This window comes from Manis pentadactyla, chromosome 12, assembly GCF_030020395.1.
Source record: "Manis pentadactyla isolate mManPen7 chromosome 12, mManPen7.hap1, whole genome shotgun sequence".
Taxonomy (NCBI): domain Eukaryota; kingdom Metazoa; phylum Chordata; class Mammalia; order Pholidota; family Manidae; genus Manis; species Manis pentadactyla.
The window spans coordinates 86,854,782-86,998,960 of NC_080030.1; the positions used below are offsets into that span (position 1 = coordinate 86,854,782).

Consider the following 144,179-nt stretch of genomic DNA (forward strand, 5'->3'; position numbering starts at 1 on the left):
ATCTGTCTTTTTGAATCTGAGAAATTGTATTCATTGGGTAAATTCCAAGGAGTGGGATTCCCGGGTCAAATGGTATTTCTATTTTTAGTTTTTTGAGGAACCTCCATATTGCTTTCCACAATGGTTGAACTAGCTTACATTCCCACCAGCAGTGTAGGGTTTCCCTTTCTCCACATCCTCACCAGCATTTGTTGTTCTTAGTCTTTTCGATGTTGGCCATCCTTACTGGTGTGAGGTGATATCTCATTGTGATTTTAATTTGCATTTCCCTGATGATTAATGATGAGGAGCATCTTTTCATGTGTCTGTTGGCCATCTGAATTTCTTCTTTGGAGAAGAGTCTCTTCATATTCCCTGTCCATTTGTTAATCGGGTTATTTACTTTTTGGGTGTTGAGGCATGTGAGTTCTTTATATATTTTGGATGTTAACCCCTTGTCAGATATGTCATTTACAAATATATTCTTCCATTCTGTAGGATGTCTTTTTGTTCTGTTGATGGTGTCCTTTGCCGTACAGAAACTTTTTAGTTTGATGTAGTCCCATGAGTTCATTTTTGTTTTGTTTCCCTTGCTTGGGGAGATGTGCTCAGGAAGAAATTGCTCATGCTTATATTCAGATGTTTGCCTATGTTGTCTTCTAAGAGTTTTATGGTATCATGACTTATATTTAAGTCTTTAAACCATTTAGAGTTTACTTTTGTGTATGGGGTTAAACAATAATCCAGTTTCATTCTCTTGTATGTAGCTGTCCAGTTTTGCCAACACCAGCTGTTGAAGAGGCTGTCATTTCCCCATTGTATATCCATGGCTTCTTTATCGTATATTAACTGACCATATATGGTTGGGTTTATATCTGGGCTCTCTAGTCTGTTCCATTGGTCTGTGGGTCTGTTCTTGTGCCAGTACCAAACTGTCTAGATTACTGTTGCTTTGTAGTAGAGCTTGAAGTTGGGAAGTGTAATGCCCCAAGCTTTATTCTTCCTTCTCAGAATTGCTTTGGCTATTCGAGGTCTTTTGTGGTTCCACATAAACTTTAGAACAATTTTCTCTAGTTCATTGAAGAATGTTGCTGGTATTTTGATAGGAATTACATTGAATCTATAGATTGCTTTAGGCAGGTTGGCCGTTTTGACAATATTAATTCTACCTATCCATGAGCATGGGATGAGTTTCCATTTATTGGTATCTTCTTTAATTTCTCTTAAGAGTCTTGTAGTTTTCTGGGTATAGGTCTTTCATTTCCTTGGTTAGGTTTATTCCTAGGTATTTTATTCTTTTTGATGCAAGTGTGAATGGAATTGTTTTCCTAATTTCTTTCTCTGCTAGTTCATTGTTAGTATATAGGAATGCCACAGATTTCTGTGTATTAATTTTTTATCCTGCAACTTTGCTGAATTCAGATATCAGATCTAGTCGTTTTGGAGTGGATTCTTGAGGGTTTTTTATGTACAATATCATGTCATCTGCAAACAGGGACAGTTTAACTTCTTCCTTGCCAATCTGGATGCCTTTTATTTCTTTGTGTTATCTGATTGCCATGGCTAGGACCTCCAGTACTATGTTGAATAGAAGTGGGGAAAGTGGGCATCCTTGTCCTGTTCCCCATCTTAAAGGAAAAGCTTTCAGCTTCTCACTATTAAGTACGATGTTGGCTGTGGGTTTGTCATATATGGCCTTTATTATGTTGAGGTACTTGCCCTCTATGTCCATTTTGTTGAGAGTTTTTATCATGAATGGATGTTGAATTTTGTCAAATGCTTTTTTTCAGCATCTATGGAGATGATCATGTGATTTTTGTCCTTCTTTTTGTTTATGTGGTGGATGATGTTGATGGATTTTCAAATGTTGCACCATCCTTGCATCCCTGGCATAAATCCTACTTGATCATGATGGATGATCTTTTTGATGTATTTTTGAATTCGGTTTGTTAGTATTTTTTTAAGTATTTTTGCATCTATGTTTGTAAGGGATATTGATCTGTAATTTCCTTTTTTTGTGATGTCATTGCCTGGTTTTCATATAGAGTGATGCTGGCTTCATGGAATGAGTTTGGAAGTATTTTCTCTTCTTCTACTCTTTGGAAAACTTTAAGGAGGATGGGTATTAGGTCTTCATTAAATGTTTGATAAAATTCAGTGGTGAAACCATCTGGTTCAGGAGTTTTGTTCTTAGGTAGTTTTTTGATTAGCAGTTCAATTTCATTGCTGGTAATTGGTCTGTTCAGATCTTCTGTTTCTTCCTTGGTCAGCCTTGGAAGGTTGTATTTTTCTGGAAAGTTGTCCATTTCTTCTACATTATCCAGTTTGTTAGCATATAATTTTTCATAGTATTCTCTAATAATTCTTTGTATTTCTGTGGTGTCGGTAGTGATTTTTCCTTTCTCATTTCTGAATCTGTTCATGTATGTAGACTCTCTTTTTTTCTTGGTATGTCTGGCTAGGGGTTTATCTATTTTGTTTATTTTCTAGAAGAACCAGCTCCTGCTCTCATTGGTTCTTTTTGTTGTTTTATTCTTCTCAATTTTATTTATTTATGCTCTAATCTTTTTTATGTCCCTCCTTCTACTGACTTTGGGCCTCATTTGTTCTTTTTCTAGTTTAATTAATTGTGAGTTTAGACTGCTTATATGGGATTGTTCTTCTTTCCTGAGGTAGGCCTGTGTTGCAATATACTTTCCTCCTAGCACGGCCTTGGCTGTGTCTCAGGGATTTTTGCAGTGTTGAATTATTGTTGTCATTTGTCTCCATATATTGCTTGATCTCTGTTTTTATTTGTTCATTGACCCATTCGTTATTTAGGAGCATGTTGTGAAACCTCCCTGTTTGTGGGGTTTTTCATTTTCTTTGCGCAATTTATTTCTTGTTGCATACTTTGTGGTCTGAGAAACTGGTTGGTACAACTTCAATCTTTTTAAATTTACTGAGGCTCTTTTTGTGGCCTAGTATATGATGTATTCTTGAAAATGTTCCATGTGCACTTGAGAAGAATGTGTATTCTGCTCTTTTGGATGAAGTGTTCTGTAAATGTTATTAGGTCCATCTGTTCTAATGTGTAGTTCAGTGCCTCTGTGTCCTTACTTATTTTCTGTCTGTTTGATCTGTCCTTCAGAGTGAGTGGAGTGTTGAAGTCTCCTAGAATGAATGCATTGCATTCTATTTCCCCTTTTAATTCAGTCAGTATTTGTTTCACCTATGCAGGTGCTCCTGTGTTGGGTGCATAGATATTTATAATGGTTATATCTTCTTGTTGGATTGACCCCTTTATCATTATGTAATGTCCTTTTTTGTCTCTTGTGACTTTCTTTGTTTTGAAGTCTATTTTGTCTGATACAAGTACTGCAACTCCTGATTTTTTCTATTAGTTGCATGAAATATCTTTTCCATCCTTTCACTTTTAGTCTGTTAATGTCTTTGGGTGTAAAGTGAGTCTCTTGTGGGCAGCATATAGATGGGTCTTGTTTTTTTATCCATTCAGTGACTCTATGTCTTTTGATTGGTGCATTCAGTCCATTTATATTTAGGGTGATTATCAATAGGTATGTACTTATAGCCATCACAGACTTTAGATTCGTGGTTACCAAAGGTTCAAGGTTAACTTCCTTACTATCTAAGAGTCTAACTTAACTCACTTAATATGCTATTGCAAACACAATCTAAGGGTTTTTTTCTTTTTGTCCTTTTTCTTCCTTCTCCATTCTTTACATATTAGGTATCATATTCTGTACTGTTTGTCTATCCCTTGATTGACTTTGGGGATAGTTAATTTAATTTTGCATTTGTTTAGTAATTAGCTGTTCTACTTTCTTTACTATGGTTTTATTACCTCTGGTGACAGCTATTCAACCTTAGGAACACTTCCATCTATAGCAGTCCCTCCAAAATAGACTGCAGAGATGGTTTGTGGGAGGTAAATTCTCTCAGCTTTTGCTAATCTGGAAGTTGTTTAATCCCTCCTTCAAATTTAAATGATAATCTTGCCAGATAAAGTAATCTTGGTTCCAGGCCCTTCTGCTTCATTGCATTAAATACATCATGCCACTCCCTTCTGGCCTGTAAAGTTTCTGCTGAGATGTCTGATGTTAGCCTGGTGGGCTTTCCTTTGTATGTGATCTTATTTCTCTCTCTGGCTGCTTTTACTAGTCTGTCCTTATCCTTGATCTTTGCCATTTTAATTACCATATGTCTTGGTGTTGTCTTCCTTAGGTCCCTTGTGTTGGGAGATGTGTGGATCTCCATGGCCTGACAGACTATCTCCTTCCCCAGATTGGGGAAGTTTTCAGCAACTACCTCCTCAAAGACACTTTCTATCCCTTTCTCTCTACTCTTCTTCTGGTATCCCTATAATGCAAATATTGTTCCATTTGAATTGGTCACACAGTTCTCTTAATATTCTTTCATTCTTAGAGACCCTTTTTTCTCTGTATGCCTCAGCTTCTTTGTATTCCTTTTCTCTAGTTTCTATTTCATTTATCGTCTTCTCCACCATAGCCAATCTGCTTTTAATATCCTCCATTGTGCTTTTCAATGATTGGATCTCCGACTGGAATTCATTCCTGAGTTCTTGAACATCTTTCCATACCTCCATTAGCATGTTAATGATTTTTATTTTGAACTCCCTTTCAGGAAGAGTCAAAGGTCCATGTCATTTAAATCTTTCTCGGTAGTTGTATTAATAATTTTACTCTGTACCAGGTTCCTTTGGTGTTTCATATTTATATATGGCGCCCTCTAGTGTCCAGAAGCTCTACTCTCCAGAGCTGCTCAGCCCCTGAAGCAATGTTGGGGGTCACAGGGGAGTGGGATTGGTGCCTGGGGGGAGGAGAGCTATTTCCTGCTTCCCGGCCTCTATGCCTGTCTCCACTGCCTGAACCAGTGCACCAAGCACACAGGTATAAGCTTTTGTCCCAGAGCAGCCAGATATCGATCACTGCTTTCCACAAGTAATGCTTTCCAGATTAGTCTCCAGGTAATCTGCCTGTCTTAGCTTTCCAACCCCATAATCAGAAGCAGCTAAATAACCATGAGTATCATGCAAGCATCATGAAATGTAGGTTTGTGCTCCCAGAGCAGATCTTCGGACTTAGGTATTCAGCAGTCCCAGGCCTCCATTCCCTCCCCATTCCATTTCTCTTCCTCCCACCAGTGAGCTGTGGTGGGCGAAGGGCTTGGGTCCTGCCAGGCCACAGCTTTGATACGTTACCGTGTTCCATGAGGTCTGCTCTTTCCTCCAGGTGTATGCAGTCTGGCACAGTCCTCTTTCCTGTTGCTCTCTCAGGGTTAGTTGTATTAATTATATTTTCGTATTATATGCAGTTTTAGGAGGAAGCCTCTGTCTCACCTCTCACACCGCCATCTTTAATCCTTTAGTTCTATGTAAATTTTAGGATTTATTTGCTCTAGTTCTGTGAAAAATGCCATTGCTATTTTGATAGGAATTGCACTGAATCTGTAAATTGCTTTGGGTAGTATGGATAAACAATATTAATTCTTTTTATTCATGAGCATAAAATACTTTCCATTTTTTCTTTCTTATTCAATTTCTTTCATCAATATCTCATAGTTTTCAAAATGCAGTTCTTTCAACTCCTTGGTTAGATTTATTCCTAGGTTTTTAATGTTTTTGCTGCAACTATAAATGTGACTGATTTCTTAATCTATTACTTTGTTATTTGTATGTAGAAATGCAACAGATTTCTGTATGCTTTGTATCGTGTGAGTTTTTAAAATTCATTTACTAATTCTCATAGATTTTGGTGAAGTCTGTAAGATTTTCTATATATAGTATCATTTTGCAAATAGTGAAAATTTTACTTCTTCCTTAGCAATTCGGATGCCTTTTCTTTCTTTTTCTTACCTGATTGCTATGGCTTGGCCTTCCAATATTATGTTGAATTGGAAAAACTCTCAGCTTTTCACAATGTGATGTTAATGTGGGTTTGTGATACATGGTCTTTATTGAGGTATGTTCCCTCTATAGCTGCTTTGCTGATAGTTTTTACCATGAATGTATGCTGAACTTGGTCAGATGAATTTTCATCATCGATTGAGATGACCATATGGTTTCTTTCTTTCCTTTTGTTAGTGTGGTGTATCACATTGACTGATTTGTGGATATTGAACTATCCTTGCATCCCTGGAATAAATCCCTTAGTCTTGGTGAATGAACCTTTTAATGTACTGTTGAATTTGGTTTACTAATATTTTGAGGATTTTTGCATCTATGTTCATCCAGGACAGTGGTCTGTAATTTTCTTTTGTAGTGTCTTTGTCTGCTTTTGGGATGAAACTGTCCTCACAGAATTAATTTGGAAGCTTTCCCTTCTCTTCAGTTTTTTGGCAGACTTTGAGAAGGATATATATTAACTCATCTTCAAATGTTTGGAGGAATTCTCATTTGAAGCCCTGTGATCCTGGACTTCTGTATGTTGAGAGTTGTTTGTTTACTGCTTCAATTTAATTACTAGGAATTGGCCTGTTCAAATTTTCTATATCTTCCTGATTCTGTCTCAGGAGATTGCATATTTCTAGGAATTTAACCACTTGGTCTAGGTTGTCCAATACTTTGGTATGTAATTTTTCATAATAATCTCTTATAGTTTGTATTTCTGTGGTATCACCTGCTAAATTCTCCTGCTGCATTTCTGATGTTGAGTCCTTTTTTTCCTTGATGAGTCTAGCTAGAGGTTTATCAATTTTGTTTCTCTTAAAAGAACCAACTCATAGTTTCATTGATTCTTTTTGTTTTCTTTAGTCTCTATTTCTTTTATTTCAGATCTTTATTATTTTCTTCCCTCTACTAACTTCAGGATTTGTTTCTAGTTCCTTTAGGTGTAGGGTTAGGTTGTTTTGAAGTTTTTGTATTGAGATAGGCCTGCATCATTCAATTCCTTTCCGTACTGATTTTCTATCTAGATGATCTATCCATGAATGAATGCAAGTTGGGTGTTCAAGTCCCCTACTGTTATTGTATTACTATCAATTTCTCCACCCATGATTGTCAATATTTCCTCTATGTATTTATGTGCTCCTGTTTTGGGTGCATAGATATTTACAACTGTTACATCTTCTTGCTGGATGAGTCCTTAATCATTATATAATGTCTTTGTCTCTTGCTACAGTCTTTACTTTGAAGTGTATTTTGTCTGATATAATTACTGCTATTCCTGCTATTTTGTTGTTGTTTGTTTCTCTTTGCATTATTTTTTTCTACTCAGTTTCAGTCTCTGTGTCTTTAGGTCTGAAATGAGTCTCTCATACACAGCATATAGATGGGTTTTATATTTTTATCCATTCAGTCACCCTGTATATTTTGATTGGAACATTTTGTCCATTTACATTTAAAGTAATTATTGATAGGTATGTATTACCATTTTGTTAAATGTTTTCTGGTTGTTTTTGTTCTTCTCTTGTTGTCTTACCTTATGTATGACTTTCTTTAGTGTTATGGTTGGATTCCTCTTTTTTTTCATGTATCTGCTATAGATTTTTGATTTGTGGTTGCCATGTGGTTTATATTTTACATCTTACACATATAGCAGTTTTTGTTGACAGTCACTTAAGTTCAAATACATTCTAATAGCACTACATTTTTAACTCCCCCTCCTTCATGTTTTATGTATCTGATATCTTAACACATTCAATGATTCCCTTAACTAATTTTTAGAAGTAGTTGATTTTATACTACTTTTCTTTTCTAACCTACATACTAGCTTTTAAGTGACTAGTCTACTACCTTTGCTGTTTGCTTTTATGAGTGAATTTTTTTCAAAATTTTTTTGCTTTTAGTTATGGCTTTTTCCTTTCCTCTTAAAGAAGTCACTTTAGCAATGCCTGTAAGGTTGGTTTAGTAATGGTGAACTCCTTTAAGCTACATTTATCTGAGCTCTTTATATTTCCTTCAATTCTGAATGACAACCTTGCTGGGTATTCTTGGTTGTAGATCTTTCTCTTTCAGCACTTTCAATATATTATGGCCACTCCCTTCTGGCCTGTAGAGTTTCTGATGAAAAAATCACCTGATAGCCTTATAGACTTAAGAAAGTATACCTACCTACCCTTGTGGGTAACTTATTGCTCTTCTCTTTCTGCTTTATTTTTCTTTGATCTTTAACAATTTAATTATGTGTCCCAGTATGGACCTCCTTGGAGTCAACTTATGTGGCACTCACTTTGCTTCCTGGACCTGGATATCTCTTTCCTTACAGGTTTTCAGCTATTACTGCTTTAAATAAGTTTTCTACTCTTCTCTCTCTTCCCTGGGACTCATAATATGAATATTAGGATGTTTGATGTTGTCCTTGAGCTCCCTTTATACATCATTTCTTGCTATTCTTTTTCCTTCCTTTGATTCAGCTTGAGTGCTTCCCATTACTCTGTCTTCCAAATCACTGATCTGCTCTTCTGCATTCTCTAAACTTCTATTGATTCTCTGTGGTGTATTTTTCATTTCATTTATTGGATACCTCATCTCTTATTTTTTAGTATTTTTTATCTCCTTGAAGAGGTTCCCACCGAGTTCATCTACTCTCCTCTACAGTTCGATATCTTTATAACCATTACTTTAAACTCTATGTCAGGTAGATCACTTTTTATTTCATTTAGTTCTTTTTCTGAGGTTTTGTCATGTTATGAAATAGGAAGAAACTGAATTAATAACTAAAAATCTCCCCACAAAGAAAATCTAATAACCAGATGGCTTCACTGGTTAATTCTATCAAACATTTAAATAAGAAATAATCATCAATAAACACTTCCAGAAAATAGAGGAGGGAACACTTCTCAACTCATTCTGAGAGTCCATTATTATGCTGATTCTCAGGCCAGAAAAAGATAGCAAAAGAAAACCACAGACCAATAGCCCTCAGGAATTATAAAAATCAAAAACGCTTAATGAACTATTAGCAAACCAAATTCCCAGCTTTTTCTGAGGTGCTGTTAATGGCCCATTTTTAAACCTACTGGTAAATCACTGAACTGATTTTTTCCCCCCTCTTGTGCAGTTGTTTTCTTATGGCTCAAGATTTTAAAAGATTTAAACACACACATGCAAAAAAAGAAAAGAAAGCCTAGTCTATGTCTTCAAAGTATTTTAGTAAAAGATAAAGCCTACAAAAAAAAATCATGACAATATAACAAGTAACCTAAAAGGTATAAAGTGTTAAAAGGAAAGATGAACATAGTTGATCATGTTTGCTGTTTTTAGTTTTATTTTTGAGGAGACATGCAGAGAAAAAAACAAATATAAAGGAGACAGAATTTGTGTTTCCCTAATTATAGATAGGTGAAATTTCAATAGGTGAAGAGAGAAAAATATAGGCAGAGATCTGCACAAGCAAAGCTGGAAACCTATTTGGGAGAAACTTCAGGCCAGGCCTGGCTCTGTCACTACATGTAGAGATGAAAAACAAAAAAATCACTTAAAGGAAATATGAAGTTACTTATTACAACAGGGCATAACTAAGTTTTCAGAGCAGGGAAGAGAGAAGACATGCTTTGGGGATATTAGTTTGCAATTTAATGAATTTAATGGACTGGACCAGGGAGACAGAGAAAGGGTAGCAGTTAAGGAACTAAAGCACTGTTTCTCAACCACTATCTCAACTTTCAGGAGCTGGTGAGATCAACACTACTTTCATAACATGTTATTTGCCTTTTTCAATCTCAATCTCTCAAGTTTCCAGATACTATATGATATGTAATAGTACGACAGTTTGAAGGCAGAAGTAGATATGAGAATCTAGGAGTCCTCTATTAAAGTAGGCAGTAAAGATGTAAACCTGAAATAATGAGTTATATATTTTTATATATAGAAATATAATCCCTCTTCTTACTCATTTTGTTTTGTAAAATAGTTACATTTTCACTATAAATGTTATAATATTAGCACATGATGGTTTATGATTTTTAAAGGACTAAATTTTTTGAAGTTTGTTCTAATTTTAAATACATTAAATATGGATAAATGTTAACACATATAAACAAGGGCACTTTGGAATCCTCAATACTTTTTATCAGAATGAAGGGGTCCTGAAAGTAAAGATTTTGAGAATTTTTGAAAATAAGGATATTAAATATAGTAGTGGTAATAAGAATGAAATGGAAAAGATTAAATAAAAGATATTTCAGAGACAGGATTGATAGGAGTTGGACAACGAATAAATATGGGGGAAAAATGAGGAAAGAGACAGGTATCCAAAGTTCAGCCAGAACGATTTGGGGGAATGACAAATTAAGAGAGATAAGGAAATAAAAAAGATCAGAGAGTTTGGTAGTGACAAGAATTTGGTTTTAATACAAATGAAATGCCAGGCAAGCAGCCAAGTAAAGACATAGAAGAAAGTGAAATACATAAGGGCTAAGATATAGTTTGATGAGATATGGAAGCAACCTAAATGTCCATCAGTAGATGAATGGATAAAGAAGATGTGGTACATATACACAATGGAATATTACTCAGCCATAAGAAAAAAACAAATCCTACCATTCGCAACAACATGGATGGAGCTAGAGGGTATTATGCTCAGTGAAGTAAGCCAGGTGGAAAAAGACAAGTACCAAATGATTTCACTCATATGTGGAGTATAAGAACAAAAGAAAACTGAAGGAATAAAACAGCAGCAGAAGCACAGAAACCAAGAATGGACTATAGTTACCAAAGGGAAAGGGACTGGGGAGGACAAGTGGGAAGGGAGGGATAACGGCGGGAAGAAAAGAAAGGGGGCATTACGATTAGCATGTATAGTGTTGGGGGGGCACGGGGAGGGCTGTGCAACACAGAGAAGACAAGTAGTGATTTTATAGCATCTTACTATGTTGAAGGACAGTGACTGTGATCTTGGTGACAAGTAGTGATTTTACAGCATCTTACTATTTTGATGGACAGTGACTGTGAACGGGGATGTGGGGGGGACTTGGTGAAGGTGGGGAGTCTAGTAAACATAATGTCCTTCATGTAATTGTAGATTAATGATACCAAAAAAAAAAAAATTAGAACACTTACTGGCAAAAAAAAAAAAAAAAGATATAGTTTGATGGTCATGTGTGTAGGAAAGAGCAGTTTTGGTATATTACATAATTGTCACTTCAAGGAAAAAATATGTACATAAGGATTACCATGAATATCTTAGATTACTTTTCCCCAATTCCTTGGTTGAAGGTTGCTGTAGTTTCTTCTGAAAACATCTTTTGTACTGAAAATTCTGTAAGCTTCTGGGTTACATTTGTTTTTAGTAAGTGCTTTTTATATTAATCTTAGTCTTAGCTAAGTTGCTATAAAGAATTAGCAATTCTAAGAGGTAGTCTGGTGTAACTTATACAGGAACCAGACAGAAAAGACTGAAGACTTCAGTCTTAGTCACTTTCTCTAGAGTTCACATTCTTTAAAATTTACAAAATGAAGAGAATATGCAAGGTTAATCTGTAAGGGTTATTCAGGTCTAAAATTTTATGAAACAGCTATAAACTTCCTTATCATGAGCAAATACATAAAATCTAACCTCCAAAAGTTACAGATATTAACTAGCAATACCTTTCTCAAATGACTATATCTGATGTTCCTATGCAAAGTAGGATCATCTTAATTCTTACTACATCCATCTCTTTAAAAATCTAAGAGAGGTCTGAACCTTAGTATTTTGTAAAAAAAAAAAAAAACTAGACCTCACCTGACTGGCAGACTTCTTGATTTGTAAATTTTAAGCTTATTCTGCTCTGACACCTCCATATCCACCCTCAAGTCCCTACCTAACCATCACCTTCAAGGTAAAAGGGTTCTAAGACTGTTTTGGTCTATCTTAAGAACTTCTCTGATCCTTTAATTTGCCCATTTCTAGGTTTTTTTCAATTATATTATATCTTTCTTGAAGACATAGGATTAAAGATGAATTATAATAGGCAGAATAATATTATTGTTAGGGGAAATAACTCACTTTCCTAGTCTTCCTGGTGGCAATGTATCAGGCTATTATCTTTAAAATCATTTATGAAGAATTATAGTTTATAGCAGTGTTTATCTTTCACTTCCCTAGCCAAAGAACTCTTTTTTTCCCAAAATGAAATTTTATATAAAACTTCACTATTACACACGAAGAGTTAACTGCTCTGAGATTTGTAAAGGCCCCCAAAACCCATCCAGCTCTTGTCCCTCCTTCACATCCCATTCAACAAAGACCCTTAAAGGGTGCTTTGCAGGCAGCATGGAGTACACCATGAAAATCATCACTTTATAACATCTTTAAATATTAAAGATGCCAATATGCATGTAAGAACCAAAGCTTCAAATGAAATAATTATTTCAGAAGCCCTCTTTACCACATCAATAAAACATTATCAAATTCATTTCTTCTCAACTTAGTCAAACACACATAATATAAAACTTTTCACAGGTGCATTTGAAGAATACTGACCTTAAGCAGTCAAAGAAAGGATACAGCATCTATTTAAACAAATACTGGCTACAGGACAGTATATCAGGAGGAATAATTAGTAATAATAGATGTCAATTTAGTACAAGATAGCAAACACACATTAGCAGTGAAATGGACCAAGATTTTTATTGAACATATGCTTACAAGTTTGCTGCGTTTAGGTAGAGCTAACCTTCACACACTGAGTTAGTATTGCAGTGAACTGCCTCTATGTTCCTCTAGGCTTGTGTCTCAGAAACTAGAACATTTACCTTCCCAGTTTGTCTAAGTATTACAGCACAGATTTACCATGTTTTTAAAAAACTAAACCATTCAAAAACAAACCAAACAGCATTATGTGAAGAAAAGTGTTTACGTCTAGTCATATAACCCACTCAGAAAACTTCTGATTATATAATATTATAAAGGCAACTATTACCCAACTTTTTTCCAAACTACTCAATTCTTGTATGAATAATTAAGCATTTGTTTTTGAAAAATTTAATGTTTTAAGAAACTGATTCTCTCATTATCAGGCTTTTATAAAGTCTCTCTCCACCAAAAAAAAAACAAACCACAATGACTCCAGTTCTTATAAAGGAACTATTATCTTAGACAAGTGTTCAAAATAGTGTTCATATTTCTTTTCCACTGTACTCCACAGTTAAGTGCAAAATGGAGAATGTGCTGTTGAAACTGAAATATGACATATGAGCATTTCAAGCTTTAAACAGACCTAGAATATTCATAGCCTAATGAAAAAAGACACAAGAATGGAGGAATAAACTATTGTAGCAAATGTAAAATCTTGGCCATTAACAGATCAGAAGTAATGTCTGATGATCTTAAGCTCATCAATGTTATATTAAAAAAGAATTACAACAGATATTTGGCAAAAAATCATCTATATTATTGTCCCAAATTCTCAAATGGGAAGTTATTTTTAATGTACCACTCTTAAATTTCATACTTTGATCACTCGTTTTCCTTTTGAGACTATGCAGAAGAAATAATTCTATTTAAATTTAACCTAGTAAGTTTTCCTCTCACACATTTTTACCTAAGTTACTAAAATCACAATTCTAAGGAATTTCTTTTCAATCATACAAACATTATATGCTTAAACTGTTGTAAAGAAATTAGATTCTCATTCTACCTAGAATGACCTTTTACCCATGTAATTAAGAACTCTTTTCCACAATGTCTTTATAACCAAGATGATTTATGAAAAATGCATCTCAACTCCAAATGCACTAGCATCCATGCTTATTCCACAGAGGTACTGCCAGTGGTCCCTGCGATGTCCTTTCAACAATGACAAACTCATCAGGGTTGCCAAATGCCTCATAGAAAACCAATAAATCCTGTATCGCATGCTCCTCAATCTGAAAGCGGGGAGGGAAAAAAAGGAAGGCTTGCTTTACTTTCCTAATTATAACTACGCAGGATTATATTAGCTTTCTCATTTGCTTTTATGGGATATCACTTTCTTTGGATACAAGATAGCAAATTAATTCAGTTATCCTATTATCCCATTGATAAGGAGAAGACTTCAGTCCTGCAATATAATAAATACCCACCCTCCTTTCAATTTTAATCTTGAAAAGAAGGAAAACAGAAAGTGAAAACAGTTGGAATCCATTCATTCCAACAGCTTCATTCTGTGAGACATTTTCTATTGTATAAGTGTTCAAATTCTTACTTCTAAGTTTTCTAGGGTAACTATGGGTCTTGTCTGTTTCCAAACATGGCTCTCTGGTCTTTCAGCTAAGTCTGTAGAATTTTAACATCCCTCTAATAAACTCTCTTCTCCTTAAGGTAACCAGAGGTGTCTGTTGCTTACAAACTAAGAACTCTTACTGATACAGAAGCCAGGTATAGCACTAGATAATGCCAAATTCTCTACTGATCACTTTTAAAAACTAAAATAGTCCAAAGTATCACCAGTGCTAAAAATACTACTTTTATCTCAATTTATTACTTTTGAATTATTGCTAAATGTCTCAAATAAGTTTTATATTGCATTTACATTTTAATGTGATAAATATATGCACAAAGCAAACATAACTTTCATCAGGATCTAAAAATCAAATGTAGTGTAGTTCTTCCCTAAAATTAAAACCATCTAGGCATGTTACATACCTGAATCAAAGCCAAGGGTTTTTCTCGACTTCTGATAAGAGCTGCTTCCTGTTGTAGTTCTTCTTCTACAATAGATGCAAAAGTGACTGGGGCCACCATGGATGAAGCACTCAATGACGACAGCCAGGGACTGAAAAGAACAGTAATAATGATTTTTCATTCATCTTCCCAAACATTACAGAAAAAATCTCTTCTGAAATGCTCTAATAGTGTTATACTTTTTCCCAGTGACCTACAATAATATAAAGGGGGTTGGAAGCTTTTACATTTCTATGTACAGAATGATGAGTGAAAAAATAGAAGAAAGGAAAACATTATTTTATTTAGTGTTATAGAGAAAACTTTGAAAAACACCAAAAAGTGAGATGGAGCAGAAGAAATATACCTAGACAGAAAGGTTTATTCAAACCATGGAGTAGACAGTATTCAGACTATAAATTCTATTCAATATCATAATATTCTCAATTTTTTAATATCCTCTTTCAGTTCTCAACAACAGCCTTGCTCTGGAGGCCCCAGAGCTAATCAATTAACCTTACTTGGGACTGTCTAGATGTGGTAAATCTGAAGTATGGTTGGCTTCTGGTCCTAAGGTACCATGAGTGAAGCATCTGCAAAACAAATACCAAAACTGGAGACTAAAGTTTCTAGTAACAGTAGTGAAAGTGCTTATTAATAGGAATAGAGGAGGAATTGTAGGCTCCTGCCTCAGGATACAAATTAAAGTATGCCATCAGACTTACCTTTAAAGTTGTAAGTGAACAAAAAAAAATCCATAGGTAGTTATAAAATCTTCTGTATAAAATACCATAGGGGAAGATCTTTGCAACAAATGGTTGATTTCTTCTAATACTGATTCATGTACCCAATTATTGTTACCAAACACATTAGGAAATACAACTTTGTGAAGACTGTATTGCATTAATATTTTATAAACAGAAATGACAAATTAGCAGCACTTTAAAAATATAAAGATACCAGATAATTAGCAGCCAAATTTAGCAGATAGTGACTAATATAGTAAGTACTTTGATAAGCTAGGAATTATAGATTAGAAATACAAGACATGATCTCTATGTTCTAAGAACTCACAAACTATATGAGGAAACAACATATAAAATAATACTACAGAAAAGAATTTTAAGTCAGTATCTAACACACTGACATTTACTGACTATAAGAACTATAAAAAACAAAAAGATTTCAAAGTGCCTCATTCAGAAGACAGTAGAAGAGGTGTAGGATGATGAGGTGGGTAGGAAGCTTTCCTATATGGGAAAAAATTCAAGAGACTAGAAAGACTGGCTTAACTGTGGAACAGAACCAGAAAGATACCTAGAAATTATCTGTATTAATTCAATGCCCTCTTTCAGCAATGAGAAAAATTTAGGTCTAGATGGGTTTAACAACAGCAAGTCAGAGAGTGAAAAGTCAGAGCCTCTACTTTTGACTTCCTGCTTCAGTTACTCACACTGATAGGGTATGTGTAGCACAACAGTGCTGAAAATCAGACTGATTAAAACTTAGTCCCTCTCCCCTTAAAAAACTCTGGTAGGAGAGATTAAAAATTTTTTTTAACAATGTGAGAGCACTATAATTGTTTTCTGTACCAATATGCACACAGTACTACAGATTGACAGGCTAAATTAATATAATGAGGAGGGTATATACCACAGGCTTCACTAAGGTTAAAGCTGAGGAGAATGGCACTGAGATAGGGTTTTGGTTATAGAAATACACGGAATGGTAACGGTTTTGGTGATTTAAGGTAGACTGTTCTCTTCAATAAACATAAAGACTGAATTAGGAGTTTAGAAGAGATTAAAGGGAAATAAAATAAAAATGTAACAGTAGGGTCTGAGTATGAAAAGCCTTGAAAACCAAAACATTTAGACCTATTTGTGCGCAAATTTATTGAAGAGTATTTTCATGTATGTCATCTCATTTAATCTTTGCAATACTGTGTGAAAAAAAGTATATATTATTTTCATTTTACTGATTATAGAATTAAGACTCAAAGAACTTTATATAATTTGCCTGATTCACAGGTTGGCTAAGTGGTAGAGGTGGAACTTAAATCCACATCTTTTTCATTCAGAGTGCAGTGAGTTTTCTATTATCATAAAGCAGATTTTATTTCTACTATTCTCCTTAGTACAGAATACATTCCACTATAAATGCCTCCTCATTATTTAAAGACTGGCTCAAATATCACCTTTCCTCTGCTTCAACGGCATTTCAACTGCTGTTACAGAGTTTCATACACTGTTATTATTATTTACATGTCTATCTTAACTGCTAGGCTAGTCTTTCAAGGTACAGAATTCTGTTTCATTCATCTATATCTCAATGTGCAGCAGAACACCTGGACTAGTTGTTTGTAAAAAATTAGAGAATAACTGAAGCGGAAAGCCAAGGAAAGCCAAAGAATTCTAAGTATATGATAAAATTAAAAGCATGTGTTTTTTTAAAAGTTCTTTATTCCTTTGAATTACTGATAACATTTTTCTTCTGGATGTTAGGTACTGCCATACAAAATAAAAGGAAAATAGGTAGTTATAGGATTCTTAGTTTTCATGAACTTCTATGACTTGAAACCTGCTGGATACCTGACCTATGACCTTATTTATTACAAAATAAGTCTCCAGGATGAAGTAAAAACAAAAACAAAAAAACTTCCAGCCAAGAGAAAAATGAAGCCAGGGAGATAGGCAAGAAAGCTGTTGAGATAAATATTATGAGAAGGTGAGAATACAGGCTAGAATGATTGTAAAATATAATATATGGAAAAAAATTCTACATTCTGATGGAATAGATAGTAACTTTAGACAGAAAATAAATGCAAATTTCATGAGTTAAGTTCCTTGTATGGTCCTAAGGTCTGTCCAAGGCTGGATATTAGAGGCCTTTTCGAACATTAAAGCATAACAAAGAATAGACACAGATAATGACTAAAGTGGTCCTCAAAAATAATCCTGGTGTTAGGATCAGCTAGTATTTTCACACTTATCAAAGAAATGCAAAAAATAATGTAGAACGAATTATTATTTAATTTTTAAGTAAGAAGAAGCAACTACAATCTGTCTTCAAATATGGCATGTCATTGGCTAACAAACTTGAATATTACGACTCAAGTTTTTATATTTAGTCCCTGTAAATCAAAGTTAAGCAATCAGAGCTTAAGCGTATATCATTTTGTCTATGTAACATTTAATAAAGTATTTTCATATATATTATCTGATATAAGCCTTACAATAAACCTATATGATTAATTACTGTTCTCATTTTATACCTGATGAAAGTAAGGGCCAGCAAGGTTCACAGAGGGCTATTGTAAGCATCAGATTGAAACTCAAAATCTCTTTCATAAGATTACAATCCCCAAATTCTTTCCACTAGTGATTTTTCAATAGACCTCATTAATTATAAATTTACCCAAATAACTAAGTCTGTCAAAATTTCATCTTAAAATAAAACAAAATTGTTAAATAAAACAGAACTATGACTAAACAAATACCAAAAATATTCTAAGCTCTCAGATAAAAAATTAGTATTACTAACACCATAGAATCAGAAATAAGTATTTACCAGAAACAGACATACCAAAAGACCGTATGAAATTTAGCCTCTGAAAGTAAGAACAACACAAACAGCTTGGCTAAATTTTCTTGCATTTTTGTTCAAACTGAAGAACATTAATCTTGCCAAATTTAGACTAAGAACTACTTTTTGCTCATATAGCTAACTTTTTATTTTTAAAAAGAATTTTGTATTAGCTTAATTACAAAGATTTTTATATAAGATTAGAACTTGATATAACGATTCTGTCTCACAAGTAGTTTTTCTGACTAATAAGAAACACAAGATCACATTTTGTGCCCAGAATTACATAAGGAAGTATTTAAGTGAAAGGAAAATAGAACACATGAAAATGAAAAAGAACATATAAATAACAAACAAGTGGAAATTGTACAAATCCCTCTTTTCTACATTTGAACATCCTCAAATAACATTGCCATTCTTAGGTTTCCCTACCCTTGGGGGAAAAAAATAACATTTTCCACAATTAAAACAAGAATGTATGATTTGTGGAATTTCCTGAGATGAACCCCCCAACCCTGCCATCCCAGGTTCCTAAAGGACCATAAGCATTCCTGTTTTCTTGCTGTAATTTCTACTTCCTCTGCTCTAGAGAGTACGACAAAATATGTATTCAAAATAAAATATACATCAATATTTTTTCTAATATTATTCATACGGCCATAAATATAATGATCAAATACTTGGGATTGAATAAGAAGTGTCTATGAACTAATATTCAAACCCTTCTTCCTCAATGAAGTTTTTCCTGACAATTCTAACCCATGGTCTTTTTTTCCTTCTCTGAACTACTCATGTGGCTTTTAATCATATATTGCTTTGTGACTTCTTTAATACTGTTACATTCTATTGTAAAACTGTAATTTCATTCTTCTTTCACTTAACTCCTGTGTGTGCATATTTAGATCTATCAACTAGATTTCAAACACATTTAAAGCTGGATATTTACATTACATTTTTATGTATACTCAAGAGATAGGCTAGCAGAATATTGTGCATATATTAGGTATTCCATAATTTGGTGAATTTTTTTTGGATATATTAACATTTCATTATATTTCTCTTTTATCCATGTCTTTTAAAAAGTTTTAATATAGTCTACATACAATTTTAGAGGAAATTGTTTCCAGCATATTATGACATCAGCTATTCTCCAATTTATTAAAAAACTGAGTGCAAATATCATTTTGTAACTGCATAATAGTTATAAAAATGTAGAGTCCTAAATTATTTGTTTGACATTACAGATTATACTACATTTTCACACTTCAGATTACTTTCTTTTTTGTTTTATTGAAGCATCTTATGTTGGTTTCAAGTATGTAACAGTGGTCCAACAGTTACCCATATTATTAAATCCTCACCCCTACTAGTGTGGTTACTATCTGTCAACATAGAAAGAGGTTACAGAATCACTGATTATAGTCTCTATGTTGTACTACTATCCTCATGACCAATTTATATTATGACTGAGAATTTTTGGGTCCTTTTATCCCCCTCACCCTTGCCAACCACCCACTCCAACACCTCCTCAATGGTAACAACAGTCACTTCACAGTATCTATGAGTCTACTGCTATTTTGTTTTGTTTTTAGTATTTTCCTTTATCTGTTTTATTATTTTCTTAAAAAAAAACCCACTCATTGATTATATCATTTCTATGATGAAATTAAAAAATGAGACTCAAGTTGTTTTCTTTCTCAATGGTTTGATAACACACAGCTGTGAATCATGATACTATCATAAACTCCTTTCAAATTTCCAAAGCAGTATAATAGCACATGCCACTTTTCATAATTAAGAGCCCTGATGTTATAGCACACTCTAGTGATCAACTATGAAACCACAGATCCTTAATATTTTAAGAATTTCACAAAAGTAGTTATGCAAGTAAGAAAACTTCAATGTGTAGTGTTAATATTTAAAATGTAAATATTTCACAAATGAACTTAATGTTCACACCTTGAAATGTGTACATCAAAGGCATATAACATAAATCACTACATTAGAAAAAAAATGCTACTTAAAAAAGAGCTACAGTTTTCATGTATTCATCCCATCATTCACCAAGTGTTACTGAGCACTTAACTACACGCTAGGAAACATTCTAAGCTTTGGTGATTCAGTGTTGAGCAAAGAGATCAATCTTCCTTGCGCTTAATGAACGTATAGTTGAATATATAGACATTAAAATACTTGCAGTAGAAAACATTAAACAAAGAATCACACTAATAATAAGCACATTATGTGGAAAGTGTGATGAATAAGAAATGTTATAAGAACACCTAACATGAAGCTGACCAATAAGGGAAGTCAGACTTCTCCAAAGAATGTAACTGCATAGAGATTGAAAAGAAGAGTCAGTCTTAACCAGTCAAAGGGTGGAAAGGTGGCAAGAAGGAAATGCATTTGGGAAAACAAGAGAGGTTAGGTTGGCAAGAATATAGAGATCATGTTAAAAGATAAGGAGCTTGGCAGGATCCACACTATGTAGGCTTTGAAGACCATGTAAGAAATCTAGTTTTTATCCTAAGAGCAGTAAGATCTGCATTTTAAAAATAACACACTGGCTTAATATATTGGAGGAAAGGAAGAAAGGCTATAGCAAGACCAATTAGGAGGCTACTTAGGTTGCCCAGGTGAAAGACCACAATCTGAAAGAGGGAGATGGCAGGGAGATAAAGTTCAGTATATGGATTTGAGAAATATTTAAGAGACAAAACTGGCATGCCCTCATGACAGATGGATATCGGTCTGGAAGATGGATATGTCAAAGACTTGCAAATGCCACTTACAAAGGAAGAAAAATCAGAAAGAAGAATGAGCTGTTTTATGTTTTGTCTGTATTTTTTATTTTGGTTTTATGAGACGGTTATGAGGAAAGCATTAAGATTGGTTTTGGACATAAAGTTCACAGTGTTCCTAAACATCAAATAGGGTGGAGATATCAAGAAGATAGTTGGATAACTAGGTTTGAAGCTCAGATGACAGATGTGGGCCAGCAATATAAAGTTTTGAGTCTTTATAGTGTATTGCCTTTAACTAGCTGATCATAAAGGCTCATGAAATAGCATAGAAAGAATGTAAAGTAAAATAAGATGACCTGTAATTGAACTTCAAGTACAATGAATCATATAAAAACTCCATGGTGTTGGCAATATGGAGGTCACTGCTGAACTCAGCCTGAACTGTTTCAGTTTAGTAATGGGACTAGAAGCCAACGTGGATTAAGAAGTGAGTGGGAGCTGACAGCTCTTTTAAGAAATCTGGCTGTGAAGGGAGTAGGGAATTGGTAATGACAGGACGATTGCCAGAAAAAAGTGTGGAGGCTGAGTGAAAGATTATCCCCCAGACTACATGAGAGAGACGTGAGCACATTCAAAATTAGGTGGGAATAATCTACGTAAAAGTTAAAGGTTGAATATCCACAAGAAAAGAGAGGGCTAATTAATAGGTAAAGGCTTCTGAAGTGGAAAGGGTTTAAGATACAAGCACAGGCATAAATACTAGCCTAAAATAGAAGGTGTAACTCTTCTATTGAAAAATAAGAAAGAAGGATAAGATGAATACAAATAGAGACAGAAATGCATGTCTCACAGAAGGAAAATAAATTACATGTCTTACTATTTAAAAGCGTGGTTAATAAAACAACGCTCAAAATGCAACTGTACAGAACATAATATTCTTAATGTCTTTCTTATATCAAAAAGGACTATTATATTAAATTTATAAAAAGATTATAATAGATGAAGGGTCATTACAGAGGATACAAATAACCAATTAAAACTTTTTTTTCTAATTAAAAAAATTTATCTGGAATAGAAAAACCAACTAATGAGAGATGTATACATATTAACTATTTTAAAACATTTGTTTTTGATATACTTATGTATATAACAGACACACTTATGAAATATATATTAAGTATGTATGAGTTGTATGCCACTTACCAAGTGGCTCAAATGTAGTTGGACATAAACATTATTTTTACTGTAAGAGTTTAACCACACTAAGAGATTACATGCCACTTAGCAATGGAATAAAATTCCCTTCCCTCAACGTCTTTAAGAAAACTACTTACAAGATGCTCAATAGTTTTAAATTATTTAGGTTCGGTTCTTTACATTGTATCATAAAATATTCAACAAACATTTGTTGATATTTCTTAGTTTCTCTAAAATACATTTTTTGAAATGAATAAAAAACAATGTACATTCAAATACTTTTAATACATTGAACATCACTAGCATGTTAACTGATATTGCCAGGCTATTCATTTAGAGGACGCTGAGAGTTGATTTTTAAAAAATCATTATCAGTACTTATTTCAATCAGGATTTCCTTAATATTAGACAAAACAAAATGTAGAAAGAAACTGAGTACTCAGGTTAATATACTTCCTCTTCCTAATGTTTTGTACATTTTAATTATTTGTGTAAACTTTGGCACCTAGTGTAATGTCTGATATAGAGCAGGTAATTGATATATATTTGTCAATTTTAAGGTTACAAATGGTCTTACATCGCATCCAATTTTGTATTGATGAGCCTATAAAAACGGCCTTAATGTTCTCACTTTTTCATAAGTATACATTACATAAAAAAGGTTTGTTTTATATGTTAGAATAACATTTAAGATTTTTTTTAAATAGCATTCCACTGTCTGAAGTATTTGAAGTTAGGAGATAGACCAGATGACTTCTTCAGATCCTTTCTGATCTCTGATTTTCTGTATATACTAAGGAAATGCCTGAAGAACTTTGGTCCCATTATGTACATATCTATACTACGACAGTCACAATATCAAAAATAAAAATATGTTTCAACACTTCATCTAAACAGAAGCTGCCAATGTTCTTAGAAGAATGTAACAGTTCCTCAAGAGCTGCTTACTAGCAGCTAAGGTTAAACTAGTGTGGTTACCAGACGCCTCTCCTCACATCAATCAGAGTAGTTTATATTATTGTTTGATATGTTGAAATTGACATAAAATTTCGTTTCTAAAGAGGGGTAAAGGAAAAAAAAGTTGGAAAACCAACGAAAAAGTGTTTATCATTATGTAAAACAAAATATTAATATAGTCACAACTGACACTATATTACATTTTTATTTTGTCTGAAACATTAGGAATTAATATCTCCAGGAGATGTCATACTAGCAGAAATTTTTTTAAAAATTGCCATTTAGTCAATTAACTTTTTTCTTTCAACACTGGCTTATCTAATGCCCCAAGAATGTTCCCTTCTGAACAACATAAAAAGAGAATTTACATACTATGGCAGGGAAGCTATTTATATTAAAACATTGTTTTTAAATTATGTTTAGATTTTCATGTTTCTTGTAAGCATTTAAAATATGAAACATCTTTTTAAAATACATTTGACTTTAAAAAACAGTATCGAAAACAGCTGGAGAAAAATTGGAAATACCCAAATGTTCATCAACAGATACAGATAAGCAGATTGTTTTATATACATATAATGCATAAATCAGCAATAGAATGGAATTAAACTAGTGATACACATAACTTGCATGAATCAAAAACATGCTGAGTAAAACAGACTTTTATTTTTAAGTACATACTAAATGATTCCACCGATATAAAACCCTAGGACATACAAGCTAGTCTATATTGACATAAGTGGATCAGCAGCTGCCATGGGGAGCAGGATGAGGAAGAGAGGAAGGAATTACAAAGGAGTGTGAGGACACTTCTGAATAGACATGTTAAATTTGAATATAAGAGAATGCATAAAATTCTGCCTCGTAAGTATTTTTTTTCTTTTTTTTAAATACCACCAATTTATTATCTTACAGTTCTGGAGGTAAGAAGCCCACAGTCAGTCTCACATGCTAAAGTCAGAGGTCAGCAGGCTGGTTTCTTCTGGAGGCTTAAGGGGAGATCTCCTCACCTTTTCTAGCTTCTAGAGGCCACTTGCATACCTGACTTGGCCCCTTTTTTGTGATAGCATTACTCCCTCTCTGCCTCCCTCACAACTTTTTCCTCTCACTCTGCCCTCCTGTCTTATTTTTTTTTTTTTTTTTAATCGAACTACCATTGATATACAATCTTATGTTGGTTGCAAACAGACAATACAGTGGCTCAGCAGATGCCCGTCCTGCCTGAGCACTCAGCCTCCCTAGTGCGGTTAGGGGGCAGCAGTGCCGCACGGAGAATGCAGTCAATGATTCTGTGACGGCTTTCCACATTGACAGATAGTAACTGCCTCATAAGCTTTTAAAGATTATTTAAGGATGTAAAGCCACCACAGAACATTTTAAAGTACAAAATGTACAAGTTTATTTTATTACCTTACAACTTTTGAAGGCTGGGAATTTTCTATTCCTTTAAAACAAATTTTTTTGACATGATCTCCTGAATTATGGCCAATAATTGACTTTTTCTCTTCTATGAAATCTTGGAATGACTTGGATGAAACTGAATGTAGAGAAGATGCCCTATAAGAGAAAACAGAGATGACATAACATCCACTTTTTTAAAAGGCTGCTGCTAGAAGTCACAAGGGAACAATGCAGAGAATGTATAGCAAAGATTTCACAATAATATTACATAATTACAGTTTTTAATGTGACATTGGATTCTTGCTGTGAAGTTATCAAAACTACATGATTAGAAAAATCAGTGGAGACCAACACTGGAGTTAACCCAGATTTGAAATTAGCAATGATATTAAAAACAGCTATTATGACCATGCCTCAGGTAGCAACAACAAAATATATTCAGAATTAAAGAATAAGCTCAGCAGAAGAAAAGAAACTGAAAAGAACAAAATAGAAATTCAAGAACTTTTAGTACAATATTTAAAAAACAAAATTCACTAGATGGTACAGCAGATTGAAAGAGTGTCAGTAAACTTGAAGATAAATCAATAGAATGTTTTGAATTTGAAGAACAGAGAGAAGACTGAAAAAATGTAAGTCAACCATGGTGATTTATTGCATAACATTAAAATGTCTACTACCATAAGTGTACTTGGAGTCCTAGAAATAGAAGACAGAGATATGGCAGACAAAAATACTTTAAGAAACAATGGCCAAGCATTCCCCAAATTTGGTGGAAGACATGAATTAAAAAATTCAACAATTTCAGCAAGCCCCAAAGAGATACAAAGAAAACCACATTCAGGCAAATAATGAGCAAATCATTAAAAACCAAAGATAAAAAAACAAGATCTTGAATGTATCCACAGAAATACAAAACAGTATGAAAACACTGGTTTCTAATAAGAAATGAAGAAAGCCCAAAGACAGTGCAACAACATCTTTAATATGATGAAAGATGGGGAAAACAGTCAATCCAGAATTCTATATCCATATGAGTGAGCTTGAAAAATGATCATCTCCAAGTTGAGTTTGAATAGAGTAGAGTCCTGGCTGAACCTTGGTTATAGCTACATAGGAGACCTTGAGCCAGAAGCATCCACCTAAGTGATAACCCAGCTAAGCCTAAAAACTTAGGGAAAAAAAAAGAATACCTGATGTAATGGATTTTATCAAAATTTAAAACTTCTCAAAACACAATGTTAAGGAAATTAAACCTGAAACTACAAAGTGGAAGAAAATATTCATAAAGCCTGTATCTAACAGAGGTCTTATACCTAGAATACAACACTCTTACAATTTTATATTATGAAAATAAACAGCCCAATAAGAGGCGAAAGATCTGAAGGGACATTCCAAAAGTATGGAAATGGCTAATAAGCCCCTGAAAAATGCAACATAAACCACACCAGAATTGCTAAAATTAAAAAGATTAACTCTACCAAGTGTTGGAAAGAATGTGGAAAAATGGGAATTCTTAACATTGCTGCAAAATGATATGACAATTTAGAAAAACTGGTGCTTTTCTTACAAAGTAAAGCATTCATTTAACATGACCCAGCAATTGTACACATTATTATTTACTCAAGTGAAATAAAACCATATGCCTATTAAGACTTGTATATAAATAACATTTTCCATGAAAATTAACTGGAAAACAACCTATATTCTCAGTAATAACAAATTATCGATACATGAAACAACACGGAAGCCCCAAAATTTTACGCTGAATGAAGGAAGCTACATACAAAACAGACCATATGCCATTTATATGAAGCTCAAGAACAGGCAAAACTTAATCAGTGACAGAAACGTCATCAATGGTGACCTGGGGCATGGATGGTGCATGGGGATTGATTGAGAAATGGTACCGGGATGATGGAAAAACTTTTTAATCTTTACTGGGGTACTGCTTACATAGGTACATACATTTGTCAAAACTCCAACTATATACACTTGAAATTAGTGCTTTTACTATGTGTAAATTATACCTCAATGAAGTTATTTCAAAAAAACAGTATAGAATGAAATCTGCATTCCTTCCCAAATGACTAAGATGAAAAATGCCAAGTTTTGGTAGGGAGGTGGGAAAAGTTTAACTCTTAAATACTGCTAGATGAATATTTAGTAGTATCTATTAAAAATGAACATATGCATATCCTATGATCCAGTGATTCTATTCCTAGTTATATGCCCAAAAGAAATGCAAATATATATTCACCAAAGACATAAACTAGAATATCCATAGCATCACTAATCCTAATAGTTATCCAATGAATCTATTCAAATGCCAAAAGGAATTTAATAAATAAATGTGATATATTTATACAATGGAATATTAGAAAGCACTGGTTAAAACATGAATTAATTTCATAAATATAATATTGACTAAAAGAAGCAAGATTCATTGTATGCTTCTTTTAAATATATATATAAAAAAGGAGAAATTAACCCATGGATGACAGACATCAGGATAGTGGTTTGGTGACGTGGAGGAAGAATGGAAGGGTATCAGGAGAGAGATTCTGAGATGCTTGGTAATGTCACTTGATTTGAGTGCTGATTCCGCAGATGTGTTCAGTTTGTGAAAATTCAAACTATATACTTATGATAACTGTCTTCAAAGTGTATGTTTCAATAAAAAGTTAAACTAATTTAACATGGATAAAATATAGTAAGTAAAGGTGAGCTAACTAATCAAATACACACAAAATAAATCATACCCAGCATAGGTGTAATGCCTAGAGAATCAGTTAAGAATAAAATGTATTTTACAGTAAAATCCACAAAAAAAAGTAGGCAAAAAGTTACAAATCACTGATACAGACTATTTAGCTTCCAAAGATTTTATACTCAGATATTCAAGGTATAGAATCCTTTAATTCGACATCAGTGTTTTATTTTACAATCAAGAATGTAAAAAGAATTTGCAGGATTAGGCATGCACGCTGTTGTAGACTGCTGCTTGGGTTCAAATCTTGACTCTACAACACACTAGCTTTTTTTCTTTTTTAAACTGAAGTATAGTTGACATACTAAATGAGTTTCAGATGTAATGATTCAACAATTACATATATCCATTACGAAATGCTGACCATGACAAATGTAATTACCATGTCACCATACATAATTACAATAATATTGTCTATATTCCCAATGTTCTACTTTTCATCCTCATGACTTATTTTAGTACTAAGTTTGTACCTCTTAATCTCCTTCACGGATTTCACCCATCCCCCACCACTCTGCCCTCTGGCAATCACCAGACTGTTCTCTGTATTCATAAGTTTGCTATTTTGTTTGGTTGCTCATTTGTTTTTTAGATTCCACATATAAGTCAAATCGTATAGTATTTGTCTTTCTCTTATTTCACTTAGCCTAATACCCTCTAGGTCCATCCATGTTGTCAAAAATGGCAAGATTTCACTCTTTTCTATGACTGAGTAATATTCCATTGTGTATATGTACATCTTTATCCATTCATCTACTGATGGAGACTTAGGCTGCTTGCATGTCTTGGCTACTGTAAATAGTGCTGTAACAAACGGGTGCATATATCTTTTCAAATTAGTGTTTTCATTTTCTTTGGATAAATACCCAGAAGTAGAATTGCTAGGTCATATTTCTATTTTTAATATTTTGAGGAATGTCCATATTGTTCTCCATAATGCCTGCACCAACTTTCATTCCCACCAACAGCGCAGGAGGGTTCCCTTTCTCCACTTCTTTGCCACACCTGCCTTGTTGACACTAGCCATTCTGACTGGTATGAGGTGGTATCTCATTGTGGTTTTGATATGCATTTCCCTGATGAAGAGAAAATGGAGCATCTTTTCACGTGTCTATTGGCCATCTGTATGTCTCTGGAAAATGTTTCTTCAGGTCCTCTGCCCAATTTTTTAAACAGATGGTTAGTTTTTTGGGTGCTAAGTTGTATGAGTTTTTAATATATTTTGGATATTAACCCTATATTGACTATATCATTTGCAAATATCTTCTTTCACGCAGTAGGTTACTTTTTCATTTTGATAATGGTTTCCTTTGCTGTACCAAAAGCTTAGCTTGATGTAGTCCCAGTTACTTTTTTTCACTTTTGTTTCCCTTGCCTAAAGAAACAGATCCAGAAGAATACTGCAAAGGCTGTCCAAGAGTTTGCTTTTTTTTTTTTTTAGTTTTATGGTTTCAGATCTTACATTTAGGTCTTTAATCCATTTTGAAGTGGGTTTTTTTTTTCATGTGTGTACAATGTAAGAAAGTGGTTCAGTTTTCCCAACACCAATTATTGAAGACATTGTATTTTCCTCACTGCACATTCTTCTTTGTTTTGTCATAGATCAATTCACCGTTTAAGTATGGACTTTTGGACCCTCTATTCTGTTTTGTTGATCTATGTGTTTATTTCTGTGCAGTACATTGTTTACTGTACTTTGTGACATACAGTTGACCCTTCAACCTGAACTGGAACTGTACAGGTCCAATACTCTACAGTACTAGAAATGTATTTTTCTTTATGATTTTGTTAATAATATTTTCTCTTCTCTACTTACTTTATGTAACAGTACACTATAAAATACAGAAAATATACAAAATATGTGTTAGGGGTAAAGCTTCTAGTCAATAGTATGCTATTAGTAGTTAAGTTTGAGGGAGTCAAAAGTAATACTCAGATTTTTGACTGCACAGGGGGTTAGCACCCCTAACCCTCATGTTGCTCAAGGGTCAACTAAGTTTGAAGCCTGGGATTGAGGTACGTCTCTGGCTTCATTTGTTCTCAAGATTGCTTTGGTTGTTTGCGGACTTTTTGATTCCATAAAAATTTTAGGATTATTTGTTTTAGTTCTGTGAAAACTACTACTGGTATTTCAATAGGTATTGAATTGAATCCATAGATTGCTTTGATAATATAGACATGCTAGCAATATTAATTCTTCTAATCCATGAGCATGGTAAATCTTTCATTTGTATTGTCTTCAGTTTCTTTCATCAATGTTTCACACTTTTCAGTGTACATATCTTTTAACTCCTTGGTTACATTTATTTCTAGGCATTTTATTCTTTTTGATGCATATTATAAAGGGCTTTCTTAATTTCTTTCTCTGCTAGTTCATTATTAGAAACATGACAGATTTCTTTATGTTAATTTGGTATCCTGAAATTTCACTAAATTAATTTATTCTAATAGCTTCTAGTAGAGACTTTAGGGTTTTCAGTACTTAGTATCATGCCATCTGCAGTGACAGGTTTACTTCTTTTCCAATTTGAATGTCTTTTCTTTATCCTGCCTTATTGCTGTTGCTAGGACTTTGAATACTATGCTGAATAAAAGTGGTGAGAATGGACATACTTGTCTTGTTTCTAGTTTAGGGGAAAAGCTTTCAGCTTTTCATTACCGAGTATGATATTAGCTGTGGGTTTTATCATTCATAGCTTTTATTATGTTCCCTGTATACCCACTTTGTTGAGAGCATTTATCATAAATGAATTTTATCAAATGTTTTTTATGTATCTATTGAAATGATATGATTTTAACCTTCATTTAGTTAATATGGAAAATCACTTTCATTGATTTGAAGATACTGAACCATCTTTGCATCCCTAAAATAAATGCCATTTGATAGTGGTGAGTGATCCTTGTAATGTATTTTTATATTCAGTTTACTAATATTCTGTTGAGTATTTTTGCATCTATGTTCATCAGGGATATTCATCTGTAGTTTTCTTTTTTGTTGTTGTGTCTTCTGTTGTTTTGGTCTCAGGGTAATGCTGGCTTTATAGAATGAATTTGGAGATATTCCTTCCTCTCCTATTATTTTTTGAATAGTTTGAGGATTTATAGTGTCCTTCTTTAAATGTTTGGTAGAATTGTATCCTGTGAAGCTTCTGGTCCTGGACTTCTGTTTGATGGAATTTTTCATTAACAATTCAATTTCATTAGTAGTAGGTTTGTAGGTTTGTAGCAGTAGTAGTAGGTTTATTCAGATTTTCTATTTCTTCCTGATTCACTTTGGAAACTGCCATATTTCTAGGGATTTATCTACTTCTTCTAGGCTGTCCAATTTGTTGGCCTATAGTTCTTCGTAGTAGTGTATTATAATCTTTTGCATTTTTTTGTGGTCTCAGTTGTAATTTGTTTCATTTCTGATTTTATTTGAGTTTTCTCTCTTTTTTTTTCTTGATGAATCTGGCCACAGGTTTATCAATTTTGTTTATCTTTTCAGGAAACCAGCTCTTGGTTTATTGATTTTTTTAGTTTCCATTTAATTTATTTCCACTCTGATCTTTATTATTTCCTTTGGGCTTGGGCTTTGTTCTTTTTCTGCTTTCTTGAGGTGTAAAGTTAGATTGTTTGAGGATTTTCTTCTTTCTTGAGGTGGGCCTATATTGTTATAAACTTTCCAATTAGAACTCATCATATTGATGAGATTAGTCATAAATCATTTTTCATCGTTGTATAGTATTCTATAAAAAATAAACCATAATTTATCATTTATTGCTATAGATATTTAGGTTGTTTCTAGTTTTTGGCTTTTACAAATGATGATAATGAACATTCTGATACATGCTGTCTGGTGCATATATCTATGCATACTTCTGTTGGGTATATACTAAAGAGCAAAAAGTATATTGAGTACAGGTATCTTTAACAGTTGAGTAGGATATATAAAAAAGGCTCTATCAGCAAACAGGGAAAAACAATCAGTAGAAGGGTTGTAAGATAAAGTCTGGGAAATGTTCCACATAGTAGAATATGAAGGCAAATATGTGAACAATAGAGAAGTCCAGGAAGAATAGTATCTAACTAATGTGAACTCTAGAGACAAAGAAATAGCAAAGTAATAATACGTAAGATATTCTTAAAACTTAAAGACATGACATTCCCTAAGTTAAAAGAGCCCATTAAGCACCCAGCACAATGTATCATAGAAGGCCCACATCAAGGCACACCACCATGAAATTTCAGAGCACTGGAATTTAAGAAAAGACCCTTTAAGTTTACAGGAAAAAAAATGGGAGGGTAGGAGATGAAACTGGTAACGTAAAGAGTTAGGAGTTGGAATGCTATTAAACTTCCCAATAACGAGAAAGAAAAAGGGAAAATTCTATAAATTATTTCTAGCTTAGCATTCTGTTCCCATCTATCAATCAAGAATGGAGAAAATAAAAATATTTTCATAAGTATAAGAGCTCCAAAAACTTATGTCTTAAACGTACTTTATCAGAAAATTACTGGAGTTATTATACATCAAAACAAGTAAACCAAGAAAAAAAAAAAACATTCTAGGACACTGGGAATCAAACTTCTGAGGGAAGCAAAGGGAATTCCCAGGATGACAGTTAAGAGAAGTCTCAAGGTCACAGATACTCAGCAGGCCTGGAAAAGACCCAGGTCAGACCAGAGAATACAGAACTTTAAGGAAGATGCTTCCCAACAAAACTGACAGCTCTTTTCAATATGGTGAAACATCAGGGAAAAATTAGTGATAAGTATATAGGCAGAAAGGGAAAAACTGAGGGAATGAGTAAATTCTAGGAAAAACAGAAAATAAAAAAAGGAAATATAATCTTACTCATGATATGACTGTTTAGACTTTTAATTAACCAGTTATAGAAGAGAAGGTTTGAGGCAGGAAACAGTTGTCTTTCATTTAAAAACCCTTAGAATATACTACCATGCTATTAGGTTTTTAAAGTATGTTTGTGTATTAATTTGATTTAAAAACAATTTTTGTTATTGGGGTTGAAAAGAACTCCAATGTTTGAAATAGATTCTGAACCCAGATATTCATTCAGTTGTCCTTTATTTGGCTTCCCTAGTTTGAGTGATCATTTTTTTACCCTTTTTTTGTTTATTTACTTTTTGTTTTTAGATAAGGAAATAGGTAGATGACATGGCTAAAACTGTATTACTAAGCCCAAAGCTTCCACAGGTGCTTAGTTGATTCTCTCAAACTACAATGTATTTAGCATCTTGAGAGCTGATCCAAGAACTCTTTTTGGTCTTTTCCATATTTTTGTTTAGGGAAAATACAGCTCAGCATTGTAATAGCTACCCTGTAAGCCCTATAGAGACCAAACCAGTCCAGTACATAGCCTTGCATGTACAAATACTTATGAACTAAAACATTCTCCTAAATACATTCTCTCTTCTTTTTGACCTAAGTTTTCTCACCTCTTGTTTTATGTCCTTTTTCTGTGATCATGTTTCAGATCTACAAGTGGTTCTGATAGACAATGATTTAGTCCCAGTGTTGGCACTCAAAATAAAATGAGTTGCCACTCTCTTCAAAATAATTTATATTTTAATTGGGAAAAATATTCCTTCCCTATTACAAACAGAAAAATGTGGCATTAGAAGCAATGAATGGATTCCCCTAACCAAGAGTAGCCTCCAAAATTCTCTCTAATCCTTGCAAATAAAACAGAGTTCTGCTGTTCTCCTTCTTGCCCCCCTCTAGGTGCTCCACAGAACCCTCTAGATACCGACACCGACTTCCCCTCTAGAACTGGTTTCCAGGTATTATGATACAAGCTACAAACACAAGGGAGGACGGGAGGGCAGCAGGAAGTTCAACCTATTTCACACATCTCAAAATTGCCATTTGATCTCTTTGGAGATTATTCCCATTACTTCTGCCATTATAGGTAAATTCTAATGGAGAAAAATTATATAATACAATGGCAAGTAAAGAGCCCTGCTTAAAGAACTGACAATGACAAGTTATTACTATAACAATATAAAGATATTCATGATACATACAGAAGGACAAAAAAAAGGGTGATTAAAAAAAACTGTTTGCTTTTATAAAATTTTTTAATATAATTAATTTCTTACAAAAAACAAAAAAATAGCTACTCCATTAAACTGCTTTAGCAAGACACTAATTAGAATACCAAGAAGAAACTGCATCTACGTATGAAACATTTTTTAAAAACCATGATGTACACATCAAAACACAAAGTCTTTATTCCAAAGGTCTAATTTTTAACTTAAAAGCAAAGAGGGGAATGAAATACTTTAAAAGACAGGGGGGAAAAAATCAGAAGCCAAGAAGTACCTTAAAAGCTAATGTACAAAGCATATTGCAATACAGGCCTACCTCAGGAAAGAAGAACAATCCCAAATGAACATTCTAAACTCACAATTAACGGAACTAGAAAAGGAAGAACAAATGAGGCCCAAAGTCAGTAGAAGGAGGGACATAATAAAGATTAGAGTAGAAATAAATAAAATCGAGAAAAATAAAACAATAGAAAGAACCAATGAAAGCAGAAGCTGCTTTTTTGAGAAAATAAACAAAATAAACCCCTAGCCACCAGACGTATCAAGAAAAAAAGAGAGTCTACACACATAAACAGAATCAGAAATGAGAAAGGAAAAATCCCTACAGCCACAACAGAAATACAAAGAATTATGAGAGAATATTGTAAAAAATTATATGCTAACAAACTGGATAACCTAGAAGAAATGAACAACTTTCTAGAAAAATACAACCTTCCAAGGCTGACCCAGGAAGAAACAGAATATCTGAATAGACCAATTACCAGCAAAGAAATGGAATTGGTAATCAAAAAACTACCTAAGAACAAAATACTTGGACCAGAAGGTTTCATTGCTGAATTTTATCAAACATTTAATGAAGACCTAACAGCCACCCTTCTTAAAGTTTTCCAAAAAGTAGAAGAGGAGGGAATACTCCCAAACTCATTCTACGAGGCCAACATCACTCTAATAACAAAACCAGGCAAAGATACCACAAAAAAAGAAAACTACAGACCAATATCCCTAATGAACATAGATGCAAAAATACTTAACAAAATATTAGCAAAACGAATTCAAAAATACATCAAAAAGATCATCCACCATGATCAAGTGGAAGTCATCCCAGGGATGCAAGGATGGCACAACATTCGAATATCCATCGACATCATCCTCCATATCAACAAAAAGGACAAAAACCACATGATCATCTCCATAGATGCTGAAAAAGCATTTGACAAAATTCAACATCTAATCATGATAAAAACTCTCAACAAAATGGGTACAGAGGGCAAGTACCTCCACATACTAAAGGCCATATATGACAAACCCACAGCCAACATCGTACTTAACAGCAAGAAGCTGAACGCTTTTCCTTTAAGATTGGGAACAAGACAAGGATGCCCACTCTCCCCACGTTTACTCAACATAGTTCTAGAGGTCCTAGCCATGGCAATGAGACAACACAAAGAAATAAAAGGCATCCAGTTTGGCAAGGAAGAAGTCAAACTGTCCCTGTTTGTAGATGACATGATATTGTACATGAAAAACCCTAAAGAATCCACTCCAAAACTACTAGATCTAATATCTAAATTCAGTAAAGTTGTGTGATACAAAATTAATACACAGAAATCTGTGGCATTCCTATACACTAACAATGAACTAGCAGAAAGAGAAATCAGGAAAACAATTCCATTCACAACTACATCAAAAAGAATAAAATACCTAGGAAGAAACCTAACCAAGGAAGTGAAAGACCTATACTCTGAAAACTACAAGACACTCATGAGAGAAATTAAAGAAGATACCAATAAATGGAAACACATCCCGTGCTCAGGGATAGGAAGAATTAATATTGTCAAAATGGCCATCCTGCCTAAAGCAATCAATGCTTTATGTAATCCCTATCAAAATACCAACAGCATTCTTCAACAAACCAAAGTAAATCATTCTAAAATTCACATGGAACCACAAAAGACTCCAAATAGCCAAAGCAATCCTGAGAATGAAGAATAAAGAGGGGGAATTATGCACCCTGACTTCAACCTCTACTATAAAGCCACAGTAATCAAGACAATTTGGTACTGGCACAAGAACAGATCCATAGACCAATGGAACAGACTAGAGAGCCTAGATATAAACCCAAGGATATATGGTCAATTAATATATGATAAAGGAGCCATGGACATACAATGGGGAAATGACAGCCTCTTCAACAGCTGGTGTTGGCAAAACTGAACAGCTTTATGCAAGAGAATGAAACTGGATTATTGTCTAAACCCATACACAAAAGTAAACTCAAAATGGATCAAAGACCTGAATGCAAGTCATGAAACCATAAAACTCTTGGAAGAAAACATAGGCAAAAAAATCTCTTGAATATAAACATGAGCAACTTTTTCCTGAATGCATCTCCTCAGGCAAGGGAAACAAAATAAAAAATGAACAAATGGGACTACACCATGCTAAAAAGCTTCTGTACAGCAAAGGACACTATCAGCAGAACAAAAAGGCATCCTATAGTATGGGAGAATATATTTGTAAATGACATATCTGACTAGGCGTTAACATCCAAAATATATAAAGAACTCACACGCCTCAACACCCAAAAGGCAAATAACGCAATTAAAAAATGGGCGGAGGATATGAACAGACAATTCCCCAAAGAAGAAATTCAGATGGATAACAGGTACATGAAAAGATGCTCCACAGTGCTAATTATCAGGGAAATGCAAATTAAAACCACAATGAGATATCATCTCACGCCAGTTAGGATGGCCAACATAGAAAAGAATAGGAACAACAGATGCTGGTGAGGATGCAGAGAAACGGGAACCCTCCTACACTGCTGGTGGGAATGTAAACTAGTTCAACCACTGTGGAAAGCAGTATGGAGGTTCCTCAAAAAACTAAAAATAGAAACACCATTTGACCCAGGAATTCCACTCCGAGGAATTTACCCTAAGAATGCAGTTTCCCAGTCTCAAAAAGACATATGCACCCCTATGTTTATCACAGCACTATTTACAATAGCCAAGAAGTGGAAGCAACCTAAGTGTCCATTGGTAGATGAATGGATAAAGAAGGTGTGGTACATATACACAATGGAGTATTATTCAGCCATAAGAAGAAAACAAATCCTACTATTTGCAACAACATGGATGGAGCTAGAGGGTATTATGCTCAGTGAAATAAGCCAGGTGGAGAAAGACAAGTATCAAATGACTTCACTCACCTGTGGATCATAAGAACAAAGCAAAAACTAAAGAAACAAAACAGCAGCAGACTCACAGAACCCAAGAATGGACTAACAGTTGCCAAAGGGAAAGGGACTAGGGGGGTGGGTGGGAAAGGAGGGAAGGAGAAGGGGACTAAGGGGCATTATGATTAGCACACATAATGCAGCATGGGGGCATGGAAAGGCAGTATAGCACAGAGAAGACAAGTAGTGATTCTATAGCATCTTACTATGCTGATGGACAGTGACTGTAATGGTGTATGTGGTTAGGACTTGATAATGGGGGGAGTCTAGTAACCACAAAGTTGCTCATGTAATTGTATATTAATGATACCAAAATAAATAAATAAAAATAAATAAAAGATCTAAAAAAAAGCTAACGTACAGATCTATGCTTATTTAAAAAAAAATTTGAGCATACCATGCATTCGCTGGTTTGGGTGTTTTTGAAGGATTGGTTAAAGCTGTTTCCATGCTTTTCGTTCCTGAATTACTCTCTTTGGTAGTCATTGCAATCATTTTTCGTTGTTTTTGAGAAAGTTTAACTCCATGAGAAATCATTTTGCTAGAAATTAAGTAAAATTAAACCAATTAGTTTCACTGATTCTGAAGTTTAATTTCTTGAGAAATCATTCCCCTAGAAATCAAAGCAATCAGCACTAATTTCTGCTTAATGAAGGTTACAGATAATTATATTGCTGTTTACTTGATATGTTATTAGTGGATCAAAATCACTACAAGTGTCAAAAGTGACAATATCGGTTTATACCATCAATGATCAAATAATAGCTACTTAAAAGCCTTCCTACTAATACACTTATATTACACTTGCACAATGGTCACTTTAGAGGTGAATGTCTTGTGTGTAATCTGCTCCACAGAGCTAGACTATCAACCCATAAATATATGCTAAAAATGTTATGGAGGCTATATTACCTGGAAAAGAGCTTATAACTAACTTTAATGGGACAGGTCTAGCAGGACTTTCCATTTCTTTTGGGCAGAACTGTAACACAACATGGTCTTTCCCTTTTTATGATTTTTTTAACCAACCCCAAATTTGTCTTTGGTGTAGCTCCACATTTTTGTCTGTTTTCTTCAATTTGCATGATGGTTCTGAGATCCATGACAGGAGGGCTGACAGGACTAAAAAACATATAAAAGTTACTTTATGACACATTTATTTATCCATAAAGCCCAACCTCCAAGCCTCACTGAAACTGTAAATTATATATGAGATTGATGAGAAGATAATTTAGGCCCATTTTGTCAGCTGTGGCCAACCTCAAAAATGGTACTTTGAATGAAAGATACACACACACACACATACACACAAATGACAACTAAAATGCATCCAAAGTCATAAATGATTAAAAAAAGAAAGCAAAGCAATAGAAAGATTAACTTATGTAACTCAGGCAGAAGAACACAAAATTCTGTTAACTCTGAATGGAACTTGAAGATTATATTCTTTCCTTTCTATTTTTAACAAACAAAATTCATACTACTGTCTAATGTTAACTAAAAAAAAAAAATTTAATGGGAAAACTTGGGGATGCTCAAGAATATTTGAAACCCACTGGAGGGAGCTGCATCATAATGAGAAAAAAAACCTCTAGAAATAGCCCATCTATTTTGTTGATATTAGACAAAGCTATTCTTAAAACACATTAAAGATAGAACATTAGCAATTAGAAGATGCTACTAAGTGTTTCCACAAATGTATTTATTTAAAAAGGCAAAAAAATTGGGACTAATTTGTGAACTACTTTTAGACAATGAAGCAACATAAACTGGGACATGATAGACTTCAAATTATGCAAAATACGACATTATTCCAAAATAATTACATAAACAGTCTAGATGACAATGTAATTGGTAAGTCAATTAAGTTTCAGCCTATTACAAACCCACAGCAGGTATATAAAGATGAAGCACAAGTTCAACAGCACTCTAAGAGAATACTGCATTTTATTTACTCCTTCAGTTTTAAAACATATTTTTCTAAATAAGGGATAACATATAGGCAAGTTAAAAGTACAGTATAGCATTAAATTAATAGCCTCTGAAAACTGCCTGTGAAGAACAATGTATGTATATACAGTATTTGTGAATCAAAAAAATATGTATGGCAATACAAAGACAACTTAATTTTGTATGGAAACAGAGCCTATTTTAGCTGGTTAGTAATTTGCATATTTAAGTAATTTTCTGTGTGTTAGAAATTTATATTAATATTTGAAAAATGTGCTTCATTAAAATTTTTCACTTCACTAAAAATGAATGATATTTCTGAGACTAAGAGGTACAGAACAAAATTAAAATCCTACCTGAGAGAGCCAGCAGCCCAACTGGAAGAGCTGGTATTATTGATTCCATTACTGGGAATGGACTGTGGAGCAGATGGTGATTTTTCCCATGATTTTAAATCTTCCCTAGAATATGTAGGAGGTGTACCATTAACATATGGTTTAATTTTCCCCTGAGAGTAAAAAAGAAAAAGAGAAAACATTAGGAAGTAAATAATAACAGGCACCTAGCAAAATATCTAATACACAGCTGGTACTTAATAAATATTGGTTAAATTATATTAAGAGTAAAATCTTATATGACAATAATCATCCAGTATTTTCAATTCAGTTCTTCTACAGTTTAGTGCCTTAATCAATTGTCAAACTGTATTACTGCTTATGAACCAATTATCATAAGCTTTAAGAATAGCTTTTAAGGAATTAAGTTTTATATCTTAAATCCCTATTTATATGAGTATTAGGCAAAAATGTTAATAAAAGTTGTTCACATAAAATATGAAATAATAACTTTAAAATTAATGTCCATGACTTAAATATGAAGTAAAATGAGAGTTTGGTATAAATGTCAAGTAATTCACATTGAATATAATTAAAGTACTTTGAATAAAATTAAAGTCAAATAATACTGACTCTTCAAAAGGGAGCCTAAAACTATTGCTATTACAATAGGTCAAGGAAGTTATCAAAATGGTATTTCCATTGTCAGGACAGATTCTTCTATTATGGCCAAACACAGCATTTTTTTAAACCTCAACTGTCTTCCAGACCAACCTTAATGTTAGTATGAATTGCTCTCAAACTTCTACCCTACATAATTAAAAAAAAAAAAAATCCTTGAGGTCTAGAAGACACTAAGAAGAAAGGATCAATTTTCCATTGTCTTGTGAATTTATAGAACTTCTAATATGTTTTGTGAAGGTATAGGGGTTAGAGAAAAATGACTCTGTATGTAGTAAGTTAGGCATTTTCCTTCTCTTAGATTAACAACTACGGAATAATATGGTAAGAGATGTCTAAAAAATGGCCTCCCCAGAGTTGACCAGACTGAATTCTGCAGCTTAATGTCAACTGTGACTAGAGAAGAACAACATTCCAGATTGTATTGCTCTCCACCTACCACCACTATGTAGTGGTGAAAGAGACTATGCAGAATTTGAAATTAGGTTATTTTCAAAATTATTTTCCTTTGACAATTTTTACTAAGTGTTAACTGACATTTTACTAAATAAATTTCAAATAATCTAGCTATAAATATATTTTTCAATATGTCTACACAGTATTGCTGTATTTTACACCAACATTATATTTTGGTTGCTCAGAAATATAGCATCGTAAAAGGCTCAAAACTGCCATTAAAACCTTTAAAACTAAAAACTTGCAAATCTGGAAAAACTAACATAATGTATGTCATCATATTTTCTTATAAACCAGCTGGGAGAATGTTTTAAGTTAGAGCAAAGAAATAATGAAAAACCAAAGATAAATTAAAGACTTAAAATTTGAAGTTGATAAAATTGTGCATTATTAAATTTAAAAACGAACCTCAATCTTGTCTGGATGAAATCCTGTTGTGAAATCAGGGGACTGTAAATCTCTAGGACTACCCACTCCTGCATAGCTTCCTTCAGAGTCTGATGTCAATAGTTCTGGAAGAGATTCCACAGAAGTGGTCTTACCAGACTTTACTAATCCTAAAAGGTAAAAATATTTAAACACATATACATTAAACATATATGTATTATATATTCAATGAACCAAATAAAGCTAAATGCTTCCCTTTATCTGGGTTTAATAACATTTACACTATAGTCACCAAAGTATCAGTAATTCAAGCTAACTGAAGGAAGAAATCGGTTTGAAGTGAAAAACTGAAATGGAGATTTGAAGAAAACTGTTTTGTTCATTTAAATTACATACCAATTATGCAATGAACCTGAAGAAGACTGTTCTTTAGGATCTGTTTTAAAAAGTGATTCAGACCTTCCTTCCCCCAAGAAAGATAAGCCAAAATTAATAAACTTCCAATCCCTCCCCTTTTATTTTCTCATCTCCCTCTCTGTATATAAATCTTAGCACCTATGCACAGAGGGATTGGCCCTCTTCTGTGTGAGAGAAGCACTGTAGCCTCTCATCTAGCCAGCAGACTGGTCCAGTAGCAAAGGCTCTTTTGCCTGTTGGAGGCCTGTTTGAAGTTTTTCCTTCTGTAAAAAAAAAATCTGGGGATTGAGAGCTGTTTTAATTGGCTTATCACCTAAAGCAAAAGTGTGTTATTAAATGTGTATATATCATTTCTTAGGCAAGCTAGATACCTGTCTCCCTGCCATACCTGGTACCCACAGTCATTAATTGACTGGAGTCTATTCTTGGCAAAACACATTTTCACAGAATGTCTAACTTTAAGGAAGGACACATACAAATGTTAAGCCTTCACATGACTGTCTTTGATGAAATTTCCCCCACACTCAAATTTTCTTCCATAATAAGTCTTTTTGACCCCAACTGAATTTGACCTTTCAATCATTACTTGTTTTGGCCACAGAAAGAGTGGTATAGCAGGATGGATAAAGAACTGGAATCAAGAAAATAAATTCTATTTCTGTCACTACCTTGAATCATTAAGGTTTTCTAAGCTTGTTTCCTCAGGTTTACAGGAAAGGACATAAATTAGTTCATTACTAATACCTCTTTCAGCTCTGAAATGCTAAGACTCTAATACATGTGGTAATAATATTATTTAAAACCAAGTATTTGCTTTTTCCACAAATCTTTTAGGTGACTAGAAATCCACTAGTTTCATGACTACCTGTCTATCCATTTATTCATCCTTCTATCAATCCACCTTTGCACTTCTAAGGACTAGAAGTAATTATAACAGAGAGAACATAAAATCACAGAATTTTAAATCTTGAAAGGAATCAGAAGATGCAGTAGATGGTTAAAATATATCTTCAGTGCTTCTTCAACCAATATAGGTATACTGCCTTTTTTAATTCTTTTGTGTTTTCTAAAACAACTATTCTTGACATTATTTATTCCTTTGAAGTTCATCAAATATATCAAGTACCTCATTAAATGTAAAGATATTTTCTTTGCTCTGAATGGCAGCTCCATTTTTCACAGACACAAAAAAATATGCACTTATATTTTTCAAGTTGCTTATGTAAGGTTGACTGACTATGAAATATTGTTACAAACTGCACCAGTTTATGTTTTACTGCTATGGACACATCTACCATTTCTTAAAGCCATACTGTAGTCTCATTATTTTATAGTCATACTTCATATCTTTAAAGAAACTATTAAAATGTTGGTAGCTTAATCTGGATCTAACGTAGATGAATCTAGAATGTTGGATAGTCTAAAATACCTCTGGCCTGAACTTCTGACAGAAACACAAATAAGAAAGTATGAGGGGTACTGCTGCAGTTAAGAGAGACTAAAGAGACACTAATAAGCAAAGTCAATGTTAAATATTGGTAGAATATGAGCTTTTTAAGTTTAAAACAAAACAAACATTTTTGGACAATTAGGAAAATCTGGACATGACTGTGACACTGGATATACATAAACTAATGTCAATGGTATTGTGGTTATATAGAAGAATACCCTTACTCTTAGGAGATCCAGATTAAAGTTAGGGAAAATTTCATGTCTACAGCTTATTTCCAAGTGGATCAGTAAAAAAAGTGTGTGTGTGTATAGAATGTTTGAATGATGAGGGAAGACAGCCTGCAATAGGAAGAAAAAGGAAATAAATGTGTTAATATTTACTGTTAAATCTATTAACAATAAATCTGGAGGAGAGGTATATAGGTGTTCATAGTATTTTTCATCTTTTCAGTAAGTTAAACATTTTCAGAATAAAAAACTGGGAGAAAGATTTTAGAAAAATTACATAGCCTTTACTTTCAAATGGGCTTATATAATGTCTAGTTAAAAAATGTGTTGTATTCTGCTAATGCATTATAACCACCTTATGCACATGAATGGCACTGCACTTTATGCACTGATATATGTAAATGGCACCCATGTGATAATAGCATCTCTGCCGTGTTTTGACTCCCTCTAATCCTCTATGCCACTGGACAGAGTGGTCTTTCTAAAACCATAAATCTTATCTGGTCATACCCTGCCTTAAAAATCTATTAATAGCTACCCATGGCCTTCAGAATGAAACCCAAATTCCTTAAGTTGACATACAATACCCTCCAAATCTAACCCTTTCCAATCTATCTTCAACCTGCACATACTCAATATGGCTGAGTCATGCAGAATTATATGCACAAATAAATGTGTAGTTCTTTCTGATGTCCAAAGGCATGGGAACATATTGCCCCTTTCATTTAGTTTATCTACCTACCTCCTTTTCTTAGCTAACTTCTCTTCATTCTTCAAGATCCAACTCAGGTATCACTTTCCCTTAAGAGGTCTTCCTGATCTCCAACTAATCTGGGTGCCTCCTTTACAAGTGAACAAACTTCAACGAGAGAACTTATCATATACTATCATTTCCTGTAGCCTCCCTAAGACAATAACCAGTTTCTATATCAGTAGCCCCAGACGATGGCATGTAATAGTATTTAATACACATTAAGTGAATTAGATAATGAATAGAACAGTAAGACTAATCAGGTAATATAACCTAAAACACTTTCTACTAACCTGTAGATGGTGGACTCTGAATAATATCTGAAAGGTTATAACCTCCAGAACTATCTGAACGTTTCCGTGGCTTCTTTTTTGCTTTTGTTTTTGCCTTCTTAAACACACTTTCCCTAGGAAAAAGCAAACGTAAAAGTCATTTTGCAGATGAACAGTATAAGAATTTGGGGCCATTGTGCTGGACTCCCAACTATCAGAGTCACTATATAGGTCATCTCTCTTGAACTAGTCAAGTTCTCTAAAAGAGGAATCTACAAAAATGGCTGATGCACTCCTCTCTGGTTCAACCTCTCCAGAAGGCAAATCTTTCTGCCAAGAAAGAGGAGGGGCAATCATCTGATTGAACAGGATCCAGAAAGACATCAATGTTCTTTGAAAAAATCTCAAAAAATGTTCTTTCCCAAATCTAACCACTCATCCTGGTCTTCATAAACCTGAAACCTCTAATTCTTAAGGCTTTCCAGAATTCTGTTTGTTTTTTCTGTCCTAAATTATTACTGCTCAGCAACCACTTTCCAACTTGCAAAACAGTTAACTTCTCCTGACTGCTGTTTTCTCCTTTCCTGTTCTCTTTGCTCTAATGCAATATGCTTTTTTTACTTCTTTACTGTACTCTCAGCAGGGTTTGGGAAGGTAGCTAGAATAAATGTACTTATTCAACCCACATGCTTAAACTGAAGGCTACATTCCTTTTACAATTATACTTAATTTTGTTATATCTGCAAATATTAATTATGCACTTACTTTGTATTATACCAAGGCTAGGAATGAACATAAATACATACTTTTTAGGCTTCTCAGTCTTTTTTTTCAATATCAATATAAAAGTGCTAATAGTATCTAAGATGGGTGGGAGACAAAGAAAAGGAGAGAAAGAAAAGGTAACAGAGCTTACAAATAATTTTGTTCCACATTTATTTCTTCTTTCAAAAAGGTATCTCCATCTTCTACTTCCAAATAGCTAATATCTGGTCCATCTTGATATGGTGTAATGACTCTTCTATCCATTGCTGGAATCTACAGAAAAAAAGATGTCACTTTTAAATACAAAACTTAAGTTTTTAAAAAAACATAAGTATAATCTGTTTTAATATGTGGTGACATTAACTAGAAAGTCTAGAATGCCTAATGACTTCCTGAATTTACAAGAGGAAAAAAAATGCATTAAATAGTTTATCTCGTAAAATTGTCAGAAAAAAACACTTTTCAAAAAGCTCCACTTTATTATCAATTACAAGTCAATCCATTTCTTAGGGATTATTTGAATCCATGTTTTTGCACTGTCCTGACCTTTGGTAAATTATAAATAATGACTATCTATGAAGCTTTCAAGCACTTTCATTTAAAAAGAAATTAAAATAGACATTAATTTCATCATTAAATATCTTCAATTTTGACTATCATACTTATCTGTAATATTGGTAAAGAAATCTATGTCCTAATTTTTGAAAGACCCTAATGTTTAGAATTTATGAGGGTATTATTCCATTGAGAAGTCTCACCTAATACAGTGCTTTCGTTTGGTAATATCAGTGAAAACATAAACCTTACCATTTTTCGATAAAACAAAGAAAGATCCTTCAGAACATCATCACTTAAAACATCAAGAGACCTAAAAAATAAGACACAAAATTCTATCTTAAGACTCAAGTAACTTAATACTTGTTACTCAATACCTCTCACTCAAGTAATTTATACTGAATAAGCAATAATTATTTTTTAAATCATTAATATGTCAGCTGCTACAAGTTCTTTTTGGAAGTATGTGTAGTTATATTTTTCAAATAAACAGCAAGATATATATAGACAAATATCCTGAATAAAACTTAAGCAGCTCTTATGAATAAGTGACAGAAAAATCTTTCATATTTTACCAAGTAAAGTACAGAACTTCCTCAACTTACAAGGGGATTATATGCTGACAACTCCATCATAAAATGAAAATATCCCAAGGGAAAATGCATTTAATACACCCAACCTACTGAACATCATAGCTTAGTGTAGCCAATCTTAAACATACTCAGAACACTTACATTAGCCTACATTTACGCAAAAATCATCTAACATAAAGACTACTTTATAATAAAGTGCTGACTATCACATGTAACTTACTGAATACTGTGCTGAAAGTAAAAAACAGAATGGTTGTCTCAGTACAGAATGGCTACCAGTGTTTCAGCTGTTCACCCACACGACCGTGTGGCTGCCTGGGAGCTATAGCTTTGCTGCTGCCAAACATCACAGGACAGTATCTTACCATATATCACTAACCAAGAAAAAAATCAACATTCCAAATTCAAAGTACAGTTTCTACTGAATATAATGGTGTGAAAGTGATAAACAAAGTCAAAAAATCCTGTCTAACCATCATATGTTGGGGGCCTTCATTTTCCACAAATCACAATCTTTAACTACAAGAGAACTATATTGATAGAGCAATAGCCTATCAGGATACCTGTATACAGATACACAGTCATCACTGATACCAATTACCCGCATGACTTTGAACAAGATTCTACCTCTCTGGGCTTTAATATCTTCATGTGTAAAATGACATTTGGATTAGATAAGATTTCAAGCAACTCTCAGGTTTCAAAGAGGTACTTTAAGGCATCAGTGGAAATTTAAGGCAAAGTTTACATTTTAAAATATATTTTAAACTATTTTTAGAACCAACACAAAACGATTTACATATTCAAATATGTACCATACCAGTTTTTAACATTTTGAGGATAACTAACTTATGATGCTACATCAATTTTGGTGCTACTCTCTTTACATCTTTACATCTGTGCATATATTAACACTTTTGACAAACAAGTATTTCATTAGAAATGGTTAAATTTACACAAAATTTTGTTTTAGTGCAAGTTATGTGTGTCTACAAATGTGAAATAATATAGAGACTTCAACACAGTGCATATTAACACTTCAGCTGACACACTTGCCACAATGTAGTAACTGAAAAATAAGAGTGTGACACATCGTTTTCTAATATCACATTTTAGATAGATTTGGTGCTTGTTTTATATTTTGGTTGATTCTTAAACTGAATAAGCTTAATCTTGCAATGCAAGGTAAAAAAAAAATTGCTATGATTAGAATTACTAATGTAATGTCAGCAAAGAAATTAAATTTTTCTGAAACTCTACCCAGTTCTGACACTGAAATACCAAAAGCATTTTAAAATGACATTGTCCAATACCCCATTATATTAATTTGAAAAGCATTTTTCACAAAACAGCAAAGCATTAAACTGACAAAAGAACTTCCTCTAAATTGAACCATATGTGTTAATTATAAAGACTGTTAGTGATTCCCCTCTAAAAAAATCAAAAACTTTTATTTCAATCATGTTCTAGAATTAGTTTCATTAAAGATCATCCTGACTTTGAAAGGTGAGTTATCAAAAAGTGTTACCATTTATAATAAATTATATGGATCCAGATTTTTCTTTATTCTTTGTCAGAAAAAGATTCCTGGGTTTCCTCCTTTGTAATATGAGGATCTAAATCGAACTACTTCATAAGGTTTTCATGAAAATCAATTGAATCTATGTAACACTTTTAGAATGCTAGCTTGCACACAGTATTAGTTATTATGGCTACTATTACTATTAGCTATTGTTACTTACAACTATTAATATGGCAGTAAACATTAGTAATACAATTAAAACAAAATACAGAAATAAATTGAATACTGAAGCTTTAAAATGCTGATACCAAGAATTCTAATAAAAAAATTCTGTGTTCACCAAAACATACATTTTTCTTACCATTAGTTTTACAGTAAGTAAACATAAATAAAATTTTGACATTATATTAAAAACTAAATCTATAAATTTCTTTCATTAAAAATTCCACTGCTATGCATTATTTAAAATAGCCAAGAAATGGAAGCAACCTAAGTGTCCAACAAAAAGATGTCATACATATACACAATGGAGTATTATTCAGCCATAAGAAGAAAACAAATCCTACCATTTGTAACAACATGGATGGAGCTAGAGGGTATTATGTTCCAAGAAATAAGCCAGGTGGAGAAAAACTAGTACCAAATGATTTCACTCATTTGTGAAGTGTAACAACAAGGTAAAACTGAAGAAACAAAACAGCAGTGGATTCACAGACTCCAAGGGACTAGTGGTTACCAAAAGGAAAGTGGGTGGGAGAGGGAGGGTGGGGAGGGAGGGAGAAGGGGATTGAGGGGCATTATGATTAGCACACATAATGTAGGGGGGGCATGGGGAAGGCAGTATAACACAGAGATGACAAGTAGTGACTCTATAGCATCTTACTATGCTGATGGACAGTGACTGCAACGGGTTATGTGGGGGGGGACTTTATAATATGGGTGAATGTAGTACCCACAATGTTGCTAATGTGAAACCTTCATAAGATTGTATATCAATGATACAATTTTAAAAAATTCCACTATTATAACAACTGAAAAACAATAGGATGAAATTTTCAAGATCCCTCTAATTCTAAAATTCTGTGATTTCTAAATCATTAGCACTTATCAATTTTTTCCACCCAGGTAAACATCAGTTATATGAAATATTAGCTTGTAAAATAGGGTACATATATTCAGCCAATCTTTTAGTAAATGTGTCATTTTTTGTAAGCAACATTAACATTTCATTACTCATTGATTTCTACATAAAAGTTTCAATATATATATATCAGCCTACAATTAACTAGACCAACTAAATTTTTCAGGCCATCTGCTGCAGCCTAAGTTAGACCAAGTATCAATATTTCCATATCTTACAGAGAATAAATACAAAGAAAAAATCGACATCAACCAGTGAAAAAGTAATTACATGCTGGTTTAATTAGTATTACAGATAGTTTCCAAAAGCATAATGTAACAATTACATGGTTATAAATCAGCCTGAACAAAGAGATATGCATAAGTATAAAAAAAAAAAACTTATGATAATATTATTCCACAAACTTTCAAACATAATCTAAGTCCTCCATTCAGGGCAAGGATTTTTTCTGTTTTGTTCACTGTCATATCTTAGCAATATATGCCGATATTAAGCATTCAAATACTGATAGAATGATTGAATCCCCTTACAGTTCCATTTCTACAGAACTGGAATTTATCATTATTCACTTTTAAGTTACCAACATATCTGCTGTAATATATAGTAATTGCTTTTGCAGTCATATAATGTATGCACACAACCTACCTTGCTTCAAGTAAAGCTGCCATATTCAGTCCTACAAACTGTAAACAAGACAGTTTCAATTGTTCAGCATTATACATTGCTGCAAATTCTAGTAGCATAGCAGCATTCTTAAGGGTAACTACAAAGGAAGAAAATATGCAAAGTGAGACAAAAGCCATGTCACTACAGCAATGTGATGTACTTATTTCTAAGGTTGTCAGATTTTAACATTTAGAACATTAGAACAAGGAAAACTGAAAGTACCTTCTTGCCAAAAATAACTTATACTAGGGCAAGTATGGAATTCATTTTCTATCCCAATATGCCAAAATTCTTTTAAGTGATTGGTTATGAGGAAAAACGAGCACACATAAAAAAATTTTAAGCAAAAGAAAAGATGGAGGGTACATTAGTTTTACCTAAAAGCAAACATTATATGTAAGAATTAACTGTCACCTAATATTTTTAACTGTCACTGATAAACTACTTTCCTTTTCATTTATATAGCATAGAATAGTCATTCTCTTCTATAAAATTAGAATTATTAAGACTGAGAACTGATTAAGTCAATCTATAAAATATATTTAGGTTGAATAACCTATTAGAGTTATGTGAGTATATTTACATATACACACACATACAGTATATATTTAGAAAAGCACATCTAAATCTTACTATATTATATTCATATCAGTGCAAAATCTGGTATACTGCACAAAAGATTCTGAATGTTGTTACAATCCTATTAACTTTATATACTAAGTGTACTGTTTTGCTAGAAATCACCAGAATATTCTATCTACCTTGCATGTAACTTCGGCTTCCCAAACCCCTCCAATTCTTTTTATTTACTCTGAGTTCCAACCAACAGAAGAACACAACTATTTTCTGCACAGTTTCTTCTTCCATTTCTCCTCTATAACTGTCAGAAGTTCTCACTGCAGCCATTTAATGGTCTTTGCCTCACTACTAACTAGTTTCAACTAATGGTGGACCTAAATTCTATTAAACAGAAATAAAAAATTGATTATGTAAAAATAGAGTTGTTCAGTTGGGAAAAAGAGTTGCCAAATAATCAGAGACCAAACTTCTGTTGAACATACCTCTTGCTAGGTACGAGGAAAATCAAGATATTCATTAATAAAGGCAACTGTGCAGCCAGGGACAGGAAAGAATATCCAAGGGATCCCAGAAAAGTCAACTGAATAACTGAAAACATGACCTATCTGTATACTTTATAACTGTTATCTGTTGCATCCTTTAATGTATTTCCCTTTTTTGTTTAAAAGATCAGAGCTGTTGTTCGCTGTTTGATAACCAAGGAAGATACTCCACAGAGCTAAGTGAGTAAATAAAATGCAAGAGCTAAGACTAACTACTAGCAAGTAAAAATTAGAAAGTTTTGACAGGAAATCCCTTCACATTTTCTCAAGAATCAATGCAGCAATAAAGAAGAAAAAAGATGAAGATTAGAAAGAAACTTTTATATCAGGTGAAGGAAATCTAAGCTTTATCTCAGAGTAAGCAATTGAAATATATCTGTCTAAACAGGGGAGTCATAATTATTTTCTCTAGAAAGATAAAGAAAGAGTAGAAGAGAAAGGGGACTGATTGTGACTACTACACAAAAGGGATGGACTAGCACAGTCCTCACGTAGCATAGTGACAGTGAGAATAAAAGGCTGGGAAAATGTAAACAATATAATTAAGATGAACTAGGTTTGACAACTAAAAGAACGTGGATATAAGAACAAAAAAGAACAAATAAATAACACTGGGTTTCAAAGTTGAGTGTTCAGGAAGATGGCCATGCAATTAATGGAAATAATGAACAGGGAAATAAGAGTTTGAGAGAAAAAAGATATGTTTGATCAAATATGGGATGGTGTGATATGAGTTATTAGAAATACACATTTGTCATTCAGATGACCAAATATATATTTTCCAGGTATATTTGGTCATTATCCACAGTTCAAGGCTAAAAACACTTCAGAGCCTTAAAGGTGAAATGGTGACTTGTCATTTTAATGAGAAACTTTTGGGCCCCACCGAAGGGCAGGGGCTAGAGACTCAATCAGCCAACAGCTAGTGATTTAATCAATCATGACAATACAATGAAGCCCTCAAATAAACCCCTAAGAAGAGCATCATCACTCTCTCGAACACCGCTACTCCGTCTCAGAGGGCTTCCACACTTGGAGAACGAGAAAGCTTCCATGTGCCACCAAGCCAGGCCCCAAGCTCTAGGATAGAAGCTCCTTTATTTGGGACCTTGCCCTATGTATCTCTTCATATGCCTGCTAACCTGTATCCTTTATGGTATCCTTTATTAAACTGCTAAATGTAGTGTTTTCCTGAGTTCTGTGAGCTGCTCTAGAAAATTAACTGAACCTAAGGGTGAGGTTGCGGGAACCACCAATCTTGAACCTAAGGGTGAGGTTGTGGGAACCACCAATCTGTAGCCTGTTGGTCAGAAACACAGGTAACTAACTGGGGCTTGCGACTGCGGGGTAGAGGGCAGTCTTGTAGGATAGAGCCCTTAACCTGGGGAATCTGCTGTCTCCAGAAAGACAGTGTCAGAACTGACACCCTGCTTGGGCACCCTGCTGTCAAGAACTGGCTGGTGGTGTGCATGGGCAGACCCCCCTTACACACACATGCATTGCAATCAGGTCCAGGAACCCAAAAAAGGTTCTTCTATTATTGGTGTGTATACTATTGCTGTGCAGGAAAAAAAACACAGATGGTTACATAAAAATTCCAGCAAATACTAAGAAACTGGTAGCTAAACATAGACTTTCATCCAAGAGTAAAAAAATTTCTGCTTTCAAATTCTCTTCTTTAACACTATCTTTATTATTCAAGGTTTTATGACATTTCAAAAAAAATTTAACATATTCCAATTCTAAAACATAAATATTTTCATGTATTACCATCGTTGAAATATGTGCTTATAAATGATGACACAATCTAGTTTAAATGTTGTGACATTTTTCATGATACAAAAAAAATGGTGCATTTTACCATAAGTGGCATGAAATGTCATAAAATGTAGTAATCCTGGATCAACATGAGAATAATACTATAATCAAAAAATACTTACGTTTTTCAGTCAATGCTACTTCACAAATCCCTTTCAATCGAGTTATGAGAAGCTGATCAGCCACTACAAGAACACTACAAACAAAATCCACATTTTGAGATTCTAAAAAAAAAGAGAGAAATCATCACTCTTTAATGCTTTGTAAATATTATATCTAAGAAAAAAGTTCAAGTAGTTATGACAGTTATGATGATTACTTTATAAGTGTTGTAATGGCAACTATGATACAGAGTGACAGTATGAAAATATTCCACTTTTAGGCAGAAAGTTAGAAAGAAACTTTCTAAATGCTCTGGATCTCACTAGGACCATTAAATGGACAACTTGAAATGATCTTTTTAGTTGAGAGGGTTACTACAATGCTGACTTATTTAAAATCCCCCATGTTCTTAGGGAAACATTTCTCTCTTAGAACATCAAATCTCGGCAAACTTAATATGTGGGCATATATTAAACACATGTAATATATGTGTGTTAAGAACATATATATATATATAAAGGAAGGGCAGGAGGGGTGAATAATGCTCTTAGGCTTCCTTATTTAAAACATAATTGGTCACCTAAGAGTAGATTTTTTTTTTTTAATTATAGGCATTCTCAATTTTAAAATAATCTTCTTGGTCCTGAGTACTACTATTGGCCATAAGCAATGCCTGTAAGCCAATACCAGAATAATAACATAAGTAGAAAAAGATAATTAACACCACCATAGAAAGAAAGGGAAAAAAATGGTTAGGATAAAATTAAGTAGAAAGTTTTAAAAAATGGAGGAGTGGTAAAGTCTGAGAATGGCAGACTAAGGACTACTTCCAAAATTTCTCCCCTCCACAAAAGCAATGAGAATACTATGAAAAAATTATCAAATCAACCTTTTCACAATCCTAGAAATTAGCCAAACGGTTATAATTATCTGGGGAACACTGACTCAAGAGAAATGGCTGAATCTTAGTAAGAACAGTGAGCTCTGAGACATTGTAGCTTTTCCTATTTGGATCCTCCTCTCCAGTCCTCCACTGTAGTCTTGAAAACCAACAACCCTGCAAACACAGTAGAAATAAGCAGCTATAGCCACTGAAAGAGACAGAAGAGTTGTGGAGATGTGTAAAGAACTGTCATAATTTGGCAACTGCCTATACACCCTATTAGTAGGGCTTGTCTTATTTGACCTGACTCAAAGCTTGCCCTTGGTGAACAGCCTCTTTCCTAGGGGTATTTATTAAATAGAATCAATCAGCAGCAACTGTTTAACACTGAAGCTGACTGAATCAATAGCAGAGCAAACAAGAAGCACCAAAACAAACAAACAAAGAAAAACCTTTAAAAAATAGGGAAAGAGATGTTATTAGGACTGAATGTTTGTGTCCCTGAAAATTCACATACTGAAGCCCTAATTTCCAGTGTGGCTGTGTTTAGACATGGAACCTCTAAGGAAATAATTAAGGATAAATTAAATTATAAGGGTAGTGTCCTGATCTGACAGGATTGCTATTATCCTTCTAAGAAAAGAGAGATCAAAGAGATCTCCCTGCTTCCTTCCCTAAGCAAGCAGAGAGGAAGGGCCCCATGAGGACATAACAAGAAGGCAGCCATGTACAAGTCAGGAAGAGATGCCTCACAAGAAACCAACCTTACCGGAGTCTGACTGGGGACTTCTAGTCCCCAGAACTGGGAAAAAATTAATTTCTGTTGTTTAAGCCACCCAGTCTATGGTATTTTGTTATGGCAACCTGAGAATACTAATACAGATGTCCACAAGGGATGTTGAAAAGTTCCAACATGTTCCTGTGAATCCAGGATACTCAATAGCTGCAGAAAGTACACAAAACAAAATTAAACATCCATTCATGATAAAAACTCTCAAGAAATTAGGTATAGCAGGTATGTGCCTCAATATAATATAGGCCGTATGACAGCCCACAGCTAACATTATACTCAAGAGTAAAAACATGAAAGCTATATAGATCAGGAGCAAGACAAGGATGTTCACTCTCGCCACTTCTACTCAACATAGTACTTAAGTCCTAGCCAGAGTAATTAGGCAAGAAAAAAATAAACAGCATCCAAATTGAAAAAGAAGAAGTAAAATTTTCTGTTTGCAGATGACAAGATCTTATACACAGAAAACCTTAAAAACTCCACCAAGACTATTAGAAGTAATGAATGAATACAATACAGTTGTACAATACAAAGCCAACACAAAAATCAATTGCTTTTCTATGCACAATGAACTATCTAAAAAGTGAGAAATCAATCCTATTTATAACTGCATCAAAGGAATAAAACACTTAGGAATAAATATAACATGAAAGATCTGTACACTGGAAACTGCAAAACACTGATAAAAGAAATTGAAGACACAAGTAAATGGGAAGCTATAACATGTTCATGGACTGGAAGAACTGATACCATTAAAATGTCCATTCTACCCAATGCAATATACAGATTCAATGAAAATCCTATCAAAATTCCAATGGCATTTTTTACAGAAATAGAAAAAGCAATCCTAAAATACATGGGGAACCACAAAAATCCTGAATAGCCAAAGCAATCTTGAGAAAGAACAACAAAGCTGGAGGCATCACACTTCCTGATTTTCAACTCTATTATAAAGCTACAGTAATCAAAACAGTAACATTTGCCTTAAAAAAAATCAGATACACTGAACAATGAAACAGAATAGAGAGCCCAGTGATAAACCCTCATAAATGGTCAACTAATGTTCAACAAGGGTGTCAAGAATACAAAATGAGGAAGGGACAGTCTCTTCAATAAAAGGTGTTGGGAAAACTGAATGTCCACATGCAAGAGAATGAAAAGGGACCCATATCTTACACAATACCCAAAAATCAACTCAAAATGGAGCAAAGACTTAAATATAAGGCCTGAAACTATTAAGCTCCTAAAATAAAAAGGAAAAAGCTTCCAGACATTGGTCTTGGCAATGATATTTTTGATATGACACCAAAACCACATGCAACAAAAGCAAAAATAAACAAGGAGAATTACATAAAACTACAAAGCTTCTGGAAAGCAAATTAAAAAGGCAGCCTTCAGAATGGGAGAAAACATACATAAATTTTATCTGGTAGAGGTTAATATTCAAAATATATAAGGAACTCTTTAGTTCCAACTATCTAACTCAATAGTAAAAAAAACAGATAACAATTTTGACATTTGCAAAAGAGTTGGACAGACATTTTTTTCAAGGAAGACATACAAATGGTCAACAGGTATAGGAAAAGGTGCTTACTGTCACTAATCATCAGGGAAATTTAAATCAAAACCACAATGAGATGTCAACTTACAACTGTTAGGATGGCTATTATATTTAAAAAAAAAACAAAAAGAGACCAGAAACAAAAACAAAAAAGATAACAAGTGTTGGCAAGGATGTGGAGAAAAAGGAACCCTTGGGCACTGTTGGTGGAAGTGTAAATTATTACAGCTACTATGGAAAACACTATGGAGGTTCCTCAAAGTATTAAGAATAGAACTATTATGACACTGCAATCCCATTTCTGAGTACTTAGCCAAAGGAACTGAAATCATGATCTTGAAGGCATACCTTCACTCTCTTATTATTCACTGCAGCATTATAAATAAGTCAAGATACAGAAACAGTCTAATGTCCACTAATGGATGAATGGATGAAAAATTGTGTGGTATTATACATACAACTGAACATGGTAGTACACCACTACTATGACTAAAAACACCTAGTAACTAAAATGTGACTGTGTTGCCTGACAAAGTATATAAATGCACTCTCTCCATAAATTTTGGTTCAATTTTCAGTCTCTTTCTTTCACTTCAGATATGTTATCAGAAGGGGAAAAACAGACAAGAAGGAACTTTTATAAGATATTTATCAAAACTGTACTCCCTGTTGTCAGTTTCTCATATCATTCATAGCTGAGCATGAAACTACTACATCTAATCTCAACTATTATACATAATTCTTAGAGTTCATTTTTCAAATAGGTTATGAAAATGTCCTTTTTCCACTTACTGTTAGTAATCATCCTTGTTGCTTATTCTAAATTAAGCCTCTTTGATGATTTACTTCAATTGCAGTAGAAATTAAGATTTATATTGATTCATACTCATTATTCAATTATATCTTAAGTATCTAAAATGTCTTATTAATACCTTTTATCACCACAGCTTCATCATTATAGAGGTAGTCCAAAATCACTTGCAGTATGTCAGAATGTATTGGCATTTCCAGAGCTGCACAACTGGAAGCCTAAATAAAGAAAAATAATTAATTTTAAACTAAAAAATACAACTGTCTTCAATAGTTAGGTTATTGGTACAAAAACTCTGAAGAGGAATCACGTCAAATGCAAGAGAACATTTATAAAACATAAAGCTAAAATGAGATATATTTTTAAAGGTCTTACAACATGAAAAAGGATAACAAAATTGAGAGACAAAGAAAATACACTAGTATTCCAAATACATGTCCAAATAATAAAGGGGAAATCTTGATTTAAGTAGCTTTTTTGCAAGAATCTTCTTTTCTAATTGTTGCTATCTTCTATCCATCTTAAGCATAAATAAAGTTCAATACAGAAAAACCGACTTAAAATATCAGACATTTTGAATTTCTTTAGTATATAATTTACCATAAATATAAAGAAATATGATTACCAGCCTGCATGGTTTCTATTCCAATCTTACCTCAATCCATGAGCTACTCAGCATACTATGAAAATATTCTGAAAAAAAGAAAGAAAGCTCAATTCAGAAAGAACAATGAATACTAAAACAAATAATTCAGCAACTAACAAAAATTATACCTACCAAGTCTAGCACAAAGGACACATTTATGACAAGGAAATTCCTTTCCATCCACTGATTTCATGGTAACATCACATAGAAATGAACTGCCAAAAAAAAAGTTTAATTGAAGCAAGAGTGATTTCTTTACATATTTAGCAAATAAGGAAATTCATTATAGGATGGCTTAATTTTTTATGTTCTATTAATTAAAAGCAGCAGAGAATAAAAAATTTGATGGTATACATAGAAATAAAGTAGTTCATCTCCCTCCACTTTAGGGAAGATGATAAGGGACTTTACGATAAAGACAATATTTGAAAACAGAACTGAATACAGATAAATAGTAAAAAAAAAGTCTTTTTTCTTATTTTCTTTTTTCATTATAAGCCAGGTGTTAGTAATAGGAATGCCATCATAATAAAAGGTCTTTATAAAGTTCACTTAATTTGTACAACCTATTCTGTTCTCAGCAGTCTTGATACATCCAGTTTCTCTTTCTCCAAAACTTTTTAACTATAAAGAACAAATACCCAAGAACAAAAAATTTTAGTAATGTATTAAAATAATATATTTATCATTGAAAAAATTTATACTAAAGGAAATAATCCTCATAATGATAAATAGGCATTATTAGTTTGGTTTGGGGGTTAACATAATTTCTTATATATTATAATACAAAATTCAAGGAAGAAAAAAAAATTCCTTCATTAGAAAGTAATCAGAATGGTAATAAATTCTTTCAATGTCTTATTAAGCAATAATATTTTATCCATTTACCTCAACAACTCTCTGACACTTCCAGAAATGGAGAAGAGTAGTAAAGGTAAGAAGGTATCTACCTACACATTTTGTTTCATATGTAAGAAGAGCTCTATTTCCATGTTAAGGTCCCAAAATGTAGAGATGAAAAGTTTATCTGCATTTCCTAACTTACCATTTTTTCTGATTCAGCTTTGGTTTATTACCAGTTTTCTTGGAAATAACATTAATTTTTCCATTTTCATATCTGACTCCATCTAACCTATCAAGAATAGATAAAAATTAAGTTGGTAGATATATACCCCTACTAAAAGAAACAACAAAAATCCAATAAATTACTTTACAACTGATTATATAACATATCATTTAGAAAAGTATCTCACCAAACCCACTCCATGGTAAAGAAGTATCTAGTCTTCAGTTGTACTTAGAACTCAAAATAAATGCCACTACTGACAAAAACAAAATCAAAATCATGGCACAAAACCCTTCTTTATGTTTAAATAGAAAACATGATATATTCTCCTCCCCCGTTCTCACCCTGTAATGAAGGTTATATTGCCACAAACATAAATACCTTAAAAGAAAAGAGAATTCCAAAGAATCTATTATTTTATAATATGACAAATACTGTGTTAGGAACGTCACACATGACATATAACAAAACTACACCAACAATATGAGGTAAGAATTATCCCTCCCATTTTATACACTGAGAAACTGAAGTTCAAAGAAACAGACAATTGCCCCAGTCAGTTACAGGAGAGCTAAGGGGGATCTATAGGGTCTTTTTTAACACCAAAGACAGCATTGCTCCCTCCAGCACACCTGTCACTCCAGATCTCCGTTACATAAACACCTTAGAGAGCTCTAGCCCACCAGCCTTCCCATCCTTAAATGTTTTCAGCTCTTCAAAAAAGGAGCTGGGAGGGGAAGGAGAGAGTCATGTGGTAATTCAGAGAAAAGAGGAATGAGAGACAGAGAAAGAGAAGCAAAGGAAAAGAAAAAAAAAAGAGGACATAATGAAGTACAAAAATAAATGTTAAGGAGGAGCCATACCTACTACTCAAATTACTGAAACCAAATTTCTTTGCCACGTTTTGCAACATTCTCACTGGATCATCTTCCTCAACACTTTTTCCTTTATTGGAAGACTTGGGTTTGATTTTCTGCTTTTCACTGACTATATGAGCTTGATTACTTCTGTAAACTTCAAATGCTGACTTCTGATTATCTTCATGGCAATTCACTTTATTCAAATGAGAATCTGGAGTGCCCTGATATTCTTCTGGTTTTTTGTTTAAGTTTATTCTTGGTTTGAAGCCATGTATTAAAAAGTCACAAGTATCTGTGTATACAAATTGCAAAAGGTATTCAAACAAGTCAGGATGAACCTTCTCTACCACAAAGAGATGGCATCCTGCAGAATCTTCATCTTTCCGGTAAACATCTACACCACCTAAAGTAGTTCCATCTGAAAGAAATAATTTCTGAAAAAAGTCAGAATGCACTGCCAAAATATATTTGTGTGCAGGGAAGACTCTACTGCCAACTTGAAAGGTCACATCATGGATGTTGTCCATTTCATCTGTTTCGCTCAACAGTTTGCCAAACTCTTCAAAAAAGGATGATGAAGACACAACTGGAATTTCATAAAGGCTAGAAATGAAACAAGAATCATCTTACTTTCAAGAAAATGAAAAACAAAAACGCATCGCTAGCCAATTCTTTCAAGTGCAATTTCTTTTTTATTAAACTTGTTTACAATTTTAAATTGGCATTTCCCAAAATATAAGTATACTGCAGAATCTTAGATACTGTATCATTCTTCAAATTTTTTTATTCCTTTCTCTATTTGTTTTTCCTTAACTAAAATGACAAGACAAGAATTAAGTTTTCCTTTGAAACTAGTTTTGTTTCTACAAGGCAACAGCAGAATATATAAATACAAATGACTTGTCCCATAGAAACTTTTTACATGAATAAAAGTGTAATTAAACACATTCAAAAAAGAGTAACAGTTCTTAACCTTTTCCTCATGTACATCCTGAATCAGAAAACCTTCAGTACCTCATAAAGTACTAAAGATAAAAATGTTGTGTGTACATATATACATATGTACATGTATATCTCTCTTTATTTTCAATAAATTTAGTTTACAAACTAAAAGGAAGCCTCATCATTTCCAGGATGACAAATTCCGCCTTTGAGTTATCCAGGTAACATGATTATGTGTCTAAAGTCTCTACAAGACTTGGAAACAGCTCTTCTTTTCCTCCAGGAGCTACTGAAAACAAAAGAAACCCAGTGATTGTTCCTTCTAATAATAATATTTAATATATACGAGTGTACCTTGTTTTGGGATCTGACTGCAAGATTGCAAAGTTGCATCCACTTGGATCTGTACTGACACTAACAGCTCTATGGGCAAAAGTAAGTTTCTCAAGTCGAATTCTTTCATATACACTATTTATATCAGAGATACAACACATTTCTGATGAGGAATTATGAAGATTTGACAAAATATCTGCTAAAAAGAAAAAAACTTGCATTAATCAAGGCTTTATTGAAACTATAAAATGATTTAGGAGTAAATGGAAGAGAAAAACAATTAGAAGAATATGAACATATCTTTTGAATGTACTAAGTCCTTTTGAAGAACTGTATCTTCTCTTTTCAACACAATTTACGGTATCTTATACACTGGTTGTTTATACAGGAAATTTTGGTTGGTCAATTATGCATGATTTCATCTCTTTCAACAAACATATCCTCCACATTGCAACCAAAGTTATCTTTCTAAAAAGCAAATCTAGTATTATGCTAGCTTTTAAAATTCCTTAGTTTGAATTAAAAAATATAAATGAATTGTCTTTTAATATTTTACTTGCATACTTGCTCCTTCCCTTCCTCCTCCCACTTTCTTCCATTTATTCAGCAAATACCTGAGTAACCACAATGTGCTATGTAATACACTGATCAGTCTATCCCTAGTGATACGGTACTCAACAAGATGGGCATATCCCTACCATCTTGGAATAGACAATAAACGAGACAGACATCACATAAATAATTATATTATTGTAAGTCAGACCAAGACTATGATAGAAAAGTATGAAATTTACATGCAAAGAAATTATGAATGAAAAGTGATTGAAGTAATAAAAAAGACAGGTCATTTAGGAAGCTAAGAGTACAGAAGAAGAATAAATAGATTGAAGTTATAGCAATGAAACTAGAGAAAACTGGAAAGAAATGTTTTAAACAATAAATATTTCGGCAATATTTAAAACAAAAGCCATAAAACTTAGTGACCAATCAAATGTAGGAGATGAGGGAATATAAGGTGTTAAGAACCATAATCTTAGAAACACTGAGCAGCAGATGGGGGAGCACCAGATCATGTATTCAGTTTGAGATCACAATGTGACTAAGACATAATTCTAAGGACTTCCAACATCTACCAGTCAAACCTGCATTCTGGATACTATCTCAAATTCACTTTATTTCAATGTTAGAAGGCTTGACTAATCATTCCCCCAACACTCCATTTTTCCAATTTTTATGCTCTCAAAAAATTGATTACATGCATATTACTATACGTCTCTGTGACCCATAAATACTTATATACATGTTTATTACCCCTATAAGCTTATGAATGTCTGAGAACAGGGCTCATCTTATATATTTTTGTATCATTAAAACCTAGCCCTGTATCTGGCACACAGTAAATATACTTTAAATGTTTACAGAATGCAATAATCTATAAAGGTAAAATAAAAGAAATATAAAAAAATCACTAAATTATCCAAAAATCATTCCTTTGAGATTTTTTGATTTTGAAGAGTATGTTTACAATATTCTAATTATAAATGTTCGTTATATATATTGAACATACAATAACTGCATAATAAGGGACTACTATGTGTCAGGAAATGGGCTGAATGCTAAGGATACAGTGTAGTAGTCACAATCTTTGCCAGCTTATAGTGTACAAGAGACAAGCAGTAAAAAAATTAATCACAAAAATACATAAAAACAAATAAATATAAGTTGCATCAATAAAATACAAAGGGAATATTAGAAATGAAACAGGGTAACTCCATGTAGATTGAGGAATCTGCAAAAACATCTCTGATGAAATAGAATTAAGCTGAGAAGTGAAAAATTAGGAAAGACCCTGGGACTAATCATAGCTGAACAAGGTTGAAAGCCTGAAGGTCAATGTGACTGGAGAGTGGTAAGTAAAAGGGACAGAACTCAAGATGAGTTCAAAGCACAGACAAGGATCAGAGAAGGGGCCTTATAGGCCATATTTAGGAAGTGATGAAACCATTAAGGAGTTTTAAAATACAGGAATATTAGAATCAGATCTTAAATGCTCACTCTGGCAATCAGTTGAGAACAGACAAAAGAAACAAGAGTGGAAATAAGAAAACATATTTTCTGAAGTAATCCATGTGACTTGAGATCAATGAGATGTAAAGAGGTATGTGAATTATAATTTTACTAGAAAAAAATTAATTATGATTTCTAATTACAGATAAAAGAAAAAATTACCAACCTAAGTTAAAAAACAATGCAAGTAATCCACAAGTTCATAAATTTATAATCAGATAATTAAAAATGAACTTACTACGTAGTGACTAACTTCTATTTTTAATGCTGGCATCTTAAAGTTATCCTTTATACTCATCAAGGAATTAAATAAAACTTGTCTCCAATTATTTAGCAAATTGTTTAATAAAACTACTTGTACTTCTTAAAATTCTCAGTGATGATAAAAACTGCATTCTGCCTGTGATTTTCCTCAAGTCATGAGATGTACCTTTTAAAACTTTAACCTTTGTACACAAATATGTAAAAAAAAATACAAAAAAAAATAATGCATAAGCCATTCAATTCTCAATCTAGGGAGGAAGAGATAAAGGGTGCTTGAAAAATGTGTCTAACCCACTGGAAATTTTTTTTTTTTAAACTTCACACTTCTCTGCCCCTGGAGCCAAAGTTAGCAATCTGCAGTCGTGAGCCAGTGTCACTGAAGGGGAGGCACCATGACGTGACCTCAGAGTAGAGTACACAGATGGATAAAAGTGGTTGAAAACTGAAGATTTAAGGGAATCTAAATTCCTCTTTACCTACACATACACAAACCAAAATCACAAGAAGAGACATAAGGGTAAAACCTAGTAACACTTGTCAAGTAAACCTAGTAATCAACACTTGTGAAATGAAAAGTACTTTTATGGCCCATTCATAGATACGGACTGACCTTTCTTTTCAGAACTCTTTTTTTTTTCTTCAAACCATTTCCCTTTAAATCCTTCTCCATCCTGTGTGACAAATAAAATTTCTTTTCTATTTAAGGCAATATCAGAAATAAAGACCTGGCGTGGATAGGCCCAACGGCACTGCTTCATAGAACTGCTGACTGATCTCCAGCAAAATACCTAAACATAGAACATAAAGCAATATAACATCTGAACAACCAAAAACCAAGATTACCAAAAACTGAAATCAAGAGATAATATGTCTAAAATAAAGCTCTGATTAATATGTTCCAATGCTCATTCTTCCACAGAAAATGATACAAGTCAAGTGGTTTTAAAGAACTGTGTCTTTCAGAAAAAACAGTTATCAAGTAAACATGAAGAATTAAAAACACTTCAAGGACACCCCTCCTAAAGAAGTTATTTTCCATATAACTTGATTTGGGCAAACAGATCAGCTACAATGCTAAAGCTACAACGAAGATGTTGGACTTGTAGTACCATCTGTTCACGGAGAATGAAAGTGACCCTGTGAAAATGCAAACTTTACTTTTGAGAAAAAAAGGAGACATATGCATAACTCAGTTACTTAACTAAAATAAAACTGTAGCTATAGAAAAATCATCATACAGTTCAGTGGCTTGAAAGTGGGTCTATAAATCCTAGTGTTCCTGAGAAATGGCTCGGGAACTGCTGCTCAGATGGAGAAAATGAAAGATGGGGTGCTAGGCTTCCCAATCCAGCTTTATCCAGAGCAGCAACCCTTTTGTCTGCTTCATACATTGGCATTTCAAGTAAGATTTTATTTGAAAAACGAATACTGCTGGTTTTTAAAAGTACAATCCCCCAATAATTTGGAAAACTAAAGCACAAAATGGTATCTGCCAAGGTCACTCAAAAGTTAACTAAACAAAGACTGTATCAATACTAATATAAATGAAACACATCCCGAAGTCAAATGCATTTTTTATACTCAACTTTTTAATTTAATCCTATGCCTCTGCTTCCTTACATCAGTACATATTATAAATGTAATTCTTAAATACACGTTCCCTGTATTAAAATTACGAACTACAGGAGAGTTATGCCTATAATGTATTAGCAGGTGGAGTTTATGAAATTCTTCAACTTCTAAAATATCAACTCTTATAGCACTTTATAAACCTTAGAAAACATTCAAAATTTTTAATTGAAGTATAGGAGACATACAGTATTATATTAGTTTTGGTGTACAACACAGTGATTCAACAATTATGTATTTTATAAAATGCTCACCACAATAAATTAGTTACCATCTGTTACCATAAAAGTTAAGACAATATTATTGACTATATTCCCTATGTTATACTTTTCATCCCTGTGATTTATTTATTTTATAATAGGAAGTTTATATATCCTAATCTCCCTTCACCTAGTCTTCCCTCACCTGAAAACATTCTTATTTTATAAGCAAGAGCAGCAAAGCAATTTGTTTTTCTAGACACAGTGTATAATTTGTTCAGTGTTATTAATGTGTGATATATATTTTTAAAATAATTTTATTAAAGAAATGTACTGATGTTTACAGAGAACAAAAATTAGAAGTCTATTAAATAAAAAGGGATGAGATTATTTATGTAGTTATCTAGAAATTATCTTTTATACATGATATTTATCTTTAATTCATAATATATATATTACATATACATTTGTTTAAAACTAAATCTGGAGAGAATTTTCCAATTATGCATCTATTTTTTAATATTGCCTGCTTATCTTTTAATTTTCAAAAGAGTAGTTGAATAACATTCATATCTATGCAAATTCAACATCATTTATCAGGACTCGGTATTTATATAAAATACATCAAATTTCCATTTTAAGCACAATAAATGAAATACCAACTCCATACTAATTAGTATTGAATGTTAAAAATAAGTAGGTAAACAAAGTCAATAGGAATCATCACTACAGTAGTAATTCATTTTTACATTACTGGGTTCCCTACAGCCATCAACTAAGAATAAAATTACTATATTTTTGCATAAATATATACTCACCCTTCCAGCTCCATCCATTGCGAGAATGCAAATTTTCTGACCTCCATTTTCTTTCAAATTTTCAGGATCAACCTTATATTCCATATGCCCTCCAGACACAAGAACCTTTTTCAAGTTTAGTTGTCTGAGTGAAAAAAAAATTTAATTATATGTTCTCTCAAATACATATGCTCAATTTTATAGTAATTACTAATCAAATAATAATCTAGGGTGATTATTATGAAAGGTGCAGTAAGACTATTTGACCTTAGGGATCCCTGGTCCTTCCTTTCTCTAAGTTCCCCTACATGATGGCTGTTTCTTTCTATAGCAAAATTTCTTCCCTCCCAAATGCCTCTACCTAATACCTAAAGACCCACTTGCTAAGGTCATGTTCACTTTAATTTAAATAACTGATAAAGCTAAAAGCTCCTGAGTGTATTTACATTTTAACAGAGAAGGAAAATTTAAAACCTCAAAATGAAGTAGAACCCTTAATTTCAAATACTGACAACCCTAAATAGATAGAGCTCCCAGGAAAATCATCACTATTGCTTATTTAATTACTCATCCACTAGCCATTTCATTATATTTGCACATGTGATATGACCACAGCATTGTGTGAAACTTGTATGCTGCTACTCCAGGAACTGTCCTACCTTTCAGATATTTTGACTACATTAAAATTTTTTTTTCTTTTCAAAATTACTATATTTTGACAATCTGTAATGAGAATTTTATTAGTGAAAACTTGGATGTAACTTATATTTATGTAATTTAATGTTATGAGGACAAGTTTTATAAATGGTAATTAAAAACAAAATCTAATGTCCCACTAATCACATCATATGCAGGAAAAAAGAGCCTATTTAGTCAGTTCCAAGAGACATGTACAGTCATATTTTCATGTTTCTAAAACTGAAATATGACCTACAATTGATAACCTTCCCATTGTTACCCATATAAGCTGTGACAAATTGATGGTCGACATTTTCTGTTCATGGGCTAAGTTCATGAATAGTATTTCTTTATAGTTAGTCTCACATTAGCAAAAGCACATTTTGTTCCATTTAGTTATCAATTTAAATCCCTGAGTAAAAGTTAGATGTCTACTTTCTAGAATTCCTGCATATACTGCTTCCACTGACTGAGCTATACACTCTTCCAGAAATTATTGTATTTGTTCAAAGACCCACCTCTCTACTTACATTTATTATAATTATGTAAAATAATATTATGGTTTATTTTATGAAATCATAATAATAAATACAATAAAAATACTACATAAAGAATGATTTTCTCTTTAAAAGTTAAATATTTTAGAAGGACACAATGTGAGTAGTAAAAAATTGCTGTCAAATCAGATATGGATTAATCAATCAATAAAAGATTGAAATGTATGAAAAATAAAGGTTTCTTACCATAATAACTTACTTCACAACTGTTAACCACTAGGCTCCTTAAATCATTCAAAATGAAATCACAGTAACACATTATAAGTATGGTTTATGCACGAAAGACAGGGAACTCCAACTGGTGGAATCATGCATACTTCAATCTTAACTTTATAATTCTCTACTTCAACTGGCTTTTTGATTAGCCAACCAACTGTTCATTTACAGAAAGCTACTATTACCTACTTTTGGGTAACAATAGGCTACACAATACAAAGATAAAAAATACACCAGTTAGATATAAACACTGGGAATGAATAGAGGGCCCATGATAAGTGATTAACTATTCTTTAAAAATAAATTAATTCTTTAATAAATAATGCATAATATAAAACAAGCTACACATTAACCAATGATGATTGTGTCACAAACCAAGAATTAAGATTAATCTAGTTCCATGTGCCTAAAACATAAAAACAGCAAACTTACAATTTAACAATGCATTAAACATAATTTAGAAATGTTATTTTGCAACTTACAGAGGACTTCTATATATGTATGTTCACTGGATGCTTATCAGAAGACTAAGATCATCTAAAGGCAAAAACTCCTGACTTTTCCCTCATTCCCGTTTCCCATTTGACATTTCAGAGCACAGCATAAAGCTGACACTCAGATATTTACTGGAATTGAACTATTAAAGTTATGTTTTTTCCAAGAAATACACATACTTAGAAGCCATCTTCTTACACTGATAGTCTGCAAGTAAGTAAACATCCCCCCTTGTGGTAACACAGACTGTGGCCCCATCACTCGCAGCGACCAGAGACAGAGTGATGTCCTTATGATGAAGGGCAGAGACCTGACGAGGAGCAGTCACATACTTTTCTCCATTGGGATCTAGTAAATAACCTAAAAAAATAACACAAATAATAAAATATCCATTTTAATAAGCTAATTTTTTTTTAAATATTGTCAAAGATTTCTTACCCAGCTGCCCACCATTTAATCCCATGGTGTAAAGAGCTTCTCTGGTCCACAGCACTGTGTGAAACCTGCCCGCTGCTACTCCAGTGATGGTCCTTCCTTTCAGATATTTCGCCTGCATCTATTCAAAAGACAAATAAGACTGCTGCTTACTATCTCTCTATGAACAAGCACAATTCTACAAAGATCCAGTAGAGCAGGGCAGCAGACGTGCTGCCAACAGCCCCCCGGCGCCAACGGCATCATCCCTGATGGTTCTTACCACTCAGTCCGGGACTCCAGCTCTTCTTGGGACACAGGGCATTTGGATGCAGCCACTGCACAACAGCAGTTTTGACATATAAAACATAGACATGGCATAAAACCACACTACTGAGCTTTTGTTAACAAGCAATATACAAACAAGCATTCTCATTCTTATGAGAAAATAGGTTATTTTTAGATCTGACATATCCAGGGTTTTCAACAGTGGGCCAGTAACAGTGTGGACCAGATGAGTCTCAGTTGTGGGGAACTGCAGGAAGTTGAACGGCATCTCTGGACTCTGCCCAGTAGATAGTCAGAGCACCACTCCCACCCCAACCTCAAGTGTTGACAACTAAACGTGTCTCTGCACATCGCCAAATGGCTCTGGCTGTGGAGGAAACTGCCCCCAGTTGACAATGTTGGGTATGTTCACATCAACCCAGAGTTCCAAGACAGCCACACAAAGTTAAAAAAGAAAATGGGAGTAAAATCTACCACAAATTCTAGTTACTTGGAGAAAATCGATCTTCTAAAAGTTCCACAATTTGGAGACTACCTCTATTTTTTTGGGTGATTCCTACTGATTCATTAGTTATCCAAAATGGAAAAGCATCAGATTTGAGAGCTTATTAACACCAAAAATATGTATATCTAATAATAATTTTAAATCCAGAGCATTGTTTAAACCAATGGAGAAACTTAATATCTGAAACATAGTTTTATGAGCTTAAAACACTTGTTATGGGTGATAATACTAGTTACATATAATTAAGAGCACCAGTCTCAGTTCTATGTATTAATCCCCTGAAGTTGAGGAAAGGGTACCTCCTGGTGCAAATAGGGAGAAGAAAAGTAGAACGATGGCTTTTGGACTCATGTCCCCTCACATCAACCTGCCAGGTATGACTTCTGTGCAAAGGCAGCTGTACAATGAAGTTTAGGTTTCTGGGTGCCTCACTTGCACAGCTCATTTTGCAATTATAACTTTGTATTTTTTTTTTTAAGGAGGGCCTCAAATTTATTTGTTTCAAGCTCCCAAAATTTGGGTGCCCTCTGCTTATGAATGCTTAAAAAGCTAAATCTAAGGCAGTTTGGTACCTAACTTCCCAAGTGCTTTCTTACTCAAAATAGATGCAGATTTTACTATGCTTAATTTCTCCTGTGAAAAATACAGTATATACCATTGAAGAGATATATACCATTGAATGTAAGTAAAATAAGTTCTCTGTCAATACCTTCCATCTTTTTGTCCATATATATTTTATAGCAAATAGTCACCTTACTGTTTAAAAAGAGTTTACCTGTCTCGGTACATTACAACTGGAAGGTGGAGGAATAATTCCTAATTGATGAAAAATATTTAGACCAAACGTATAAACACACCCATCTTCAGTTAATACAACAGTATGATCCTTAGCAGCTGCCACCTGGGAACAAATATGACCGCTTAGTCCTTCCACAAGCCTAGGGACCTACAAAATAAAATAAACTTTAGTATAATTTAAGACCATTTACAGGAACTGTAAATAGAACCTAGTGATACGACATTAAAAATGACATGACCAATGGTAGGTAATAACGATTGGTAAGCTCTACAATTCAGCAAGGGGCTGAATTTAATAGGATAAGTTTAATAGGATATGGTCACTGACTTACAAGTAAAACCCCAAAACCCCAGTAAGACATGTCAGTAAAATAATTTGTTTCAACAATTGATTTTTTGAGCGCTTATCATACACCAAGTGAAAATTGTTTGGTATGAATAAAGTGAGCTCTTCAGCCAAAGTATTCTTGATATGTTGAAAAAATAAAATAGAGGAATTGATGTATCCATTCAGTGAATAACCAAACATATGAAATCATATTCCTTTGGAGTCATCTGTCCTGGGTTCAAATCTTAATTCTGTCACTAGCTATTTGATCTCAATCAAATTTCTTAACCTCTCTGTACCTCATTAAAGATGTACACAAAATAATATTTAAATATAAAAAACATTAGTATTTCAGATGATAACAGACTTGGTATAAGGAATAAATGACTTGGTATATATAAAACACAACAGTCTGGCACAGAGTAAGCAATGAATAACTGATTGCTATTATTACTATTGTCACTGTGTATAAATGAGGATAATAATGTCTATAATCTCACAGGAGTATTGTGAAGCTAAAATCAAAGTAATGATACTGCATGAAAGGCATGGACAATGCCTAGAAAATAATATATTCTCAAAAAATAGAAGCTACTCTCATAGGTCACTCTCCCTTTCAAAACACCCTGTAATGGATGACAACAATACCAGCAGTCTCTTCAAAATAAATTTTACCTTAAAAATAACCTCCTGAGGCAATTTTTTGTATGTAATGATTACTAAGTTTCTTCTAATTAGCACTAAGTTTCAGGAGCATAGGAGTCAATGTTGTGATTATACAATGAAAATATGGGCTCAACTTTTAGACAACAAATACTTTAATGAGAAGTTAAAAACAAATAAAAACCTGGGCTGCTTTAGGAAAAGTGTTTTACAATTAGTCTAACTTTTTAAACTTCAACCATGGAAATACTTTAAAGCTTACATATGTGCCTTCCTGAGTCAGCATTTGCTATAAGCAAAATGTTATTTTTCTTTGATGCTTTAGAATTTTGTATCATGTCTATGTCCTTTAATTTGAACATAATATATATGGAAAGTAATCAATTTTTAAAAATCTGTTATCAATTTGTATATTATTTTCTCCTTACAGTTGGTTTAAAAACTTTTTTTTTAGTTAACTCAAACTTCCAGTTTATCAAAATTTTACTGAAGCTACCTAAACTAAGTAACAACATTTCAATTACCAAGCATGTCTGTTCATCTCCATGGCCTAAACGTCCTCCGGGACCATGACCACAGGTATAAATCTGCCCTTTCTGAGACAGAAACACTGAGTGAAATTTACAAAGCACCACCTAAGGGGAAACAAGAGAATGTTCATTAAACTTCTCTGAATAAAACACCCTCTGTTTAATTAAAAAAAAAAATTCCAGAACATTGCTGATTGTTGAAGCTGGATAATGGGGACATTAGGATTCATTATATTATTCTACTTCATATATGTTTAAAGTGTTATGTAATAAAAATTTAAATACACATGCTTTATTTTAAAACTATGTCTAAATAATACTGATATACAGAAACAACAAAGAAGGAATTAAGCATGTGTTACCCACAGAAGAGACTAAACAAAGGAAAATGCAAATCTTGTCTCCAACTCCAAAAAATAGCAGCCTTTTGTTTCCCAATTTCATAATATCCCAAGCAGCAAGAATTGAGCAGAATGTAGTAAGGAGTATAAAGATTAACAGACAGTGATATCTGTTATTAAAGTGAACAGTAGAAATACCTTAAATGTATTTTCTAAAAACACCACCACTTATATGTGGGAAATGTATTTTCTAAAAACACCACCACCTATATATGTCCTCTTTATAGCTCAGATTTTGTCTAATACATCCTTAATAGCTTTATATGCCTTTAAATAATTTTATATTTTCAACTTTCTCTCTCTTCCCCATTTCCTTTCTTATCTGCCTTCTTCCCACACACACTTTCATATTCATATACTCTTACCAGAAGACTAGGGTTCTGAAATGGTTGAAATGCATCAGCAGAAAGCAGTAACAGAAACCAGCAGCAGTTTTAAACACAAGCATAAACTCATTTTATTGTACTTCGCTTCACTCAATTCAGATATTGTGTTTTTTTACAAATTGAAGGTCTGTGGCAATCCTGAACCAAGCAAGCCTACTGGCATCATTTCTCCAATAGCATTTGCTCACTTCATGTTTGTGTGTCACATTTTGGTCATTCTCACAATATTTCAGACTTTTTAATTATTATTTTTTGTTATGGTGATCTGTGATCAGTGATTATGACTTCTTTAGATGATGGTTAGAATTTTTTTAGCAATAAAGTATTTTTTAAATAAGGTAGATACACTGATTTTTTAGACATAATACTGCTGCATATTTAATAGACTACAGGGTAAACATAACTTTCACATGTTCATGGACGCCAAAAAATTCATTTGACATTCTTTATTACAATATTCACTAAATTGCAGTGGTTTGGAACCGAACGTGCATTATCTCCAAGGTAAGCCTGTATGCACATACTTATATACCTAACCCTCAGGCTACACTTGCTATTTTTTAAAACATCTAATATTTAGTATATTCATTTTACCTTAATGCTATTTTAAAAATCTTATATTCTTACTATTAAAAATTATTAGCATTTGGATTAGGATTAAAGAAGGCAGCGTGAGAGTACAGACACAGGCTTCCTCCTAAAACTGGATACAATTAGAAAATTTAATTGGCACAACTAATCCTGACAGAGCAACAGGAAAGAGGACACGTCAGACCTGGAGAAAAGAGCAGACCTCAGCGAACGGGGTAATGCACCAGAGCTGTGTCTCCACGGGACCTGAGCCCCTCCCCCACCCCAGCTCACCAGCGGGAGGAAGAGAAACCGAGCAGAGAGGGAGTGGAAGGCTTGGGACTGCAGAATACCTAGCTCTGGAAATCTGCGCTGGGAGCACAAACCTACATTTCATGGTGCTTTCATGAGACTCGCATGACTACTGGGTTGGAAAGTTAATACAGGCAGAATTCCTGGGGAGACTGGGATTTCGGAAAGCAGAGATCCATATCTGGCTGCTCTGGGACAAAAACTTATACCTGTGTGCCTGGCCCACTGGCTCAGGCAGTGGAGACAGGCACAGGAGCCAGGAGGCGGGAAACAGCTCTTTCCTACCCCCAGTATCGCTCCCCTGCGACCCCCGACATTGCTTCAGGGGCTGAGCAGCTCCAGAATAGAGCTTCTGGACACTAGAGGGCACCATATACAAACATGAAACGCCAAAGGAACCTTGTCCAGAGTAAAATTGTTAATACAACTCCCGAAAAAGATTTAAATGATATGGACCTCGTGACTCTTCCTGACAGGAAGTTCAAAATAAAAATAATCAACATCCTAATGGAGGTACAGAAAGGCATCCAAGAACTCAGGAATGAATTTAGGTCAGAGATCCAATCGTTAAAGAACACGGTGGACGGTATTAAAAGCAGGTTGGATACGGTGGAGGAGACAATAAATTAAATAGAAACTAGAGAAGAGGAACACAAAGAAGCTGAGGCACAGAGAGAAAAAAGGATATCTAAAAATGAAAGAATATTGAGAGAACTGTGTGAACAATCCAAGCGGAACAATATTCACATTATAGGGATACCAGAAGAAGAAGAAGAGAGAAAAAGGGATAGAAAGTGTCTTTGAGGAGGTAATTGCTGAAAACTTCCCCAATTTGGGGAAGGAGATAGTCTCTCAGGCCATGGAGATCCACAGATCCCCCAACACAAGGGACCCAAGGAAGACAACAGCAAGACACATAGTAATTAAAACGGGAAAGATCAAGGATAAGGACGGACTGTTAAAAGCAGCCAGAGGCAGAAATAAGATCACATACAAAGGAAAGCCCATCAGACTAACAAAAGATTTCTCAGCAGAAACCTTACAGGCCAGAAGGGAGTGGCATGATGTATTTAATGCCATGAAGCAGAAGGGCCTGGAACCAAGATTACTTTATCTGGCAAGATTATCATTTAAATTTGAAGGAGGGATTAAACAATTTCCAGATAAGCAAAAGCTGAGAGAGTTTACCTCCCACAAACCATCTCTGCAGTGTATTTTGGAGGGACTGCTATAGATGGAAGTGTTCCGAAGGTTCGATAGCTGTCACCAGAGGTAGTAAAACCACGGTAGGGAGGGTGGAGCAGCTGATTGCGAGGCAAATGCAAAATTAAATTGACTATCCCCAAAGCCAATCAAGGGATAGAGGAAAAGTACAGAATCTGATACCTAATATATAAAGAATGAAGGAGGAAGAAAAAGGAGGAGAAATAGAAAAGAATCTTTAGATTGTGTTTGTAACAGCATACTAAGTGAGTTAAGTTAGACTCTTAGATAGCAAGGGAAGTAACCTGGAACCTTTGGTAACCACGAGTCTAAAGCCTGAAATGGCAATAAGTACATGCCTATCGATAATCACCCTAAATGTAAATGGACTGAATGCACCAATCAAAAGACATAGAGTCACTGAATGGACAAAAAAACAAGACCCATCTATATGCTGCTTACAAGAGACTCACCTCAAACCCAAAGACATGCACAGACTAAAAGTCAAGGGATGGAAAAAGATATTTCATGCAAATAATAGGGAGAAAAAAGCAGGAGTTGCAGTACTAGTATCAGACAAAATAGACTTCAAAACGAAGAAAGTAACAAGAGATAAAGAAGGACATTACATAATGATAAAGGGCTCAGTCCAACAAGAGGATATAACCACTATAAATATATATGCACCCAACAGAGGAGCACCAGCATATGTGAAACAAATACTAACAGAACTAAAGGAGGAAATAGACTGCAATGCATTCATTTTAGGAGACTTCAACACACCATTCACTCCAAGGACAGATCCACCAGTCAGAAAATAAGTAAGGACACAGAGGCACTGAACAACACACTAGAACAGATGGACCTAATAGACATCTATAGAACTCTACACCCAAAAGCAACAGGATACACATTCTTCTCAAGTGCACATGGAACATTCTCCAGAATAGACCACATACTAGGCCACAAAAAGAGCCGCAGTAAATTCAAAAAGACTGAAAGCCTACCAACTAACTTTTCAGACAACAAAGGTATAAAACTAGAAATAAATTGTACAATAAAGCAAAAAGTCTCACAAACACAGGGAGGCTTAACAACACGCTTCTAAATAGTCAATGGATCAATGACCAAATTAAAATGGAGATCCAGCGATATATGGAAATAAATGACAACAACACAAAGCCCCAACTTCTGTGGGACGCAGCGAAAGCAGTCTTAAGAGGAAAGTATATAGCAATCCAGGCATATTTAAAGAAGGAAGAACAAACCCAAATGAATAGTCTAACGTCACAGTTATCAAAATTGAAAAAAAAAGAACAAATGAGGCCTAAGGTCAGCAGAAGGAGGGACATAATAAAGATCAGAGAAGAAATAAACAAAATCGAGAAGAATAAAACAATAGCAAAAATCAATGAAACCAAGAGCTGGTTCTTTGAAAAAATAAACAAAACAGATAAGCCTCTAGCCAGACAGACTTATTAAGAGAAAAAGAGAATCAACACACATCAACAGAATCAGAAATGAGAAAGGAAACATCACGACGGACCCCACAGAAATACAAAGAATTATTAGAGAGTACTATGAAAACCTATATGCTAAGAAGCTGGAAAACCTAGAAGAAATGGACAACTTCCTAGAAAAATACAACCTTCCAAGACTGACCAAGGAAGAAACACAAAATCTAAACAAACCAGTTACCAGCAAAGAAATTGAAGCAGTAATCAAAAAACTACCCAAGAAAAAAACCCCTGGGCCAGATGGATTTACCTTGAAATTTTATCAGATATACAGAGAAGATATAATACCCATTCTCCTTAAAGTTTTCCAAAAAATAGAAGAGGAGGGAATACTCCCAAACTCATTCTATGAAGCCAACATCACCCTAATACCAAAACCAGGCAAAGACCCCACCAAAAAAGAAAATTACAGACCAATATCCCTGATGAACGCAGATGCAAAAATACTCAATAAAATATTAGCAAACCAAATTCAAAAATATATCAAAAGGATCATATACCATGACCAAGTGGAATTCATCCCAGGGATGCAAGGATGGTACAACATTCGAAAATCCATCAACATCATCCACCACATCAACAAAAAGAAAGACAAAAACCACATGATCATCTCCATAGATGCTGAAAAAGTGACAAAATTCAACATCCATTCATGATAAAAACTCTCAGCAAAATGGGTATAGAGGGCAAGTACCTCAACAAAATAAAGGCCATATATGATAAACCCACAGCCAACATCATACTAAACAGTGAGAAGCTGAAAGCTTTTCCTCTGAGATCGGGAACTAGAAAGGGATGCCCACTCTCTCCACTGTTATTTAACATAGTACTGGAGGTCCTAGCCACAGCAATTAGACAAAACAAAAAAATACAAGGAATCCAGATTGGTAAAGAAGAAGTTAAACTGTCACTATTTGCAGATGACATGATATTGTACATAAAAAACCCTAAAGACTCCACTCCAAAACTACTAGAACTGATATCGGAATACAGTAAAGTTGCAGGATACAAAATTAACACACAGAAATCTGTGGCTTTCCTATACACTAACAATGAGCCAATAGAAAGAGAAATCAGGAAAACAATTCCACTCACAATTGCATCAAAAAGAATAAAATACCTAGGAATAAACCTAACAAAAGAAGTGAAAGACCTTTACCCTGACAACTATAAGACACTCTTAAGAGAAGTTAAAGAGGACACTAACAAATGGAAACTCATCCCATGCTCTTGGTTAGGAAGAATTAATATCCTCAAAATGGCCATCCTGCCCAAAGCAATATAAAGATTTGATGCAATCCCTATCAAATTACCAACAACATTCTTCAACAAACTGGAACAAATAGTTCAAAAATTCATATGGACCCCGAATAGCCAAAGCAATCCTGAGAAAGAAGAATAAAGTGGCGGGGATCTCACTCCCCAACTTCAAGCTCTACTACAAAGCCATAGTAATCAAGACAATTTGGTACTGGCACAAGAACAGAGCCACAGACCAGTGGAACAGATTAGAGACTCCAGACATTAACCCAAACATATATGGTCAATTAATATTCGATAAAGGAGCCATGGACATACAATGGGGAAATGACAGTTTCTTCAACAGATGGTGCTGGCAGAACTGGACAGCTACATGTAAGAGAATGAAACTGGATAACTGTCTAACCCCATACACAAAAGTCAATTCAAAATGGATCAAAGACCTGAATGTAAGTCATGAAACCATAAAACTCTTAGAAAAAAAAATAGGCAAAAATCTCTTGGATGTGAACATTAGCGACTTCTTCATGAATATATCTCCCCGGGCAAGGAAAACAAAAGCAAAAATGAACAAGTGAGACTATATCAAGCTGAAAAGCTTCTGTACAGCAAAGGACACCATCAATAGAACAAAAAGGTACCCTACAGTATGGGAGAATATATTCTTAAATGACAGATCCGATAAAGGCTTGACATCCAAAACATATAAAGAACTCACGCTCCTCAACAAAGAAAAAGCAAATAATCCAATTAAAAAATGGGCAGAGGAGCTGAACAGACAGTTCTCCAAAGAAGAAATTCAGATGGCCAACAGACACATGAAAAGATGCTCCACATAGCTAGTTATCAGAGAAATGCAAATTAAAACCACAATGCGATATCACCTCACACCAGTAAGGATAGCCACCATCCAAAAGACAACAAATGTTGGCGAGGTTTCGGAGAAAGGGGAACCCTCCTACACTGTTGGTGGGAATGTAAATTAGTTCAACCATTGTGGAAAGCAGTATGGAGGTTCCTCAAAATGCTCAAAATAGACTTACCATTTGACCCAGGAATTCCACTTCTAGGAATTTACCCTAAGGATGCAGCACTCCAGTTTGAAAAAGACAGATGCACCCCTATGTTTATCGCAGCGCTATTTACAAGAGCCAAGAAATGGAAGCAACCTAAGTGTCCATCAGTAGATGAATGGATAAAGAAGATGTGGTACATATACACAATGGAATATTACTCAGCCATAAGAAGAAAACAAATCCTACCATTTGCAACAACATGGATGGAGCTAGAGGGTATTATGCTCAGTGAAATAAGCCAAGCAGAGAAAGACAAATACCAAATGATTTCACTCATCTGTGGGGTATAAGATCAAAGACAAAAATGAAGGAACAAAAGAGCAGCAGAATCACAGAACCCAAGAATGGACTAACAGTTACCAAAGGGAAAGAGACTGGGGAGAATGGGAGGGGAGGGAGGGATAAAGGCGGGGAAGAAGAAAGGAGGTATTATGATTAGCATGTATAATGTGGGGGCTGGAGGAAAGGGGAGGGCTTTGCAACACAGAGGAGACAAGTAGTGATTCTACAACATCTTACTGTGCTGATGGGCAGTGACTGTAATGGGGGTTGTGGGAGGTACTTGGGGTAGGGGAGAGCCTAGTAAACATAATGTTCTTCAAAAAAATAAAATTAAATAAATTAAAAAAAAATTATTAGCATTTTTATTTCTTATGTCAACTATAAATACTTCTAACTCAGGATGTGAAAAGAAGATTAAGAAATAAAGAAATCCTAGAACTGTTTTCTAGAAAATCAAGGTCCTTTGGAAAATAAGAATATTATGAACAGAACTGCAAGTTCAATTTATACAGAACCTTAAGCCACCTGGGAAGTTCTATAAATACACATGCCTATCGTATGTAAAAAGACATTATCTCATTTAGTTGCACCACAAATACTTAAAGTCTAAAAATAAAACCCAAAATTACATTTCAATTTGTGTTAGAATTTGTAAGAGAAAAATCATTTACTGAAACCAGAAACAACGTATATGTTCAATTTTATATTCAACGTTAGAATGCCATTCAACAATTTCTGACCTCTATTAAACAACTAGTAAGAGTTTAAGTTCTCCAACTTTAAAACCTTTGAATTTCTTAAGACAACTGACCATGGCTTTTCATTAATTCTCTGGACTATCCTGTTAATATTAATAATCTCTGCCCATGGTAGTTAATTCACTTGGTACTATATTACAGAATCAGTCCTTTTTAGTATCTAATGGTGGCTCTCTATAAAACAGATGCTTAGTAAATATTCCCATACACTTGCTTTCTTTTTTCTGACTGATATGTATACTGCTTTCCTTCCTCTTATACCTGTCCACAGTGCTCACTTCAGTCTTCATTCTGTGGTAAATAAAATCCCTTACATCCTTTATCTCATAAAATACTCTAACTTCCTTGCCTTAATTTGAGTATACTTCTTCATCCATTACCTTATGAAGTGAAATGTGCTCAATTATTCTATGACACATATATCTGAGTATCAGAAAGCACAATCAACCCCTAGTGTCTTAATACCACCATTTATTCCTTCACACTTGTGCAAAAATTCTTGCTCCTGAAAACTAATTACATCATGTACTAACTCAGAAAGGAAAATAGATTATCTTTCTCAAGTACCCTAACTCTGATCCATCATTAGTGGGTGCTGATGGATGGAATACCATTTTAAGAATTCTAAGGTCCTGTTCAAGCTCAGTTTAAAACACACACACACACACACACACACGAGAGTGAGAGTGCACAAGAGTGTGTGCAATGTAGAGAAAGGGGAGAGAATGTGGAGGGGAAAGAGGAGCAAGAGTGTGTAAGCATTAATTAGCAATGTCTACCAAAGGCTCTGGACTAGGTGAGTGAGGGTGGTAATGGCACATGTTGTTAATCTCCCTCACATTCACCAGAGACTCTGATACCAGGATTATGACTCCTGTCAATCTCAAGTCCTTTCATTACCCTCAGTTCCTTCCAGGTCTATGTCGATGGTTCACCAGAATCCCAGCTTTTGGGACACTACTCTACTCCCTACTTCTCTAGTCATGCTTCATTTGCATAGCGGCCCTCTTTCTAGCCTCTGAAAATGTGATATTCTCTAGAGCTCTTCTATTTCATCTTTTTAGTTCTAGTTGTGATACATTAGGTAGTGACTTTTGGTATGAAAAACAATATTCTACAGGGCCCTAAATATGGTAGCCCTATGATTTATTCTCTAAAGTATTTTGGGAAATAAAGGTGATAATATTAATAATTATACCAGAAAAATAGTTAGAGATAAATTCAACAGATATGTGCTGAGGTATAATCTTTATGATTCAGAAACTCAGAGTTATAGCTGACATGGGAATTTCTGGGAGCAGCCCAGAGTGTGCATGGGCCCCAAGGGGGAACATGCCCCAGGGAGCCTGACTCCAGGCAAATATCAAAACCTGGCCGGCAACTGAGGCGAGAACTGCCTGGATGTCCCAATTGCCCCAGAGTATGCATGAGCATATAGGTAAGGAGGCACAGGGGATTCACCTGGTGCCAATCCAGAGGTACCTGAGTATACCCCTGACCTGCCGCTGGCCAATATCCTCCCCCACCCAGCACAGAACCCACAGGTGTCCACCCAGGAGCCCCTCCAATGGGTGCCCAAGGCATAACCCCCAGGACCATGCCCTGGAGCACCAGGAAAAGCCCATCTCAGTCTCACTTTTACTCAGCCTCCGGCCTGCCAAAACCACAAGGCACATGCAGCCCACACAGGGGCAATCCTTCAAGACCAGCAGAGTGGGCCCTTTCCAACTAACACATAGAACCAAGCACAAAAAGTCATACAAAATGAGGAGACAGAGGAATACACTCCAAACAACAGAACAAGGAAAAAACCCAGGAAAAAAACTAAATGAAACAGTAAAACAATCTATATGAAAAAGAGTCTGAAGCAATGGTTATAAAGATACTCACTAGACTTGAAAAAACAATAGCAGAACTCCAGGTGGACTTCAACAAAGAGATGGAACGTCTAAGAAAGAACCAATCACAGATGAAGAATTCAATAGATGAAATAAAAACCACACTGGAGGGAATGAAGAGCAGACTAGAGGATGCAGAAGAATGGATCAGTGACTTGGAAGACAGAGTAATGGAAATCACATAAAGTGAAGAGCAGAAGGAAGAAGAACTAAAAGAAATCAGAATAGGGTGAGAACTCTGGAATATCAAGAGCCCTAACATCCACATTATGGGAATCCCAGAAGGAGAAAAGAGAGAAAGGAATAGAAAATGTATTTGAAGAGATAACTGAAATCTTCCTTAGCAAGGGGAAGGAAACAGTCTACTAGGTCCAAGAAACACAGAGAGCTCCAAATAAGACAAACCTAGGGAGACCCCACACCAAGACACATCACAATTGAAATGTCAAAGATCAAAGACAAAGAGAAATAAGGTTATCAGCTGATTTTTGTGCAGAAACTGTAGGACAGAAGGGAATCGCATTACACAAAGTGCTGAACAAAAAAAAACCTCCAAAAATGCTCCACCCAGCAAGGTCATCATTGAGAACTGAAGGAGAGATAAAGAGCTTCCCAGTTAAATATAAGTTAAAGGAGTTCACCACTACTAAATAAGCATTAAAAGAAATGTTAAGGGGACTTCTTCAAGAGGAAAAGAAAAGACCCGGAGGAGAAGCAAGAAATTTAAGAAAGGGAAAAATTTCCACTGGTAAAGCACACATATAGCAGAGGTAGTAGATCAATTACTTAAAAGCTAGTATGAAAGTCAAAATGACAAAAGTAGCAAAACCAATTACATCCAAAATTTAGTTAAGGGAATCACTTTAAAAAAAAGGAGTCAAAGAAGATATTATATACATAAAATAAGGAAGAGGGGTGTAAGAAATGAAGTGCCATTAGAATGTGTTCGAACTTACATGACCAGTAGCTTATTACAGGATATTATATTCATTGGGTGTTATATACAAAACCCATGGTAACCATGAACCAAAAATTTATTAATAAGCACACAAAAAAGGAAGGGAACCCAACCATAACACTAAAGTCATAAAATACAACAGAAGAGAGTGAGAGGAAGAAAGGATAAGAGAAGAAAACAAAAACAAAAGAGCAATAAGTATCTATATATCAATAATTACTTTATTTGTGAAGTTTAAATACTCCAATCAAAAGATACAGGGTGACTGAATAGACAAAAAAACAAGATCCATCTATTTTATTGCCTATAAGACACTTAACTTCAGACCTAAAGACACACACAGACTAAAAGCTAAAAGGATGAAAAAAGATATACCAAGCAAACAGGGATGAAAAAAAAAAAGCTGGAGTTGGAAAACTCAGACAAAATAGACTCAAAACAAAGAAAGTAACAAGAGACAAAGAAGGATATTATATAATGATAAAGGGATCAGTCCAACAACAGGATATAACAGTGGTAAACATCTATGCACCCAACATAGGAGCATCTAAATATAGAAACCAAATACTTACAGACCTAAAGGAAAATATTGACAGCAACACAATAATAGTAGGGGACTTTAACAAGCATCAATGGATAGATCATTTCATAGATCAGAAAATAAATAAGGAAATGAAGGCACTGAATGACACATTGGACCAGATGGACTTAACAGATATATACAGCACATTCTGCCCAAAAGCAAAGATATACATTTTATTCAAGGGCACATGGGATGTTCTCAAAAACAGATCATATATTAGGACACAAAACAAGTCTCAACAAACTTTAGAAGACTGAAATTCTATCAAGCAATTTCTCAGAACACAATGGTATGAAACCAGAAATCAATTACAAAAAAAAAGTGGAAAAAAAACAAACACATGGAAGCTAAACAACAGGCTTCAGAATAATCAGTGGATCAAGGAACAGATCAAAGAGGAAATCAAACAATTCATGGAGACAAGTGGAAACAGAAACACCCCAGTTCAAAATATGTGGGATGCAGCAAAAGCATATCTAAGAGGGAAGTTTACAGCAATACAGGCTGACCTCAAGAAGCAAGAACAACCACATGCTCATCTCCATAGATGCTGAAAAAGCATCTGACAAAATTCAACATCTATACATGATAAAAACTCTCAACAAAATGGGTATATTATACAGGGTATGTGCCTCAACATAATAAAGGCCTTATATAACAAACCCACAGTTAGAATAATACTTATGGCAAAAAGCAGAAAGCTTTTCCTCTAACATTAGGAACAAGACAAGGATGCCCATTCTCACCACTTGTATTCAACATAGTACCGTAAGTCCTAACTACAGACACAGCAATCAGACAAGAAAAAGAGATAAAAGGCATCCAAACTGGTAAGGAAGAAGTAAAACTGTCACTATTTGCAGATGACATGATATTACATAGAGAAAACACTAAATACTCCACCAAGAAACAATCACAACTAATAAATGGATTCCATAAAGATGCAGAATACAAATCAATATACAGAAATCTATTGCATTTCTATATACTAATAGCAAACCAGAAGAAAGAGAAATCAAGAAAACAATTCCATTTACAATTAGATCAAAAAGAATAAAATACCTAGGAATAAACCTAACCAGTGAGGTGAAAGAACTGTACTTTGAAAACTATAAGACACTGAAGAAAGAAACTGAAGACAAATAAATTGAAATCCATCGCATACTCATGGATAGGAAGAATTAATGTTGTTAAAATGGCCACCTTGCCCAAAGCAATTCACAGATTTAATGCAATTCCTATCAGAATACCAGTGGCATTTTTCAATGAACTAGAGCAAATTATCCTAAAATTTATATGGAACCACAAAAGACTCCAAATGGCCAAAGAAATCTTGACAAAGATCAAAGCTAGAAGTATCATGTTCCCTTATTTCAAGCTATTCTACAAAGCTACAGTAATACAACAGTAGGTACTAGCACAAGAACAGATCCATAGATCAATGGACCACAGTAGACAACCAAGAAATAAATCCATGCATATATGGTCAATTAATATATGACAACAGAGCTATGAATATACAATGGGGAAAAGACAGTCTCTTCAATCACTGGTGCTGGGAAAACTGGCATCTAAATTTAAGAGAATTAAACTAGATCACTGTCTCACACCATACACAAAAGTAAACTCGAAATAGATTAAAGACTTAAATATAAGACAGGAAACCATAAAACTCTTAGAAAAAAACTTAGCAAGAATCTCATGAACATCAGCATGAAAAATTTCATTCTGGATATGTCTCCCGAGGCAAGGGAAACAAAAGCAAAAGTCAACAAGTGGGACTACTAAACTAAAAAGCTTCTGCACAGCAAATGAAACCACCAACACAAATGATATATCCAAAAAGGGGATAATACCCAAATATATAAAGATCATATAACTCAATACCAAAAAGCAAGTACATAAAGATCATATAACTCAATAACAAAAAACAAGTAATCCAATTAAAAAAAAATGGGCAGACATATAGCCAACAGACCCATGAAAAGATATTCAGTATCATTAATATCCTTAATAATGCAAATCAAAAACCACAATGAGGTATCCTCACACCAGTTAGAATGGCTACTATATACAAAACAAGAAATAACAAGTGTTGCCAAGGAGATAGAGAAAAGGGAACCCTCCTACCCTGTTGATGTGAATGTAAACTGGTGCAGCCACTGTGGAAAACAACATGGAGATTTCTCAAAAAACTAAAAATAGAAATACCATATGACCTAGCAATTCCACTTCTGAGAATTTACCTGAAGAAAACAAAATCACTAATTCAAAAAGACATATGCACACCTATGTTTACTGCAGCATAATTTACAATAGCAAAGATATAGAGGCGACCCAAGGGCTCATCAATAGATGAATAAAGAAGATGTAGTACATATAAACAATGGAATATTACTCAGCTATAAAAAAGAAAATCTTGCCATTTGTGACAATCCCTAAAGAATATCATGGTAGTGAAATTAGTCAGGCAGGGAGTGACAAATACCATATGATTTCACTGATATGTGGAATCTAAAAAACAAAGAAATAGACCCACAAATCTAGAGAACAGACTGTTGGTTACCATAGGGAAGGGAGTTAGGGGCTAGTGTTGGGGTTATCATAGGTGAAGCACCAACATATACTCTCCCCTTTTAAATTTAAATTAACAACCGTATAGTGCCTTCTAATTTCTAACACTGCACAAACATTCATAGTTTTATGGTATTTTAACAGTCCAAATATGATTAACGCTAACAAAATTCTAAAACAGGATTAGTGAAGTTCTGTTGACTGGCTTCTTCATTAAAATACGTTAGCATACCTTCAACAAAATTAATATAATCCAAATGAAAAGATGAGCTATCAAATACAAAATTTCTTTTTAATCTCCGAAAGTACTCAGATTGTACTTCAAAATACCTGCTTGATATAAACTCCACTCCTGGAGAAGAGATCCACCAACTCTGGATGATGTTTGCTATTCTGGCTTCCATGACCCAGCGTGAAATTTGTATTATCTCCCCAAGTATAGACATCTGTAGGATCTAAAATGAAAATTAGTTCTCATGCTTTTCATATTTTAGAATACCAGTTTAGTTCAACTATAGATGTACTGCCCTAAATTAATCAATTAAGCTCAAACATTATTCTTAGAGACACTAATTTAACTACCATATTTGACAAGATGATGCCAACATTCTCTTTTAAATGATGAATCTATTCATATATTGTATAACTCTAGGAAGGAAATTACAAAATCCAAATTAACAGAAGTCCAGCTCAAAGTAAGCAATCTAACATTTGTTCCTTGTTTCTTCAGCAGCTAAGGTTTTACCACCAAATGAATAAAATTCCACTTGCAGTATCTACTTGTTTCCATAAAAATAATATAATTATTTAAATACAGCATATGTTACTAATATATAATATATAAAGGCTCTATGTGGAGCAAATGTCATATTACTCTTTCTACAGAAACATTAACTTACAATAGTTTTCTCTTGATTGATGCAAAAATCATACTACCCAACAACCTGGGATAAATCTTAATCACAGCTAAGTTTATGATGTAAATCCTCATTGTTATTTTGGAAGGCTTATAAAGTTCTTGAATGCAATTATAGCTGTAACCTGCAATATAGTGTCTAAGGTAGAAATAGAAATGAAGAGTGTGTCCTTGCTTAGCCTGATCACTAGTTACATGAAAGTTATAGAATGCCCCATTTAAAGCTTTTCTCCTTTTCTGCCAATTTCCATTTCCAAAGCTCAAAGGGAAAATTGGAGGGATACATGAAATCAGAAAAATTGTGTGGGTAGAAGTATCACTTCGTTTTTTTCTTCTACTTCAAATGCTAATGTTACTTTCTAAATGCACATTCCTTACCTTTCAGTAGTTACAATTCTAACTGCCTTCCCACTTTAGGTTGTGTTTTTACTCATACAGACATACACAGATTGAAATTGAGAGATGAAAAATTAAGTTTTCTGAAAAGGAAACCAAAATTACCAACCAACATATACCAAAGTAAAAGTTCTTTGCAGATAATCCACACACAAATTTTCTCAGGTATTTTAGTATGAATAAAATTTCATTAAAATTCTCTGAGTTGTATTTTAATGGAATGTATCTGTGGAATTTTCTTACCAGTATTTTTGAATACTACATGAGTTGGCCTATCCTTCATTACAAGATCCAAAGCTGACAAGCCTTCTTTATCTTGAGTATATAAACTAACACCATGCTAAAAAAAAAGGAAAAGAAAATGTTTGTGTAATATACATATATACATATGTAAATGTGTGTATAACAAATGTACATATATATGCACATATGTATTTTACTGTTTACCTGTAAATCCATAATTTCTTATTCTTATGTATCAGTCAAATGATGAATATCATAAAACATTAAAAAATTAACATTTAATACAATTCTCTCCTATGTTCACATATATTTTTTTCTCACACACAGAAGAAAACCAAGACAAAGCAAATATCTAATTTTTGGTGGAATAAGGAAGGACCAGAAAACATAAATAAAATAAATAACATTTAAAATCAAATGAATTAGATGTGCAGTTTCCATGTTAAGGCAGGTCTGGTTGTCCAGAAGATCCTAATTCTGGAACTGTGTCTGTGTGCCCATGTGTGCATATACATACACGTTTTGTATTTAAAAAGCCATACTCCATGGCCAGGTAATGGCTGTAAAAACTTCAAGGAAATGGCAGAACGATACTTATAAAAGAATTTACTATTTATAAATATAATGTGATCACCCCATCTCTTTTTGCCTTGATTCCAATGTATCCATTATTGACATTAAGACCATTATATTCCTTTATTTCTATTTGTGTGATATTTTCTGTCTAAATTTTTATAGCATTCTTCTAATTGTGGCCTCTTATAAATTACATATAGACTGTACCTAAAAAACTGAGAGACAATGTGTGTTTAGAATGAAAGTCACTTATAGTTTTATAATTCCAAAATTAAAATTCAAACATGAAACAACATTTTTCTGCTCCACTGATGGCAATTAGCACATCCTATCCCTATTACCACACTTTTCTGTCTTAAAATATAATGGGGGGACAGGGAGCAATGTTCAATTCTTCTTATTATTATTACTTCATTATAGTACTTTTAACTACAATAGACACTCCTTTTAAAGCATCCAACAATTAAGACTTACTTTAACTGGGGCAAGTCATCACTGCCTGTCCACGCACAGTTTATCTAGGTAGTTATAAGCTGAGATGCACCATGAAGTTTTTAAGCTCTGTGACATGTTGGAATGCTCTGCTTTGGGTCACTTAGAGAAGAAGAATATCCTCTTACCTTGTAACAATGGATTTCCAGTAACTAAAAAATTGCTAAAAAACCAATGCCAACTTTATTGTGTTCAAGATGGTTCTAACACTTGATTTCACAAAGATTTGTCAATGAACAAAAAATTCTCAAGTTAATAAGCTAACATCAGAAATGATCTAAGATCTTATAAATGTGAAATTTTATGTTGCCTACTACTTTAAAAAAGTTAGACATAATAAATACATGTGGGAAGACCTGGGCTTGGTCTTTTTAAGAGTAAGGATAAATTCCAGGCAGAGTGTTTGTTCCAAGTTATGAATTTGACAAATGGGATCCCAGAAACTTAGATTCCCTGGAGAGTTTATTTTGCAGTTCTATAAATTTGTCCTCAACTTCATATATACAAACTGGACCCCAGTGAAACTAATTCCTAAGTAGCCCCCACTGCCATAAAGGACTGACATTTTTTTGCCTTTGGAGCTCCATAGATACACGGTGGACTCTGACACTTTCTAATACGCTCATCTCAAAACTCTAATGGTATAGCACCAGCATGTAGTCTATCCCATTTATTTACAGAGCAACTGTTTACATATTCCCAAAATAGTATGTAAATTCACTAGTTTATTAAATATCTAAGTATATAACAGGCTTATATAACAGGCTTATAAGCCTGAGCATTTCATGCCAATGCTCTAAAAGGAGTGGATAGACTTTGAGACTGCTATTCTAGTGGTACAATTTTTATTCTACTGGTACAGATATAAACCACTAGTATCACTACTGGAGATGCCTGTCTGCAAATATAAAAAACTGTTATTGTTTGTTTTGACTGTCTTCCCCAAAGAAAAACAGAAGATAAAGACTATCGTGCAGATCATTTCCTTGGGAAGAGATCCTAGAAAGCAGTAGTGAGAATCCAGAAGGCTAAAACAAGGAAATAGGAAAAACCAAAACAAGGACATGTTACTGAGTAGGTCACTGCTAAGGTTTGTGCACGATACTGCCAAGACATTCTGGGAACCTTATGAAATATATAACAGAATAACTGTCTGATCAAGGGAAAAAGTAGTAAGCATTTACCACCAGTTTCCATTCTTCATTAACCAGGAGTTAAAGAGGCATTAACTTGCCTGTATTTTTGGCTGTTCATGCATGAATACCTAGCCCTGGGGCATAAAATAAGAACCATGTCATACAGGCTAGAAACAAGGTGCAGATTACACCTACATAAAGCTACTAGAAACCTGTGCACAACTGGCCACCAAATTGTGAAATAAGAGCTAAGGCTAAGTGACATCAAGTGGTTGAGCAGAAGTATCTAACACATTCATCTTTCCAAACTGGTTATGAGCTAAGATGAATGACTTTAATATGGCTCTCTGGCTACTGCTGCCCATATACTGCCAAAAAAGTCAGGATCAAAAGAGTATCTTAAGAATACATAATTTCCAGTGGGGTAAAGTAGGAATATATTCTACTTTCCTCCTTTGAAGTTAAGTCTTTAAAGCTTTGGTAGTACTTTCTAATAAATTGGCTAGATAACCTCATAATATTCTTATATTCAAATAACATGGGTTTAACATCATAAACCTGGAATAGTTTTAAGAAACAACTGGTCTTGCTATCTAACTATCCTGGGCAGGTTAAGTGGTACATCAGCTCAGTTATTCTATTTATAATTATTCTTTTTAGTTTGAGATTTGTCTTGTCAATTAACTTGACAGTTAATTGCATTGTTGTGGTTCACGACCAGGTTCTCTATAAGCTATCTAATACACCTTTAATATCTTTTGCTTAGCTTTCCATAGCTGGTTTCTGTTGCATGAGATAAGAACTCTAATACACCAATATTCATTAAGCACTTTTCTATTTATTTATTTAATTATTTGGTTTTGGTTTACCTCCTCCTACTAGAATAAAAAGTCAAACAAAAAAGGATTCTGTCTGTCTTGTTCATTACAATATCCCTAGCAACTACATTACTTACTGTCTGACATATATCAGGCACTCGAAAAAAAAAATGCTTATTCCAATACTTTACAAATAGTATATAATTTAATCCACATGACCTTATGATTCATTTACATTTATAGATAGAGAAAATTAAAGCAAATTCTTTCAGAATAGTAATGTAAGTAAACAACCAGTGTTAAACAATAGCATAGTGATGTCAGATATGGCAGAACCCTAAAAGTACAGTCTTTGACAGCCAGGCATCCTGTCATAGAATCAAGGAAACAAAGAAAAGCTGCATAAGATACTCCTTCTTTACTGCAGCTTTTGGTAGACAAGTTTCTGCTAAAGTTTCTTATCTGTGGCAATCAGAAACTGTTAGTATAGGTGTATATTTATTGTACAATTTATTTTGGCAATTAATTTAAAAATGTTATAGCTATAAAGTTTTTATTAAATGCAATTCATTTAAAATGTATACTTGTGTAGAGTCTCATCCTGCCAATCCATAGTACCTTAAGTGCTACAGTTGCCATCAGAAATAGATATGAACATTCCATCACTGCAACCCAATTAAAGAAATGTTAAAAGGCCAAAGGAAAGAAAGATGTTCTGAACAAATGCAGGCAGCATTTGTGATACGTGAGACAAGTAACTGCAAAATGGACTAAAGAAGTTCCTACAGGACAATTTCATCAGGGTACAATTTCCCAAGGCAGATTCCTGGCTTCTCTTAGCCAAAGTGGTGAGAATGACTGAGGAGTTGTAAAGGGAAATGAAACTCCAAAGGTGTCCAAAATTCAGATAGACCTTATTTCACACTGAAGCCCCAAATCCTGACACCTGAATGGCCCCATAGGATAGCAGAAAATCCAAGGACCCTTTCAAGTTTAACAGGACTGCCAATAAACCAATTTTCCAGCAGAAACTGGCAAAGAGCTGAGGTTTAAGGTAGAGAAGAGTAGAGCTGAGATGCTTTAACTCTTAGTAATCTAGCTTTCCCTATAAGAGAGTACAATAAGGGAATTAAACTAATAACCACAGGTTTTAGATATAAGATGAATTCATTAATTTCAGCAAAGGTTTTAGATACAAGAGGCATTAATTCTAATACTACTAATAAATTTAAGAAAAGCTTTACCTTCACTGAAACTCCCTAGAAAAAAAATGAGGAAAGTGCTACTTTTATCTCTTTTTATAGCTGAAACCGAGGTTCAAGAATAGTTAACTTGTCCAAAATAACTGAGTTAGTATTAAACCTAGCTAGCTCCAAAAAAGGACATTTGACAATTAATATATATTGAGAATTATTTTGATCAGTGAATGTTACTATGTAAAAACCACTAGGTAAATAATATTTTTAAGTCAAAAACAGATGAATACACACAAAATAAGCTCCCTAATGTGACCACGAGTTCCTTGAGGACAGGAACAGTTTTCTTCTTCTCTGCGTCCTAAACAAACATGACAAAATGCCTACACAGAGGAAAACTTCAATTTAAAACTTGTGCCCTCTGATTTGCATTCATTAGTGAAATGACATTGGGTACATCTCAAAACACTTCATTATATAGCTATACAGTACAACAAACCTAGGTTTAATCTAGTGTGGAGAATTTCAAATAAATTAAGGTAATTCTATATTTTTAGGATCATAAGTACTTTATCCTAGCCAAACAATAAACAAACTACTCAAAAACATAGTCCTTAAGTGATATAGTTCAATAACTAGTGCTGTTTTCAAATAATGTAGTTACATAAAAGTATTTCTTAAAAATACTGTAAGATAGGGACCACATCAAACTAAAAAGCTTCTGTACAGCAAAGGACACCATCAACAGAACAAAAAGGCATCCTACAGTATGGGAGAATATATTTGTAAATGACATATCTGACAAGGGGTTAACATCCAAAATATATAAAGAACTCACACGCCTCAACACCCAAAAAGTAAATAACCCAATTAAAAAGTGGGCAGAGGATATGAAGAGACAATTCTCCCAAGAAGAAATTCAGATGGCCAACAGACACATGAAAAGATGCTCCACATCACTAGTCATCAGGGAAATGCAAATTAAAACCACAGTAAGATAGGACCTCACACCAGTAAGGATGGCCAGCATCGAAAGACTAAGAACAACAAATGCTGGCGAGGATGTGGAGAAAGGAGAACCCTCCTACACTGCTGGTGGGAATGTAAGCTAGTTCAACCATTATGGAAAGCAATATGGAGATTCCTCAAAAAACTAAAAATAGAAATACCATTTGCCCTGGGAATCCCACTCCTCGGAATTTACCCAAAAAATACAAGTTCTCAGATTCAAAAAGACATATGCACCCCTAAGTTTATCACAGCACTATTTACAATAGCCAAGATTTATGGAAGCAACCTAGTATCCATCAGTAGATGAATGGATAAAGAAGACATGGTACATATACACAATGGAATTCAGCCATAAGAAATAAATAAATCCTACCATTTGCAACAACATGGATGGAGCTGGAGGATATTATGCTCAGTGAAATAACCTGGGCAGAAAAGGACAAGTGCCAAATGATTTCCCTCATTTGTAGAGTATAACAACAAAGCAAAACTGAAGGAACAAAATAGCAGCAGACTCATAGACTCCAAGAAGGGACTAGCGGATACCAAAGAGGAGGGGTGTGGGAGGGTGGGTGGGGAGGGAGGGAGAAGGGGATTGAGGGGTATTATGTTTAGTACACATAGTTTGAGGGGTCACAGGGAAGACAGTGTAGCACAGAGAAGGCAAATAGTGAATCTGTGGCATCTTACTACACTGATGGACAGTGACTGCAATGGGGTATGAGTGGGGACTTGATAATGTGGGTGAGTACAGCAACCACATTGTTTTTCATGTGACACCTTTGTAAGAGTGTATTATCAACAATGCCTTAATAAAAAAAAATACTGTAAAATACATAGTCTGATTAAATGATAAAATGTCTGAGACTTCCTTCAAAGTAATATGGGATGGAGAAAATTAGTGAGGATATACATAACACAAAATTGGCCAATAGTTCATTATATATTGTAAACTTTGGTATATGTTTAAAATTTACATCATAAAAAGTTTAAATAAAAGGGATACATGGGATTTGAATTCAAAAGTTCAGTTACAGTGATAAAAGATACCAGACAATTGATAAGAAGAACACAAATCGTCTTGGAAAGAAATTGGTGTATAAGAAAAAGATTAAGAAAAACTATGCCAGACCAAATAGTTTTAAATAAACAAATGACACTTACCTTCAAAAGAGACCAAACACAATCAATATGTCCATAAAAAATGCTTCTGTGCAAAGCTGTCCATCCAGACTCCTTGTCTTTCACCAAGGGATCCACTCCTTTCTGAATAAGCCAATCTAACACTCTTTTCTTTCCACAGGAGGAAACAAGGTGGAGGGCATTTCTGCCAAAGGCATCTTTGATAATTGCAGCATTGTAACAGTGACTGGAGAGAAAAGCCTTAATCTGGTTTTCACTCCCCTTTGTGATCACAGAAAGAATATCCAAAGCATGCCTCAGGGATCTACACTTTGATGTGCAGTCTGGGATGGAAGAATTCATCGTGTTTTTATACTGCTCACTTCTTCAGAATAGTCAGTTAAGACTAATTTTAAAAAATGAAAAAGTCCGGATACAAAGGTGTTATTCAGAAAGATTCATAGAGAATAAATGGCCTGTTCAGGATTAAATTTAAATCCTCATGGCAGTAGTATAAAACTATATATCTTGGCACAATTTATCTTGGCACTGAAATCAAAAAATCATAAATAGCTCTATAAAGTTTATGTCAAATACAAGTTCTTTATGAAAAGAACCTTTCCACAGTTTATAAATTATTCCTAGAGTCAAGCACCAAGGGGGAGTGAGGAGGGGAACTCCCCCCTCCACACTGCTTGATCCTTTTAAATATCCATAATTGCGAGGGTGACCTATAAAGGAAAGGGAAATGAAGACAAAGTAAAAAATACAAAATCTCTCACTCTCCTCAAGTACTTTATAATACAACTACCTCCATATTTAAGTACCCCAATTCCTATTTCAAAAAAAATTTGGTCTATCAACTTTTCACTTTTACATTTGTAGTATTCTGTATCTATACCAGTCACCCTCACTATCTTGGTCTCATGCCTTAGGTTAACCTGTGTCTGTACTCGAGTTCCCCTCTTCCCTTCTAGACTCTTTATTCCTTCTCCCCTGCATTTTTACACTCTACTAGCTATGTCCCCACAAGCTACGAACACACTTAAATCTATCATTTTTATAGGAATTCCATCCCAAAACTTTACCCCTTAAAACTATATCATAATTATCACCCCATGATCATCACCACCACAATAAGCAACACTCTCATCATTTAGTTTTTACTAAGAGCCAGGCACTGTGACAGATTATAGGGAAATAGGAACTCTACTACACTGCTGATGAGACTACAAATTAGTATAACCTCTGTGGAGAAAATTTAGTAGTATTTATTAAAAGGTACATTCCCTCTGACCCAAACAATTTCACTTCTAGAAATTTATCCTGTAAAAATATATCTGTGCATACAGTGGTATTAACAAGAACATTCACTGCACTGCTGTTTGGTATAGTAAAAAATGGAAAAAAACCTAAATACTTAAAAGAAATTATGGTATATCCATGCAACAGAATATTATTCATGTATCACAAAGAATGAAGCAGCTATATATTTTCTGATATGAAATAATCTACAAAATATACTGTAAAATGTCTTTGTAAATGATGTAACATTTGTAATGCCATTTGTGAGAAAAATGTATGGTTGATCCTTGAAAACAAGAGTTGGGACACTGCCCCCCTCCCATAGTTGAAAATCCAAGTATAACTTTTGCTCCCCAAACACTTAGTTACTAAAAGCCCACTGTTGACTAGAAGTATTACTGATAACAAAAACAGTCAATTGACATAGATTTGGTTATTACATGTATAGGGAATAGGAACTCTACTACTACTTATAACCAATATAAGAATACAGATGTATTCTTATAATAAAGCTAGAAAAACATGTTATGTATACCTTTTCAAAAATAAATAAATGCCAATATATTGATTAGAGAGACTGTGGGAAGATATAGAAAACTCAAGCACAGTATAACAGCAATCTGAGTCTTTTTTTTCCAATATGCTACTCTGTCGGCTTTGTCCCACTCAGGTCTGGTGAAATGAAATATCATTTGTCAATTATTGGATAAACTACTATTCTCAGTTTCTCCTGTTCCTGTTAGAACACTAATCACCAAGACATGAGAAGTTTTACACTTAGGGTGGACTGTTTTACACAGAATATTTCTCCATCACTTTTATTTATCATCTCCTAATTATCTCCTTGCATTATTTTTTGTCCTCTGGATGTTATAACCATTATATAACATTATATAACAATCCATTTACAATGCCTAGATTTTAAAACATTATATAACAATCCATTTATAATGCCTAGATTTTAAAGCTTTTGTAATAGAAATTCTATGTAAAAATTCTCTTCTCCAAGGTGTCAAACTATCATAAATACTTAATGAAACAAACTACCCTAAATTTTGTATGGAACCACAAAAGACCCTGAATAGCCAAAAAAAAACCCTGAAAAAGAAGAACAAAGCTGGAAGCATCATATTCCCTGACTTCAAAGTATATTACAAAGCTACAGTAATTAAAACAGTATGGTATTGACATTAAACAAAAAGGCACATTGATCAATGGAACAGAGAACCCAGAAAAAAAATCCATGCTATATCTGATCAATTAATTTATGACAAAAATGCCAAGACTATACAATGGAGAAAGGGCGGTTTCTTTAATAAATGGTGATGGGAAATTGGACAGCTACACACAAAAGAATGAAAGAATACTCCTTAAACCATAAACAAAAATTAACTTGGAATGGACTAAAGACTTTAAAGTAAGATTTGAAACCATAAAACACCTAGAAGGAAACACAGGTGATAAGCATCTTGACATGGTTTTTGGCAATGATTTTTTTTTTCACCTGACACCAAAAGCAAAAGTAACATAAGCAAATATAAGCAACTGGGATTACATCAAACTAAAAACCTTTTGCACAGAAAAGGAAACCATCAACAAAATGAAAAGACAACCTACTGAATGAGTAAAAATATATGCAAATTATATATCTGATAAGGAGCTAATACCCCAAATACATAAAAAGTTCATATAACTCAATAGCAAAAAAACCAGACACTCTAATTTAAAAAATGGGCAGAAGACATGAATAGATGTTCTACCAAAAAAGACACACAGATGGCCAATAGGTACATAAAAAGATGCTCAACATCATTAATTATCCAGGAAATTCAAGTCAAAACCACAAAAAGGTGTCACCTCACATCTGTTAGAATGGCTAGTATCAAAAGAACAAGAAATAACAAGTGTTGGTGAGGATTCGAGAAAAGGCAACCCATGCACTCTTGGTAGGAATGTAAAATGGTGTAGCCACTACAGAAAACAGCATGGAGATTCATCAAAAAATTAAAAACAGAAATACCAAATGATTCAGCGATCCCACTTCTGGGTATTTATGCAAAGGAAATGAAAACATTAACTTGATAAGACATATGCACCCTTTCCCCCATGTTTACTGCATCATTATTTATAGTAGCCAAGATATGGAAACAACCTAAGTGTCCATCGATGGATGAATGGATAAAAAAATCATAGTGTGTGTGTGTGTGTGTGTGTGTGTGTGTGTGTGTGTGTGTGTGTGTGTGTGTGTGTAAACAGTGGAATATTACTCAGCTATAAAGAAGAATGAAATATTGCCATTTGTGGTAACATGGGGGGACTTTGGGGACTTTATGCAAAGTGAAATTAAGACAGAGAAAAGTAAATATAGTATGAGTTCTCTTTATGCTGGATCTAAAAAATAATAATTAATTTAAATCAAATTTATAGATCCAAAGAACAGATTGGTGGTTACTAGATGGGGGTGGAAGAAATGAACTGTTTTGTTTTGTTTAAATTGAGTATCTTTTTAAAAATACTTAAATTTCCCCAAATACTTTTCACTTTATTTTTAAAATATATACTTCAAATGACAGAAAAACAGACTATTTAGAAGACAATACATGAGTCCACAATATGTACAAGGAAACTTTGGTGCACCATAGATACAAAACATTTTAAATCTGCATTTTCCACTCCCATTTCAAACCAACTAAAAGTCAAAAGTACTAAATCCAACTAGTTCTTTATTACTTTAGTTACCACTCCCCAATCTGTAAATGACAGCATAGAACTAGACAATTCCTAACTCTTTCTAGTTCTGGTTCTGTTTCTACTAGTCCGTATGTTTTATAATTTGATACAGTCCTTATAAAAATCATCCCCATCTTAAAGTGTTGATTTGAACCAAAAACAACCAAAGTGTTTGGCAGTTAGCTGACATAAAGAAAAAAATACCAAAGCCTCATGTAATTTAAAATGTTAAAACTGGAAAGCATGACATGTAATACAATAGTCACATATAGTTAATTCCATTTTTGGGGGGCTCTAAAATTTTGCCATCTTTGTATTTTCAGTGTATTCATAATACCTGAAGAAACTACTTATTGGCAAATCACTCAAACCCTACATGGAATTAAGGCACAACAGAAAACAATTGACTAATTTATCACTATATATAATTTAAAGGGAAAAGGGGGAAATGTTATATATAAAAGTGACTCCAGACTATAATATATAGTGAAAAAAGTACATTCAGAATTCTATGAATATAAATACAGAAATGACTAAGACCTAGCATTTCTTAAAGTGCTACATATTTGGATTCAAATATAGCAATGCCAGTTGATGCAAGTTATACAACTGTAAATTACATAATCTCTCCAAGTCATCATTTCTTCATCTGAAAATGGAGACAATGCCTTCAACCTCAAAGGGTTTCTGTAATGATAAATGCAACTGCTTAGCATGGTGTCTGGCACCAAATATGCATTCACCAAGTAGTAGCTTTTAGTACTACTGTTTCTTCAGCAACAAAAAGGTAACAAAATTTAATCCCAAAATTCACCTTTGAACTCAATGTCTCTGCTGCTACCTGGTATCTATGCATAGTTCTTCAATTAAGCCATGTACACTAGGGTTACCAGTGACCTCCAAATTGCTACTTTTGGATACCTTCATTTATTCTCTTACTTGACTTCCCCCCTTTTGAGTCATTAATATCACATTCTCCTAGGAAATCTAGAAAGGGATACTGAAAGCATAGGGAGCTACTAAAGCATTTAAGCATGGGATCTCTCTCCTACCACTTCTGCCAAAGGCATTCTCTCTCTCCTGATCTTCAAAGGTTGGGAACCTTCTCAGGGTTCAATCTTCATTCTCTCTTTCTTCTCTACTTCAAATTCACCCTGGATAATTTCAATCCCTTTCTAGTTTTAAACTTTAACCTACATGCTCATAATCTCCAAATCTGTCTCCTTCCCTCACATCACTGCTGAATTCCCAAGGCCTAGTATAAATCTTATTATATGCATTCATTAAATGCTTACTGAAGGTGAAGCAAAGGAAATTTTAAACACCTAACACGTACAAGATATTTTACATCACAGGCGGTTAAGTAAGCCATCCAAATGACATCACCACTAGAAGAGGAGTCAGAATTCAAATCGATCCACTTGATAGCAAAGTCCAAGCTATTTCTACTATACTACACTCTCTCTCTAATGCATCCACAGTAGACTGCAAGGCACTGGGAATATGAAAATAAATGGTACTTAAATATTTGAGGTAAAGTGATAAAGCACAGGTTCATGGACAATAAGTGAATGTACAGCCGATTTAACAACGGTATTGAATGAAAAGAATTTATTATCTATTACACAGTTTCTATAATCACAGGGTCACAATTTGATAAAAGAGATCTATTTTAAGCAATAAAAATAAATCATGATTATAAATCTATTGTAAAGATAAAACAAGTAACTTAAAAGAACAGGAAGTGGACAAGAGCATTATAGAGAACATTTCCCACAGATGTATAAACTAAGATTTAGAAGCACGTTTGCCTGATAAATTCCATATGGGTAGGCATTTGAGGTAGAGATAAGAGTAAATATAAAAGCACTAGAATCATTTTGGTTTACTCTGAAAATTACAAGTAATTCAGAAGACAGAAATAAGTGAGGCCTAATATATACACAAGGATGTACCAGATTATGGACAGCCTCACGTGTCTTTAGGGGCAAGGAAAGTGGGTAATTCAGAGACATTCTTTAGGATCTTGAATTAATAAAATATGGTAATTAACTCCCAGGTTTCTGGCTTGATTACAGATGGACACCTGGGAAGATAAAGGGGAAAATACTTTGGAAGTCAGAAAAACATAACAAACTTAAAAGGAACAAATAAAAACTAAAGGTCAAAATTTGTTTTATTTGGATGAATATGAAGTACTGAGAAATTGAACTGGAGGAGCGTAGCTAGCTATAGACAATCGTTCAACCTTGAAAACTCGTTCAGCACAAAGGTGTTAGCCAGTAAGGTTTGTGCACACATCAGGAGCTCACAATCCATCCACTCATCCTTGGTTTAACAGTTCAGTTACCTTCCTAAACCAAATCTGATCATGCTATTCTCTGACATATCCAAGCCCAAAGGGAACCAATATCACTATTTCATGTGTTAAGATTAGCCTTGTTTCCTCAGGTAGAGGATAGTTAGGCCTGGTGACCATGTAATATACAAAATTCAGACTAAGTTCAGACCTGAGCTAGTAACCCAGGTACCACTACTTAGCTAAATGACCACAGGCACATCACAATTTCTTAAACTTCAATTCTCTCACTTGTGGAACAACTATTTATCTCCTGAGTTGTTCTGAAAAATAAATGAGACAATTCATTCATATGTTACGCACTCAACAAATGTTAAGGCATGGGTGGGGGGGCAGGGAAGGGACATATGGGTATGCAGGTCAGAAAATGGCAATAACTATATTAGAGTCCTTTCTGCTTCAAATACTTTTCACCCAGACTTTAACAAGGCTGCCAAACTGCCCATGACTTACAAATATAACTTCTACCATCTTTTGAACTTTCTTATGGATAGCTCAGTGCCTTACATAAATTAACTAACTTAATCCTCCTTTCAGCCTCGTTTGTGCCCCTGTACATAAAATTACCTTTTTACGAGGAAACTGATGTAAAAGTTTAAGTAGCCATCCAAAAATCACATAGAAAAGTGTACTTTAGATTCTACTTAACTTATTCTATCCAAACTGCTCTCTCAAAATGCAGTTAAGAAATCAATGAGAAGTATACTACTATGGTAGAAAAAAATTACCCTTACTTACAGTCGTAAGAACTGGGTTCCTACTACCTAAAACCTCCCTAATCCTCAATTTATTCATCTGCAAAATGATGATAAAAACCTGCCTTGTAAGTGTGCATTTGCCTACAAATGTTTAAGATCTTTGAGGGAGGAGAGGGGGTGAATTCCATACCTGTTCATTCTCACAAAATACAGTATGTATTCAATAAGTAGGTTTACTTTTTAAAGCACCCACTAAAACCAAAATATCTTCCCTATAAACTTGACTCTATATTAAATTACCTTTTACAAAGCTACAAACCTCAGTGACTCATAATCAAAGTTTTAAACTTAAAATTACTTCTGTAAGCCCTGCAAATAGTTCACATAATTTTAAAACACAAGCACTTACTACCTTAAGAAATTAATAATTTAGCTTTATTTATATTTTAACATTTTTCTAAAAAATTTTCTTGGTATGCGATAGAAACTTCAATACATTATCAGTGTAGTACTGTTTCACAATTCAAAATTTCACCATATTTTAGGCAAGCACATCTCTAGATGTGGTAAAGAATTACTGCCTTATTAATAATAAACTGTGTAATTTATAATAATTAACCAAGTAATAGTGAGCTCCTTTATGTAACAGGTTCACTCACTTATGGTATATTGAACTTTATGGTCCTGAAGCATAATGAGGGTTGAAAATGTAGTTAGTTCCTTACACAGAACTTCGCATTCCAAAAGCCCTCAATGCAAGTTTTTTTTTTTAAATAATGGAACAGCCATTTAAAATAATTCTTGAAGTAAACTTTTCTTAATTAAAGTTTCTGCAAATATCTGTAATAATTATTTTTAGAAAGCAGCTCTTTCTGCCCTCATCTACCCTATGTCAGTTTCCAAAATCAAGGAATTCAAAGTAGAAAAAGGAGATCAAGAAGGGGCCATGCAAGGATATGAATTTGCACAACTTGAGGACACTGCCACATACGAAAGTGACATTCCTTCACTATTTCTGATATATTTCAATTTTCAAACGCCCTACCTTTAGAAGCATGAAGGGGGTGGAAAGGTTCTACATCAATCTCTGCTTCCTGAAAAATATTCCAGCTGACTAACACATTTAAAGTTATATTAACTAGGTTGGAAAACAGGAGTCAAGGATGTCCTGGCTTACCTATTTCGTTGCTGAACTAAAACCTTTTTAGAACCCGACATGATGCAAGAACAGAAAGTCCCTATTCTCTGTCTCACCCATGCCCCCTAAAGAGAACCGGTCCCGTTGCACACAAGCGTGAGTTCACACTGAGCGGCGGAGTCAGCATCCCCGGGGCCGACTGACGCCGTGCGACCCCCACGAAAGGGTAGCGCCTCGAGGAACGGCCTAAGACTCAAGGCTCGAGGGAGGGAAGCCGGACAACTGCCCGAAACGAGGGACACCTCGTCGGAGGGCGTGCGGGCAGGACGCGCAGCACGTCGCCGCACAGACCATTCACCAGCCGCGGGGGGCGGGGCGGCGGCTCCGACCCGGGCCGCCCGCCGCCCGCCGCCCGCCACCCCAGCGCCGCCCCGCCGCCGTCGCGCCTCCGCCCCGGGCCTCCCGGGCCCCGCGGGAAGCGACAGTCCCGCCGCCGCCGGCTGGACGGACGCCGTCTCCCAGCCGCTGCGCCCGGTGGGGCCGGCGTGGTCGGGCTGCGCCGAGCCCGCCCTCACCAGTCGCTAGATGAGAGTGCGCCGGTGGGCTCCGCGGGGAGGGCGCGCAGCCGCGCCGGGCACCATCCTCAGTGAAGGCAGCGGGAGAGGCCGAAGGGTGCCAGGCGGCGGCCGGTGCTCAAGCCCGGACTAACGACGGCGCTGCAGCTCTGGCCGCGGCTCCGAGCAGCTGGGCAGCGGGAGGGCGGGTTGGAGAGAGAGGCGGTGCGGGCGGCACCAGGGAATAAGACGGGCGCTGATTGGCTGGAGCTCGTGTATGCCGCGTGAAGATTAGCTGGGGCTGGCGGCGAGGGCCCGGCGTGGCAGCGCCTACCCGCGGCCCTTCCTCCCCGAGGGAGCCGGGAACCTGATCCCCCGGCCTCGGCCCCGCCGGCCGCGGGAGTGCTCTGGGCTACCAACGGGGTGGGCAGTGTCTCTCTGGTGTCAGCTGTCGCCCCGGCGGGAACGGCGCTTGCCGGAGACACAGAGCTCTGGAGCCCTGGGCGGATGCCTGGGGAAGCCGGTCACCGCGCAGCAGAAGCCAAATGCGTGGGCATCTTGCCCAGTTTTCCTCCCATTGCCCCACCAGCGGGGGTCACTGGAAAGCCAGAGGCGTGATCTCGCCCTGCCCTTCCCTGGCCCGCGCACACGCCGGGCCGGTCAGGGGGTCACCGCCTTAGGAGGCGGCCCTGGCGCTGCCGTGGCACCCGCAGCCTGCCCGGGTCAGGCCACTCGGTGCCTGACGCCAGGCTCACGCTGAGCATTTTCCCTTTTAACCGTGCATCTGCGGGCCTTTTAGAAGTGTCGACTGAAAAAAAATTGGGAAGAAAGAAAGTAGCCGATAATCGACCCTAGGATGCCAAATGGGAAACATACGACTGCCAAATACCTCATGCAGCACGAATTCAGTAAATGTTTGTTCAAAGAGGGGTGGTGTGACTCAGAACAAACATGACTAGGATTTAGGAGCTGGCTTTCCAGCTCTGCCACGTTGTCAGTAATACAAGACATTTCATCTCTTTTGTCTATGAAACAAAGAAGTTGTACTCGATATCTTCAGGGCAGCAGGTTCAGCTTTACTGTTTTTGTAGCCTTCTTTGAGGAAGCCCAAAGCCGCACTGTGGGTTCATGAGGTGGGAAGAACAACCCTCCTGCTACCGTCCCCAATACAATGTTCCGACTCTTTGCCCCTTATTCTAGGTCTCCTACTTCCTACTCGACATGTAACAAAACCAGTTTGTATGTAAAACTTGAGTGATTTTTTGATTAAGTTATATATGATGACTCTTCTATTCATGAACAAAGAGGCTAGCAATGACAAGGAAAGATAAAAATGTAAATAAATTCATTGGCCTGAGTTCAAATCTCAAATCTGTCTCTTATTTTGTATCTAGGCAAATAGTTACCTTTTCTGAAGCCTCAGTTTCCTCATTTGTAATGTAAGAGCAATAATGCACTTTAGGGTTTCAAAAATAATTACACAGATAAACTACCTAAGCACACAACACTTTATGTATATGAAATGTTTATAAATAAGGAAATACTTCCTTAACAAGACAATTATCCCAAGTGATCATTAATTCATTTTAACAATTGCCAAGTGCCAAGCACAGGTGGTAAGCACTGTGGAGCCAATAGTGAGCAAAGACATATAGACCTAGATAATCCCAAACTTAAGCATAGACTGCAATTTTTGCAAGTACTACAAAAAATACTATGATAAATTTAATCTGATTTCCCAGAAAAGCGACAACTAAGATCAGAAATAAGTAAGAGATAACTAAATGGAGAAAGGAAGAAAGAACATGCCAGAATTCCAAAAGATGTGGAATTGCTCCCTGTTCCCCTGGAAATTTAGTTGCCCTTAAAGATAGATACTGGTTATTTGCAGGAAAGAATATTGAAATGATTAGGAAACAGTACAAATGAAATTCAATTAAATGAAAAATGCATTGTAGATGTAGTTAGGATAGGAAGAGATCAAAATTGGCCATTTTGTGATTTACATGGGGAGAAGTAGGAGAATAGTCCAGACATCAGAAATGGAGTTTGAGATGAGATCAGAATAGAGCTCTACAGAAATGTGTTTTAAGCCACACAGCATTTGCAATAAACTCCCTAAGTACTACTTTTCCAGAACAAAGTTGTAGTGCTATTCTACATAATCAAAATGTAATGTGTTGTCCATTCAAGTTGGGTAGAGGTAAGGAATGCCAGTACTGTCCCTACTTTAGCTGGTGATGTAAAAGAGAATATTAGAACTTGTGTGGATCAAAACCCAAACCTGATTAAGTTCAAGAATGGTTATTAGAACAAGAAGGTCCAAAGTTCAGCTGGCCTAAAGATAACTGGACCCTTATTGATTGGCCTTTTCTCTTCTGATCCAGACCATCTTCTATGTGAGAACGCTTGGCTGGCTTCAGCTCTGACAAACCTCAAAGGATATAGCGAGGAGTCCTCTGCCTCACACACAAAAATTCCAGGGACCCCTGATGAGGTCATACTGGCTCAAATTAGGTGAGGAGTCAAGATCATCATGATTTTTTTTTTAAGTGACTTGTGAAAGAAAACAAAAACAAAAAAGGGTTCGTGACCGACAATTTCTGTTGGAGTCATATGTTCGAAGCAAAGTGATAGGTAGTTCCCCAAAAGAGGGCAGAGTGCAGAGCAGACAAAAAACAGTAGATAGCTATAGGGCATTTCTATAGCGCTTTGAGATCTGGAGGATATGGTCCCAGATGCCTCCTCCAAGGTAGTGATTATCCTTCGAAGCCTCATTTAGAAGAGGTCATCTCCTTCAAAAATTTGTGAAGCCTTTCCTGGTGCCTTTTCCTAACAGTAATAATACCTTCTACCTACTACTTCTATAACTTACTCATAATATTGCGCCATACTGGGTTGTTTTTAGACTCATTAGTTTTACATACGGATGCAGTAAAAGCTCCGGAGGCGAACTGCCAGAATGTAAAAGTTTACTCCTATTTTTCCGAACTGTGAAACCTCAGGCAAGTTATATAACCCATCTAGACCTCCGTTTCTGAATCTCTAACGTGAGATTAATAGTATTTTCTTCATAAGGTTCTCAGGAAGTTAAATGAAATGATATCTGTGAAGCTCTTATTAGAGCGCTTAGTACTTAATGAAGGTTGACTACCCCATCTCTTCTGCATATATTTGCATGAGTGCGTGTGAAGAGTGGGACGGGAAAGACAAAGAATGTCCCACAAGATGGCAGTGTTTGAATGTAACTTTAGAACATGCAGGCTTGAAAACAGAGTCCAAAAAAATCTAAAAATTTAAGGCAAATTCAGGAGAAATTCAAGGCAAATTCAAAGCCTACATGAAACAAAGAAAACTTGTGGGAAATCGAACCTATGAATTTGGAAGCTTAAGCATTCTTTTATAATGACGACCATCTAAACTCCCTAAACTCTCTCTTTTACTATGAGAATTTGCAGGTTTCCTTTCTTGCTTAGAATTGCTTGTATTCCTTCTTAACCTCATAAAATTAAATCAGACTATTATCACCACTGTTTCCTGGGAAAAAAAGAAAAGGAAAAGCAAGTTTGATTTAAAACAGAGGACTGGACACATATTACAGCCTTCTCTTAATGTCACAAATCCCTAGACCTGGCAGAAAATACATATTTAAAATAATTAAATTCATAAGTGCATTGTAAAACAAGAAGTTTAGATACTGATGGTCCAGAACTAAGGAGGATGCCCTGCAGATGGATAGGTGGCTGGATTGGACAAAAAAAAAGGAGTAACAGTCCAAACAACAAGAAGACAGGAGACCCTGATGGAAGGTTGTAGCAGCACCAGAGGTGTTCCCCATCTAGAGATGCTTATCAGGAGCAGGCAGGAGTCCAGACTAAACCGCAGAGCTGGTCGCTGTGGTCTCACAGCAGGAGCAGGTGAGCCAACCGAAGCTTCCTCTTTCTCCCTCTCCCCCTACATCCCATTATAGCAGCAGAGGTACCTGCTTCTAAGTAGGATATTGGACCTTCCATTTAATTAGGACAATTTCCATGTGTTTGGTGAAACCTAGAATAATCAGGGAACTCCTACATCCAGAATACTAGCTACTAGTCTTTCCTATTCAGCAGCATGCCCCACCCCTTCCTCATACCCCCAAAGAAAGCTAAGTATTGAGGTGGTGGCCACAGGTCTTATTCCTCCTCCAAGGCAGACACAGTTTCCTCCATAAACAATTGGAAAAAAAAAATCTCAAGTACACAGATGAGCACAAAACCCAGAATCACCAAGTATTTGAGGAAAGTCAACATCCTGAGAAACAAATTTACAGACCAAAGAAGCTCAGCAAACCCGAGACAAAATAAATACAAAGATAACTACGCCTAGGAACATCACGGTCAAATTGCTAAAACCAAAGATAAAGAGAAATCTGAAAACATTCAAAGAAATATGGAATATTACATAAAAGGAAAAATGACTTGACCCACCACAGATTTCACATCAGAAACTATGAAGATGACAGTAGATCAATATCTTTAAAGAGCAGAACAAAAAACTGTCACCCTGGGAAATGTCCCTTGATCATGAAGGCAAATGAAGATATCTTCAGAGAAGTGAAAACTAAGAGAAATAGTCACCATCAGAAATGCCCCATAAGAAATGCTAAAGAAAGTTCTTCAGCCTGAGGGAGATGTTGCCACATGGAAACTCAAAATTTCAGGAAGGGAGGAAGAACATGAGAAATGGAAATCATTCAAAGAAATAAAGTCAATCCTCATTATTCACAGATCCCACATTTGTGAATCTGCCTACTCACTAAAATTTATTTGTAACCCCAAATTAAGTACTTACAATGCTTTCACAGTTGTTCAGAGACTTATGCAGAACAGCAAAAGATTTGAGTTTCCCAGTGCACACTTTTCCAGGACGTTCCCAGCTGAGGTCAAACAAGACAATGCTCTGCCCTCTTATTTCAGCTCTCACAATGAAAACAGATGTCTTTTCATGGTGTATTAGGTGCCATGATTTTTGCATTTTTGTACTTATACTTGATTTTACTCTTTAAAATGGCCCCCAAATGTAGTGCTGAAGTGCTGCCTAGTGTTCGGAAGTGCAAGAAGGCTGTGATGTGCTTTATGGAGAAAATATGTGTGGCAGATAGGCCTTGTTCAAGCATGAGTTATAGACTTGTTGGCCATCAGTTCAGTGTTAATGAATCAACAATATACATTTTAAAAAGGTATCTCTAAACAGAAACATGCATAAAACAAAGTTACATATTCATCAGTTGATAAAAATATTGTGACCCAAGGTTTCCAGGAACCTAACCTTGTATTTCCCATAGGACTTCCGTATTCATTAATTAGTTATGGTGGCTTTATAGAACATAACTACTGTAAATAATGAGACTCACTGTGTATAAAAGTTTATATTTTCCTACCAATGCCTTTAAATATGTATGATTTCAAAGCAAAAACTATGATAGTTCCTGTGGGCTTATAATATATGTAGACATGATACAGATGACAACTGTGGCCTAAAGGACAGGGGAGAGGAAGTAAATGGACCTACGCAAGTCAAGGTTTCAATATTTTATGAGAGTTGGTACAGTGCTAACTCAAGGAGACTACGGGAAGTTAATGATGCATATTTTGATCCCTAAAGCAGCTGGTTAAAAAAAAAAAACTCATGCAAAGAGGTATTGCTAAAAAGGCAAACATAAATTTAAGTTCTATGTGAAGGGATATGTATGTGCCTAATCATGAATGTGTATGTGCCTGATAACAGAACTTCGAAATATATGAAACAATAATTGACAGAACTAAAAGAAGAAATAGACAATTTCATAATCATAGCAGGAGATTTTAACACCCACCCCTCAGTAATAGACAGAACAATTAAACAAAAAAAATTAGGAAATCCATAGGTAATCTGAACAATACTATCAACCACTTTGACCTCTGGGATGGTTACTTTGATGTGTCAACTTAACTAGGCTTTGCCACAACCTGACACGTGGTCAGACATTATTCTGGGTGTGTTTATGAGGGTGTTTCTGGATGAGATTGACATCTGGATCAGTGGACTGACTAAGCAGACTGCCCTCCCCAGTGTGGGTGGCCTTCATCCTCTGCTTTGAACGCCTGACCGGAACCAAAAGGCTGAGTCTGAAGGAGCTCCTGCCTGGCCGCCTTAAAGCTAGGGTATATTTTTTCCGCTTGTGTACATGAACTGAGACATCAGCTTTTCCTGGGTCTCAGACCTACTGCCCCTTCAGTTTGCAACTGATATGACTGGTTCTCAGGCCTTCAGACTGCAGCTGTTACTAGAACTGCACCACTGGTTCCCCTGGGTGTCCAGGCCGCCACAATAATCACATGAGCCAATTCCTTATAACAAATAAGCAAACATTGATTGATTTAGAATATATATATATATATATATATATATATTCCACCCTATTGCTTCTGTTGCTCTAGAGAACACTAATATAACCTTATTGATGTTTATAGGTCCTTACATCCAACTACTGTAAAATACATATTCTTTTTAAGTGCACATGGTCTATTCAGCAAGATAAACCAATACTGGATCTTAAAACAAGTCTTAAAAAATTGAAAAGGATTGGAATCATAAAGTTAGATAGTACTTCATATTGAATCAATAGACAAATATAGCATATCAACATTTGTATGATGCAGCTAAAGTTGTGCTTATGCACAGGAATTTCTAGCTTTAAGTACTCATATTAGTAAAGAAGAGAGATCTAAAATCAGTGACCTAAGGTTCCACATTAAAAAGCTATAAAAAGAAAAGCAAAGTATATTCAAAGTGGCCAGACAGGAGAAAAAATAAAGATAAGAGTAGAAATTGATTAAATTGAATATAATTAAACAGTAAATTAGTGAAGCTAGAAGTTGTTCTTTGAAAAGATCAACAAAATTGATAGACTCCTTGTTAATTCTCAAGAAAAAAATTAAAATCGAGAACTGTTAAGAATTTCAGGGGTTTGAGATTATACCCTACTTGCACAACTAACAAGTTAACCCGCCACAGTTTCATGAATGCTAGCAGACCACCTGAAATTGACAGAGACAGGACTTTATTATCACGACACAACAAGCAGCATAGACTTTATGTTTGCATCACTTCCTGGTGGCCCTGAAGTCCCTCAAAAATGATACAGTTGCCCATGTAGATGTGGATTCACATCATAACTAAGGAACTCCAAACTTAGCAGAATGTAGCATTTTACAATAGACTGCCAGCAAACCTGCCTGACTTTCACTCATGAGGTTGAAACTATCTTAATCGACTGGACAGTAAACAAACCTGTGCTTTGCTCTGGAGGGAGCCACTCATCACTGTTTAACAGTGCTTTCTTTTGTACTAAGGATCCTGAGCAGATACTTGAGAACAAAGGGTGCACGTGTCTCTGTCACAAGATGTACAAAGACATGAAGAGACCCATGGGTAATTGTCTGTCAGCAAGAACACCAGGTAACCAACATCGGAAATGAAAGAGTAGTCATCTCTACAGATTCTACAGACATTAGAAAGAAAAACAAGAAAACATTCAAACAATTTTAGGTTAAAAACTCAGTGCATTGCCTTTGAGGAGTGTGGGTTAGAGATTGACTGGGAAAAGTTTGATGGAACTTCCTGAGGTGGTAGAAATAGTTTGTATCTTGATGAGGATGTAGGTTTCATAGGTGTATGCATTGTTAATTTGTGCATTTCAATGTATGTAAACTTTACCTCAGGGAAAAAAAAGTAAATAAACTGAACTTTAGCAATGATTTTTTATGCTCAAGAGTTTAGGAGTAAATCGATACTTGCAATTTGATAATTTTGCAAGTATCAATTTACTAAGAAATGCATCAAGAAATATAATTTGGATAAAAAGATAAATGGAAGATGTGGGATAAAGCTATTATATAAAAATGTTAATCTTATATAATCTTGGTTGGATATACAGTTGTTCGCAGTAAAATTTTTCCAAATTTGTATGTTTAAGTTTTTCAAAATAAGAATTTGAAGGATAAAAAGACTTAAAAAGTATATAATGCAATTACAGTTAGACTTTATTTCGATAATGATTTGAATACATAAACTGTAAAAAAATCATGACACTAGGAGAAATTTGAAAACTGACTTTACTTGTTAATTGTTTTTAGGCCTGCATAGGAGATGCTATCAGTTCCTCTCATCTTTACCACTTCAGGGCACACTATCTAGAATTCAGCTGCCAGCACCTGCATTTCTTTACTTGAAGACTTTCTCTGCCTGCTGAAATCTTTGCCTGCTCATGTGCCTGTCTGCAAGTCCTAGAAGTTAATGCTTGCCAGAGTAGCCTTCTCCCAATACCTAACTTACAACCTTCCTTTTTCTGTTTCACTCCCCCCCACTTTCCTATTGGTTTATCCCTTCCAAAATATACTATTTGCTTTCAAATCTTTATTTCAGTTTTAGCTTCTAGAGGAAGCCAGAGTATGACAATTGGTATAATGACATTTAGATGTATTTTTTTTTAAAAGAGTTCTTAATTTTTGGAGTTAGGTACTGAAATATTCACAGATAAAATTATATTATTTGGATTTGTTTCAAAATAATCAAATGTTGGTAGCAAGAGTAGGTGGACATATAGATGAAAAAGTGGCAGAATGAAGATAAATGTGAAAGCTCAGTGATGGACATGAGTGTTCGTTATATACACTTAATTTGTATATGTTAGAAATTGTACTGAAAATTATTTTATGTGTAATAGCCCAAAACTAGGAACAATCAAAAATGTTCTTCAATGAGTGAATAGCTAAACAAGGGATGGTATGTCCGTACCTTGGAATACTATTCAAGAATGAAAATGAACTAACTATTAATATGTGCAATAAGCTGGATGGATCTGAAGGGCAATATGCTGAGTGAAAAAAGCCACTCTTAAAAGTTTATATATGATTCCATTTACACAACATTCTTGAAATGACAAAAGTATAGAGATGGAGGTAGATTAATGGTTGCGATGGGAGAGGGACAGGAGAAAGTAGGTGCAACTATAAAGGGTAGCTGAAAGGAGATCTCTGCGGTGATGAACAGTTTTGTATCTTGACTGTGGTGGTGAGTACATGAATCTGTGTATTTTCATTGACCTGTACACACAGACACACTCACAAATGAGTTCATGTAAAAGTGAAATCTGAATAAGGTCTATAGATTGTACCAATGTCAATTCCCTTGTTTTAAATGTGTGCTATAGTTATAAAATGTAACTACTAATGGAAACCAGGTGAAGGGTACAAGGGATGCTCTGAACTATTTTTGCAACTTCCTGGGAATCTATAATTATTGTGAAATAAAAAAGGTTTTCTTCAAAGTAAAGAAATGGAAACAAAGACCTCCAGATTTCAAAGGCAGCAAGGGTGAAGGCCCTAGCAGTTGAGTCCCATATCCAGTGTTGGCACTGCACAGGGGCAAGCTTCTGTTCCTCCGTCTGGAAGCAGGAGGGCTGGAGTCTTCACTGGCAAGCCCAGTAGCTAAATTATTACAGGCCATGTAGTCTATAAACCTGATTATAAGGCCCTCAGTGAGTGGAAAGGTGCCCAACATCTTAATACATTCCTTTTCTGCTTAAACTAAACAATGTGGGCTCTGTTCTTAGCAGATCCGAATGCTGATTGATTTTTATTCTGATTGTTTCCATTGCTCATCTGAATTTTATGAGGGATTCTAAGGAGTGACAAATAAAGCTAAAATATATTTCTACATGCTGAAGCCACTGAGAAATTGATATCAGGCTAGAAAGTAATACATGGATATGCAATATTCCTAAAAAATTTCTTCCTTATGAACCTGATTATGGCTGCATGGGTACCTCTAGAAGCAGAGAGGACTGAAGCCTACACTGCCCTGCAATTACTGATGGCCCCCACTTACTGAAATTTTTGCATATTCTGAGATCCCTAAGAACCCAGAATTCTTGTATGTATTTCTTTGTCCAGAACATGGATTTTTCTTCTTTTCCTCACAAATGATATGCAGCACTGGCCTCCTAGGAGTGTCCTATACTGCTTCTTGGAAGGAAGACTGGGCCTGAAAACCTTCCTGCCTTTTAAGTGCAGTGTAAATGAGAGTTCTGAGAAGGGGAGGTTGACGGGAACTTTATAATCATCCTACGTCATAGGAAGGTCAGAGTGGACAAGAGGACAGGCCAAGGACCAGAGAAGAATGCAAAAGAAAAGAATGAAACACGTAGTTAAGAAAAAAGAATGAGACTTAGAAAATTTAGGTCAGTCTAAGTGAAAGAAGAGGAAAGAGGATTGCCGGGGAAGGACCCGTCAGGACCCCATATTACTATTTCTCTCGTTACCTTTATTATGGCTTTGTATCAGATATGCATGTGCATTCAGATCCTTTCTGGTGTTGGGTCTTTGTACCTACTTACTTAGGTTATAATATGAATATATTAATTTACAAAGTTTATAAGAGCAGAACCGCACAAACAATGTCATATGAATGAAATTTTTCTTTGGTCCCAAACAGGAAGGCCAATTTAATTGTACTGTCTCCTACTTATTATTGTACACCTGTCCTTTGATCACAGTTTTACTTCTGTGGGTAAAATGTAGCTGAATAAGCACTTTCTAAAATTTTGCATAATTGCCCAATGAGGCTTCCCCAAAATGGAGATGGTAGGATCATCAGAGGTACACAGGCTATGACTTGTACAACAAGTTCTTCTTCATAGCTTTGTCATTGTTCCTTCTATAGCTTCTAAAATTTCCATCATTAGAAATTTACATTTTTGACAAAAGAATAAAGGAAGTTGGGGTAGCTCTGGGTCTGCCAAGGGTCTACTTTTCTTTGGTGCTTTCCAGTTTGGAAGGCACCTTGACATCTTTTATTTCCCACTATGGTTTTGCTTCTCTACAACAATCCTGACAAAGAAATAGATACTTAAATAATTATCGAAAAGTTCAAAATGAAAAAAAAATATTTTTAAAGGTGCTAAGTGACTTGCTCAAGGTCACAGAGTTAGTGAAAAGATCTCTCATACCTCACATCAGAAACAGAGTAAGCCTGTTGCCCTCTGTAATGCTAACAGATCAAATGAGAAAAAGGAGCCCAGGCGAATTTCCTCTAATCACCCCTCATTAGCTGCACAGATGCTTTCTGCTTCCACTTGAATTCCATTGCACTTGCCATCTGTAAATTTCTCTTGAGCTCTCCCTTATATTTTCCCTTGTCTAGCTTTTAAGAGTTTAATAAGTGAATGTGTAAATGGTGTGTGTGTGGGTATGTGAGTGTATGTGTTTGAAGTCCCTAATTATATAGCACAGCATTAGAAATCTACACTTTTGTATTCTCACAAAATTTAGCACAGTGCTTAGAAATCATTTTTTATTTGAATTTAATTGATTAGATAATAGTCAGGATACAGATTTTAGCCCTAACAAGATAAGATAGAGAAAAGGAAATTTTTAATGGATGCAGACCAACTACCTTCAGGACTATTGAGTCAGTCACCATCATTTTAATAATTTTTTTGCCAAGACACTTAGTTCCCTTGACCATCTTGTTGCATGTGCCCACCTGTATCAACCCACAGTGAGCCTTCTTCACTCCTTACCTTGGTTTGGCTAGAGACAAGGCTATAAGCAACAGAAAGAAGAGCATTCTAACATGCTTAAATAATAAAGGGTATTTGGACTGAAAAGTCCGAAGGTAAAACTACCTTAAAATGAGGCTTGATCTTGCAGCTCAAATGATGTAAGCAAGAGTAAGTTTCTTTCTGTCTTTTCCCTCTGCCTTCCTCAGCATCGGCTTCACTCTCAGGCCAGCATCATTCCATTGCCCTCTGGCTTGCAGTAGTGCTATTTTGAATTCTGATGCCATTCTTGCCCCCTGTCCTTGGCACGTGACCTATTTTTTTCCCATTGGAAGCCTTAGGGTTCTAAAATTTTGAAATAATCCTTTTTCATTTACATCCAGCAAAGAAAAGCAAATACGTGTTCCAGTATTCACAGTAAAAGTCCTAGGTCATGTAACACCATTAAACCAGTCGCTCTAGACAGTGAACTGAAGAAACTGATAAGAATAAATTCAGTTCTGTGTTCCGTACTGGAGCTAGAAATGGAATCAATTTCCCTAGAATCACATGGATGCCCAGTGGGATTTGGTATCTAATGGAAAGAGGGAAACAGATACTATAGGAATAACTAACATATGTCTTCTACTTCTCTTTGTCTTAGCTGATTGGTGTTAATAAAAGAAGTCAAACAAATGTGGAATGGACAAATGAAAATTTGTGCTCTTCAACAATCTGCAGGATTCTTATTACATTAGTTATTCTCCCCACTCACATTTTACTCTCTAGTAAGTGCTTTCCCTCAGTTTATTAGCTTGAGTATTCCTCTTTACAAGAATGAAAAAAACTCACTCAAACCATCAAGACTTAACTATTCCCTTGTTTTCCTCCCCTCACAACCAAGCTCTTGAAGTCTCTATACAATGTAAAGCATAATAAGGTGAGGTGAAAACAAGTTCTCTGCAATCCACAAAATATCAAACATCCCCCTCTCCTAGCTGAATATGAGTGACTGCCACTTTTTTACTGATCTTCCCTCTAGTCTGACCTCCCTATAGATAAGATTTATTGAAATGCCTGCTCATTTTATTGCCTCACATTTTTGGTATTGAGTAAATCCCCATTTCTTTAGATTCTACCTAAATTACCCAAAAGCTCAAATCTGTTGAGTAGGTCATATCTAACACCTTCTTACAGAAACACCCCTCAGCTCCTCATGGTAAGAGTTATTCCTGCTTGCAATGAGTAATAAACCCAACTCAGTCAGCTGAAGGTATATATATTCCCTGGAGTCTCTGGCTGGAGGGCATTGGCAGCCCTTATTGTATTCATTAAAATATTCTTTGAAGTCCATTGAAATATCCTTTATTTCTCTTCTAAATTACCCTCAATATCCCCCAAATGGTTTTCCCCATGCCCAGGCTTATTTCGTCTAATTAATATCCCAGAGTCCTTTCCAGAGTGATCTTTCTGAAAAGCTCTCAGACCTGATGGTGTCACCTTCATACCCCCACAATCCTAAGAATTAAGTCTAAATATTTCAGCCTGGCCTGGAATACCTTCCAGATAATCATACCTCCTGTCTAATTAGTCACCACCTCCCCAACTCTTATTCCATGCACCAGCCTTGGAGAATATGCTTGAAGTTCTTCCAAAACATTTTTCTGAACTCTAGCATGGTCTTTGGACATCTTCCAATGCCTAGAAATTTTCACCCACTTAATTTTTACTTGCTCTTAATGCCTTGGCTTAAGCATTTCCTCCTCTGAGAAGCTTTCTTGAATACACCTGGGAGTCACTATTTTGTGTTTATTTCTCGCATAGCATGTATCATACTGTATCATATTTATTTATTTGTTTTCTCTATGAGTCTACCAACTACTTGAAATCCATATTCTTGTATTATTTATCCTGATTACCTCTGACAGTGGATCATACACAGGGTTCTTCTTCTGTAATGTTTGGAAATGGAAGTGGGGAGTGGTTTAGGTTACTCAGGGATCGATAACTGCCTTGTGGATGGGGTTTGGAGATAATGAATGTTTTGAAATATACTGAACAGTCCTGTATAAAAAATTATCTCACCCCAAATGTGTATAGCATCTCCATTAAGAAACACCATAGACTCTCAGTAGATGTTCGTTTATGGCAGGGCTGAATGAATGAATAAGTAAAATAATGTAAAAAAATGAAAGAATGGATTAATGATTAAATGAAGATGGAGAAAAGCATCATGGGCTCTGGAGATGAAAGCATACCCTCAGGGGAGAGAGAGCATTGACTGGAAAATTCATGCTTTGACAGCTTAACATTTTCTCCTGGTCACATTCACTGTCCCTCACCCCGGGGTGTGAGTGCAAGGTGCGACCAGGGTTAAAAGAGCTAATGAAAATGGAAAGATTCATATGAAGATATCTGGGGTGGGAGATAAAAGCAGGCTATGTAGATGTGAGAGGGGAGGCACTTCGCCAAAGGTTCTCAGGCCACTTGGCCTGTGACATTTCACTCGCCTTTTTCAAGTCAAGACCTCTTAATTCAGAGTTGAACTTTATATTCAACCATTTAACCTAAGGACCATTACTTGCACTTTATTGCTGATGCAAATTGAAATCCACAGGGAGCAGGCATGCACTGTTGTTTTATTTACCAATGTAAGTACTGTATGACTCACATTCTCCCTTCAGGGGAATCTTAGCTGGGTAAAACTTTTCTAGGGCTCAAGTTTTCCTGGAATAACTGTCATTAAAGACATAGGCCCTGAATCAAAAGATAATTGAATCAAAACTGTGGGTAATTTAAATCTGAAATTCTGGACCCACTTAGTGCATAAATAATTGGTATTAAGTGCCTTTTTTGCAAGGATGCCAACTGTTTCTCCTTCCCAAGGCACTCATTTCTAGTTTTGCAGGTAGTTTTAAATATCCTCAACCTCTTCACATATCCAATGATACAAAGAAGATTTCAGTGTAATATCAACCCAAAAATATCAGCTGATGATCATGATCTAACCTGTACTTCAAAAAATTATAAGCAGCCATAAAAAAGTAAAGAAAAAAATTTACTCACACTTCTCATGGAAATATTTTTCTAACTTCTAATTTCACTGGATAAAATACCAGTAAAGTTTTCTCATAAGATGACCACAAAGGACTTCTGTTTATCTTCAGTAATTGTCAATGCGGCATATCCCTGACTGTAAGTATTCTACTTTTAAATTTACTGTTTTAAAAAAATGGGAAAAAATACATTTTCTTCACTATTCTTTAGACATCCACTGTATTGGTAAGCTACTCTGTGCTGATCTATTAACGGGAGCTAATGGCTGGTGGGGTACTGAAAATAGTCTTTAAGAGGTGATGTCTTAATGCACTAAATTCACTAGTAAATCCAACGAGGAAATGCTTTCAGGCACTAATAGTTTGAGAGAAAGAGAGTTGGGGAAAGACTAGATCTAAAGTGAGCATGGCCTGGAGTTAGTTGATTTGTATTAATGTTGTGGAAGACGATTCCAGATGTCCAGATGAAGATTGGCAACTCAGATCTTACTCTGTAGGAAGCTGCCATCTTTACCTATAAACAAGCTTATCAATACTAGCTGAATGGATATGAGAATTAAACTAAATTCAATAAACGTATCTGCTGAGCACATTATATATAAGCATTCTAAAAGCTACTGCAGAAGACTAAAAAAAAAAAGCAACTTAAAAAATCCAGTACAGAGAATAAGACAGATGCATGACTATCACTGACAGCAAAATGAAATACTACCATAAAAGAGAAGTAACAGAACTGTGGAGCTGCAGAGGAGAGAGATCACAGGCAGCTGAGGGGTCAGAAAAAACTTCTGAGCTATTTGTGAAGGAATTTAGGGATGAATTGAATTTTGTGGAGCATCCAAGGGCAATCTCTTACTTCCACGATTGCCAGTGTGGGGAAAAATTGTGAAAGACTTGAAATGGTCCAAAAAGAGTCGTGGTTGACTTCAATGGAAGACTAGGTGAATCGGCTGATTCTATAGGGTCACTGGGCCTTTTGTTGTCTTTGAGCTATTTTACAACTCTGTAATTTGTAGATAATTGATAGCAATGAGGAAAACTGCTGTTCATAGACTTGCAAATCTGTCTTCTGGTAGTTAGTCCTTCCCCACTAGCTCCACTCAGCCTGGCCACTGCACACAGACAGGGCTCCAGGGCTGTGGTGGGGAGAGGCACAGCCCAGCTCCCTGTGTGTCAGCAGCACTTCCCATGCCTCTCCCACTGAGGTCCCTCCTTGCAGAGAACACCTTCCAAGCAGGCTCTGATCTGTTTCCCAGCGGAGCGCACAATGTCTGTTGTTCTCCCTTCCTGCCCATGCACCTTCCTCTCATTCCTGTTCCTAACACACAGGAATCACCCTGTGTGAATTCTGGACATTGCAGGCATGCTCCGTCATTTTGAAGCAGGGTGATGGCAGGAGATCCCCCGCTGTGCAGCGATGCCTGTTCTCTTTGCATGTCATTCACAAGAGGAGCCAAGACGAGGCCCCGGGTCCTGAGAGGAGGGTCCTCTCACATATAACTGATTTTGTGTCTTAGTATTGGGTGCACTTTCAGAGCAGCACAAAATAGTGTCTTACAGGTTATTAGAAAGTGCAAGAAATAAGAGAAACCAGAATAACAGAGAAGAAAGGCTTTTTTTTCTATATTCTGGGAAAACTGAGTTAATGCCCACCTGGAAAAAAGAGAAAGATGCCAACACAGATCTTGTATTATTTTACTTGAATCTCTGTATCTGATTTGATTAAGATTTTTTATGTGTGTGCCATATTTCAGGTTGCAAAATAATGAATTCATCATGACCTTGCAACATATCATGTTCTGGTTATGTAATTATAAAATAATTAAACTGCCTTCATAAAATTATGTGAAAATTAAATGATTACCTTGTAGAAATGGGTCACTTGATCCTGTTCAGTTTCTAATCCATAATAAACTTGGCACCGCTAGAGAAAGTTTGGAACCATTTGGAAGTGAAACATAAGAGTGAGCATTGTGCAACATTCTTCTGTTAAAATTCCTGCTGTGGAAGATCGGCCCTTTCACATAACACCAGATACTAAACTGAACATTTTATTTTAAAACTGTTAATCAATAAAGATCTCAACAACCACTTGAATTTCACTGCATGTCAGTTCTAACTACCAATTATGAAATCACTGCTAATGTCATCAATAAAATGGGAGCATTTGTATTAAGGGGCTGGAGATACCAAAATCATAGAGAGAAAAAAATCACTTTTCCTCTTTCCGAAATGAAAACTCTGTTTTAGCTAAAATTAAGAACAGAGGTTTTGAGTTCTTTTTCATTGAAACTGTTTAATTCCCTCATTCAGTTATTCTCATTCTAATGAATACAGTAAAAGTAGAGGATCCTCAAAACTCATGTTCATTTTCACAGTTATGAGTATCTTAATGAAGAAAAGATTAAGACCAAAGAAGCCCTTTCATGAGTGTCAGGGAACCAAAAGAGGAAGGTCAGATTTATATAAAGAGAAATTTCCAGATGAGAGGTTGTACTGGGAAATTAGGGATTTGGCGCCCTGGCTCAGCAGGTACATATCTTTGCTGAAATTATGTGAGACCTGAGAGTCAGCCATTCAACTACTTCTTACTATTTGAAGCATTTTAGACTTCCCCAGCATGTTTTATATTTAAATTCGCTCTCATGTCTATTCATTTATTCACCAGATCATGACAGAATGGAAGAATGCAGAACAGGAAAAGGTCCTGGGAAGCGTGAGGCCTTGGAGGTAACTGGTGAGAATCCCTTTGTCACCAGTCAGGAGGTAGGCAATGGCTGCTGCGGGCAGATTTGCCTAGCCTCTCAGCACTGGCACCAGAGGACAGCCTTGTTAAGAAAGCTGAAAGTACTTTGAAGCCAGCAGCTGCTAAGTATGGGTCAAGATAGATAAAGACGTGGTCCTAGAAGTATCTCACAGACAAAGCAAAGCCAGACTCAACTTCAAGTAGAGATCAGTCTTCAAAAGAGCAAGCTGATTCTGGGAAACACAAATAAATTAAACTGCAGTTTCTGATTTGGCTTTTCTTTTCTGATTTTTGTTTTCTTTCTGTATGTGTAGGGGAATGTTGTTTGTTAATTTTGAACTTTGCTAACAGGGCGCCAACTCCTAAAATTTTGGTTACTGTCTTCATAAATATTTATCTCTGCTAAATGTAATTGAAGAAACTTTTGTTTCTCCACATTCATATCTTTAAAATTTAAGAATGATAGATTTAAGTCAGAAGAGATGGAAGATGAGAGCCGTGTTCTATTTTGAGTAGCGTGATCACTGTAGTTTTCTTAGATTATTAACATTTTCCTATTCTCAGCAGAATCAGTGTTTTAATTTTGCACGAGACACAGGAATGGAGTGGAAAGGAAAAGTCTAAAGTTAAAATACCAAGGCAGCAATTCTTCTGGATTTTCAGTTTTTACCTTTGTATCTCTCCACAGGGCAGATTAAGGCTTAAAACTTTACATGACACCAAAAAGATGTCCCAGGATGGGATCATCTCCATTGGAGGTAAAACAGAACTAAAATTAAGCCTGGAGATTCCAAATGAGACGCTAAAGATAGCAGTTGTATTCCAGGCTCACCAAGCAAGCCCTCGATGAAACAAGCTTCTTGGTGTACGTGCCACTAGGTGGCACTATATAGACACATTTATTTTCATTTTTTCCCTGGACCAAAGAAGTAATCAGGAAGGAGCCAACTAATAGGTAAGGTAATCCATTCAGTTTTCTAAAAATTGCTACAATTTATTAATTTAACTAAATCTTTAAGTTATAAGCCTAAACACCTTATAACCGATTTGCCCATACCTTAATTATCTATCAGTAAGTATCACTCATTGATGAAAGATTGGCTCAAAGGCAGCTTTAGATCTGTTATTTGGCAGATAGGAAACTGAAGTAACAGAAGGCAAAAAAAATTGATAATATGCAAAAAGGAAGACAGGAAAAATAAATACATTTACAAGAAAATGTATAACCTTGAATTTTCTTTGGTTTCAATTAAAACTTCCAGTGCCTCAGAAGATTGTCAGTTTAATGTTCTATCAGTGGTATCGCAATTTATTCTTTTGTTACACCATGAAGCCTGGAAACGCAAAGGCCCAAGCTAGTGGGAGGCATAGGAAGATATTATATATGCAAATAATTCTGTAGCTCTTGTACCAGGAGAGGATTTGTCTTGTAATATTTCTTTTAAGTTGCACAGAGAAGTCTTTGGTTGGCTGCCAAAAAGCAAACTTGTGAGGTTAAAAAGGAGAGAGAGAAAGGAATCAAATATTTGAAAAGGAGATGCAAAGCTATGATGAAAAGTCAGAAAATCTGTGATGAGTGCAATGTCTGTGATATTTCCTTGAGAGCTGAGAGTGGAGAGTCTGAGGGAGCGGGTAAGGAATGGAAAGCAGTTTGGGAAAGGAAGGTGAAGTGCATTCAGGCCTGGGAATTGAGGACATCTGGCCACATCCAGACACACTGTAATCTGTCTGACAGGCAGTGAGCGGTTGTGACCCCAGTCGATTGCCTTCTTCGGGCAGCCTGGCTGCTTCCTGACTCCCCTTCCCAGGAGCAGTCAGCTGTGTTCCCAAGAGCTGAGGGCGCAGATGCTGCTTCCTTCCCACAAGAGACAAGCAGACACCGAGGCAGAATTCTAAAGACATCAAAGAGCCTAAGTGGACACCCTGTGTGTAGCTGTCTGTCCTACTGGTCCAGTAGGGTCATGGAGGGATGGAAAGGAAGGACTTGGGACACTCAGGTGGGGTAGGAGTCGGGGTGGAAGAGGTTTGCTTTGAATGAGATTTTTTCTCCCAGCACACAGTCATTCAGTAAACTTTTTTCTGCCTCTGCATTTTAACTTACAAACATTAGCTCCTCTGAAAAGGTCACCCTGCTATTCAGGTAGAATTTGTGACTCTCAGCAGCTGGGAATACCGTGGAACCAAAGCAAACCTATTAGGAGAAAAAAGAAGTGAGAGCCAAAAAATTGCTAAGCCAAAAATGGGGAGAAGATTAACCTCTAGGTATTTTTATAATGATAAAAAGAACAAGCATTTCTCTTTGATTCATAACCTTAATAAATCCTACTTACCATTTGTCATAATTCTAAGATGTTCTAAAGACACATTTATATTAGAGAAGAGTTTCATATTAGTTTGAATTACTTTAGGAAAGAAATGCCCTATTCCACTACTAAAAGTTAGAGAAAAATCTATAGGGGAACATTTCTTACTCTCAGTGATGAAGAAAGAAACTAACAAGGATTGTTGAATTCTTAAGGTCAGGGAACTGTGTTTATACCCACAATAAAATGTCAGGCTACTACATCAGAAAATTCTTGCTTCATTTATCTTGACACAAGTATTTGAAATAATTTAGTTTCTTTGGTAAATGGTCTGTAGACTCTTCAAAGTATTGTTAGCTAAACTATTATTAATGTGATACTCGACACATCTAATAATTTTGCTGAGAAATGAGATGTGAACACTGAGTTTTATGGTAGCAAAAGCTGGAGGAGGGAAGCAGAGATGAGACCAAGGATCAACAGTGTGACTAGATTTATGGGAGCTCAGAGCACAAGGGGGAAAAAGAAGTCATAAGACTTAGATTTTTGCTTTAAATGATCATTCAAATTCAGCTTGAAAAAATGAATTCTGTGGTTAATAAACACACTGGGGATAGTAAAGAGTCCATAGCCTGTTCCACTAAACCCCTGCTAGCATTGTGAAGAGAGCTTCTGGGTAAGAAAAGCCTTGCTATATTGACTCTAATAACAATATATTTATATAAAACCACAGTCCAACTAACTCCAAATGAGCACATTCTCACAGAGTCCCTGGAAAATCTTTTGCCAGAGTGAAATTTTGAGGGAGAGAAAACCAAACTGGTAGAAGAATCTGGAATGAATCTCTCTGCCCCTAAACTTCAACTGGGCCGGGACCTGGGGTGTCAGGTGGATTAGCTGCTCTGCTCCTGTGGAGGAGCGCTTGCTTCCCCACCTGAAAGCACTCTCTTCAATCGTTGTCTGGGTTCTCCGGTTTCCCACGCTGTCATTCCAGGAAGTAATGAGGCCCTCTAAGACCCTCCTTGTTTGAGTTTCTGATAAAGTTTCAGATTGTTTTCTCACTTAATTTATCATGATTCATAAATACAGCTTTAACCTTTACTGAACCATAAGCTTTTTTGCAGGCCATGACTTCGTCAAAATTATCTTTAAAGATAAAATGTGCTCAAAAAAGTTAAATCACCTAATTGTCATACAGCTCTAGGAATAATGTTCCACACAAACTGTTGGGCACATTGACAGGATTTTCCTAAACATTCAATGTAATCTTTGTGTTCCTATGTGCTAAAATAATTCACTTAACAAATTTTCCCAATGTCCTCATACATTTAGCACCTTATTCATCTGGCATTTCATTAAGTTTATGCTGGACATCAACTCTAACATGACGATACTCTCACTGCCTATGCCAGGCTGCATAAAAGAAACCTACTCAGTGGCCTGAGCTGGGGTGACCAACCACATTAGTTTGTGCAGGACTAAGGGTTTCCTAGGATGTGGGACTTTCAGTGCTAACATGGGGACAAAGCAAATAATCCTAAAATTTATATGGAACCATAAGAAACACTGAATAGGCCAAGCAATTGAGAAAGAAGAACAAAGTGAGGAGTATCACACCTCCTGATTTCAAACTAAACTATAAAGTTACAGTTATCAAAACAATATGGTGCTGGGCAAGAACAGACCCATAGACCAATAGAATAGAATAGAGAGTCCAGAAATAAGCCCATACCTGTGTGGTCAATTAATATATGACAAAGGAGGCAAAAACATACAGATTCTTCAACAAATGGTTCTGGGAAAACTGGGCAACTACATGAAAAAGAATAAAACTCAATCACTGTCTTAAACCATACAGAAAAATAAATTTGAAATGGCATACAGACCTTAATATAAGACCTGAAACCATAAAACTCCTAGAAGACAACACAGGCAGCATACTCTTGAATATCAGCATTAGTAACTTCTTTTATGGATGTGTCTCCCTACACAAGGGAGAAAAAAAGCAAAAATAAACAAGTGGAATGACATCAAAATAAAAAGCTTCTGCACAGCAAAGGAAATCACCAACAAAACAAAAAGGCAACCTACTATGTGGGAGAAGATAGTTGCAAATGATATACCCAATGAGGAGCTAATATCCAAAATATATATCAAGAACTCATACAATTCAACATAAAAAAACACACCACAAATGATTCAATTAAAAAAATGTGCAGAGGACCTGAACAGACATTTTTCCAAGGAAGACATACAGATGGCCAACACATATATGAAAAAATGCTCAACATTACTAATCATCAGGGAAATGCAAATCAAAACCACAATGAGATACCACCTCATACCATTTAGAATGACTAGTATCAACAAGACAAGACATGAAATAACAAGTGTCGGTAAAGATGTGGATAAAAGGGAATCCTAACACACTGCTGGTAGGATTATAACTTGGTACAGCCACTATGAAAGGCGGTATGGAGGTTTCTCAAAAAAACTAAAAATAGAAATACCATACAGCCCAGCAATTCCACTTCTGGGAATTTACCCAAAGAAAACAAAATGACTAACCTAAAAACATACACTTCTGTGTTTTTTGCATATGTACAATATGCATATGTACATTATGGACAATAGCCAAGATATGGAAACACCCTAAGTTTTTATTGATAGATGAATGGGTAAAGATGATGTGATACATATACACAATAGAATATTACTTAGCCATGAAAATAATGAAATCTTGCTATTTGCAAGAACACAGATTGACCTATAGGGTATTATGCTAAGTGAAATAAGTTAGACAGAGAAAGATAAATACTGTATGATTTCACTTACATATGGAATCTGAGAAACAAAACGAAAAAACAAAATTTGAAATGGACTCATAAATACAGACAACAGACTGGTAGTTACCATAGTGGAGGGCAGTCAGAGGGATGGGTAAATAGGTAAAGAGGAAAAAAATTGTAAGAATGTTTGATATTGATATATTGATCTGGATGATGGTTACAAGAGTGTATACACATGTCAAAATTCACCAAGCTGAACACTAAGATTTGTGCATTTTATTGTATATACCTCAATATAAAAAATAAAAAACTATATAAAAAAAATAATAAAATGGGGACAATAGTAGGTAAACTAGGGTAGTTGGTCACACACTTTTCCCCCAGCTCCCCAGAGTATACTTCTGTTAGAGCTCCCATAAACATACTATAATCTTTGAATTTTTTTTTTGTCTCTCACCATTTCTTGTCTCCCTGTATCCCTGGCATCTAGCACAGTGCTTGGCACTTAAATGATACTCTATAAATGTTTGTTGAGTGCATAAAAGAATAGAGGAATATATGTATGGAGAAGAGAACAGTAATTTTCTTCTTTATTTCTCACCAGGAAGAGAAACTTATTCTTTCTGTGTTTCATCCTATTATAGTTTTCAGAGAAACAAGACCATCAAAAGAAAGCAGGATTCCAACCGCCACCCTGAAATTCATGGATGACTTTGTCACTCTCCTCATAAAGAAGAGGCCCCAGAAGCACACAGTGAGTTGTTCACGCTTTCTTCTTTGTCCAACTCAAGTGTTTACTCTTTTAAAAAGTCTTCTCTTACCCTCTCCCACCCTGCTCAGTTTCTTCCCGTTCTGGCCTTTTGTAGCATTCATTTGTCTTTTCTGCTGCTCTGAGGGCATCTTGATCTATCTGTGTCTTACACACTTTTAATCAAGAGGAGCTAGCGTTATGTCTGGTCCACAGTAGGTGCTCAACAAAGAAATAAAAAAGAATGTTGAAAGCACAGGGGAATTTATTCACAAGCGTTTCCTATGACAAAAACAGAAATGAGAAGGGCTAAACTTAAGGAAATACCCAAAACAGCAACACACAGAGCGGGCACCTTGTGTTCATTATTTTATTTAATCCTCACACCGATCTGCATGAAGTATATATTAGAGATCAGAGGGTGGACAAGAAATACTGAGAAGGGTATATATTTATTATTAAAACAGTTTGTGGAACCAGCCACCTCCAGTTCCCTCTGGAATGTGGTATGTAGACATGATTTCCGCAGAGTGCTCACTTCCTCAGATGCTCTATATTTTGAGATTTATAAGGAGAACAAGCTAGTATACAGGCCTGGGCCTAATTTTGTTTTTATCCTTATTAGTCAGATATGAGTGAATATGATTATGTGACCTTTAGGGATCAGAAGAAAAAAATCCAGTCCCAGATTACACTTGAAACCCAAAATCCTGGGGGAATCCCACTCCTGGAAAGGAAAACCCTTAAAAGAAAGAAAAGGTTGATAAAGGGTCTTAGGACTGAAAACTGTATGAATTTTAATAGAAACTATGTATGATACATGTAGGAGGAGGATGGTCAGGGTTAAATGTTATTTGTATTATAACCAGATATGCAAGGAGATAAAGGTTCTTTACCTCCTATAACTGGGGTGGGAAGTAGATGAAGGAACAATAAAATACTTTTTTAAAATTAAAATTAAAATATTTAAAAATTGTGCTAAAATACACATAACAATTGGCCATCTTTAAGTGTACAGTTCAGAGGCGGAACAAGAGACACATTAATTTGCCAATTAAAATAATCTCTGGATTAAATAGTTGTGTTTAGGTAAATATTTTGTCAATTCAAAGGTCAGCTCCCTATTGGGGATGTTCCTCCCTCTGTTTTCCTACTGAAGATAGTGTGCACAGGGTACACTCTTGGCAGTGCAGCCACTTGGCATTTGCTAATTATTTTCTATTGGTTTTTGCCACATGGTTTTAGTCTCTAGTAGCATCTGGCCTGGGGTTTCCTGAGTATAATGGGAGAGTTCACTGTGCCTCACTAAATGCTCTACTAGCATCCTCCCTCAAAACTCCACCCCAAGAGTTGCACACCCCACTTCTGATTATCTTCCTTCATTCTTAGTACATTTAATATGTGTCCACATGTAATTATCGAATATGGAAAGTTAATAATTTTTTTAAACCCTGGAACAGATTTTTTTCTTTTTCTTCCACCTTGGAAGGGACTTCCTCTACATCATATCCTTTTTCCTTATATCACTAAGCACAGTGGGTCAGCCTTCATTGTAGATGAGTTCTCTCCACACCTTAAAAGAAACTCTCATTTGAGTTTTCTAAGAATAGCTCTTAATACAGGAGCCTTGTCATAACTTAGAAGCAGGAATTGCTGAGGGCCGAACAGCACCACAATATTATTCTTATTATGTAAATAAAAAAGACTTTAAAACTGACAACGGTGGATCAATGACTATATAACATCTTTACTGTAACCCATTTAAACCCAATCAAAAGAAAAAAACAGTAGGAAACCAATTTTTTTCAGAAAACAAAAACAATTCACTTATTTAAATATTTAGCGAGTCTCTTAGATGTGCTTGCCATGCATCTCACCAGCTTAAATACCAAAGAATTGGATTTAGCAAGTGAGAGAAAATTCCCAAATGAGTTATGATTTCACATACACACACACACAAGATTTGATCTGAAATAATATGTGATTCTCCTACTTCTGACTTCATTTATATCAGAGAAACAAGATAAATCTATAGAAACCTATAATTGAGTCTATAGGTTTTGATGCAAACTACAGAATACATGTTCTTTATTTCTATAAGGAAAGCTTTTGAAAGGTGAAGGGAATAACTTGCTAATTTCTAAAAACAATTTGGAACTTTGCCCATTTCAAATACAATATCTAATGATATTTAGAGTCTTTGCCTTTAAAAATTTCCATGAAAATTTTCTCTGATGCTGAAATCATTATGTTCCAAGGTTTTAAAAATTATAAACCTCCTATATTTGATAATTACTTGCTGATATATGCTATATTAAGTATATTAAGAATAAAAGCTTTCTTAATGTTTAATATCAACTTTCAACACTTTTGTCTTTTCTGGGATGAAATAATGTGAACTAAAGATAGCTATCAATTTAATTAAAACTGCAATATGGATGATTTTTTTATATTGAAATCAGTTGGACTTTGATGTCTCTGGCATAGCTGGTTAATTTACATCAATATTGGGGCAAGAAATATTTTTATAAGCTGCATTTATACTTCTGGCTTTCCTGATGCATTTTAATATGGAAAGAGAAGGAAATCAAAAGATAATGGAAAGAACATGAATTCTACCAGAAAGAATTCATCTGAAAAGGACTGAAAGTAAAGAGACATGGCCACCCCAGCTGTACCAAACCACACTGAGTGGTACAATTGTTAACACTCACCTTTGCTTAGATTTATGCAGTTTTTCTAACGGTTGTTCTGACTTCTGCTGCTGCTAATATGATTAACACACTCACTGTTATTTAGCATGATTCTTATATCCTTATCAAGCAGCAATATCATTCAGGTAAGGAATTGAGCAGTGCAGTTTTTAAAGAACCAAGAAGACTTCCATGATAGCTGTGTGTGTCAACTTCAAATTAAGATGTACCAAAGAGCTTTAGGTTTCTCCACCCCCTCACATTCTCCACCTGACCTCAGTCACTTCACAATAGATCACAGAAAAGAGAGGAAAGCCTCTGATCCTTTTCAAATCTATTTTAGGGGCGTGGATCAATATATGCTGAACACCAACTTTGAGAAACTACAGAGACCTTTACTTTCTTTTGTATTTTTCCAATATTGATCTTTCTTTACTTCCTCTATTCAGAGTAGGTGTGGGATGGATAAGAAGGCTGCAAGTGAAGTAGTCTTATGGGGCTAAGAGGAAATGAAAAATAACTCACTGGTGTTGGAACAGCAATGGAGAGTGCACATAGGAATGAATAATGTTAGCATCTACAGTTGAGGGAATTGATATGATCTGAAAGTCTTAGGGAGGTATAATTGTGTTAGATGTGTGGTAGTAAAATTGTAAAAGAAGCAAATTTAGGCAATAATAATGACTAAGATTTATTACTTTCTTTTTTATTGTGGTATTATTGATATACACTCTTATGAAGGTTTCACATGAAAAAACAATGTGGTTACTACATTCCCCATTATCGTGTCCCCTCCATACCCATTGCAGTCACTGCCCATCAGTGTCATAAGATGCCACAGAGTCACTACTAGTCTTCTCTGTACTACACTGTCTTCCTCTTGATCCCCCCCACATCATGTGTGCCAGTCATAATACCCCTGAATCACCTTCTTCCTTCCTCCCCACCTGCCCTTCCCCACCCTTCCCCTTTAGTAACTGCTCATCCTTTCTTGGAGTCTGTGAGTCTGTTGTTGTTTTGTTCCTTCAGTTTGCTTCATTGTTATACTCTACAAATGAGTTAAATCATTTCTTACTTGTCTTTCTCCGCCTGGCTCATTTCACTGAGCATAATATCCTCCAGCTCCATCCATGTTGGTGCAAATTGTAGAATGTGTTTCTTTCTTATGGCTGAGTAGTATTCCATTGTGTATATGTACCACATCTTCTTATCCATTCATCTACTGATGGACACTGAGGTTGCTTTCATATCTTAGCTATTGTAAATAGTGCTGCAATAAACATAGGGATGCATATGTCTTTTTGGATCTGAGAAATTATATTCTTTGGGCAAATTCCTAGGAGTGGAATTCCTAGGTCAAATGGTGTTTCTATTTTTAGTTTTTTGAGGAACCTCCATATTGCTTTCCACAATGGTTGAATGAGCTTACATTCCCACCAACAGTGTAGGAGGGTCCCTTTCTCCACATCCTTGCCAGCATTTGTTGTTCTTAGTCTTTTTGATACTGGCCATCCTAACTGGTGTGAGGTGGTATCTCATTGTGGTTTTTATTTGCATTTCCCTGATAATTAGTGATGTGCACCATATTTTCATTTGCCTGTTGGCCATCTAAATTTCTTCTTTGAAGAAGTGTCTGTTCATATCCTCTGCTCATTTTATAATTGGATTATTTGCTTTTTTGGGTGTTGAGGTGTGTGAGTTCTTTATATATTTTGGATGTTAATCCCTTGTCAGATATGTCATTTACAAATATATTCTCCATACTGAAGGATGCCATTTGTTCTGTTGATGGTGTCCTTTGCTGTACAGAGCTTTTTAGCATGATGTAGTCCCATGTGTTCATTTTTGCTTTTTTTTCCCTTGCTCGAGGAGATGCATTCAGAAAAAAGTTGCTCATGTTAATATTCAGAAGATTTTTGCCTATGTTATCTTCTAAGAGTTTTAGGTTTCATGACTTACATTCAGGTCTTTGATCCATTTTGAGTTTACTTTTGTGTATGGAGTTAGACAATAATCCAGTTTCATTCTCTTGCATAAAGCTGTTCAGTTTTGCCAATGACAGTTGTTGAAGAGACTGTCATTTCCCATTCTATCTCCATGGTTCCTTTATTGTATATTAATTGACCATATATGGTTGGTTTTATATCTGGGCTCTCTAGTCTGTTCCATTGGCCTGTGGGTCTGTTCTTGTGCCAGTACCAAATTGTCTTGATTACTGTGGCTTTTTAGTACAGCTTGAATTCAGGGAGCATAATCCCCCAGCTTTATTCTTCCTTCTCAGGATTTCTTTGGCTATTTGGGGTCTTTTGTGGTTCCATATGAATTTTAGAATTATTTTCTCTAGTTTGTTGAAGAATGCTATTGGTATTTTGATAGGGATTGCATTGAATCTGTAGATTGCTCAGGCAGGATGGCCATTTTGACAATATTAATTCTTCCTATCCATGAGCATGGGATGTGTTTCCATTTATTGGTATCTTCTTTAATTTCTCTCATAAGTGTCTTGTAGTTTTCAGAGTATAGGTCTTTCACTTCCTTGGTTAGGTTTAGTCCTAGGTATTTTATTCTTTTTGATGCAATTGTGAATGCAATTGTTTTCCTGATTTCTCTTTCTGTTAGTTTATCATTAGTGTATAGGAATGCAACAGATTTCTGTGTATTAATTTTGTATCCTCCAATGTTGTTGAATTCAGATATTAGATCTAGTAGTTTTAGAGTGGATAATTTATGTTTTATTTATGCATAATATCATGTCATCTGCAAACAGTAACAGTTTGACTTCTTCCTTACCAATCTGGATGCCTTTTATTTCTTTGTGTTGTCTGATTGCTGAGGTGATGACCTCCAGAACTATGTTAAATAAAAGTGGAAAGAGTGGGCATCCTGTTTTGTTCCTGATCTTAAAGGAAAGGCTTTCAGCTTCTCACTGTTAAGTAGGATATTGGCTGTGGATTTGTCATATATGGTCTTTATTATGTTGAGGTACTTGCCCTCCATACCCGTTTTGTTGAGAGTTTTTATCATGAATTTTGTTGAATGCTTTTCAGCATCTACGGAAATGATCATGTGGTTTTTGTCCTTTTTGTTGATGTGGTGGATGATGTTGATGGATTTTCGAATGTTGTACCATCCTTGCATCCCTGGCATAAATCCTACTTGATCATGATAAATTATCTTTTTGATGTATTTTTGAATTCGGTTTGCTAATATTTGTTGAGTATTTTTAAATTTGTGTTCATCAGGGATATTGGTCTGTAATTTTCTTTTTTTGCGGGTTTTTTTCCTGGTTTTGGTATTAGAGTGATGCTGGCCTTATAGAATGAGTTTGGAAGTATTCCCTCCACTTCTACTCTTTGGAAAACTTTAAGGAGGATGGGTATTAGGTCTTCACTAAATGTTTGATAAAATTCAGTGGTGAATCCATCTGGTCCACGGGTTTTGTTCTTAGGTAGGTTTTTGATGACCAATTCAATTTTGTGGCTGCTAATTGGTCTGTTCAGATTTTCTGTTTCTGTCTGGGTCAACCTTGGAAGGTTGTATTTTTCTAGAAAGTTGCCCATTTCTTCTAGTTATCCAGTTTTTTAGCATAAAATTTTTCATAGTATTCTCTAATAATTCTTTGTATTTCTGTGGTGTCCATAGTGATTTTTTCTTTCTCATTTCTGATTCTGTTTATGTGTGTAGAATCTCTTTTTTTCTTGGTAAGTCTGACTAGGGGTTTATCTATTTTGTTTATTTTCTCAAAGAACCAGCTCCTGCTTTCATTGATTCTTTCTATTGTTTTATTTTTCTCATTTTTATGTATTTCTGCTCTAACCTTTTTATGTCCCTCCTTCTACTGACTTTGGGCCTCACATGTTCTTCTTTTTCTAGTTTCATTAATTGTGAGTTTAGACTGTTCATATGGGATTGTTCTTCTTTCCTGAAGAAGGCTTAATTGCAATATACTTCCCTCTTAGCACCACCTTGGCTACATCCAACAGATTTTGTGTTGTTGAATTATTGTTGTCATTTGTCTCCATATATTGCTTAATCTCTGTTTTTATTTGGTCATTGATCCATTGGTTATTTAGGAGCATGATGTTAAGCCTCCATGTGTTTGTTGGATTTTTTGTTTTCTTTGAGTAATTTATTTCTAGTTTCATACATTGGTCGTCTGAGAAGCTGGTTGGTACAATTTTAATCTTTTTGAATTTACTGTGGCTCTTTTTGTGGCCTAATATATTATCTATTCTTGAAAATGTTCCATGTGCACTTGAGAAGAATGTGTGTCCTGTTGCTTTTGGGTGGAGAGTTTTGTAGATGTCTGTTAGGTCCATCTGTTCTAGTGTGTTGTTCAATGCCTCTGTCTCTGTACTTATTTTCCATCTGATTGATCTGCCCTTGTAGTGAGTGGAGTGTTGAAGTCTCCTAGAATGAATGCACTGCATTCTGTTTCCCCTTTTAATTCTGTTAGTATTTGTTTCTCATATGTAGGTGCTCCTGTGTTGGGTGCTTAGATATTTATAATGGGGATATCCTCTTGTTGTATTGACCCCTTTATCATTATGTAATGTCCATCTTTATCTCTTGTGACTTCTTTGTTTTAAAGTCTACTTTGTCTGATACAAGTACTGCAACACTTGCTTTTTTCTCCCTATTAGTTGCATAAAATATCTTTTTCCATCCCTTCACTTTTAATCTGTGTATGTCTTTGGATTTGAAGTGAGTTTTTTGTAGGCAGCATATGGTTGGGTCTTGTTTTTTTATCCATTCAGTAACTTTATGTCTTTTGATTGGTGCATTCAGACCATTTACATTTAGGGTGATTATCAATAGGTATGTACCTATTGCCATTGCAGGCTTTAGATTCATGGTTACCAAAGGTTCAAGGGTAACTTCCTTACTATCTAAGAGTTTAACTTAACTCACTTAGTATGCTATTACAAACACAATCTAAAGTTCTTTTTTTTCCCCCTTCCTTTTTTTCTCCTCCATTCTTTATATATTAGGTATCATATTCTGAACTCTTTGTCTATCCCTTTTTATTACCTCTGATGACAGCCATTAAACCTTAGGAACACTTCCATCTATAGCAGTCCCTCCAAAATACACTGTAGAGATGGGTTGTGGGAGGTAAATTCTCTCAGCTTTTGCTTATCTGGAAATTGTTTAATCCCTCCTTCAAATTTAAATGATAATCTTGCCAGATAAAGTATTCTTGGTTCAAGGCCCTTCTGCTTCATTGCATTAAATATATCATGTTACTCCCTTCTGGCCTGTATGGTTTCTGCTGAGAAGTCTGATGATAGCCTGATGGGTTTTCCTTTGTATATGATTTTATTTCTCTTTCTGGCTGCTTTTAATAGTCTGTCCTTATCCTTCATCTTTGCCATTTTAATTATTATATGTCTTGGTGTTGTCATCCTTGGGTCCCGTTTGTTGGGAGAGCTGTTCACCTCCATGGCCTGAGAGACTATATCCTTTCCCAGATTGGGAAAGTTTTCAGCAATTACTTCCTCAAAGACACTTTCCATCTCTTTTTCTCTCTCTTCTTCTTCTGGTACCCCTATAATACGAATATTGTTCCATTTGGATTAGTCACACAGTTCTCTCAGTACTCTTTCATTCTTAGAGATCCTTTTTCTCTCTGTACCTCAGCTTCTTTGTATTCCTCTTCCCTAGTTTCTATTTCATTTATCATCTCCTCCACCATATCTAATCTGCTTTTAGTACCCTTCATTGTGTTCTTCAATGATTGGATCTCTATCCTAAATTTGTTCCTGAGTTCTTGAATATTTTTCTGTACCTCCATGAGCATGTTTATGATTTTTATTTTGAAATCTCTTTCAGGAAGATTTATTAATTCAGTTTCACTCAGACTTTTCTCTGGTGTTGAGATTTTGCTTTGAACCAGGTTCTTTTGACATTTTATATTTGTATGTGGCACCCTTTAGTGCCCAGAAGCTCTACTTTGTGGAGCTGTTCAGCCTCTGGAGTGATGTGAGGGTTCTCAGGGGAGTGATGCTTCTGCTTGGTGGGAGGAAAGACATGTTTCCTGTTTCCTGGCTGTTATGACTGACTCCACTACCAGACACACAGGTGTAAGCCTCTGTGCTTTGTGTTTGTAGCTGTCATAGGCAGTGCTTCCCTCTGGCTGACCTGACACCAGGGCAGGCAGGGGCTGCCAGTTTGTAAGCCATGTGCAGTTAGCTGGGAGGAAGACACAGCAGGCTGTGTATCACAGGGAGGGGGCCTTGGAGTTGCATAGCCAGCCAGGGGAATGGAGTTCCTGAAGATCGTTTGAGTTCCCAACATACTGGGCAGAGTGCACCCAGACAATTTTCTCTACCTGTCCTTTGTCCTGAGCAGTAAGTTCTGTGCAATCCTTGACCCTTTAGCAGCACTCTTGCTCTTAGGAAGTCTCTCAGACTGCCCACCTAGATCAGCTGGATACGAATTCCTGTTTTCCACAAGCAGCTGGAATCTCAGTCTCTCCAGGTATTCCACCTGTCTTAGCTTTCCAATCCCACTAATCACCAGAGTACCATGCAATGTAGGTTCGTGCTCCCAGAGCAGATCTCCAGGGCTGGGTGTTCAGCAGTCCCAGGCCTTCATTTCCTCCCTGCTCTGTTTCTCTTCCTCCCACCAGTGAGCTGGGGTAGTGGAAGGGCCTGGGTCCTGCTGGTCACAGCTTTGGTACATTACCCTGTTCCATGAGGTCTGCTCTTTTCTCCAGGTGTATGCAGTCTGGTGCAGCCTTCTTTCCTGTTGCCCTTTCAGGATTAGTTGTATTAATTATATTTTCATATTATGTGTGGTTTTAGGAGGAGGTCTTTGTCTCACCTCTCACACAGCCATCTTTAATGCAATACTGAGCACTTTCTATGTATCAGTTATTTTCTAGCAAGTTTTATTTTATTTAATTTTCACAATTGCATCCAGAGGGAGGTAGTTTCATTACTCCTGTTTTACAGATATGAAAAATGAGTCACAGAAAGGTGAACTGTCTACCATCACACAGTCAGTAAAATGATGGCGTACTCATGATTATGCATTTAATCTGTGTACAAAGAGTGGCCTAATCCTGGTAGACTTGAACTCACTCAAAAATAAACTGGAACGCAGAAATGAACCCTCATATGTATGATCAAGTGATCTTGACAAAGACATCAAGAACACTTAATGGGAAACAGTCTCTTCAACAAGTGGTGCTAGGAAAACTGGATAGCCATATGCAAAAGAATGAAGCCAGATCCTTATCTTATACCATATACAAAAATTAACTTTAAATGGATTAAAGTATGACCCAAAACTACAAAACTCCTAGAAGAAAATATAGGGGGAATACTTCATGACAATGGGTGTGATACCAAAACATAGGCAACTAAAGCAAAAATAGACAAATGAAACTACATCAAAGTCTAAAACGTTTTTGTGCATAAAAGGACAATTGTGTCAATCTGTAGAGTGAAAAAGCAACCTACAGAATGGGAGAAAATCTTCACAAATCTTGTATCTGATAAAGATTAATATACAGATTATATATATATAAAGAACTCCTCCAAGTCAACAACCACCAACAACTCCACTTTACAAATGGGCAAAAGAACTGAATAGGCATTTCTACAAAGATGATATACCAATGACCAACAGGCACATGAAAAGATGCTCAACATCATTCATCATTGAAGAAATGTAAATCAAAACCAAAATGAGATATTATATCACACCTAGTAAGATGTTTGTAAAAATAGAAAATAACAAGTTTTGGTAAGGATATGGAGAGATTGGAACCCTTGTGCAGTGTTGGTGGGAATTTAAAATGGTACAGATGCTATGGGAAGCAATATGACAGTTCCTCAAAATGTTAAAAATAGAACTACCATATGATCCAGCAATCCCATTTCTGGGTATATATCTGAAATAATTGAAACCAAGGTCTCAAAGAGATATTTGCACACCCATATTCATAGCAGCACTATTTACAATAGCCAATAGGTAGAAGAGGCAATCCCAAAATCCATCAATTGATAAATGAATAAACAAAGTGTGGTATATACATAGAATGGAATATTACTTATCCTTAAAAAAGAAAGAAATCTTGTCACATGCTAAAACAAGGATGACTCTTGAGGACATTGTGCTAAATGAAATAGGCAGTCACAAAATGACAAATACTATATAATTCCATTTAACATGAATTATCTAAAGTAGTCAAATTCATAGAAAGAGAAAGCAGAATGGTCATTACCAGGGACTTGGGGAAAGCAGGAAATCCAGGAGCATTGTTTAATGAGTATGGAGTTTTAGGTTTGCAAGATAAAAAAGTTCTGGCAACCTGTTGCATAATAATGTTTATACAGTTAATACTACTGAACTGTACAGTAAAAAGTGATTAATATTTAAGTGTTAAGTTTCATGTTTTTTATGATAATTAAAAATAATAAACAAATGAACAAACTAGAAACATTGGCTAGCTGAAAGGTATGTATGAACATTTTTTTCTATGACTTCTAAGATCTATTCCTACTCTGCTATTCTTTTGCAGTTCTAAACTGTGTGCAACAGTTCCTTATCTTTTCAGATAGTATCTTTTCAGTGTCTCAATTCTTCTGAGTCTGTCATCTAACAACTTTCCAAATAATAGTTTGCATTGGTTTTATCAGATAAACCAGTTTTTAACATATGATCACACTGAAATATACTGAATTTTGAAATTCATTTGTATTATGGGGATACACACATACACACACAAACACACACACACACACACACACACACACACACACACACATATCCACATGGATCTCTCAAATAAATAAATCTAAATCTTATGAAGGAAATGTCCTTGAAGGAAATGTTTTATTTCGGAAGGGGGACAAGAAGGAAGAATTTGTCCCCTAAATTGTTGAATGACTTCTCCATTAACAAAGAGGAATATTAGGCCAGTGATGCAAAGTAGCATTTCTCAAAGGAAAAAAATAATACTTGGGGATTCAGGGAAGATAGAAAATATAGGAATATATCCAGAAGAGCTGAGAATAGAGTTTAGTTGTTGGTCAATTTGTTTATGCCTAATTCATGTTCAACATTGACTAGATTATATTACTTTCTTCACTAATGTCAGGTCATTATTATCACTGGAGCTGATTTCCACCCTTTCCCCCCCCATCTCTGTGTGCCCCAGAACATTTACCAAAATGAGACAGCCATGCAGGGGTGTATTGTAAGAGAGCACTGGAAGAATGGGAAAGGTGGTAAGGCCATTAGAAGACCAGGTGGGGTGGGGACATTACTCTGTCCAAGAAAAGAAAATTATCACAGAGAGACACTAGGTGATAATCACTAGCAGAGACCCAGTTCCCTTCCTCTTAGCAATGGCAGAGAGTTCTCATATCTCTCCAGGTTCCACAGGCAAATGTGTCTCTTGTTCTATGAATCCCCATATAATTGAAGTGGACGGGCTGTATGGACAAAGGCTTCTCAGGAATCCCTGGGATCTCTATGGAGATTAATCTCTTTGTATTTTATAGATATGCTATGCATAATTTTCTGTTAATTAAATCTTTTAAAATAATTCTATGGCAAGTGTTCTTGTATTGAATTTCAAATATTTCTGGGTTTGGGGGAAAGGGAAAAATAGGAAGGGAATTAAACAGGGAGGGAAAAACACTGGTTACTATTATGTGAAATTAATTACCTACCAGAAATTCATAAAAAATTGATTACAAGGATGATTGTCCTCACCCATGATTTCCCTAGTCTTTACTAATTGTGTTTCTGGCTATGAAATCAGTGTGATATTTCAACAACAGCTCTGGTAGTCTTTAGAATTCTTTCTTTTGTGTTAAATAAAGATCAACCATCAGTCTCTCTCCTGGTATTCTTTTTAGCATAATGCAAAGTCCTATCATTTAATGACTAACATATTTATTTCTGGTAAATTTCTTTTTTATCTTTTTGACAGAATAACAAGGTTATATATTATTAGCATAATAAATGGATATACAGGCAAATATGGAGACCATTTTGCAGTTACAAATAAATGGGTTGGGTTCCAAAAGTTCACATTTAGGTCACTTGATGGGAACTTGGAATGATTGTATATATAAAAATATTGTTAGAATTTAGTTTTATTTTAATTAGGCTCTCATGGGACACTGGTATTGCACAAGGAATTTTTACAGAAAAGTACAAGAGAATAATGATCTTTCCCCAATTTTCAGGGTAATGCAGTTATTGGATATCATTTTCTTGGTTTTAAGGGGTTTTCCCATATATATTTTGCTCAATAAAAGAGAACATTTCAGAGCTTACTGTGAGTTAAGTGTTTTGCATATATCATTTTACTTAATCTTCATAGGATCCTATTTTAAAGATGGAAAAACTCAAATGATTAATTTTCCCCTAGGCTACTCAAATACTATGTGTTAGAGATAGTGTGGTGATTTAACTATGTCCACAAATTCTTTAACATTTCTCTCAGTGGGAGTCTATATTCACTTCCCCTGAAGCTGGACTGGCCTTAGCGACTCACTTGTAACAAACAGAATCCAATGAAAGTGACACTGTATGACTTCTGAGACTAGGTCAGAAAAAGGCATGCATCCTCTGCCCAGCTCTTCTATGGTGCTTGGTCTGGTGAGGCCAACTGCCATGTAAGAAATCAGACCTTCATGCTGGAGAGGCTGTGACAAGCAGGCTCTCTGGCATCAGCCCAGCTTGAACGGCCAGCCGTGTGAGTGAGCCGTTCAAAGTTCCAGCACAACCAAGCCTTCAGATACCTGCAGCCTCACAGAAGATGGCACATGGATGACAAATTCCAAGTGGGAACTACTGGGCTGCTCTGTCAATGGTGGAGTGATTCATCCTGCAGCAGTAACAACCAGAACAAGAATAATCAGTAACTCATCTTATGCTGTACATCTTACTGCTTTCCTTAAGCCTGTGATATTGCTACTACTTTTCCATAATTAAATGTAGTAGGAGACTCAAGTTAGTATATAATTATATATTTAGCTATTTAATTAAGTTTAGAATATCCATAATTCTTTGAGTTCTGCAAGAATTTCCCTGAATTCTGTTTTTGCTGTCAATATTTATTGAATACCTATTAATATCAGGCAGTGTAAAAACTGCTGTAAGTACAAAAATGAATTGACATGAGCTTGATTATCTTGTCAATGATGGAGGGCTTGGAGAAAATGGGGAAAGATGTATATACAATAAGTAAGAACAAAATAGGGAGAGTCTTTGACAAAAGAAAGCACCACAGAAATGCTGGTCGAGAGGTCTAAAGGTGAGTGTCTTGGGTGGTGGGAGGAAAGAAGGGAGGATGCAGAAGGGGAAGGACTCCCTGAGCTGGTTAATCAGTACTATTGACCTCAAGTTCTCAGTCGGGACTCCCCTGAGTACTGCCCAGTCAGAAGAATCCCAAGGGCGAAAGCTAAGTTGATGTGCAGGAAGAGCAGCTCTGGAAGGATGTGCATGTTGAGAAAATCCAGAGGTGGGCATCCAAATGCTATTCTATCAGGAGAGTTACAAAATTAAAGGTTGCCTATATTCAGTATATCAGACACTGACTTTGGGTAAAGACATTTTCTCTGTTTTTTTCCTATAAAATAATCATAACGGCTCTTACTCCTAAACTTTTTTTTTTTTCAGAGTAATGAGTAAGTTAATGTCTATGGAGATTCCTGAATTCCTTGCTAGGAAAAAAAAAAAATGCTTTAGGGATGGAAACTGTCCTATCATTACTCTAGTAGTATAGGTCCACATTTTAAGAAGAAAGAAAATATTTATCTAGTTTTGTTCAAGCAATGTGCTCTGCTCTAGGGAGCTATTTTTAACACATTTTAGCTCTTGCTCAGTGAGGTAGCAAGTAATGTTTTCTCATATGTGTAGCTGGCTCATATCTCTCATTTAGCCAGCTACAACTAGAGATTGCCCTGATTATTTAGTTAGTAAGTTCATAATTTTTGTACGAACGCTTATTTTCTTGCCTTTTTGAAAGTCTGCCCAGCCTCATTTTGTTTGGGGAACAGGTGGGGCTGTTGATCACATGGCCTCACCTGTCCTACTAGGAGTGAGCCTATGATTCAGGCTGGCCAATAAGACTATTGCACTCCCCCCAGACACTTTTGGTTCAAGGGTGAGCATGTGATACAATCAGAGCCAGAATGTTTTTCCAGGACTGATATGGATAATCAGGGAGAAAGGGCTTATTCATTTTGGCTGTGACTTACAAAGGCTATGTAAACTCGTGCTGTCAGGATTCATCCTCTCCATTATGTAAACAGAGCCAGACTGCAAGTTAAAACCAACACCAAAAATAGCAAAATTAGTAGGTGAAAATATGCAGATAATGATTCTTGGAGTCATTCTTCATTTTTAGCACCTGGTTCTAGGCTAGAGGTTATCAACCCCTGGACTTTCAGGTTAAATAAGCCAATAATTTTTTTCGTGGTATAAGCTAGTCTGAACTGGGTTTCTGTCGCTTCCAACCAAGAGCCGTGGCTAACTAAATTTATTCTTGAATGTGGATTCTCTTTTTGGGTTCCTAGACCCAATTCAAACATGTGCGTTATGAGGAAGGGGAGGAGGAGGACTTCCAAACAACACCAAGCAATTCTTGGGTGCCAGCAGGGTGTCTGAGAACTCAACTTCATTCACTGTCTATCTACCCAAAGATAGCAACAGCGTGCCCAGGTTAAGGGTTCAGTCCTACAAGACTGCCTTTCCCATAGTTCCACTTAGAGGCCAGTCATAAGCCCAAGGTGCTACCTGTGCTTCTGACTGGCCAGCTGTGGATGGGCAACTCAATTCAGACTTCAGTTGCAAGGTCAGTTTATTTATTACCTGTGCTTCTGAACGACTGTCCATAAATCAGAGGTTCCCAAGACTCCTTCCTCAGGTTCAATTAATTTGCTAGAGTGGCTCACAGAACTCAGGAAACATTTTAGTTACTAGATTACCGGTTTATTATAAAATCATATAACTAGAAAGAGCTAAATAAAAGAGATGCATAGGGCAAGGTGTGCAGAAGGGGTGAGGAGCTTCCCTGTCCTCTCTGTGCACACCACTCTTCCAAACCTCCACATGCTCGCCAGTCTGAAAGCTCTCGGAAACATGCCCTTTGGAGTGTTCATGGAAGCTTCATTACACAGGCATGACTGATTAAATCATTGGCCATTGGCAACTGATTCAACCTCCAGCCTCTCTTTCCTTCCCAGAGATCAGGATGTGGGACTGAAAGTTCCAACCTTCTAGTCACATGGTTGGCTCTTTTGGCAATCAGCCCCGTGCATAGGTGCTTTCTCAAGTCACCATTAAAATAACGAGACACCTTTATCATTCTCAACACCTAGCGAATTCCAAGAGTTTTGGGAGCTATGAGCCAGGGGCTGTGGATGAAGATCAAATATATATGAAAACTATAGTCTGGTTATCAGAATGAACAAATTATATATTTCTCATGAATTACAATATCATGTTCATAACTCTGGACACAACTTTAACCATGCATATGATATACCTTTGTGCTATCCTACCAAACACCCAGTATATTCATTCACTGTGGCTGTGGGTAAAAGAGCAATATTTCCAGAATCTTTTGCCTGACCTTAGTCCATTTCCATATCAAAAGGTGATTGCAAGGGTGGGGGTAAGGGTATATCTGGACCGGGGAGGTTTGGTGAGGTCCCTTTTTACAGCCAGGTCACAAGAGACATGGGTGAGCAGATGTAGATGACTCCTTGTGCACAATAAGTGGGTTTCTCCCACTTTATTTCTCCCTTTGATGGATTCAGCTTCAAAGGTTTATTTGCCCTGGGCTGGGAACTTATTTTTCCCCAGGAGTTACACCTGGAGGTAGTTTGCAGGACCTCTGAACCCAAAATCTGTTTTAATGGCTGCAATGCTTGGGAGAGCTGCCCCTTGTGATTGTAAGGAGATGACCAGAACCCCCTACGGATGGTGGAGAGACCCCAGTGGCTGCAATGGTGGGGGGTGATAACTCACCCTTTCCTCCAGCAGCATTGGGTGGTGCGGCTTCACCCAGGAGCCCCCTATCCATAAGGCTTCCACTTAGGGAGCCCTTGGTCAGGAACTGGTCTAGGGTAAAGCACCTCTTAGATGGGTGAGGCCTTCCCCAGCACTGGCAAAGGGTGGAGACACCAAAATCTGTGAAATTAGCCCCCCATGAGACGGAAGACTGCTTAGAGGCCCTGAGTGGATGTGTGGCAGCCAGGATTGTGGGATGTTTGTTTCTCAAGATATGGGAAAGGGTTATGGAGGGGAGAGAAAGACTTCAGCATTGCTTGGAGGAGCTGGGTGATGACCTATTGGATGCCCTTAAGGGAGAGAGACAGTTATTGAGAAGATGGGTCGCACTCCTGGAAGATTCCTTAGCAGCAGCGAGGGGGGAGGCAACAGGAGAATCGCATTGCAGGAGGCTGTGGGGGAGGGGGAGGAAAGAGCGGTGCCTTCAGCCCCAGAGATGGTGGAGGAGGTATCCGGAGAGAATGGGGGTGGAGGGGATGAGGGTGGAACTGCTGCCAAGACCACCGCCCAAGACATCGGACAGTCCTGTATTAAAGGCCCACCCGGTTGTAATAAAGAAAATAAACATGCAACCATTGTGGGCTCCTCAGAGGGAGGAGCTGCCCCCTCCCCAGGTTGTGGAGCCCTCCATGCTCTGTCCCTATACCAGGAATGAGCTGGTGGGCATGAGCACCTGGTTTTGGCAGAAGCCGTTGGAACCTCTGCCTACATGGCTTTACATCTTTGGGATATGGGAGTGGAAAACATTGTTATGTGGGGTTCTGAAATGGAGAGACTGGCTTCCCTGACAACTCACCTTTCTCTCAGGCAGTGGTTGCAAAGTGCCCGTCACACCTCAGGGAATCGTGCACTCTGGACTGGCTGACAGCAGCCCTCAGGGCAGTTTGGCCTAATCAGGGTGATTTACCATATTTACCCACTAGCTGGAAAGCCTGTGCAGTACTGCAGCAGATGTTACAGGAGCTGGGCATGAGAATTATCTTCTATAATATGACCTCCAGGACCACAATGGGGAGTTGTTCACCACGGGAATGAGAATGCTGCTGCTGCATACAGCTCCCCGATCTCTTTGGGTCCCTAGTGACTATTCTTGATTCCCACATAGGACAACCCATAAGAGAGGCTACTTGTGCTTTAGCAGGTCTGGGGGAGGTTGAAACAATAAGAGCATGGAAGGAAGTATGGGACATGACTGAAAGGAGAGGTGCAAAGGGCCCCATGAAGATCTCAAGGACCCAAATGTGGGTTGACTTGATAAAGGCCAGGGTAGTGAAAGAAAAATTTGATGGGCAGCCCAATAGGATCTTATTAGAACTGTGGCACCAATGAAAGCCAGAGCAGCAGCTCCAGCGGCTAAGGTCCAGGACACGGAAGCTGGAAGCAAAGCCCCATGTCTGGCCTGTGTCTCTGCAAGACTTCCTGAGGGACAGCACTCAGGCTCTGTCTGGGCCCTCACCCCCACAGGAGGATGATTGGGTGTTGCAGTTTGACCAAGGGGGTAGTCAAGACCCCTACATTGGAGAATTTGGTGGGGACTGGAAGCCAATGTAGAATTAGTAATTCATTGGTCCCCCATGAATGTACAGCATGTCCTGGTGCTAGTGGACACAGAAGCTGCATGTTCTCTGATTTACGGCAACCCTGAGCATCTTCCTGGGACCCCTGCTGTGATAGATGGCTATGGGGGTATGGCAATTAGAGTGAAGAAAGCCCAAATCTCAATGGGGATAGGATGTTTACTGCCAAAAGAGTATATTGTGTACATTTCTCCCATCCTTGAATATGTTTTAGGGGTAGATATCCTGCAGGGCCTGTGGTTACAGACCACTGCAGGTGAGTTCAGACTGAGGGTACGGGTGGTAAAGGCAGTTCTGGGGGGACATGCTAAGCATCTGCTTGTAGCTCTGCCTGTACCTAGGTGGGTGACAAACACTAAGCAGTATGAATAGCCTGGGGGGCACAAGGAAATTGGAGAAACTCTACAGGAGTTGGAGAAGGTGGGCATCATAAAGCCCACTCAAGGTCCTTTTTATTCCCCGATGTGGCCAGTGAAAAATGCAGATGGCTCCTGGAGTATGACTGTGGATTACAAGGAATTGAGTAAAGTCACACACCCTTTGCATGCTGCTGTCCCCTCTATAGAAGCCCTATGGACACTCTCAGTCATGAACTAGGGATGTATCATTATGTTGTGGACCTTACTAATGCTTTCTTCTCTATTGACATAGCACGGGAAAGTCAGGAGCAGTTTGCCTTCATGTGGGAAAGCCGGCAGTGGACATTCACTGCTTTCCACAGGGATACCTTCATAGTCCCACCATTTGTCACAGACTCATAGCCCAGGAGTTGGCCACATGGAAGAAACAGTAAATGTAGTAGCTGTATCATTACATTGATGATCTTGTGCTCATGTCTGATTCTCTTGCAGAATTAGAAGCGGCAGTTCCTAGACTGCTGCAACATCTACAGGAGAAAGGATGGGCTGTGAACAGCACCAAGGTTCAGGGACCTGGTTTGTCTGTAAAGTTTTTGGGGGTTGTCAAGTCAGGTAAAACTAAAGTTTTCCCAGAAGCAGTCGCAGACAAGGTCCAGTCTTTCCCTACCACTACCACTGTGGCAGTATTACAAGAGTTTTTGGGTATTTTGGGCTACTGTAGAGTGTTTATACCGCATTTGGCCCAAATCCTGAAGCCCTTAAACCAGTTGGTACTAAAGGGCATCCAGTGGGACTGGGATGAGACACGTGCAGCTGCTTTTACTGTTGCTAAGAAAGCAGTCAAGGCCATAGAGGCTGTGAGTGTAATGGACTCATCAAGGCCCTGTGAGCTAGATGTTCATATAGCCGAAGATGGTTATGGATGGGGCCTTTGGCAGCAGCTTGAGCGGACATGCGAACCTATTGGATTCTGGTCACAACTATAAAAAGGAACAGAGGTCCAGTACACCTTGACAGAGAAGCAACTGGCTATGTACCATGCCTTGTTGGCTATGGAGCCCATCACCAGAACAGCTCAGGCCAAGGTAATAACCACCTATCCCATCACAGGGTGGGTGTGAAACTGGACCCAAAGGCCACAGAGTAGCATGGCACAGTTGCCTACACTGGCCAGATGGGGTGCATACTTACAGTAGTGTAGAACCCTCTCCAATAGCCCCTTAGTGAAGAACTCCAATGCTTATTGGGGCTAGTGACCTATACCAGTGGAAAGCAGGAAGAACTTGCTTTTTAGCTCTTAGTAGCTGAGAGTCCTTATTAGGAGGGAAGAGCCTCTATACCTGAAGATTCTTGGTATACAAACCGTTCCAGTTACAGGCAGTCCCCCAAGTGGAGGACTGTGGCTTTCCATCCTAAGACTGAGACAATATGGATGGAGGACAGAGAGGGGAAGAGCAGCCAATGTGCTGAGTTGTGGGCAATATGGCTCATGATCACCCAGGAGCCCTCCCCTATAGTTGTCTGCACTGACAGCTGGGTCAACTATTGGGCCTTGACCCTGTGACTACCGACATGCTACCATGCCAACTGGATGGTTGGTCACCGGTCCCTTTGGGAGCTAGAGTTGTGGCAAGACTTATGGGCCTCTGGTCAGACTAAGACAGCTACCATATATCATGTGACTGGCCATTTGCCTTTGGCATCCCCAGGGAATGATGAGGCAGACATACTAGCCCAGGTGCATTGGCTGGAAGGAAAGACTGCCTCTGATGTAGCCCAATGGTTGCATCAGCA

The 144,179-nt window shown here is 35.7% G+C and overlaps 1 protein-coding gene across 8 annotated transcripts; it reads right to left on the reverse strand.

Annotated features, from left to right (window-relative positions):
- Positions 1 to 12,525: 12,525 nt before the first annotated feature.
- On the reverse strand, positions 12,526 to 101,282 carry IBTK (inhibitor of Bruton tyrosine kinase). Of its 8 annotated transcripts, none has more exons than XM_057489380.1 (29): positions 100,533 to 101,282; positions 91,770 to 92,458; positions 85,377 to 85,473; positions 84,152 to 84,276; positions 70,038 to 70,148; positions 68,500 to 68,670; positions 66,956 to 67,073; positions 66,697 to 66,877; positions 64,593 to 64,716; positions 62,556 to 62,733; positions 59,636 to 59,813; positions 58,343 to 58,942; positions 57,459 to 57,545; positions 56,546 to 56,628; positions 56,423 to 56,460; positions 55,889 to 55,985; positions 51,740 to 51,841; positions 48,658 to 48,775; positions 45,009 to 45,069; positions 44,353 to 44,474; positions 43,458 to 43,570; positions 40,338 to 40,441; positions 38,814 to 38,965; positions 37,537 to 37,629; positions 36,905 to 37,048; positions 24,458 to 24,604; positions 15,086 to 15,157; positions 14,547 to 14,676; positions 12,526 to 13,789 (listed from the first exon to the last, which is right to left on the reverse strand). In XM_057489380.1, exons 2-29 carry the CDS (start codon positions 92,088 to 92,090, stop codon positions 13,658 to 13,660), a joined length of 3,999 nt encoding a protein of 1,332 aa, XP_057345363.1. In that variant the 5' UTR covers positions 92,091 to 92,458; positions 100,533 to 101,282; the 3' UTR covers positions 12,526 to 13,657. The 8 variants fall into 8 exon arrangements, with proteins under 8 accessions (XP_057345363.1, XP_057345364.1, XP_036774688.2 ...); XM_057489381.1 differs by having other exon boundaries at positions 59,636 to 59,810; positions 100,533 to 101,281; XM_036918793.2 differs by having other exon boundaries at positions 40,338 to 40,486; positions 59,636 to 59,810; positions 100,533 to 101,279.
- Between the last annotated feature and the right edge of the window lie 42,897 nt (positions 101,283 to 144,179).

What these genes read in the sequence shown, in the direction of transcription:
- IBTK (XM_036918792.2), bottom strand. Translation starts at nt 92,090, where the DNA reads ATGAATTCTTCCATCCCAGACTGCACATCAAAGTGTAGATCCCTGAGG. An exon ending in GTGGAGTTTATATCAAGCAG is followed by an intron (nt 70,149 to 84,151) that starts GTATTTTGAAGT and finishes GTTTCCCCTTAG; the next exon opens with GTGGTGCTTTGTAAATTTCA. An exon ending in TGAGTAGCTCATGGATTGAG is followed by an intron (nt 55,986 to 56,422) that starts GTAAGATTGGAA and finishes TTCTTTATTTAG; the next exon opens with GCTTCCAGTTGTGCAGCTCT.